Source organism: Buteo buteo, chromosome 17 (genome assembly GCF_964188355.1).
Source record: "Buteo buteo chromosome 17, bButBut1.hap1.1, whole genome shotgun sequence".
In the NCBI taxonomy this organism is placed as follows: domain Eukaryota; kingdom Metazoa; phylum Chordata; class Aves; order Accipitriformes; family Accipitridae; genus Buteo; species Buteo buteo.
In genome coordinates this window covers 21,864,785-22,008,963 of record NC_134187.1, presented here as the reverse complement: position 1 = coordinate 22,008,963, position 144,179 = coordinate 21,864,785, and the positions used below count along the sequence as shown (strand labels likewise).

General features: G+C 39.2%; 3 protein-coding genes and 1 long non-coding RNA gene across 6 annotated transcripts; 2 read left to right on the top strand and 2 right to left on the bottom strand.

Moving 5' to 3' along the window:
- Positions 1 to 35,348: 35,348 nt before the first annotated feature.
- Positions 35,349 to 88,158, bottom strand: SH3YL1 (SH3 and SYLF domain containing 1). 2 transcript variants are annotated; one of them, XM_075049221.1, is made up of 10 exons: positions 87,908 to 88,158; positions 75,622 to 75,732; positions 74,491 to 74,604; positions 73,933 to 73,997; positions 70,611 to 70,723; positions 67,804 to 67,932; positions 65,641 to 65,803; positions 64,894 to 64,966; positions 64,122 to 64,178; positions 35,349 to 35,918 (listed from the first exon to the last, which is right to left on the bottom strand). In XM_075049221.1, coding segments are annotated over exons 1-10 (1,026 nt in total). In that variant the 5' UTR covers positions 87,909 to 88,158; the 3' UTR covers positions 35,349 to 35,718. The 2 variants fall into 2 exon arrangements, with proteins under 2 accessions (XP_074905322.1, XP_074905323.1); XM_075049222.1 differs by having other exon boundaries at positions 65,659 to 65,803.
- A 98-nt stretch (positions 88,159 to 88,256) lies between these two features.
- ACP1 (acid phosphatase 1) lies at positions 88,257 to 109,071 on the top strand. Of its 2 annotated transcripts, none has more exons than XM_075049223.1 (6): positions 88,257 to 88,385; positions 97,878 to 97,951; positions 98,062 to 98,175; positions 102,775 to 102,836; positions 105,147 to 105,252; positions 106,172 to 109,071. In XM_075049223.1, exons 1-6 carry the CDS (start codon positions 88,343 to 88,345, stop codon positions 106,247 to 106,249), a joined length of 477 nt encoding a protein of 158 aa, XP_074905324.1. In that variant the 5' UTR covers positions 88,257 to 88,342; the 3' UTR covers positions 106,250 to 109,071. The 2 variants fall into 2 exon arrangements, with proteins under 2 accessions (XP_074905324.1, XP_074905325.1); XM_075049224.1 differs by lacking the exon at positions 98,062 to 98,175 and adding an exon at positions 98,231 to 98,344 and having other exon boundaries at positions 88,265 to 88,385.
- A 1,080-nt stretch (positions 109,072 to 110,151) lies between these two features.
- ALKAL2 (ALK and LTK ligand 2) lies at positions 110,152 to 125,059 on the bottom strand. The gene is made up of 6 exons (XM_075049226.1): positions 125,029 to 125,059; positions 123,863 to 124,194; positions 121,317 to 121,370; positions 121,125 to 121,205; positions 118,663 to 118,729; positions 110,152 to 110,767 (listed from the first exon to the last, which is right to left on the bottom strand). The coding sequence occupies exons 2-5, from the start codon at positions 124,119 to 124,121 to the stop codon at positions 118,665 to 118,667; spliced, it is 459 nt and encodes a 152-aa protein (XP_074905327.1). The 5' UTR covers positions 124,122 to 124,194; positions 125,029 to 125,059; the 3' UTR covers positions 110,152 to 110,767; positions 118,663 to 118,664.
- A 340-nt stretch (positions 125,060 to 125,399) lies between these two features.
- LOC142041219 (uncharacterized) lies at positions 125,400 to 128,906 on the top strand. Its single transcript, XR_012653382.1, has 4 exons — positions 125,400 to 125,443; positions 126,689 to 127,000; positions 128,159 to 128,292; positions 128,386 to 128,906. It is a non-coding gene; the product is annotated as an uncharacterized LOC142041219 (long non-coding RNA).
- The last annotated feature ends 15,273 nt before the right edge of the window (positions 128,907 to 144,179 follow it).

Genomic DNA, 144,179 nt, shown 5'->3' with positions numbered 1-144,179 from the left:
GAGAATAATGTTGATAACACACTGATGTTTTAGTTCTTACTAAGTAGTGCTTATCCCAAATTAAGGATTTTTCAGTGTCCCATGCTCTGCCAGCGAGGAGGGGCACAAGAAGCTGGGAGGGAACGGAGCCAGGACAGCTGACCTGAACTAGCCAAAGGGATATTCCATACCATAGGACGTCATGCCCAGTATATAAACTGGGGGGAGTTGGCTGGGAGGTACCAATGGCTGATTGGGCATCAGTCAGCGGGTGATGAGCAATTGCATTGTGCATCACTTGTTTTTTCTTGGGGTTTTATTTATTTATTTATATTCCTTTTCATTACCATTATTATTATTATTACATTTTATTATTGTTGTTGTTAGTAATATACTTTATTTTACTTTATTTATTGTTCTTATCTCAACCCACAAATTTTACTTTTTTTTTCCAATTCTCTCCCCCATCCCACTGGGTGGGAGGGAGGGAGTGAGCGGCTGCGTGGTGCCTAGTTGCTGGCTGGGGTTAAACCATGACACATAGGAAACAATACTAGTGCTAAAATAAGGCAACATAAGCAGTAGTTTGGCTTGTATCGGCAACCATTTCAAGCATCTTCTGCCATCACAGCTTTCGTTAGGTTAATGGGAAATGAGATGCCATGAGAACTCCATAAGTAAGAGGCAGAAATGATCTGGGGTCCTCTGTGAGCAAAAAGTCAGAAAACCAGGTTGATTCTATATAGCCAAGAAATACGATTTTCCTTTCTTTCGACTGATTTACAATGATCTTCTCATATCCACTTACATTATATAGACTAAGATAATTTTATATTACTGTTTAAGATAATGAAAAGGTCCAGTGCTGACTTTGCAGCTGTGCTCATATGATTATTCTTATCCATAGATACTACAAAACCATAAAGTTACCTAAGTGAAGCAAGATTTTCTGCTCTAATAGCACCCTATTAAAATAACCCTTAATTCTGTGGGGGTTTTTTTTCTTACTTTTATGCTTGCTTTCATTGAATATCTATACAATAATCGACTGCACACATTTTTTATCATAACATTATGTGTATTTTATATGCCATAACTGTATTGCATTGTTCTTTATTTTTTCATTGTACTGCATATTTAAAATATGAAATGCAATTTATTTTATGTACTACCAGGAAAACTTTTGGGAGAGATTTCTTGAATGTTTTGCATCCTGAGTTATGTGCAGGAGATAACAAAATGAGATGGAATGAAAGAACAAGGTCTGAACTTGTTCAGTGTTACAAAATAAATACAATTTTTTGTAGTAAGTAGAAGACAGGAGTTCTGGGAAGGAGTAGAAAGTCTCCACCCATATTCAAGTGTCTGTGACTGACTGTCATCAGAGAACTGGATGTAAATGTGCCGGAGTGACAACTGCAAATACCCAGTGATATTTTCAAACCGCTCTCCTGGAGCTGGCAGCGTTCACCATCTGGCAAGTGCATCTCAGGTTTCACACGTAATCTCATTTTTCAAACGTGTATACACAAATAATTTTAGGTAATCTCCTTCATAAACATAAATGTATGCTGGAGACCTGAGAATTTCACTTCTCTGCTCTGAGCTTTTCTTGCCTGCCCAAACTCAAAACTCAGGTCTTTTCAGATCTCTTGGGAATATACAGGTGTCAAAATCAGTACAGCCTATTCTGCATGCTCCCCTACACATGCCTTCCTCCATCTTCTCCCTTAGTCATTGGGAACTCATCTTCCCTGTCATTCAGACCCATAACATTGATTTTCTTCCAAGGCTTTGGATCCATATGTTTGTACTGATCTTGTCCCTGAATTTTTATGACTCTGTCTGCATCTGTAAGATAGATCTTTTCTGTCCATCCACCCAGATAAGATTTTTCATTCAGGTTCCTACTATATCTCAATTATTGCAACATCGCATCTCTAATACATTAGTGACGTAGTGGCTCTTCTATAGCCTTCCTCACTCAGCCAAAAATGACAGTCTCCATCACCTGCTTTTTATATTTTTAAAGCAAATCCTACCTTTCTTTCTCCCGTGATATCTCCATCCCACCTTACCAAGACTCCCCAGAAACAAACTTGCCCCATTGCTCATTAGATGCCTCATGAGCATTGCCCCAGGGACAAACCGATGAGTGGGCAGTGTTAACGGCAGCAGAGGATCTGCAGCTGCAGTGCTGAGACCTCAAAGACCTCGGGGCTTATTGGGTCTAACCAGCTTTTTGTCCTCTGTTTGCAGACCAGCTGAGTCCAGTTTTGTGGCTGGGTTCTTAGGCACTTTTACAGTACAAACAATAACTACTATTAATAATCACAGTGTCCCAAGGGAATGAAGGCATGAGAGCTGTAGAGCAGAGTCATGCTTTGTGTATACTCTTGCAGTGCTGATGTTTACAGCAAATCCACACCCATGTACGTGAGTAGCTTTGGTTTCCTATGATTCACCCCATGCCTGCTTCTTCCCAGCCATTTGTTGTATTGTTTTATTTGCAATTGGTACAGAAATTTCACAAGAACTATATTAAATTGCTTTAATTTTGTCTGCCTTGACCCAGAGTTGTCAGGGGCAAACTAAAAGTTTTGCTCCAGCAGTGCCAAATAAGCACAACCATAGGCAGCTGAATTACCAGTGAGGGATAAGGAAGAAAAGTTAAAAGAGAGCTAAATTTGTGTCATCCCAATATGCTGAACACAGAGCACTTAATTAGTCAAGACAGTATAAGTTCAGGTATGATTTAATGTACTCTACAGAAAGTTGCCAGATGTCCTGACCTTGAGAATAAATCCTCAGACTCGGGTGTTTTTCTGGCAGAGAAGGCAGTGCTTCTTGACTAAGAGGGAACCTGGAGCGGCAACAGCAACACCTACCTGGATTTGCTGGTGGAGCACGTTTCTGGTGTACAGCCTCTCTTCTGATAGCGCAGACCCCATGAGACTCGTTTTGTTGCTTTTCTTTCTTACTTTAAATGCAGTGTCTTCTCACTTTCCATTTTAAATTGAACCTTTTTTCCACTTGGGAGGGTTTTTAATGTTTGCAAGTATTTTTTATTTTTATAAGGAAAAAGCCACTTGACTAACATATTTCATGCCAAAAAGATCACTCCTTTTTGGGCTGCTTTGGGAGTCCAAGGAAATGCTAGATGTCAATAAGTGTAGATGATACCAGTGTATAGCACAGTTTATAGTATTGCAGTGTAAAGGCAGATGATCAAAAATATCACCTGCCACATCTACCTTTGAAAATCTTCCCCATAGGCCTACTGTTTGTCAAAGGCAGCCTCTTAACTAAAATTCTTGGTATGAAGGGGAGTTCTTTGCAGAAAATATGCAGAAAATATACAGATATAATTCCACAGACAATGTAATTAAAACAGGAGACCATAACAAGCTTTTTGAAAAAGAAACGTTACCAGGAAAGACCAAGGATTAGCCGCTGGGTAAAAAAAGTGTTGCAAGCACCCTTGACAAAGAAACTAATAATGAACACGCATGGCGATGCATAGCCCTTACACTTCCAAACAATGCAAAGCTTTAAAAGTTTAATCAACATTTTAAATAATTCAGACATTCCTCCCTCTATTTCATGTATTCCCTTTTTGGAGAGCAAAACAAGGATCAGTACTTCCACAGCTATAGGAGTAGCAGTGCCAAGTCACAGTCTCATGAACAGCCATGCAGTTACCCACACCGCTGATTTTTTGGAAGAGTTTCTGATATGGTTTTGGTCTGGATCAACCAGAAGTCTTCTAAATTATTTTCAGGAGTGGTTGGGGTCTTATCACAGGCTGAGGGATGCTACCAAACAGCAGCTTGCGTGCACTCACAGTGCTTTGGAGAGAGTAGAAATTATGGGCACGGGCTGCTCTACTGGTTGGCTTCAGTGCTGGAATGTGGTCCCAGCATCTTTAATTGAGTTGTGGTGGGACAGGGCAGAAAGCACTATCATATAACACCACTAACTTACTTAATTTTAAAAAGCGGCATGCTCACTGAGACGTTTCCTGTAGGGAGTTATAGCCAAATTGTTGTTTCCCAAATAAGCAAGGAGGTGAAAAAAATGCTGCATTATAGTGGTCATACTCATCAGGCAGCCACAGCACTGGAGAGAGACTGTGTAGATCCCACCTGAACTGGCAAGAACAGGCCATCTCCCATGGCCACCACTGCAGGAAACTCAGACTAAACTCAGACTAAACAATTTAAAAGAGAACACAGTGGCTGGTGGCCCTGGCCGCTTCTCCCCACCACTCTCAGCTCCAGAGGGCTCAGACAGGACCGGGCACCTCTGAGAAGGAAAAGAAGGGCACAAGGTGTGGGTGAGCTGCAGTAGGAAAGTAATGTCATACAAGAAAGAGAAAGGGAGGGATTTTCAGGAGCACAGAAGGAGCGGGAGTTTTCCCTCTCAGTTGAGTAGCTGCTGGATCAGGCCCTAAGTCTCCTCCAGAAGGAGACGCAAACCAGCTGGCAGGTCTGATGGAGCTCAGGAGCAAAGCCAGCCGTCCCCTAACATCAGTGCTTGAGCACCTTGTTATGCTCTAACTTTCCTAATTTTCAATATGCAATTATTTCACCACTGAAATGGAAGGACTAAATGCAAGGGGGAAAAAAAAAAAGGAAAGCTATAATTTTCCAGCTAGTAGGAATACATCGTGTTTCCCGCGTGAAAAGTGCCCGTCTGGTGCAAAACGTCTTGGTTTATATTTAAACCAGCCGTGGTATTTAGTGACATCTAGGGACTATCTCCGAGTATTACATTTTCTGGAAACTACATGTATCTCCATGTGTCTCCGAACAGCAACCAGAGGTTTGAACTCTAAACCATTACTTCCAGCCGCGATGGTAAATACTGAAGTCTGCGGATAGACATTTCCATCTTTACAGTGTCTGAGAAATGTAGTAGGTCATGGTCTGTGGAAATAGATAAATGCTGAGGCACTATTTTATATTTTAAATGAGACATTCTGAGTTACTTAAATATTGCAGGTTTTGACCAGAATAGAAAATTTTTGCCATAACTCTGTTTACACCCTTTTCCTCCCATGAAACTACATGCCATTCACCATTTGTGGTTTATTTTCAAGAAAGTGCCATGATAGTCTCAGAGCATTCTGACAAAGGCTGCACTGGCAATTTTTTCATTGGGATGAACGTAAAAATAAATCACTTCTCATATAATGCTAAAACTCTCTGGCTGATGATTTTTTTTAATTTTTTTTTCTAAAGCTAAAACTGCTACCGGAATTTGGAACTGCACAGGCATGCTGCTGGGCTAAAAATTCATGTCCAAGTACTTGCTTACGATGCATCCTTGTGGAGAGTTGCTATTGCCTTACCTTTCAGTTCAGAAACCAAGAGTGCTAAACGTAATGGACTTGAGACATTATGTTTACATTTATTCCTGTAGTAAATAATAGCTGTTATTTATTTTGTTATATGAATTAAGTGTTACTAACTTGGAAACCGTTGCCACATTAGATACTGCTGGTGCAAGATCGTAAGGACTAATCATCATTCAATCTATATTAAACCTACACAACAGTTACTTTAAAATTCACAGTATTTTTAAGAGTGGCAGTCTGTTTCTATGGGCAAAATAAAGAACTGTAACCCTTAGATTTAAGCCCAGTGCTACTGATGACTTTGTTCTATGACTGCAAGGATGTCATTTAACCTTTTTTTGCCTAACGCTGCTCTCGTCAACACTGATGTCAGGAAAGAGGAGCCAGCCAAGTGCGGCTCAGAGGAGAGCAGGACGGCTAACTGCTCAAATCCCGCAGTTCTGCCAGCTGGAGCAGCAAGTCCCTGGGTGGGTGTTGGTGGTGGCATCTCACCCGTGGTGGCCAGGCAGCCCCCGCGAGCTGTGTCCCAGTATGGCTGTGTGCGCTGGACCAGCCTCCGGCAGGTTTGCCTGGGGCTGTGCTCACCCCTCTGCAAGGCACTGTGGGCGGGGGGAGACTTATTTACTTGATACATAGTAAATATAGGGGGGGTGCAGGCATAGTGTGGTTGATCGCATTTTAGAGTGCCTAAGTTATGAAATAACTTAAAGCATTATTGGTTAAGAAGCAAGATTCTTGTTGATGCATTTCTCATTTGTGTGTGTTCAACAACTGTAAGTGAATAAACATCGGTTTCCTCTTAACCACCATTTCTCCTCTTTCAATCCACTTTGAGAGTTGGGGAAGCTGCTTTTAATTCAGTTTTGAGTCCCCTGCCTTTGGTATTTCTAGGCATCAGCCACTCGGGAAGCAACTGCAGAGATGGAGGACCTGGTCCGACCCTCACATAACCTATCGTACCACACCGCTGGCTCCTCCTGACAGCACGGGAGGAGTTACGTCAGGTAATTCAGAGCAAGAGGGAAGGGCTGGCACCATTCTGCTTACCCTGAGTGGTGGGGGGCTCCCGGGGGGTCCCAGCTCTGCTTGTCACGGGAGTGCAGCAGCAGCAGGGCACGGGTAGCACAGTGTCGGGGGCCGACAGACTATGGCGGGGGCTGACCTGAACAGGGCAAGGTATGTCCCCCCAGACTAGAATCACAGAATCACGGAATCATAGAATCATTTAGGTTGGAAAAGACCTTTAAGATCATCAAGTCCAACCGTTGACCCAACACTACCATGCCCACTAAACCACGTCCTGAAACGAGAACACTTCTACTAAAAGTCCTGAACAGCAGGATGAGCCATAGTGGCATCGCGGGACCTTGCACTGTCACAGTAGTTGTGTTCCCAGCACCTGCAATCCCTAACTGTACCAGAGGCTGTTCCTGCTAGGAAGCCTACTAGTTAAATAGAACGAAGGGCAAGAAGAGGCACAAAAGGATTTGTAGTCTAAGGTCCCAGAGTAGGCTCTATATAAGAGCAGTAGAGCCCATATCTATCCCCCTTCCTAAATTTAGTGAGGGATGTCAGAGCATTTCAGTGGTTCTCAGCTATCTCAGCTGTGGAAGAGTCTCCTCTGGAACATGATTTGGATATGTAGTGGGCAGCCTTTCCTCTGGCTATTGAAGGAGCTCAGCTGGGATGATGTGTAACTCTGGTACCTCGATCTCCAAAGAAATGGCTTGAATTTTGACCTACATCTCTGGTGTGGCAATTTCAGTAACCAGCTCTGCTGACAGTTCATTTCTCAGTAAGAGATTATGTACCAAGGAGTGGTGGAGGGTGACATGCTTACTTCTTTATTTGCTTTATTTTTAAACTCAGATGTGTTTTTTGAATGTTGCCTGTAACACTACACTGCTGGGAGTGATCCCAGTGCCTTTCATTCCTTGAAGTTTTTGGGTCCCGTGGTTACTCTGCTGGTCTCTGGAAAACATTTACTGCACCAGGGAGCCATTCATGGCATTACAAACATATTGCTGCTTAAATAACCCTGCTTCACTTTGAATTTCATATTGCACACCTTCACAGGGATAGCCCGGCTTTCAGCGCGTGCCGGGCAGACCACGGCGATGCTGCCCGCTCCTGGACCACTCAGCTGCTGGTCAGCTCAGCCACGCAGCACGTACACCACGGGGCCAGGCAGTTGTGCACCCCTTTTGTTCGCCTGCTGCTCCACCGACAGCCCCACCAAGAGAGTGGCTGCGTCTCCCACCCGTGGACGTGGCTCCCATCCCTTCCCGAGCAAAGCAGCCTGTGCCTGGTTGACCTTGGATGGAGGCGGAGAGGGCACGAGGCTGCCGGCACCAGTCCGCATCCCCTTGCCCTGCTGTTCAGCGGCCACTTGAGGTTCCACTTCTTCTCCCTTCTGCCATCTGCTTCATATAGGCTTTTCTCATGTTAATTACTAACCTACTTATTTGCTTATGAATAGGTTAAATTACGTTTCTCCCTGGAGAAATCAAGTGCTCCCAGTCTGAGGTTCCTTCAGAGAGAAACCTGTGCCCAGGCTCGACAGAAATAATTGCCTTTGCCCCAGCGTAATGACAAAGAGATAAGCAATCTCTGCAGCCCAGCGGTTTAGTGAATCTATCTTCCCTTCCTAACGGCTGGATTAGAGGCTTTGTGCTCCCAGGCTCTGGAATAGTTTCCATCTCTCAGAGAATACAAATAATTGCTAAGAACAAACCATGCTATTACAGTTGTCATATATTTCTTGGTTGAGTTATCAGCAATAACTTATCTATTATCCAAGGTTTATTGTTTTGGCACCTTTGGGAAACATACGTGAAGCACAATGAATATAAATCATGTTGCATTTTGACAGTATCTTAAGATTTATGGAGAAACTAAAGAGAAAACAGAACCATTTTGTGTGTGGAAAGGATGGGAAAATTATTGATTCAAAAAACACTTATAATGGTCTTGGTCTGGTAAGACAATGTGAGCATAAGTTTAACTTCAGATCCATGGAATAATGCCAGTGACTTGAAAATAGTATGGGATTTTTAAGTGGCTTCACTGAAGTCAATGGGGGGCAGGGAGGGAAGTGGTTTTGATTTCCAAAGTCACAAGTAGACTGACAGAGAATGCTTTTGAAAATCCTGCCTGCAATTCGTATTGTTCATAATAAGTTAACAGTCGCAAGGAAGTCCTTTCTATTTGGTTTTCAAGGAAAAATGTTTGCCACCAGAACAGAGAGAACAGCTAAAATACAGGGAAGCCTGATTACACCCATGAATCTGTGTTTGACCCAGAGACCCTGAAGCTATAAGGCCACTGCCATTTTCCCTTAAAAATGTTTTATTTTCAGCCTCTTTTGTACAGGCTCTTTATTTCCTCCCGAGTCCTGTAATACACGTCTAATCATTAAGGTGATTCCCAGAGCATGGAAGTGAGTGACCTAATTCCTTATAAACTTTATTCAGCCCACCTGAGTCCTAGGCAAAGATTTCAGCTTTGAATCAGATGGAAGATACCTTGTGGCAGAAGTAGCTGCTTCTGTTGCCCCAGCACAAGAAGGACAAGTTGGTGGTCACTCCTGCCCCTGGCTGCCCGCCCGGCTAAAGGCATTGGTCTCATGACATCCATCTCTGATGGCAGCACAAATCTGCACCCTGAAAAAGACATGTCTTATCCTTTCCAGTAAGAAGTCACCTAGAATACCAGGTTGGTGCATTTTGACGAATTAAAAATTGATTCCAACTGAAAAATGCCACTGTGATAAAACCTGGATAGTTTGAAACAAATTAAATTGCTTTGGGTTGGATTAATGCTTCGTTTGAGCAAAAGTGTTTTTAAAAAAATATGCCAGTATTTCCACCTCCAAATTAGTAATTATATTAGGCTGGCCATAAAATTTCATCAACCCATATTTTAGAGGTCAGCCGCTAAACCAAGTTATTAATTATGCACATAGACATCATTCTTAGTATCTAAAATAGTGACAATGTAGTTAGAATTCAAAAAAAAAGAAGCAAAATTAAGAGAGCTTGATTAGGAAATTCCTAGAAAAACTAAATCAGAAGAAACAAATGTCTTAAACAGGTGATTGTCACAGAAAAACGTAGTGACAAATGACAAGTCCAAAAGTGAGAAAGTATACAAATTGTGAAAAATATCTGTATTAACAGATAGCAGGCGTGAAAGATCTTGTGCTAATAAAGCTTTAAACGCATATACTTCTATTTTCTGTCCTTTTCAAAAGTACTGATGATCAGCAACAGAAAAAGTGACATTATGGATTTCCGACTGAACATGCACAGAAGCACATGCATTACCAAGATGGGACATCAAGTCCCAGGATAACAACTTGTCCAAAGGCTTTTGTGCTGTATAAAACCAGCAGTTCAGAAACACAAGACTAATGCTCCTTTGAAAAGAGATGATGATTGATGGTTCATTTAATGCACTATGCAACCAGATCTTTGATCATCAGTGACAGAAGGTGCAAAAGTTTTCATTGCCTATAAAGGACAGTCTTAAACATCAAACATCACTTTGCCTACTCAGTGGCAGTTCTGTTTACAAGATTATTCCCATTATTTCCACTATTTTATAATTCTTAGGTATTATAGGAACTAACATCTTGGCTTATCCAAGCTCCCTTTCTCACAGAAGATTGGACCAGATGATCTTTCAAGGTCTCTTCCAACCCAGGCTGTTCTGTGATTCTATGATTCTATGAAAATATTGTTTATTCATTTTTTTCTTATACTTTAAGAGGTCCAGTTTATATGTACTATTAAAATAATGAAATTCCTCAAACAAATGAAAAGATCGTGGTTGTGTGGCAGTCTGCAAACCTCTACACAGGTGAAACAAAGAAGCAGCGCTTGGGATAAATAACCCTTCTTTGGGTCTGAGGTGGAAGAAGCAAATCTGAAGTTAAGAAAGGTCAAGAACAGATTGAGAAAGGCTGAGAACAGAGAACAACTGCTCTGAGTTTAATTTAATTATTTCAATGAATTAGACAATTTGAACAAAAAGAAGTAGAGTGGTAGAGGATTTTCAAAGAGGACAGATGATAAGGTCATTAGTCCCAGGGGAATAAAAAGAGAGAAAGACATTTGTGGAAGAGAAAGTTTAATAGGAAGAAGTTTTTCTATTGTCTATAAAACAAATGGAATTTTGATTTTCGAGTTCAGCCTTTGAAGGGGAACAGGGCTGAGAGCTCAAAGTCGAAGTGTCTGCTTTATGAAAAATATTCTCACATTGCTAACCTGATGTTTATGTACATTAGTGAGGGTGTGTTCACAGCTTGGTGTCCTCATAGCAGCATTCTCTACTTGATAGTTGGATGAAGCATATCACATTCAGAAAAGGACCAGTGAACTGACTGTACATTTCTTTAGCTCTGTTGGCAAGGAGCACTTACTGTGATGGCTGCAGTGATGCTGACTGGTTTTAGCACTTAACAGGCATCACCCGGCATATCAAAAGATAGCATCTCTTCCTACAGATCTTGCCTTTCCTCTGTCCTCAGACTGCTAGGGCTGTAACAATACAAAAAAAAAAACCAACAAATTGAGAATAAGATATTTAGTGTTTTATCTTAAAGAGAGCAAACCCCAATATTTTCAGATACGACAACCAACTTTTGGTCCTTCTGCCTCACACAGGCAAAATGAAATGTAATTTCACCTATCTAGACTTCTTTAGCTTTTGGCATAGTCACACCAAACTGTGGGAACCTTCTGACTTGCTTTACAGCTTGATATGCAGTTACAGGACTTTTTCCTCATGCACAATTTACATTGTTAGCAGCAGAAACAGCCCAGCTGGGAAACTTGCTCTAAGAGGCTGCCACACTTTACTGGTGGTCATTAAAGCTCAGAAAGATGCTTCAGGGGTGGTACAGTGGGGAAAAACTGCTTATCGCCCTGTGCGATACCTTCTGAAAAACGTCTTGGCTGTTTAGATCAAACTGACAATGTTGTCTACTGGAATCCTTTCTGCACTGAAGTCAAAGGTAGGCATTAATATTTGAACGGTGCCTGTGTTTGTTAAGTGCCTGTCATAGTCAGCCCCTACATCTTAAACTGAAGTCATTAGATAATTCAACCCACACAGAGTGCTCACATCTAGCTCCAGCTGTATGTGCTCCCTGCACCTCAGCTCCTTACTGTATAAAGAGCTCAGGTACATGTAGCAAAGTTGCAGTGCTGACACGCACCGATGTTACACTACGCCTTGTTTCTGCCCCAGAGGGCTTGTTACAGGTGCCATGTTATGCCATCTCCAACCACTCAATCCCTTCTTTTCTTCCCCCAAGCCACCGGGACCTTGGAAAAAAGAAAACGGATTGCATTAGGCTGCCTTTGCCAGGTGTTGTCAGCACCATCAGCATCTCACTGTGTCGTCAAAGAATTGCAAAGGGGATACAGGAGGAGCCAGGATCTGTCCTTACAAGTTTGGTTTGTTTTTAGAGAATACAGTAATTAAAGTAATCAAAAAACAAACCTTAATCTAAGACAACCCCATGCACTGTCTCATTGTTTTAGGGGAAAAATGTATTTGTAACCCTTTTCATCAATAATTTTAGCTATAACGACTGCATGGCTATTCACTAAACTCCACAAAATCTGTGCATCCCATAGAGACTGGGGGCCTGTTTCAATAACCAAATCTTTCTCTTTTTCCACTAAATAGCATGAGGTACTTATGACAAATTTGAGATAAATGAAAACGAGGATATAGAAGACAATTAGACTTTTCTTATATTTAAGAAAGAAGAGTTTCTCAGAGGGGAAAAACCCCAACCAAGCATAAGTAGCATTGTTTCAGAGTAGGCTGTGCACTTGTGTCACAAACACTGCCCATTTGCTTGTTAATCTTATCAGAAAATCCTCCTTGTGATGCAAACACCACAGATTTTAAGTAGTTGAAGCCTTTTATTTACCTACGCCCACACTACACAGTTTTTTTCAGTCTTTTTTGCACCTCTACTTCCATTAAACTGTGGTCTCAATTAATTCTCCTTAATTTTAGGCTATCAACTGAATTAAGAACCTAATGGCTTGAGAGGCTGTGAGGCCACTAAAACCGCCCTCTAGACATGTCCATTTCCCTGTGAGGCCATGGAGGGGACTCGGATGCCTCAGACACAAGCCCAAGCAAAGCTGGCTGACTCTGGTTTAGTGTTGAAGTTACATGGGAGGAAGGGATAGGGGTTGGGGTTTTTTTCCCTCTTGTACAACAAAACCTTTCCTTTGAGACTCTTGATTAACTCTGTAGTTCATAGCAGACAGTATTTTCCTTCTTTAGACAATTAAAGGAATCAGTTTCACCTTCTAGTGGAAGGTGTCCCTGCCCATGGCAGGGGGGGTTGGAACTAGATGATCTTTAAGATCCCTTCCAACCCAAACCATTCCATGATTCTATGATGGTTCATGTGGCCACAGAGGAACAACTGATAGGTAACTATTTGTTTTCCTTCATTACCTCTCTAAAATATGGACTCCTGATCCCTGCTGGAAAGGAACAGGGAGGAAGGGGGGAAATTTAAGTGGACAGGGAATTCTAAAGACTTTTTATGTTCATTGTAACTTGACTCTCTTCAGATTAAAAAAAAAAGAGCTGGTAAGGCTACAATCTCGTGTTGAACGTGTCCGCATTCCAGCCTGCAAACTTGCAACCTTGATTCAGGCTATGAATCAGATTGAGAAAGCTGATGTTCACATAACTAAACATTCTCCAAGCCAAATGCCATCTGTGGCTGCTGCCTGCCTCAGCTTGCTGTGCTGGAGGGGATATTCATAGCACTGACCCCAGGAGGGGCTTGGGGGGAAGATACTCCCCAGCAGCTGAGGAATAGCAATAAGAGAATTTCATGGCATGAAATCCAATGTTGGTGCCTCAGCCCTCTGAAAAGGGGGAATGACGGGGAATTTCTCTAATATTGGGTCCATTACCTTCTTTCTCTGTGGCCTGCATTTCCTCCCACTTATAAAAATGATCTGAGAATGGAATAGCAGTAGAGCATTACCATAGCTTGCCTTCTGGGATGGGAAGATTTGGGTCTCCTTGCCCAGAATCTCTGGGTGCATGTAAGCAGTGCCTACAGTGCCCTCTGCACTCAGGACCTCTTGGCAAAGCACCACCAGAAATACATGGGCTTCAAGCATGTGATACCAGCTCTCAGACGTGGTCCTGATGCTTTGCTACTCCTCTGTGTCTGTTCCTGCGTACTCCCAAGTGACTGGATGCTCTTTGTTCACGTTCCTTGTTCTTGTCGAGGGTGCAGGATGCAGGAACTCAGGGTGCAGCTGAATGCCTAAGCTATGCTTTAAACAGAGGTCATTTGAGTTAGAGCTAGGTAAATAAACTGGCTGAGGCTGCTAATACGTGCTTTAAATGTTTGTTTATTTACCGCATTCCAGTGGTGTGGCTTACACACTATCAAATCTACTTTTGTCAAATGCAGGAAGAAAAGAAAACCATTCACTGCACCAAGAGTCTGGAAGCCAAGTTTCTGTCTGGAATGATCTTGAGGGGCTGATTTATAGACATCCAGAAATACAGGTTTATAAAGAAGAGGCAGGGTGTCCCAACACCATACATAAAAGTGGGGTTTGCTACACTGCCTTAAAAAACAGAAACACAACACAAACCAAAATCTTCTAGAAGATGTTAATAATAAGTTATTAGTCTGTTTCCTTTGAAGTAGTTCTTTTCCTTAAATGAAAAGGAGTGAGGGACATCCAGTATCTTATCAGGTATCAAGCTTACCTGTCTGAAAACTATTTTCATAAAACTTGTGTCAGGGTTTACATATCCGTGCAAGTGTAACTAGTTTTCTCCCAAAAGCGCAATCTTTGGGTAGCAATCTCACACAATTCCATGAGATGGTGTACGTGAACATAAATTCGGAATTTAATTTTCCCATGTTGAGAACCTTCTACTCCTAAAATGAAGTGGCTCATCCCTTTTCAATGGGAAGATTTGATAGAAATTGGAGAGAGCTGACTTATGGATATGAACATTACCTTATACAAGATGGCAGACAGTCTTAAATAGTGCACCACAGTTCAGCTGGAGGGATCAGATGATCCCAGAACACTGAGAGAACTGGCACATGGAGATGGACGTCTGGTAGAAACTGTTATAAATACACCCATCACACTGACTATGGTAGTTTTGACTAGAGAATAATAAACTTACTAGCTATATTTAATGAAAGAAAAACACAAACTAGGCATCTACTGATCCATTTGTCAGTGTTCATGATTATAGAACAAGTTTGAAGAAAAGCATAAGTAAAGACATGGAAGAAATGCAACAATACTTACCAAATATGGATTATGCAAGGCTTATCTGGCAGCTTTTGTGATAAGCTATTCCTGGGTAAGGGTGATGAACCAGAGCCAAACTATCTGGACTTGTCTAAACCACTTGCTGTAGCCTTTGATCATGTCCTACATGAGAACTGAACTGAGATGGAGAAGATGAGGAAAATGGAAAGAGATCATCAGGATAGAAATACTTGATAGGGAGAAAGTGAGGTGGTGCTTCGAGCGGGTATCTATGGAGCTGAAAAGGGCTTTTTTTGACAGAGATTGGTCATGAGATGGGGTTGATCTAATATTTTAATTGGTGGTCTCGCCAGACAAAATGGATACTTAGAAACTGCTAAAAAAGCAGAACACCGAGAAGCATTACAAGCACAGAGTGGGGTCAAGATCTGGACAATCTTGAGACCTGAATTTATAGACTAGGGTGAGAGTGAACAGCGCAGAGGGGAAGTTAGAGCACCAGGGGACTATGAATTAGCGTAAGAATTAATGTCTTTTAAAGAATAAGCAGTGGAAGGTCCCCAGTGTTCTGATGACAAAGTATAAACTGACTTTAAAGTCCAAAGGCGTGTTTTCTTTCTTGCCAAACTGTTCTCAAAAATGTGGTTTTGCTGAATGAGCTTGGATTTCATGATACATTTACCTGCTATTCTGCTTTCCTTCTTCAGCAGTGTATTTTTCTGTTTCTCAGCTTCTGAGTGTTTTGAAGCTATTCTCATGACTATCACTGGGAAGGAAAATGAAAACCTTAAAAAAATAAGAGGAAGAGCTTTTGTGTTGCCAGATAGTAGCAAAAATGAGTAACCTGCTCACTGAGTTTTCCTTTGCCTTTTGGCAGGATTATGCAAAAGGCAGAAGAGAAGGACTTTTTTAAGGGGTAAGGCAGATGTTTGCAAGAAAAGGTAGCTCCTACACAGCGTGTCAGGCAGCTCAACAGGGTCATGCATATTCACTGATGCACTAAAAGAAAACCTCGACATGCATCAGTAATAGAGTTATTGAAGGATAAGGCCGCCAATGAGCATGGCTGCATACGTTCAACTTGCAGATGGGCTTTAGCCGCAGCTTGTGCGGGGTGAGATTGAGGCGGGGGGGATGATCTTGCTACATGGTCCAGCTCTCGTGTAACACAGCTCCTGGACCTCACTTGTGGGAAAGCTAGGTTTTGGGGGTACCCACAGGCAGTCAGGAGGATTACACTAATCAGTGCAGGTGCAGGGGACAAGGTCCGAGTAGCTTATTGAAGAACATGCTTGGGAAGAATCAAGGGGGTGTGTTTTCTTCTGGTAAGGATTTTTTAAGGGCAACCTGCCAAGCATTTCAGCAGCTAATTATATCGGGAGTTTATTTTTTGAAGTGTTTATAAGTGATCCAAAAAGAGGGAGGTTTGATTCTTCCACTTGACATGTGCCAAACATAATTGGAATGATCACACACTGGTCAATCTGTGAACAAATTGGATTTGCAATTTTGGCAATCACCCGGCTTTTGAAAGGCCCTCTGGAAATCAGGACGGTTTGTTTCATGCAACGCTGACAGTTTGCACACAAAAAAAGAATAGAAAAATAAGCACTTTCTTGCTAGACAAATAAGAACTAGGATGAAATCTTACTCTTTTGAAGTTGATGGCAAAATTCCCATTGGCCATGATTTCACCCCAAATCTCTCAGCAGTGAACCTAGTAGTTCCTAGGAGATCTGCAGAAAAAACACTACGAAAAGTAATCTGATAAAGTTACCTTTTCTCCTTGCAAACATTCCCAACTGTAAACACTGTGTATGATCAAGCTGACACTATCCTACCTGTAAAAATCCCATCATTTATAGAAATTAGGAAGCAAGGGAAGTAACTGCTTTCTTTGGGTCAATAACATAATGGCAAGGGAAATGTCTAAAAGTGCTTAAAAAAAAGGCTGAGGACTTTTTCAGTCCTATCTTCAATATTCTTTTCTTGTCCATCCAGTCCCTTAACTTTATCAGCCTAGCATTCTGAAAGGCTGGCTCAAGGTCAGTTGTTTCTAGTAATTTCTTTGCTTGTACTCCTTGTGTACTCTTCTGAATTGTTTTCATCCTTCCTGTTTTCCAAGTCTGTGGGGCTTACTTTTTAAAAACCTAGAAAGAGAAATGGGAAATAAGTAACAATTTCTTGTTCTGAATTTTGCCATTTCATCTGTTCTATTACTCTTTTAATTTTTTATTTTATTTTATTTTAGGACTTCCCCAATATTTTAATTAGAGAGGAAAAAACTACAAGACTAGACAAATCTATTTTTTAATTTTTAGAACTACTTCATTTAGGCCCTAATTCAGCAAAGAAACTTAATTCCCTGTTAAATTTAAGCATTTATTAAAGTCCAGTGTGACTTAAGCACGTTAAATGTATTTCTCAAGAGAAATGGAATATATCTATATATCTTTCACTTATACAGCATCAGACTGTGCATTTTAGATTGCCACTGCCACTATCCAGTAACATTCACTCTAGGTTTTCCTACTATCAGCTCAGCTCTTTTGACTCCAGTGGGAGCAAGAGATATTTCTTTAGTTATTTCTCTCTGTGTCGGATGTTAGTTGTTAGAACTCAGGACAAAATCCAAACTTCAAGGGAGGTCATTGACTCATAAACCTTTCTCATTGATACATACTTGCATTTGTGACAAAAAGCAAAACTCAACAATTACTTAGTCCTCCTAAAAAATGTCATTTATACATGGTATGTTCAAAATCAAAGAAAAATTACAAGAGTTTGTTCAAAGAAAAGAAAAGGAATCCAAACCAAAACACGCTGTTGTAAATGCAATGTATGCATATAGACACGAGGACGCAAGATTCCTTTCTAATTCAGGCTTTCAGTTTCAATGATCATAAGTTTTTGTCAATGCAACAGTGGATAAAAAAATGCTTTCAAAACTGTTTATTAACCCAACTGGCTAGCAAGAAGCTCTATCTATCAAAAGCCAATTTAGCTCTTGCTCTGCACTTGCTGCCACAAAGTTTAGACTGTCTGAGAGCAAGACTCCCACTGAAATGAACCGAGCCATCAGAATTCTGCATTTTTGAATGGCAGCCAAACTCTACTCAAAATTTGCTTCTTTCATGAAGACTTTATCCCTTCTGTATATTATTTCCTTGGTAAATTTTATTCCATGATGTGAAGTACAGATACTCAGTTAATGACCAGGTAAACATAAAAATTTAAAAGCGTATTAAAATTTATGGAGCTCATACCAATGTTAACATTTTAACATTACATAAATTTGCAGAAAGGACTATTAGGTCAGGTAAATAAATGAATTGTGTCAATTTTCTGTAGTTATAGGATTACCTGAGATGACAAGATATTCTTTGTGCTTCACTTTCCAAAAAAATATCTGGGTAGCTAGCTGTGGCCCCTGTAATCATAGCAGTGATGTGCCACAGAAGTATCTAAGAAAAGTAACAATAACTGTCTTTTTCCCTCTCTTGCCCGTGTGCTAAATTTTGTATCGAGCTTAAAAGCGAATTTTTCTTTCATTCTGCAAGGAACTGAGTTGATATACCAGTAGCGAAGGGGTGGGTGGGAGGAATTCCAGGACAGTGAATGTGAAGAAATCAGTTTTTTACCTAGTTCTGGCGGGTTTTGGAAATCACACACATTAAGGATAGATGCGCGAAGGCCAAAAGGAGAACTGCTCCATTGAGATTTGCATGGTCCACTGCTTACACGTTTGCTCACAGCTGAATGCTTTCTACGCACTGCTCATGCCATTATCGCTGTAAACTCACTCTGACCAGCGCTTGGGGTGGCTATTAATAATCCACAGGAGGGAAAGTTTTGCTATCAAAAATGACAAATAGCTTTGCTTGAGACATCAGTTTTCTTGAGCGGGCTTCCACGTTTTAACCGTATTTCTGGCTTCACAGAACACAGATTTCTGTGTAATCCTTGCGGCGGGGTGGGGGTGGGGTGGGACTTGCTAATGTTTGTGTTGTGCCAGTTTTATGCTTTTGGCTTTATGGGAAGAGGATAAGGACAAATAAAAGGATGTTTGTTTAATATCATTGGGAACTTGATACAACAACAGACATCTCTTCCATTTACCCTTAACTTATGGGAGCAAATGGACTGTTCAGTTCTTCTGCTATCTTCCTCCTAGAGCCTTAAACACAACTCCCCAAATAAAATGAGGCTGACAAACCAACCACAAAACATTTGGATGAATTAATTGGTGGTACAAGTCTTCTGATACAATCCTTTTTCACTCTCTCTATTCTACAGCTTCTTCCCAAGTTCATGCCTTCCCTTCCTATCTTGCCCAACCTCTCTTTTTCTCACAAATTCCAGTGTTGTCTGGCAGTGCTACTGCAGCTCCTCTTTACTGAAGCAGACTGATAAGACCACGTTAGCTGGTTAGATACTTATTTATCCTCTCTATTTATCTGGAATCACAAGATCTTCTTCCAGGAGTGACACATCCCTTGCTCCTTTCCCTTTGTCCCACACGACTTGGGCTTTGACTCTTCCCGCTCCATGTGCATGAGGAAACTGGTATCTGGGCAGTAGTGTCTTGTATGTCTCACAGAAACTTATCAAAAAGCCTTGATCACCTTCTCATATTGTCCCAATGATATTAATTTAATTTAGAACATTTAAAGTATTAGGAAAAAAAAACCACAAGGGTAAGAGGATGGTAAACATGAGTACTCTTGAGATCATATAGAGCCCACCACTGTTCTTGCTGACATTGATGGTATCTTTTAACCTGTGATTGGCCTGGGGCTGTGACGGCTGTAACTCTATGGATGTTGACACATTAGTCAACACCTCTGTAAATTAAATGCCCTTTACTTTACCCCAAACACTCCAAATATCTTCAGTGAGGCAGCTCATTTCTTAAAAGAAGAATGTCCTTAGGCAATCAATATAAAACTCTTTAAAGTTAATTCCTAATGAGATTTCAAGAGCAATTGGATCAAACCTTTTTAGCATATAAGCTATTTTAATCTAGTTTCCTATGGGTTTTTTTTGTTTGTTTGTTTGGTTTTTTTTGCATTTTGGCATTTACTAACAGACTTATAGGATCACGATGGAAAAGCAGCAAAAAGGAGCCTTTTCTTTCTTGCATTCCTTTTTTTTTTTTTTTTTTTCAATGAGAACCTCCTATTCTGTATTCATCATTCATGTGATACTTCTACTTTCCACAGACGTTTCAAGTTAGATAGGATATGTAGCATCTGTATACTCCCACCAGCAAACAGCCAACACCCAAACTTGCCAAACTAGAAGGTGCATTTGCTTGGCCTGGACTCCTGTTGGCTTTGAACCTAGTAAGCACAAACTATGGCCATTTTTAGCATCTCTAAGACAGACCTATTTGCTGTCTGTTTGCTTTAGGGTAAGCCAGGCAGGTGCTCAGGCGACAGTGCTTTTCTAAACAAAATGGGCATGTACGCAACAGAACCTTGCACAGACTTCTACCCTGCTGTGAAGGAGAGCTGCTGCCTTCACCGCTCTTCCCCCACCGTGTTCCCACAGTACAGATGCTTATTTTAAACTATTTTTTTTTCCTTTCCCACGTCCTTGCTTCTTTTTGATAACATACATATAATTGTGAAAATATAAAGGGGCCAGAGGTTTGCTTTTGGAGTGATGGATGCCCAGGACAGCCAGGGTTTACCCAAGATGGCAAGTCTTCTTTAGTATACAGCTTTGATTATTTCGTAGGCGCGTAGCAATATTACAACTAATTTGCTTTCACTTTCTTTAACACCATGGAGACCACAGGGAACTCAGCATATTACCGTGCTGTCCCCTAAAATAAGTAACTAGTCCAAAATGACTGCACATAAGCAGTAAGTTGAACAGTGCTGACAAGGTACCAACATGGACAATCTAACAGGAGTGGTGCAGAAGTACACTTCCATCTTTCAAACATGCCTGTGTTCAGTTCCTCTCACAAAGTAGTCCTTGAAGTGTTTTAAACTCAGGATGTTCCTCACGTTGCACGTGGGGAAGAGTAAGTGGCAAGGCTGGCTCAGCCAAGAGAGTGTACCCAGCAAGTAGCAGGTCGGTGAGCTGGATGGACACAGATCCCCAGCTTTTCTCTCTCTCCCTGCTGCTTTGCCGTTGTCCCAGCCTGGCAGCCTGGTCCTTGATCAGTTCTGTTTGCAAAACCAGGTGTGACCAAAACTTCATCTTCTGGTTTAAGGAGATGATGCTTTATCTCATGCCACTACCTCTGATGTGAAAGCTGCATATAACACCTGAATTGAGGAGTATAAAAGACAAGGTTGACAGACTTTGAGAACATGTACCTACGTTGGCCCAGAGAAGACATAATTTTAACAGGGGTTACTTACATTTCTACACTGACCCTAGAAAATCACTTTATTCTTACTTAAAGGGAGAATTTTTCTGTGCCAGTTCACTCCTTGGCCTCCTTGCTGAGTACACTAACCTGGAAGTTTGTTTCATCTATGGGGACAAAATATACTTCTTACAATAGAAAGCAACATCATTTGGTTTGATTCTGTTTTGGATTCATGGGGTAACATCGGTGAAGGAATTACATCCAGGCACTCAAAATCAGGCCTACATCATGTCTGCACCCTGAGTTATATTTGGCAATGTAAAAGAATTTTGAAAGTCATGGGAAGTGAGCAGACCTTGAAAAAATATGGATACTCCAAATGTTGATATCATTGCTGTAAACTTTTTCATTGCTCTGGTATTTGGAGTACTCTACATTGTTTAATTTGGGCTATTAACATTCCAAATGAAAGTAGCAAGAACTCCACCATAAGTTTATCTTTCTTTGACTAATCTTAACATGCACCCAAATCTCTGTCTAGCTTTCCAAGAACCACATGGTACGGTTATATTTCAGAAGCACATTATCTACGCTGTCTGCTTTAGCCATTTTACTGACACTGCCTAAGTGGCTCCCCTGGAAGCACTTACCTCTCTCCAGTGACTATGTAGGGAGTTTGCTCTTCTAATTTTTCTCTTCTGAATCAGAGCAAAATTAGATCTTACAGTAGACTAAACCAAACGATGCCAATACATCCAGCAGTGTCAAGTTAGAGTTTTGATCCTTTAAATCCTATTCATGCAAGTAAATCAGTGGTGCTGCTTGTGGAGTGGAAGAGCAGCGAAGCTATGTTATTAAAGGTCACGGGACCAGGGCTTCAGAATGTCTATGGCTTTTTCTCCGCTCAGCCTTAAAATTCCCATGCTCAGCCCCTCCCTCCATTGCTGTATTTTAGCCAATTTCTAAGTAATATTCCCAGCACAATATAATCCTGAACTTCAAAGCAGGCTCTTATTTTTTTACAGATGTAGTAAAAGCACAGTTATGAAAATAAATATCAGCTAATAATATAATAATGATGGAAAGGGCAAGACGCGATATAATCCAATCAAAGAGGTGCAGTCCAGCATTACTTCTTCACCAAATACTACATATAGATACACAAACATGCAGAGGCACTCATACAAAGTGCTGCACGGAACCTACCCTTAGCTTACCCAGTCCCTCCACTTTATTACCTACTGATGCAGTAAAGCCTTTTGGCAATAATTTATTAAATGCAATGGTTACTTATAAAAAGATACTGAAAAACAGGATTTGAAAGAATCTTCTTTCTCTGCAACCACAGTTTCAGCTGGCTTCAGTGTATTTTCCTTTAACATTCAAATCTGACACATCAGTGCAGAGGGGAAAGTTTGCATTTTCTTTGCTACAGACAATTACTAGACTGTTGTACTGTTAGTGCAAGAAAAATAGTGCCAGGTGAAGAAAAAAGGAAGGAAAGGACTATAATTTTAAACCACACATTTACAGCTTTCTGTATCTCTGATGCACACGTTCTCCTGCAGGGATTTCAGTCCCTTTTTATTTCAGTAGTTAAGATTCTTTGCTCTGAAAGGCCGTGAAATGCATAAACACAAACCTAACAGCAATATGTATGAAAATTACTGAAACACTGTAGGATGACAAAAATACTGGGAACAGCAGAAGAAAAGTGTCAGGGGGCTGGAACACATGAAACACATTTGAAGAAAATTTTATTTTTTTCCTGATTTTTATTGAAATTATGCATCAACATTTTTTTCACGTTTTTGGGGGAAAAAAAGTAAATATAAACAGTTTTGACTTTAAAGAGTTTTAAAAATGGACAATTCTTGTGAAAGGGAGGATTTTGTGGAAAATTCCATTCTGTTGAAAAAATTACTTTTGTCAAAACCAAAAACCACAGCTGTGATTCAAAGAATCAGAGAAGACCACACACCAGGACGAGCGCGTTCCCTTTTCAGGACCCAGAAACTGGGACACTGGCCTCCATACACTGCCCAAGGCTTATGCAAGGATAGTGCCTTGCTGTCATCATTTCAGTTATGGAGGCCTGCACATGGTATGCAGATAGCTCTATGTCTGAGGTGGAGCTCCAGTAAAATGCAATGCAGGGAACAAAATTTGTGGATGGTCAGCTGAAGTGCTTATAGCATGCTGAATTTGTAATTGTACAGTCTTTATTCTGAGGAAACTGCAATTCACAAGCTGGAAAAAACAGATTTGAATAAACACCAATTAACACATTCACTTTTCCCACATGAATAGTGGAAATTCCTACAAACATATGTTGACTTGTTTTGCAAAGCATAGATACCATTGCCATCCTTGTGTGTGCGATACTTCAATTAAGGTTATCTTGTTCCAGTACTAAGTCCCACAATAGATTTCTCACGGTCTTCTTATTCAAATTTGGCCATCATTTGAGTGGTACTTGGGCAGGTTTCATCTCATTTCAGTAAAGGCTTGTTGTTTTGTATCTCATGAAGCATGTATGGGACAATGACAGCTTCCTTGCGCTCAAAGTATCTGCTGATCTCACCTGCTGAACTAAAGAACTGTTTAAAACATATTGTCATCTGGATTAAAGTTAATTTTGACACAAAAGAAAAAATGCAATAGACCTGTACTATTTTAGGCATATCTAATTCATTGATCTTATTAGGAGTTGGCCATCAAGTTCCTTTTAGCAGTAGAAAGTAGGGGGATACCGTGGTGGTCCAAACCACTCCATTTCGTGACAAACACACACAGTATTATTTTACGGAGTTATGCAAATTGAGAGGTTTTGTAGTGAGAAAAAGATAAAGACAACTATAGACAACTTAAGAGAGTTAAGTACAAGTGCTAGATTTAAAAGGGAAGATGCTGTTTCAGGATGCCAGCCATGTTATACAGCTGTTTTTCCAAGACAGGAACGCAAGGGTCGAAGGGACCATCCAGAATCCCTTTGGGAAAGAAAGGTGAAGTGAATACTTGGTGGCTGCCTGAGAGGAAATGGGGAGCACACTGAAAGAGGAGGGAAAGAAAAAAGAAAAAATGTAGCTAGGCAATCCGACAAGCACAAAGGCAACACTACACAGACTTTGCAGAACATACAAGCAGAGAATAAAGATTCAGGTAAGAGAGAGGAATAAAGATTTCTTGACTTTTTAATGCTTTTCTGCATGTATCTCTGAATGAGTAAGAGACTGTTTGAAGAAAGCCAATTCCGCATCACTGGTCATAGGTTCTTAGATGAAGGGGTATTTTTTGCAGTGTCAAATACAGTTGAGTTTATCTTGTCATGCCATCTGGAAGCAAAGAAGTGCAATCATGGGATTCAGTTTAAGATTAAAAGAACTGTGATGATATTCCTGGCTACAAAAGGATGAGAGTGCAGATTCACCCTGGAGCCCTGACAATTTTCAAAAGCTTGCCACCATTTTCATTTATCACATTAAAACGTACATTGTTTCCTTAGACTTTCAGGTTTCAGGTCATACTCCAGAGGAAGAATTCCCTTTTCCTTCCTTATTCCAAAAATTACTAAGGGATGTAACATATCTTCAGGAGCCAAGGCACCAGGAGGGATGAAACACATTGTTAATGCTTTCAGTTGACTCTACTTACCTTTCACTGCACTGTGTAAGTAAGTACAAATGCAGGTTGCAAAGGATGACTCTATCATGGAAGGTAGAATCTATATTCAGTTCCTCAGGCACAAAGAAAATCCCTGCATAGGAACAAGACATATTTGTGGTTCAGTAAAGTGTGAAGTTCTCCAGTTTTTGAGCAATGCACAGGACAATTACAGAAAGGAGGTATAGACCCCTGATGACACATTTCCAGGAGGAAATGTGAAAAAGGTCTTGAGAACCTGAAAATTTTATTTTTGTCCAGGAAATCAGTTGGAAAAGTCTTCAACAATTTTTGAAATAAACTTTGATGTGTTCCACTGCCCAAAATCATGTTTCCACTGAAGCTGATGGCAATGCTCCTGCAGATTTCAGTGGCTATAAAATCAAGAGGTGACTGTTGATACAGAAGATAGTGCTACAGAATTAATTTTGTGCTTGGAGACGTCAGACTAGATTTATTAAGATGTTTTAATTGCTCAGCTGCCATTGGACTAAGTAGAGGCAGGCAGTGTAGTAATAGTCTTCTGTAATATCTGAATCAGATTAGAGGACTTAAATCTTAAAGCCATTGTATAAATCCCTATGATCAACTAATAGTTCAGATCACTTAAACTGATCATGTTCATATTTTAATTGAAGCAGTAGCCTCAAACGTACAATGATTTTTTCATCCAAGGTTATATGTTTGTTATCTATTGGTATCTATTTTCTTGGTTTAGCTTTTGCTACCTGCAGAAAACTTTGAAGAACAAACACAGCCAAGCTATGGAAATGATGCATTTATTTAGACATGTCAGAATTTTAAGGCTTATTACTCTGCTAATTCCATTAACCTTTACTTATCTCCTAGTCTACATTTTTCAGACACCTATTCTGGTTTTCATGGCAGCTTATAAAATACTTTCATTAAAATAGAGAAAGGAACTCTCCATCTATCATAGAGGTGTATGACTTTCTTTAAAAAATACAGCCTAGGCTTTGCTAGGGAAGAAGGACTTTTTATCTTTGTGACAGAAATCCCAGCTGACAGCCCTGTTTACACTACAGAAAATAATGACTGCTGACAGTCTCAAGGACCACCCAGTGGGTTATTTACATTTGAAACATTTGAAATCAACTCTGTTTAGATAATGTTTCAGTTTTGCATCTGGCTTGCCTGCACATGTTGCTTGTACGCTGTATTAAAGTAAGTACATCTCATTGGAACTGTAATCAATAATGTCCAAGTTTCATACTGTCAGCCAGGATCTATTAACATGAAACTGCTGAGTTTCATGTTAAACATTTTGTTCACTTGGATTTTGGAGCCCAGTTGTTAACAGAAAACTCTTCATGTTTAAGAAAACTGGCACTTTTAAAATGTAGAGTGAATAACATCTAGGCTTTTTATTCTGACATCACCCTCAGGAGAAGAATATAAATATAATTTTTTAATATTATAACATGTAAAAGAAAGATATTCCAGGCTACCTGAGTTCCCTTAGGTTTGGTATATTAGATATCATCAACAATTAATATTGTTAAATTAAGAGTCGTAGATTAAGATAATCCATTTAGCAACTTACAAATTGAACAATTTTAAGAGATAACAACTTTTCATGAGATCTGTATTTTCTTCAGTTCAGGAATTTCTCTTTTCAGCTCACTATTTTCCATCTCTTTCTTTTGCCAAGAATATTTCTAAACTGATCAAAAGAAGAATAACTTGAAGGGTGTTGTATTAGTCTAAAACAATCCTCTGAATATGAAGTTAGATAGATACATATTTTTATCCAGCATCTGTCTTAGTACCAAAAAAGGCAATGATGAAATAAGCAGATAGTTTGAGTGTGTCAAAACTAGCAACTAAGATTAATATCCTGTATTAATGCTCGTTACCAAAGTAGATATGAACTTATAGTGCTGTTAATTATATCTTTCCCTTTCTTAGATTTTCCATTCTTCATTCACAGTGGCAGTGATCCATAGTTTCAGTTCATGTTCCAGTTTGGAAACTTTTGTTAATAGAATTTGAAATTGTGTCTCCTTGCTTAATTTAATGGGTCACAGAGAAAAAATAATACTTATTTCTGCAATGCAAGTATAAAGCATTTATATCCAGAGATCACCCTGAAGGATTGCCAACAAAATGCCATTAGGAAGACAGTTTCAAGGAACAAGTTAATCTCTACTACAGACTCCAGAAAGCACTCTAGAAGGCATTTCATGTAAGTTACCTTTCTCGACTGACTGCTTTAGAAAAACAGATATCTAACTTGGGACAACTTCTAAACCTACCTGAACAGGTACCTGAAAGTAGGTGGCACAAATCTAGGCATATTTTCAAAAATAAAAATGCCCTTTGGATGATAAGGTGGTTGGTGCTGAATATCCTTCCCTTTTGCTTTTTTTTTTTGTTTTCTTAACATTTATCAGCAGTGCAGCAATGAGTGCCACTCTACAGAAGGGGACCTTTGTGTATCAGAAGAAAAAGCCTTGCTACAAAAGGAAAATTCTTGACATCATGAAATACTCTAACTTAAGCTAAGGTAATGTTCCAAACCTTGAGAAGGCAAAACAAGGAGATGGCTATAGGATTTTACTTTTTATATAGCAAATTCTTTTTTTATGCTATCCAAAGAGCAATTGTCATCAGGAATCTTCAAAAAGAAAGTCTGTTGCCTTTGGCTGCCATGTTCATGACCAGACTCCAAGGGTTCTGTAGGAAAACATGCTAGGAGCCTGCACAGGAATCTGCAAAGAAGGTCAGGGCTGCTTCAGGGCTTCAGTCATAATTGGCTTCAAACATGTGAGATGTATGGGATGGCTTCTTAAATGACAGAAGTAACTGACTGGAAGAACACATAGGTGGTAATACAGGAAAAAAAAATACTTAGCATGGATGGATGCAAAGTCAGTATCCTTTCTGCTAGGAATGTGAGCTACTGGAAAGCTACACTGAGAGCATGTATTGGTCAAGAGTGTGATGGCCATGGAGAAAATACTGATTGGATTGTTTTCAGAGGCATATAAATACATCAATAATCTCTGTCTTACACTGTAATTTGATCAGCAGCCTGGCTCCTAGTAAAGTCAGCAGAGTAATGTAGATTTTAAGTAAATGTAGTACCATTTAATGTTTAAAGTCTACCTCAAAGCTACCAAAAGAATCCCACTGATGCAAAATCAGCTGGAACAGGCCCAAGCATTTTCAGCATTGCCAGAAGGAAAGAAGGGGTTAGTCTGAAAAGCATGAAATCAGATATGCAGAAGAAGTGATCCAAAACACATCAAATACAACCTTCGGCCGCAAAATCTTAAAGCAGCTTGTCCCGGTTCGCATTTGTAAGAATCTGATGGCTGACAAGAAACCAATTAGACTAAGAGACTGATGTTTTGAATTTCTGCCTTAACTGTGGCCTTAATTTTGACATCAAATATGACAGAAGGAAATTGGGAACATTAAAATACAAGACACACTAAAGGGAATACCAGGCTGAGAGCAAGTAATAGCCTGAGACAGATTTTAAAAGGTAATGGGCAGATCTAGTTTCCACAAAAAATGACCACCACAGAATCTATAACTCAAATTAAAACCAGTACTTTAACAGACATCACCTCTGCTTAAAAAAAGTTCATTTTGGTCCAAATTTCTGCAGTTGATAAAATCTTACAGAATGGCACCTATTTAAGTGACTTGATACTTCAGTAATCAAAAATGTCTCCCAAGCAGCTGGAACTGTCAATCTGTGACAATACTTTTGCATCCAGGTGCTTTATGTATTACCCTCAACAGCATTATCTAAATTTAGTGTGAGGCGTAACTCACATTTAATTGCGTGAAAATTAGAGTCTAAACCAATTTAAAACCCTTGGAGAAAAAGAATTGACTAGCATTTGCATTTGGAAAAGAAAATTAAAATGTCTGAAAGCATAAAAGGCACTGCAAATATTGTGAAAACAGGATGTTCAGAAACTCAGAATTCTAGTAATGTTTGTTGTGAGACCATATATCTGATTTGACAGAACAATTTTCATTTACAGGAATGATGTGAGAATTTAGGCTTCCAAAGCCAGTTAACTAGTCTCTTCTTCCCTCCCTCCCCGACTAACTATTTGGTACAGTGGTTAGTATTACTTGGATGTTTAGAAGGAGGCCACAGGAAGGTTAGGTTTAATTGCCCTGGACACTGTCAAACCTAGTCCTTGAGCATTCAGCAAGTCAGATACTAAAAGGCCATACATAGCACAGGAACAGTACAAGACTGGAGAAGGATACACAGGTGGAAAAGAAGAAGAGAGGAGGGGAAATTCTTTCCTTCAAAATTTCTTAAACAATAAAATTGCTTTAACTATGATTATTGCTTTTGTGAATGGAATTAATTGTATTCAAGTAGTTTATGGAAACACTTCGTATACTTAAAGTGATCTTCAGGCTCATACTACCACTACAGACAATGTTCTCAGGTTCAACAAGCAAGCAGCTCCTGGTTCTTCAGCTAGGCAGATCTTCCCTGTGGTGGACGGCTATGTTTAGCTCCTCCAAGCACTGCCCAGCTTGCTTTCTCTGCCTCATACACACTTTTGTATAAAACAAATTCTCAAGCTGAAGGCTAGAAATATGCATAAGCATGCTAAACCAAATGTGAACTTTGCCAGGAAAAAGGTTAAGAACCATCGAAGAGAACTCCAAAGTCGGTACTACCTGTAAGCTTTATACAGGCAGAGGCAAAGACTTAGCAATGCAGATGGCAGAATTCCTCTGCAGTCTACAGTTACCAGAATTTCTATTTCTACTGTTAAAAAAAAAAATGTAGGCAAAGAATTACAGAATGTATCGCAGATATAGAAGAACACGTGGATATCAATCTAGCATAAGGGTTAGCATGCATTAGTTCATACACTCCTGACATTTAAGGAACTATTTGCACTTAATTTTAGATGAAATTAACTAAAACCTTTTCCAGAGAATGAAGCTTGCTATTTCGTTTTATTTATTTTTCTTACATTAGTTATGGCATGGGAAAAGCCCAAAAGGTTTCCTTTGCAATATTTCTAATTCAATTAAGATCAAGAACCAATTAAAAACTCACAAATGCTTTCCCATGAACTTTTAGACTGAAGTGTTGGATAAATTTAGATTCTCAATACAACCTAATCTGATTTAAAAATGTTCTGGCCAAGGTTTTTAGAAACAGATGCCTATAGGTAGGATGCTATGTTTATATTCAGGTAACACAGAAGAAAGGTCTACATTTCAGAAGTTCTTTGCATCTAAGTACCCACAATAAATCAACATAAACAGCTGCAGTTCAGCTCTCTTTAGATCAGACAATTCTTTTAAAGATCTACTGCAAAGGCTATGTAAATGACTAGTTTTGGCTTCCTTATGATCCTATAGGCATAAGCTATGTATAGAATTAGTAGAAAAGTACGCAATATGGATTTAAGACCATAAAGTCTGAGACAATTTGTAAAAATCTGGTTTCAAAATTTGTGCAAGCATGATTAGAGCTAATGTAGAAATTTATTGAGCTTTTAAAGGAGAAACTCAGTCATTTTTCAAGGAGATGCCAGTACTCAACCCTGAGGAATTTCCGCCTGCCATCCTACTCCCAATTTATTAAGGCAAACAGAACAGAACATGGAGGAAGATGTTCAATTGGACTGAGCTGGTCCTTATCCAAACATGGATCCAAAATAACCACCCAGTGAGTGTATGTGTGTGAGTATGCACACATACAGAAAGAATGAAACAGAACAGTTAATCAGGAAAGACCGGCCTGAGATGTTTTTGTGGAAGGTTCAATAAATGGGAGTGTTTGGCCTGATATGAGAACAGAGAGTGGGATTACGTGTTTCCTTGTTGCTGAAGAACTGGAGATATTAACCACGATGGAAATTTACACCTACACCTAACAGAAGTATTTTTTGTCAGCAATGGCCTGCAAGGAAAAAAAGAATGGAGGAAAATGTCAGATCAAAAGTTCTGCAGTTATACTTGTTACCAAAGTTATTTTTAAAATTACAAGTTAAAGTTAAATTACTAGTAAATTAACATATTTTTGCAAAACAGATATTACAAAGAATAGAATCTGAACACACTCTAGTTATGGTTTTGGTCACATACTTAAAAGTATCGCAAAAAAACATAAATGCACAAAATTATGTAAGCTGTCAAAAAGATGTTAGGAATAAACTGAATAAGGTTTACAAAACTTTTTAAAATTTCTGAAAGCATAGATACCATTTTAAATAGTTAATTGAAGCGGATGCATTAATTAAAATGGATGTGGAAGACATATCTGTTGATAACAGTTGTACACTGTTTCTGTCTTAACAACTAGTTGATGAAATGCCTGTAAGAGAGAAAAAACCCCTTCTTTTTCAGTTTTCCCCTCTGCATTTTGTATCTTGGCTGGTATCAGGATAAAATGAGTACTTCAGTTTTTAAGCTAATCTTAATGGTTTAAAGACAAACTTTAAAATGTACCATCCTCTCCCATTACCAAAAGCTGAATACTTTTCTTATTTACATAATTTGTTGACAGATGATTGCCTAAATACTCTGAATATCAAAAATTTTGGAAGCATGGAACTGTCAGATATTATTGTTTCACCACTACAAACATGATATAAAACTTGTTGTATTTAATAATTACGGGTTTTTTTCTGAGTTTTTTCAATGGATTCTCCTGGCAAAACTAACAGTCTCTGTAGTCAGCTAATGTAAATTATGCTAAATACCAATATAAACCAGGTATTAAGTCTTTTGAAGTTTTATTCTCTGGAAAGGGTGGATTTGAAGAAAATAAGCTGTCATATGACTTGAACCCACATAAAACACAGAAGAAGGAGAGTGAGTCTTGATCCAAAAGCCGATGAGGAGATTGTATGCACTAGGATCTTCCTGTGAGTTGAACTCTTGCTGGATAGACTTGGTAGCTAGTCTTGTTACCATCATTATATATTGTCCAGTAAGGTTTTATCGTGGAAAAATAGAATTTTCTTGATGACAGTGGATTGGACAGTGAACAGCCTCACAAGGAAAATCTTGCATGCACTGAACAAACTCAAGACCGGCAGAGAAGCTACATCACCTTAACATGCCTAAGGCTCCTGAAGTGCCTTCCTACAGGTGATGGAGCTTAGGAGCTAATTCAAACTCAGGTCTGAAATTATGGGGGGGGGGGAAAATACAGCTTAGGAGACTATGGAAACTGTTAAAAGAGGAACAAGACTAACTTCCCTTTATCTTTCTCCAGTTGTAAGCAATGAAAGCTATCACAAATGTATATAGATGGTAAGGCTTTAATCATGGTAGATTTACCTCAAAAAACCCTTGTTTAGTCCTCTGAACTATTACGCGGAAAATCTTTGAGTCCACTAGAAACCAAGACACAAACTCATGCTGAGGGTGAGAAAAAACTAAGTTTTCATTCTTTTTGTCCTTCAACTGTGACATTTATGCAAGCATTTCAGTTTCAGAAAGGATGAACAGATACAGATAGCAGGGAAGATGCATCCAAATCCTTGTAGCAGACAAATCATTTGATATTTTATAAAAGGCCAGAGTTGATGAAAACTTTCTTGCAAACCTGCCATCAGTATGTGTAAATGTGTTAGTGAATACACACCAGCTAGACATGTCAGAAGGAAGATTTTTTGCAGTGCACCTTGCAATACTGATCTGCCAGTCCAGTGACCCATCAGTAATCACATCCTGAGAAAACTGCTTAGAGTACAACAGAAAAAATTATTTCTGGGCACCATGAAATTCAAAATTTGAAGCCTATAATATAGTAAGACATAAGATTTCCTCCAGGAAAGAATTCTACTTTGACAACTTAGGATGGTGAAACACTTAAAATTAAGATGAATTATGATTAAGTTACCTGATGATGTTGAACACAGAGCATACAGTCCTACTAACCTTCGGGAATTACCTTGCTCAAAGCCTACAAAGACTGACAGGAAGTCGGGCTGCCATATACAAAATATAGTCACAAAATAAATATGGAAAGTACCTGTATTTTATACAGAGAAATTACTATTGTCTGATTAACTGCGCTTCAGCAATAAAAATAGTTGGTTTATATGCTGAAGGTCACTGCTTATAAAAGCAAGATGATGAATTGAACCTGCTCAACACCACAGCAGAAGTACTTTCCCCGTAATCTCTATACCTTTTATTAAGTATCCCCTTGAGGGAACTCCATGGCTCCGTAAATCATTTTTTCTCTTCTAGTACAGATACCTGCTGATTTGGTCCTACAGACATCTATCCTCCATTGAAAACCGGGTGCTAGGAACCTCATAACTGGTCTACAAACACATTTAATACTTTGTGCTAGAGGCACTGTCTTCTTCAGTATCTTCTCTTTCTTCTGGATCTGGGTCAGGCATCCTGTAGTAAAGGAACACATACCTGGACTTTCTTTCATGGAAAAGCTCTCTTACCAGAACATAAGTGTCTCTTGGGTGATTCTGTTTATCTCTAGGTTTTTGTTCCCAGACCTACTGCAGAGAACCTGCTATATAACTACCTGTTCCTTACAGATCTCTTAGTTTACCAAATCATGCAGACTGTCTTTTACTGTAAACCATTTTTACTGTTTTTACAAAAACACTTTTGGAATTAGCCTAAGCCCACTGACGTGGGTTGATCCAGCCCGTGTCAAAGGCATGTAGAATCAGGCCATAGAGTTCTGTAATGCTTCAAGAAGGTTTGTTTTTGACAACCAATGGCTTTTCTTTCATTAGGCTAATCCACTGAATCTTCTCCTTCCTGTATTATATTTAGATGAAGAAAGAAATGTTCCAGGTATGAGATACACTTCCCATTTAATATTTCCCCCTGAAAATGCAGCTTGAATTTAGTAATTAATCAGTGCTATCCTGCAGAGTCTACAGACTATCATGAACACTTAGATTAGACAACCTTCATTTTTCCCCGAACTGAGCTAAGGCAATCCAAGAAACTGAATTTACATAAACAATAAAAAGATTTTAATGTGCAAGTTCATAAATTCTGACAGTTTCATGGAAGAAGACACTTGAGATGAGTTAAGAAGTTTTAACGACCCTACACAAAGGCAACTACACTGGCTGAAAAAGCAGCCAGCATTCTGGAAATGACTAATGAAGTACCACAGCACAATTCTGCTAGTGGATGCTTCAGCTTGTACTGCATAATTAACATGCAGCAACAGGGTATACTAAACGTGGGAGTGGTTCTTTGTGAATATGTGGAATATCTAGATGCTGGGTCTATGATATTATTATTAATCTTGTTTACTAAGTCTTGATATTGGATGATTCAGTGTTTTCTTGCTTAATAAGCAATAGATGCAGTCTATCTATCTGAAAGATAGGTAAACGCAGAATTTGCTTTCTCACCTCAAACTGGCAGATGCTACAACAGTCCTTCTAAAGGCATATAACAACACTTCCACTGCAGCTGTGTGAGGTTATGTAACTCTTCCCAACTGTTTGGAAAATACTTTCTAAAAAAATACCTGCAAGCAGTATGGATCCATTTGGTGATGGCATCTATCTGAAGACAGATGGCATACATCTGTCTTGTCTATTAGGCAAAGAATATGAAGGATTTTCATTGAAAGGTAGCAAACGCATTTGACTATGGTTTCAGTCTCTTCTGTCTTATTTTGAGTTTGTTTATCAAAAACATGTGGCCCAGGCTGCAAGAAATCCAGAAACTTTTGCCAATGAGTGGAATGGAATTATTTTCTTACAATGATAAGTCTTCCTCTATACTAGGCTTAACCTTGCCATTCAGATGGGATAACTTAAAGCTAAACAGCACTTGATAGATTAGTAGATCATAACAGCAGATCAACTGCAACTTGGTTGCTGGACAGATCACACATACTTATTTTCCATCTGATACTCTCAGCACTGTTAGAAGAAACAAAGACTTAACAAAATGCATTTTCAAGTGGGGAAAAGCTGAGACCGAAGAAGCATAATTATCATCTTGGCATTAACTCCATATAAGAGGCAAATTCAGCATATCCAGCAATGAGAAGGAAACTAAACTGGTTCTCAAAAACTCCAACTCTCAATATCACCTCTGCTCTGATTTGTCACATCAACTTTCAAGTCGTAAAATGAAGTTGATTTACAAAAATACTCAAAATTAATTTGAAATCTGAGAAAAAGTGCCATACATTACTACTATATATATGCCACAGAAATATTTTCCCTATCTTACTGTTAATAATTTACTCTATTTACGCTGTAATTTACTCTATGTTGCTCTTTCCTTACAGATTAAACATTAAAAAAATCTTAAATGGGAAGAAGCAGGAAGAGTTGTGCAAGCTCACTTGTGAACCAGGCAGAGATTTCTCTATCTTGTTTTCCATTTGTGGAACAAGTTCCTATAAGAATCAAGGGATATCATAAGCCTATATATTTTCTGGGAGGGACTATTCATGCATTTTATTAAACAAACTTTCAGAAGTGCTTAAATTCTTCAAAGATGAGGGCAACATAAGACAAACTATCAGAGAGGCTGAACTGAGTTGTTTAAAAAAAAAGGTCTTTGTATGCCTAACAAGGACAAACATTGGGGACCAGCCCTAAAGTAGTTACTAACAAAAACTGCAATGCCTGAAGTGATTTTTAAAACCAAGTATAAAGGTAATTTCTTCTGCCATACCTGGAAAAAAAATCTGTGTTTAGTAAAAGTAAAGAACTCCAACTCAGAGATGGTTTGAAGCAAATTTGAGAGCATTTATTATAGAAAGAGACCATAAATTATAATTTAATAGAAATCAGCATTTTTTTAGCATGCTTACTTTTAAATTGTAATTTTTCCCTCATGTAAAAAATAAATATATATAGCAAGACAGAACTGAAAGTAGACACAAACTGGAGTACTTTTTATATTGCAAACTGCTCAAAAATAATACTTCATTGCCTACTGTTTATTTACGAAATAAGTTTAGGGGAAAGTTAATTTAATATATTTCAATTTTGTGTTAGAATAGTCTTGATCAAGAATCTCATTTTACTAAAATGTGAAAAGATAAAATATATTTTTCAGTGTAAATATATTACTGCTTCAACATTTTCTCCTATACAAATTTAGTTGTTACTTATGGCAACATAATTGGCCGGAAAGATGCCAGTTTGTCCTCCTATTCTTCCTTCCCACCAGTCAAACTGGGAATCTGTTTTGGTTGTGACTGTGATTTTGTCTCCAGCTTTAAAAGTCAAGTCACCTGGCTGCTGTCCTTCGAATGAATAAAGTGCTGTCACTTCTACTGGATTACTCCAAGAGTTACCTGAAGTGAAAGAAATTAAACAAAAACGAAATTACCGAACTGCACATACAGTAAGTACTTAAATACAATATTCTTAAATGACAGTAGAAAACAGTGACAAAGACACCAAAATAATTTATCTGAGCATATAAAACACTGATGAAAAAAACCCTCCATACACAAAATAAAGATCAGCAATTTTTTCTACATGCTTCATACGGTCAGAGACAGTGTTGACACTTTTTTAGCCAATATCTCAATGTTTGTTACTATTGAACTTCCAATCCAAGCGAATAACTTCAGTTTGCTAATAATTATGTTTGCTCTCAATTCCTTTAACTGTCTGAACTATACAAGGTAGTTGCATTTGTTTAACGTTGATTTAGAAAACAGTTAAATCTCTCACATGAATGCACCTAAAAGTGAAAAATGGAAGATGCAATGGAAGACTAGTTAAGAGGAAATAATGAAGACGTTTACACTGTCAGGTGGAGAGATTTCAGGATGTATTGCTCATATGGACATGATGGCTGCACAAATGCTCAAGCATGCAAGATTAAAGGCTTTTAGCATTAGCTGCACCTGCTTGCTGCCAAAACTGTTGCAAAAGAGGAAACCCAAGCTCTTCGTAGTCTACACATTGCAAGTGCAGAGCTAGAAAGGATGGTCAGAGAAGCACTGATACAACTTTTTTTTTTGGCAGTCTGTTGTCAACAACTGATACCCACAGAACTTTTCTTCTAGTTGCTTTTATCACTTCAAAAGAAAGAGGAAAACTCCTCTTCCCCCAAGACTCCAAAATACAAACTGTAGCCAAATCAGGACAGACAGAGAAGAATAATGAACTACAAATGTATGCATAAACAGCATAGATTTTTTTTCCCCAGCATCTGTCAATATATATCTTCATTCCATAGGCCAGTTCTTTCCCTTTGTGATCTGTATTTGTAGCAATCATCAAAGATTAATACAAAATTATTTGGCCATGAGCTCGGAGAGTGTTGGTTGCAGAGAAGTCAAATGCTGTCTTCCTTGATCACACAGTCTCTCTCCCCTGATATCTATATTCATGATCTGAAGTCACACACCACTATTTCTTTTGATGTGAAAACAAAACCAGACAAGAATACCCATGTTTATCAGGTCCTCATCTCTACCAGTTACTCCTACCAAAAAAAGGCAGCAATACAACTTTTCTAAATACCTTTTTTTACTTTCATACTTGAAACCCTGACAGACTGAGTATTCAGCAATTACATGATCTTCCTCCAAGAATTCAAGCATTTGAAGCAGTCAGAATGATATGCTGTGTTCCCATACAAAGTGTGATTTGAAGCTAGATATTTTGATTGAGGATATCACAGCAAAACCCACAAAAATAAAAGACACTTGAACTTTTTACTCCTAGTTTTAATAGAATAACAGTAAGAAAATACTGTGGCTCAGGACTCTTTAGGTGCTAAGGCATGAAAACAGTTATGACACAATTGCATATAAAAAGGAAGAGGGGGTGTGTTTTACCCCTGTGCTACATTCAGGTAGCACGCATGGGTAAAAGTGCATTTTATAAGTTACAATGAAGACTATAAATTCTTATACTTTGAGTTCTTAACCATATGTGTTTCCGTCACCTAAATGTTCAAATGGATAATCACTCAAGGAGAATTAGAGTTACTATGTATTTATAACTGTCCAAACTATGTTAATATACTTGGAAAAATTAGATAATTGACAGCACAAAAGAAGAGACTGAAAGTGCTGAAAGTGATGGTGAAAGCTTCTTTTCGTTACATTCAAGAAGAACGTACAGAGAAGAACTGTCACCACCACTTTAATATGCTGGACTTGTAGCAAAGGCAGCAAGTAATAGCTACCTCCTCCATGGCCAAACTTGCATTAAGAGTAAGACTATAATTCCTCTTACAGAAAACTATTGAGTATACTGAAATCGGCTCAGTAAAAGTAGGAAGAAAACCAAAGGGAATCTAGACACAAATTAAAGCATGAAAAGGTGGAACAAAAGAAGTGCGTGTGAGATATTAAAGTGTAGGAGTGCATTCAATGCACCACAATCATGCCTCCAATAATTTGCTCTGTCATATGAACAAGATTGTTTCATGCATTTCCCTTCCCACTTTTTGCCCCTGTGCATGTGTAACTTTCCAAACATACAGAAACCACAAAGCACTACAGCTGATTATGAACATTGAGTTCTGTGTCCCTGCCCCATGTGCTACCTGCTATAATTTAAAAACATTTTCCAGCTTTATTCATCAGCTATTTCATAACAACTCCTACTTAATTTTCCCTAGCAGCTCTTTCTCATACTACAGTTTCATTTTATTTCTCATAAAGATTCTAATCTCTGTCCTTTAATTCTGTATTTTTGTAGCATAAAACAGATAAAATGCGTATTTATTGCCTCCAGATTGCAGCACCCCATGCCTCATATTTATTTGGATCATCCTAACAAATAGTTATCTTAAAGGAATACATTGTTATGAATTCTACCACATATTATAAGGGGGAGCTATTTCAAATTCTTGTTTCCCGATTTCAGTTTTACATAAAAGGGTTTTAAATAAAATTGTTATAGTTAACATGAAGATGGCTGAATGCATATATAGAAACCACATTTGCAGCTCACACAAGATGGTGCTACAGTGCTACATACAGCATATGATACTGAAATAATTGAGATTTATAAGTATGCACACTGGAATAAAAACAAATTACATTGTGGAAAATCCTTAATTAATGGTATCTGAATACACACAGCACACTTCTACAAACACAGTGGTCAAAACAGAAATATATAAATTTTGGCTGAAGATCAATTAGTGCAGCAGCCAGCATACATATTTAATGCTCTAGCATAGATGGGTATGGCATATGCTTGGTAACAAACTGCTCTGACCACAATATCCTTTCATTTTTATTCATCTTTACATGCCATAATGACTTGAACCTTTTGCTAAGGACTACTGCTATGGATTAAGGACTCGATGAGGTATAAACTAGAATGAATTTATGGCCTCTTGGGTGCGCTGCAGTACCAGCCCCAGACTGAAGGAGAGAGTGATAAAACTATCTTTAATTACAGCACATTTACCGCAGAATGAAAGCATTCTTTAGAAAATTGCTACAGAACAGATACAGGGGCTACATTTCTATTAATTGGCTGAAGAATGCCAGAGCCTTTCTTTGAGGCCAACTGGCATAGACTGGCCACATATATACTAGTAAATGCTCACCATCCAGAGAGGAGAGCCACAGCCAAACTACCTACTGGTTTCTATACTGGAGTAACTCCTAAACCTCATCTATGGATTAATTATCTGGGAAAGTGCTAGGTGAGATTAACACCAAGGAACTTTCTAGCAACTCAATCACATAGGTAACTGAGTTATAGCGCTTGGGCCCATGCCTTCACACTGTTTAATTTACTAGCACATGTAGCCAATGTATAAAGTGTCAGTAAACCCATAGGCTGATTCTAAGACTGGTTTTTAGAGAAGAAAAGGCATTTTACATCATTTTGGGTTCGGCTTATTATGCTTTCAAAAACTAAATCTGAGTTGGAAGACAGAATAGAACAGTCCAGCTGTGGGTCCCAAATTTAATTTTACTGGCATAGATGTGTATATCACCTAGCTCTGAATGTCTGATGCTAAAGAGCTTGCAGAATAATTATATAAAAACTGTGAAGTGCTGCTTTTGGCCATTGACACAGCAATAAAACTGAAATAAGTTTCATGCGCTTGAGGTTAGTGGTGAGACTGCTAAACATCCACTTTGCAAAATTTGCTAATTGTCAGCAATTAGAGAGCTAGGATGATTTTGTGGGTCATGTGTGCACCTATATAGTAGATACTGTAAGCGAACTAACAAACTATTACTGCTGGTTTGGGGTTCATCTAAACCGTATTAAAGAGCTTATGAAAAAGGACTCTGTGACTCAATTGTCACTGCCAACGAGCCATCTGATCAAGGGTACTGATGACTGACAGGGTAATCCTGTTGTTAACTGCTCATATATTATGTGCTTTCAGCTAAATCTCTACTTTGGTAAATGGACTGTGGGCCTGGCTTCTTTTGAAGTTGGAAGGTTGCAACATTGCTTCTATTGGATTGCAACATATCATATGAAAATGTGATCGTCTAGGTAGATATATTTTTCCTTGAAACTGAATAGTCTCTCTATCTTACTAAATTTTTTTTGGTGCAACCTTTAGAATGCATGGCTATAGTTTTTGTTATTTAAAAAGCCATCTGAATGAGCAACACATTTAACATACAAACTTCTACTTTCTCTGTATTTTGTTAAGAAGTAGAGAGAAGTGACTGGAACTATCACACAAAATGTTAAAAGTCAGATGAGTCTCCAGCATCAGAGATGACATAAGTTGTATAGTGCTGGCATAAAAGCCCCACCAAAAAGCATCAGCTTACAGAAAAGCTGTAATAGAGTTCTCATTGTTTAAACGGAGACCTAGAAAACTAAGCAACCAAATGAATCTTGTTTGTACAGCAGAAGTAAGAGAAAACCAACAAACAGACCAAACGATGGAAAACAACTAATGGATCTAGGCAGATGCAAACATCTATGCTTTCAAAAACAAATATATCAAATATCAAAAAGGTTTATTAACACTAGTACAGTGTTCAGAGGTACTGAAAGCCTTGGGTATTGCTCATAGGTTTAGGATGAGAGCTGTAACTGACAGTAAACAAGACAGAAATCTTAGTTCTTTATCTGTTATGGGACACTGGGCTTTTCTTTGGAAAGGATTAGTATTGAGTTTATAATTAAGAGTTCAGGAAAGAATCCAAAGTAGGCTGAAGAACTAGGTTAATTACTGGGTCCTGCAAATCTCTGAGTAAAAAATGATAGTTGGTGCCAGCAACAATAAAGAGTTTATAGAAGATTTTAATGGCCACCCATAGCAGGTCTGGACAACACCACCTGCTCAGATGTGACTGTGAGTGTGAATAATGTGTGTGTACATATATTGATTATACTAAACTGCCTGAAGGATGTTTGCCCCAAATTATCGTATTAAAAAGGAAGACTATTATCAGGCCCCAAATGGACGCGCTACAGAGGAAGACAACCATTAGCTTGATTCAACAGCTTTACACGAGCCAGCAACATGCCATTCTAGCAAAGAAGGCAAACAGTATGCTGGGCTGCATTAGGCAAAGTATTGCCAGCAGGTCAAGGGAGGTGATCCTTCCCCTTTACTCAGCACTGGTGAGGCCACACCTGGAGTACTGGGTCCAGTTCTGAGCTCCTCAGCACAAAAGAGACATGGACATGCTGGAGAGAGTCCAGCAAAGGGCCATGGAGATGATGAAGGGACTGGAGCATCTCTCCTATGAGGAAAGGCTGAGAGAGCTGGGACTGTTCAGCCTAGGGAAGAAAAGGCTCATCAATGTCTATAAATACCTGAAGGGAGGGTGCAAAGAGGATGGAGCCAGGCTCTTTCCAGTGGTGCCCAATGACAGCACCAGAGGCAGTGGGCACAAACTGAAACACAGGAGATGTTGTCTGAACATCAGGAAACACTTTTACTGTGAGGGTGACTGAGCACTGGAATAGGTTGCCCAGAGAGGTTGTGGAGCCTCCATCCTTGGAGATATTCAAAAGCCATCTGGACATGGTCCTGCGCAACTGGCTCTCAGTGGCCCTGCTTGAGCAGGGAGGTTGGACCAGATGATCTCTAAAGGCCCTTTCCAACCTCAATCATTCTGTGATTTGATGAAAAACTTCAAAGAGACTTTTGAAACAAAGTTACCTTGAAATATAAAAGCAGCATGCAAATTTGTAATTGGCAGGGAGAGAGTTTGGACTGGCACAGCAGTAATCTGTGGTGGTGCACTTCTTTCCCCCTCTCTCGGCTGATCTACAAACACAGGGAGTCTCACTAGGCCTTAGCATAAGTGTAGTGAGTTGGGTGGTTAAGTGTCCCTTGACCGTACCAGCGACTCTCACACAGCTAACACAGGGAGTCATGCGGACCAACTCAAGGACTCCTGCTGTTGGGTAACAAAAAAAAAAAAACGAAAGTAGAGAAAACTGTTTCTCTCACAAGAACCTTGAGACATCCCAGCCCTCCCCTGACAACCTTGGAGCACCCCATATCTGAATCTTAAGTCATTCTCCAACAGCCCCAGAGTATTCCTCATCTGAATCATAACTCAGGTGAAACGGTACCAGCACAGCTGGAATCCCAGTAATTTGTTGATGACTAGAGTCAATCATCTCCCGAATCTATAAGCCGTGGTACTAAGTGAGGCCCTTTGAGCTCTCCCAGACCACTGTGGGCTGCGACCAGCACCTCCCTCCGAGTGGGACACCTCTCAGAGCTCGCAGACTTTCCTGTTTGTGAAGATCAGTGGTCTGTCGCCAAAAGCTGACAGGACCTGAGCTGATACTCTCCGTTCCTTGAGACTCGACCCTTCACCCATTAAGAAAGATGCCAAAGCATTCAATATGAATATTTTCACTGAACTCGAGGGGAATTTTTAACAGGTGTACCACTCTTGCTTGCTTTTATGTATATCTCTTTGTGCCTTTATGCATGGGTGTGTACTAAATTGAATATTCTATAGCAAGTACATTACAAGTTATTGCTTTTCAAATCTACACTTAAATTACTGTTGTGAACTTTATTCAACTCTGAATGAATCTCAGGCTGTTATTACACTCATAATCCCTTAGATACAAACTGTTGACCAAGTCTGGGACTAGGAGTTGATTCAGCCGCACCTAGACTCCAACAGGAGTTTAGAAAGCAAGGGGGTCTTCTCTGAACCTCGTGACTCAACATGAGGGTCTCCCTTACCCTTTTTACATTCCCCATCTCTGTACAAATCATGAGAAATCAATTCTAACTTGATTTTTCATTGTATATTTATCTTTTTTAACTTACTGCAGTTTTAGTCTCTGTATAACTAATTTTAGTCTGATTCTAACTTAGTTTTCCTGTGTGCATTTCATCCATGTATTAAGTAATAGAGTGAACCTTGCCATCGAATTCTGTGAAGTCACGCTTTTATTTGAATTCCTATTAAATCATTTTTCTTTTGCTTATACCATTGGAAGTGATTTTTAAGTGGTCCAAACCACTCCCTTTCACGACAATTTGATACAAATGGAAGTCACTTTGCCAGCATCATCTCTGTCTATGCCAAACAGAGCAGTCTCCCTGTCAGACACTGTGACCAGCCTGTGCCCAGCTAGGGGAGCGCCAGCATGGGGTGCACCTAGTAGGCACTCACATCTCTTTGTGCATATCTGACCTCGTGGTGGGGCTTTCTTGTCAACATATGGATCAGTGGGTTGTAGGGAGCTGCACAAGCACACACAGAGCTGCAATATGCACATCTCCAACAAAAGGTTTGTGCAAGTAGGAGAACCTGCACTGCCAGAATAGACTCCTCATACTACCTGTGAGAGGGGAGGTGCATGAATGTAAAGCTTTGTATACATAACACTCAATATGCATGCATACCTGGAAGTGCAATTGAAACTCTGGAGGTTGCATTTAGAAACCTCAGGTGTTTATTAACTTTTTGCAGTTGTCTAATATTGTGATTTCTTTGCTGTAATGCTCAAATTGATCCTGAATGTATACTTCACAGATTACTAGCTAATTATCTGTCATTAACGAATTAATAAAGCACTTTGATCCTGATTTTTGTTTGAGCTATATGAACTAAGTAGTCTTACCGTGTCACAGTTCTTGCAAAAGTGTCTTCTCCCACAGCAAAGATTAGGGTTCAGGCTGAATGGTGCATGGCCATTACTGAGTTTTAACTAATAATTATAATGAAAGAACTTATTTAACTGCTGGTCTAGTAAGGATGTGTGGTGGTGCATTTCTTTCAACCTCTCCAGGTAAATTTACAAACTCGGGAAGGCTTGCTAGGCCTTAGCATAAGTGCAATAAGTCAGGCAGTTAAGCGACCCTCGACTGTGCCAGGAACACTGACACAGCTAAGACAAGGAGATATGCTGTGCGTCTCAAGGACTTCACTCCCTGTTGAAGGCAGCAGGACGGGAGTAGAGATTGCAGCCAGTTCTTTCTCATAACAACCTTGAGACATTACAATCCTCCCCTGACAAACCTGGAGCATCCCATATCTATGTTTTGAATTATTCTCCAACAGTCTCAGAATTTTCCAGTGCAGCTGAGATTCTAGAAATTTGTTAATGACGAAAGTGAATCATCTCCCGAACCTATGAACAGTGGTACTAAATGAGGCCCTTTGAGCTTTCCTGGACTGCAGCAGGCTACAACTAGCATCTCCCTCCGAGTGGGACGCTTCTGAGAGCTCACAAACTTTCCTGTTTGCGAAAATCAGAGGTCTGCTGCTGAAAGCCGACACGACCTGGGCTGATTCTCTCCACTCCTTGAGGCTCGACCTTTTGCCTGTTGAGACAAATGCCGAAGCACTTGATGTGAATATTTTCACTGACCTTGAGAGGAATTTTTAACAGGTATACCTCTTTTCTCTCTCTTATTCTCTTATAGGTATTTCTCTTAGTGTCTTTATGCAGGTGTGTGCACTAAGCTGAATAGTCTATAGTAAGTAAGTTACAGCAAGTATAATAGAAGTAATTTAAAATTTATACTTAAATTACTGTCATGATTTTTATTCAGCTGTTAATGAATTTTAGGCTGCTATTATACTTGTAATCCCTTTAGATATAAACCATTGACTAAGTCTGGGACTAGGAGTCAATCCAGTCACACCTAGACTCCAACAGGAGTTTAGAAAGCAAGGGGGTCTTCTCTGAACCTCATGACTCAACAGGATGGTGTCCCTTACCCTTTCCCACATTTCCTTTTACCCTATTATGTTTTCAGTTCCTATATACACATAAGTTTAGGTTGATTCTGATTTAATTTTCCTGTGTGGATTCTATCCATGTACTAAGTAATAGAACGAACCTTGCCAACGAATCCTGTGAAGTCGCACTTTTATACGAATTTCTATTAAATGATTTTTCTATTGCTAATACAATTGGAGGTGATTCTTTAAGTGATCTGAACCCCTCTCTCATTTTTTAATTTCCCCCCATGACAGAAGGGCAACTATGCATTGTGATGATAAAGCTAGGCCGAAAGCAGGAATTCAAATACGTAATAGAAAGCTAAGCTCACTAGCAGTCCCCTGAGAAGCTAGGATGGCTGTTCTTTTTTGCAAAAACAAATCAGTTTAGCCTAGGACTGACAGAGCAACTGAGCTACTGTTAGGGTTAAGACGAGGATCAGAGTTTAATGAAGTAAGGGGCTGAAGAGAAAGATTCATTGGTGGACAAAGCAATATCAGCAATGACATGAGGCATTAAGTGGCAAGAGTAAATATCTTACAGGTATTTCTGGTTTTGCTGTGCTCCTCAACCGATGAAGAGTTATATCTGGAAACTAAAACATAACATTAGATCCTTGCAGGACAGGTGAAGCATAGAATAAGAGCAACAAATGTTAATTCTGAGGTGGATGCGAGTTACTGCATTACAGTCAAAGTCAGATTTAAGGGTGGAACTAGGAAAACGAAATCCAGTCAGCAACAGTTATGCAGCTTCTGCACTCACTGTTAATAGGGGTTTGAACCAGTCCAGTTCCTACAGTGATTACTGCTGCCTGCTCCTCCTCCTTCATATATTCAGGCATTCAGACTTCAGGCTCATTGAGCTATATTTTGGGTAGGAACTTCAAGCGCCACAGATACATTTTCTGCTGGATCCAGCACAGTGTGCATTAGAATGTGGAAGGCAAGGGGTGGGCAAAGGAAATAGCATGTAGTAAATTCTGAAGGCACCAGGGTAACTACTAATGACAGGGATAGCTTCTGAATTCGTGCTAGGGCTCATGATAGTAAGAACTAAAGAGCTAAAATTTTGACTTGAGGAACGCAGCAGCATTGGGCCACAATGATGCCTAAAGGCAGGCCGAGAAATGGCTTTGAAGTACATAGGTGAATCACTAAGTTCAATCTGTAATACTCACAAGAATGGGACGAAAGCTGGATCTGGCAGGGAGTGCTTTTGGTTCTGTTCGAACTCAAAGACATACTTAACCTGAGAGTCAATGGAGGAATGTAAAGAATAGGCAAAGTGATAGGGCAGGAAATTAAGTTTGAAGCAAGAACTGAATCTAGATGAGTAAAGGAATATTGAATTTGCAAATGTCAGAAAGAAGGATGTTGCAACAATTGAATCATAACAGGACCAAAGCCTGGACAAAAGTGGAGATGCAAAGAAAAGGCTACATCTTTGAAATGGTATTCAGAAAACAATCTATTGGACTCCTTGCTCAGAAAGTGAGAACTTCTAAAGAAATTCAACTTGAAGTTCATACATGCTCTGCAGTGGTCAGCAACAGGCAGTTTCAGATTCTATTTGATCATTTTTAGCTTGAATTCATAATTGGTTAACAAAGGAGTACCAGAGTAAGGCAGGAAGAGACGGATCTGGAACAAAGGTAGTTATGAGTTGTCTGCAGAAAATGTTATCTAGCAAATGAAAAGGGACAAAGGATAGCTAGCTGGGAGATCTCAACAGAAAAACAGAGGGCTGATAAGGACACTTTCGCAGTGACACACTGGAAACATAGATATAAAGGCAATTACAGAGAGAGCCCAGCAATGGAATTCAGGGAGCACAAGTATTACCAAAGAAGACAGAAGATGACAATTAATCTATTACCAGGTTAAGGGAGGATGTAATGGGATTTCTAATACGTGGTTATAAAGAGGTCACCAGAGACATGGAAGTAACTGTAACATTTACATTAGTGAATGGAGCAGTACCAAGGCCAACTGCCAGTCTGGCCCTGTGCATGCTATTAAACTCCACGTCTCCAAATCAGAGTAGCTTCATTCATATTGACCACTGGGACAGTCTCTGGCACATGCTAACTTCCAAACTACAACTACTTCCAAAGGACAGCCCACTACCTTTCCCAGATCAAAATCATACCAGGAACCTGCTAAAAATGTAATGAAACAAATTATAAAGTTTCAGTGCCCAAGAACATTCCCTGGCAACGTTTAATTTATCAGCATAGATAGAGCCAATGGCTTGAACGGGATGCAAGAGAAACTGCTTTAAAGAGGATCCAGCACAGTACTGAAGAACTCCAAACAACAACATAAAAGAAGATTAGGTATCAGCAATATGATCAACTATGGGCTTTATAAGATGAAAGAGTATGAGATGCTAACACTGGGAAGAGATATTGCTGGATGAGATTGAGAGTTTAAGGGTCAAAAAGAAGTGACAATTTAGGATGGATACTGGGACAAATAGAGAGACAGGGGATAAAACAATGAGAATGAGAATCTTCTGCATCTGTGAAAACTATAAAGTTGAGAAGATATGAGCTGAGGACAAGTAGAACCATCATACCTGTATCAGTATCCTCCTGAAAAATATCCAGTATGGACTGGTGAGGGCGGACAGACACTGGCTAGGACCTGAAGAATGGTCTAGTAATAGAAGACCTCCATCCAGGTGAGACTGGGAGCATGTAACTACATAAAGCACATTCTCTGAGCCTTAAGTTGGAGTCTGGTGTGTTGCCAGACATTAAACCAACTTTTTGGCCACTCCTCTTTTTGCCCCCATTAGTCATCTGGGGAGGCTGTTTCAGAGTCATACTCCCCCAGGTGGTAAGACAGCTTTCTTAATGTCCAGCTTCAAGTAATTCACTACTAGTTTACTTCTAATTTTTTGTCAACATTGGCCTTTGGCTGAAACCTTTCTTTCTTGGGATTTACCTTCCTTATGCTTTTATAGTAAAAAAATGTTTTTTAAACCTTCAGTCTGTTACACTAAAAATAACTTAGCTACCTCATATCAATGACTCCTTGCTCCACTCATTGTACTTAATTCTTCTCCACATCTATTCAATTTAACCTAATTTTTCTTGAAAATAAGTAAACAGAATATTAACATCAGGTAAGAGGCCTGTAAGTAACTTGACTTCTCACACTCTACCATTAAGTGCAGAGCTGTTTTAATAGAAGGGTGACAGAACCGAAGGAACAGAGAGCTCATTTTGTGGACATCATGGATTTATTTCTGAATGTTAAAATAAGAAAAAAATATTTGGGATGAATCAGCACAGGAGACTGTCAGAACAGATTTTTTGATGAAGACATAGCCATGAATGAAGAAATTGGCAAAGAAAAAATGGAAGGGGAAGGAGAGCAGAGAACACTGGAGGAACTGGAAGCCACAGAAAGCTGAGGTACAAGAACAGGAGAGGTATTAGTGACATAGTGGGGCCACCCTTTTAGCTGAAGGCTAAGCTGAACCAAAGCTGCAGAATAGGTGATAAAGTTAGACAACACAGAGCTAGGGGTCAAATGCATTTGGAAGAATGATAATGAAGTTAGAAAAACTAACAATGAAGATTGAGAGAAATGAAAATAAAGGGGATGTGCACATAATTTAAAGAAACTTCAATATAAAAAGATACAGATTTTGAATATGAATGGATGTATACCAAATCCCAGAACTCTAAACCCAGAGCCATATTAGAATTCAACATAATACAATACTGAACGCAGAAGTTACTTATTAGTTTGACAAACATTAATCCAAAAAGAAGTGATCAGTTTTTATAAACTGTTTTAGTATTAGTAGGTTTCGAAAGGAGAGAAGTCTCTGTGTACAATAATGGAACCTGTTCCAAGGTTACCGAAGACGAAAAAAAAAAAAAAAAAGAAGCTAGCAAACAGAAGACTAGAGTGATGCAAAGTTAGGAGGGAAAATAAAGATGTCTTTGTGATTAGCGCCTTTATCTGTTCCCTGACCATAAGAAGAAATACCAGCACATGAATTAAATGGTGCAGTTATTTCAAAGAGACTACAGAAACAGGCCTAAAACTGACCTGTTGATATTAATTTAGAAAACAGTTGAGAACAGCATTAATTAGGTTGAAGTCAAAGCACTAATTGTGTGCTGTACGACCAATATGAAGAGAGAAACTGGATGGCATGTTGTCTGATATAATGCTAATTCTTCAGCTCTCTTCTCCAAAGAATTATGAAGCTGAAACTACTAATAGTCTTAGTGATACAGCACCTTTTTCAAGAACAAGGCAAATCCCATGTCTTGGTTATATGTGATCAATCATTCTGGGAAGTATCTACCTTTTACTACATCTAAACTTATCCTCTTGGCTTCCATTATATTTTATGTCTATTTCTGAACTATTATGTAAAACAGTAGCTATGAAATAACTTATGAACAGAAAGTTATGCCCCACAGAGATTTTATTTCTTAGGTGAATTGTGTCAAGGACAGTCAAAGAAGCATTGGAAGGGAACTGAGAGGGAGTGTGTGGAAGAAAGATGTAAGGCTCAGTGCTGGATTTTTGAGGAAACCACTAATTATTCCTACATGCCAGTTTCCTGCAAGCTGTTCAGTCCTTTAATTTTAAGGAACTCATGCCTTATATCTCTACTACATTTTGTAATTGCTTTTAAGTAGTTTTAAAACAAGAATGAGTACTAGTTTTAAATTCAAGATATGTGAATTAATGGTGGTTTTGATCATAATAATTCTAATGAGTCATACTTTAATGAGTTAGAACAAAGAAACAATTGAAGGCACACTCGGTTGATATTCTAAGACAATCTTAGAAATAGTTCCGTTGTCTGAAAGCATGTATGTATCTGACTAAACTTGTCTCCTTAGAAACAAAACAATGGAAACTATTTCATTTATGTTATGATAACAGTAAAAAATGCAGAGATTACCTCTGAAAACACAGAAAAAATACTCTAGGATGTAAAGAAATAAAGCTACAAAAGTACATAATTGTGTGTTTATTACTACCTACATGCACACATACAACAAAAAATTTTTTTGTTACAACTAATTTTTCAAATCAGAGTTTAGAAAGCAATCAAAATGATGAAAACTGCAAAAGAAAACAGTATTCTGTTATTGAAATAGAAAATATATGGCTTGCAAAGGATATGACTACCACTTTGAATATTTCTTCAAATTTAAAAACCTCTTGCATACATGATGTAATTCCTTTATTAAAAAGGACTGGCTTATTTACTTTCTAGAATGTAAATAAAGAAAAAAATATTTCCAGAGTGATGTTATAAAATATTGAAACAACATTGCCTCAAAATATCCACTTGATGACCACGTGCAATAATAAAAACATGATGGATACAGTAACTTATTCCATGTGACTTCTGAAAAACTGGCATCTTGGAGATTAAGACCTCATTAGGTATAGTTCACTGGATACTTATACTTTCTAATGTTTTATGGATGTAGAAGTTTAATGCAATTAATAGTCCATGCTTTGATGATATTTGAATTCTGAAGCTTTACTATTCGTCAGTAGTTTGTAACAAATATTGTTTAGGTAATGTGAACTTTGGCTCAAAGTTGGGTCTCAGACCCAAAAAGGTGGTGTTGTGTTCATGCTTGCAGGTAGGCTGCACAACAGTTAAGGCAGATTACCGAATTACCTAGGTTATGATGTCATGATAAGCAGAAACAACATACCTTATAAAGTTAAGATTCACTTACTGGGTACTTATTGGGCAACGTCTGTTCTCAGGCTTTATCATTCACTAAGCCTGGCGATAGGCCTTGAAGCAGCACCATCTTTGGAAAGCGACAACTGGTCCGTGTTTAAAGACTTAAGATGGAAGTGAAGTAATGGAAGTCAGAGAAACAATGAAAGGAAGTGCCATATGGAGTTATTACACAGAGAAAAAGAGGGCAGTAAACTAAAAGATGTCATGGCTTTCTTCTCTCAAGACAAGATAAAACATCAGCCAGTGGGGGCTGGCAAAAAGGGATTAAAGCACAAGCATATTGTAGTATGTTACACACTGGGACTCTACGAAGAAATTAACTTTTCAGGTCCTGTATGGCAACAAAATATTACATGTGCTAATGCCCACGTAGAAAAAAGTGTCCAAGCAACTCTCATTCAGAAAGAAAAATAGTAGCCCAACTGTATCCTAAATACTATAAGTCATGAAAATAATTTCAGTTCTTGAATCACACCAGCATACAGATCAGTTCTTTTTTCAACGTAATGTGCTTCATTTTGCATATTCTTAGATCACACCTCTCAGCCTTTAACCCAAGAAGAAAGGGTTTTATCTCAGCTTCTAGAGCAGAACAGACATATACCCACTTACAAATTTGATTTTAGTTGTTTCTGGACAAATTACAAACCAAGTATTTGTTCAATCTTACTAGTGAAATCTCAAATGTCCTATCAACATTAAACTACTAATTTCCTTAATGGCCTTTTTAATTTTGTTTTTTAAATGTAGACTCACCTCAAAAAACCCTCAGCATACACAAAACAACAACCTCAGATCTCACTGAACAGATGTTTGGGAAGGCCTAAATATGCACGGCAGATTTGACATTTTATACCTACAGGTACTAATCTGCTATAATCAGATATAAGCATAAATCTTTCTGTACAGATACTTGAAGTATGTCATATGCCACCATTGATCCAATTAATCTCCAATAATGCTCATCTGATCAAATGTCAGGAGACATAATATTCAGCAAATCACGCTCAGAACAAATAATCTCTTGCCTTAGCTGTTTTTTTGCCACTAGCTATGGCTTGTTTTGGGTAAGTAAACAAAACCACTTGTCTTTGTCTACTTTCTGAAAAAAAGCTTCTTAAGATTCTCAAAGTATTGAAATTCAGCACTGAAATCTGAAAACAATTACTTCTTCATAACTGAAAAAATGAGGATGGACTTTCTGGGGTAACTAAGCTTCACTGACACTGCAGTAAAGCAGTACCCTTTAAATGCCCACACAAATGCCTACTTGTGCTATCAGTTACACAAACCCGCTCTGAAGAGGGAGGGTGGGCACCAGTTTGCTTGTTCCATTCTACAATCACTTACAGGCAAAGAAGCATCCTATATCCAGAAGACCTGATGTCTGTTTTGTTACAGCAGGTGTAGATTTAAGGCAATTTCAAAACATTCAAGGTACCTTGGATAATATCAAGGAAGGCCTGTATTATTCCAGGAACTACACTCTTTAATACCTCTCGGTGCTAAATGTACACCCCAGTCCTGGGAAGGAGTGCAAAACCAAATGTAAAGCCCTCTTCCACTTCCATGGGAACTGTCTCAGCAAACCCTATTTTCTGAATTAGCTGCAGAGCTAGACGTTATGTATTACTTCAACTAGGTACTTTGTCCAGGTTTCCAGTGTTACAAAGTCCTCCCTCCAGCTGATTTCCAGAATAACTTAATAACTGTGTTCTCCAATAACAAAGAAACGGTGGCTGGAAAAAAACTATTCCATGTTTAATACCTGTTGTTAAAGACAGTACAAAGCAAAGTCAGCCACAGGTGTTCCGTACAAGGTATGCTACTCTCAGTTTTGCTCCAAAGCCTCAACAGGTAAGAAATTCATCATCAGCTGCAAATCTGTATGCATGGAATCAAGGTATTATATACATTTTTATAACAGACTCATAAAATCCAGAAAAAGTATTTTTGACCTCTTCCACATAAGCTGGAAATGGACCATTTAAAAGCAGCTTCCATCTCACCAACTTGTGTCAATACTGAACAGTGTCACAACTAGCAAACAAAACCAGTGGTTTTATTGGTGGTTGAAACAGACCTGACTATATTTGAAGTTTAAGTTACTGTGCAAATTAAGCTCATTCAGTATGAAATATTTCACTATTTCTCAGTTTCTGGCCTAGTAGGGAACATGCTGGCTCATCATCTTCATCTGCTGATGGAATGCTTTCTATCTTTGTTTCAGCACACTCAGCTTTTGCATTAAAGTGCCTTTTTTGTCAAGCATCTGTGGATGTATTTGATATTTAGGATATAAAAAATCCACCTCCTGCTTGCAAGAGTCAATTCCATAACAGTACTTTTGCTGATTACTTTTTAGATTTTTCTGCCTTTTCAAAAAACATTTAAATTTTCATTCAAACTGAAATGGTCAAATAAACTATATCAGTGTCAAGGGCTTTATTATGTTCAAGACTACATTAATGCAAATAATGCCTGTGCTAAAATCATACTGCAAAAGCTGAGATGCAAAAGCTGAGATGCAATGCTAAGCATAACCTTCATATTCTGAAAAGTACAGTACAGTAACGAGAACTGAGCACTGTTTTATTCAGGTCAAACTGACAATTTAGGAATGATTTGCAGATCTTTTATTATGTTGACAAGCTTCTCCATGTTTCCTCTACACATACTGAGTTAACATCTCAACCTGAATACCCTGTCTCTGCATTTTGCTTCTCAAATCTCTGTACTGTCAGATTCAAAAGTTCTGCTAATGTGTTATTGGCACATAAGCTAGTTCACTTAATATAACTCTTAGCCTCTACCCCAGTCTGGGAAACAACCTACAGTCAGAAAAAAAAAAAAAAGTAGTAAATCTGACTTCATTCTATACAGTTTCTGCCAGTTTCTTAGGGTAATGTTTTGTGAAATACTGATGGAAGATTTTTTCAGCCTTGCATGGAGAAAAAACTTCTCTGCACTAGTTAGAAAAAATGGTTAAAAATAATAAAATTATATGAGACAAAGAGGTATCTCATATGGAAACATACAAAATAATATTATTTTGTAAGGCCTCATCTTAAGTACTGTTGAGAATACTCATCACCAATGTTTAAAACTGGACGAGGAACAGGATGACCAGGAACAGAAAGCCTGTTTTCAAGAGGAAATGAAAATGAGCTTCACAGAATAAAACTCAGATGAAAGAGGTTACTACTACCAGGCAAAGGAGTAAGACAGAAAAGTATTTTAGCTGAAAAACAGGAAAGCATGAGACAAAACCGATTTAATCTTGCTAAGAATAAATTTAGATGAAAAGCAGAAAGAAATTTCAAGTCATTAAAAAGAGAAAGATTCAAAAACTGCTTTCTGTAAAAAAGGCTGACAAGTATCTCCTAACTATTTTAATACAAAGTCTACCACTTTCATGATAACATAGATATATTATGTGAACACCTGCAATATATAGAAAACTCTTGTTAACTTTAGTTGGGTTAAGGGGCTCAGGGGCTGTTGAAATCTATGCTAGGATTTATTCTTGCCACAATTACTTATTCTCATTGCTGTTATGTTACTCTACCACCAGTACAGCCATTATTAACTCTATACCATGGGCTCCATCAGCTTATAAGTTCAAAAGGTATTCAACAGACGTTCCCTTCCTCTGCCAAATGGTGACCCAAGCAATTGTACTTCCACTTACAGTATCCCATGACACAATCCTGTATCATTTGATCAGTGTAAACTGGCAGGAGAAAGGTAGATACCCCTACTTCATCACAGAACAGGTTCAATGAGAGCTAGAAACAGCACAGACCCATGAACTAGAGCCTAAACTGATCAGTGCAAACTCTGCAACTTGCAACATCCACCTTCATGAGGATGAAGCATCTTGGACTACCACCATCACCCAACCTGTGTTCACATTACGCTTCCCAGGCTAGCACAGCCAACCTTTGCTGAATACTCATTACATCAGCCAGGTCAAAAATTACACAGTTATGATAAAGTTCATGAAATGAAACAGCAAACAGTTCTTTAATTTTCAGTTAAAATTTAAGAGTGGTATTGATGATATTCTTCATAATTTTATGAACAAGATGCAATGCTACATATGCTTTTAGGTCAATTGAAATATTGGATGTGTAGGAGCTCCTTCAAAAGAAAAAGCTTATAGTAACTACATTTGTGAAACAAACAAACAAACAAACAAAAAACCAAAACCAAACCAAACCAAAATAAACCCAAACCCAAAACATCCCTTAGTTCAAATATGAGTAAATTCTGGCTTGCAGATGGGATTCAGCCACTAATTCCAATTTGTCCAATGTGCAACAAACATGAAGGCAGATTTTTCCCCCAACAGTACCTCCAAACTTTCTCTGCTGTTCCATACCTACCTGTACCACTAATCTCAAATTCTTCCTCATCCTTCTGTAATAGTTGATAAATGGCCAAACTGGTGGAAGGAGTAGGGAAGAGACAGTCTGAACCTTATGGCAGGGACCAATACATGAAATTGTGTGCCAGAGCAAGTTTCTCCCTTCTATTTTTCCTTAACAGAAGAGTTTTCTATTTTCTTATTTCTTATTTTCTTTTGACACCTTCCTTGCTAAATAGCAAAGGATCTGCTAAGAACACAAACATGCAGAACTGAGAGGCAAGGGGGAAGAGGGGTGCAATTCTCACAGTGTATGAACAAATTAATAATACCTCACTTCCTTTCCACAATTCCACACTTCCTACAAGAGTAGAGGTTGTTTCCAGCTGAGCTTCTTAAAGAAAAAAACAACTGGAAAAAGAGTATGTAAAGGTTGCCTAATATGGGAATAAAATTGTTAATGAGAAAGAGAAACCCAATGGATTTATAACCAGAGAAGCCTCAATGAAATCCTTGCCAGACCTCCCCACGAACAGATAAGAAGTTTCTTGAAACCATGTCTTTTTGTAAAAGTGAGAAGCATTACTACACCACTTCTAGAACAGTTATTTGCCATACTAATTCAGTTTATATCAGTGTTTGCCTTACTGATTTATTTTTGCAAGGCCTCCTATTTCTTATTCAGGAACTGACAGTTTTTCCACAAAATGTGGATGACCTTCTTCGGTCAATCAGCTGGCTGATCTGCATGATGTAATGCTGAACCAGCACAGCCAAGGTAGATGCAGGACCTGAGGTCCCTCCATGACAAAGAACACATCACTTTTTGGGGAACCATGGCACTTAATTTTACTGCTCATGGAAAAATATATTTAAAGTGGTTGTTCCATCAGGGTAAAAACTAATGAAATCCCAAAGAAAGGAAAGTATTATCAGAGTCTTCCCTTAGCACTTAGTATAAAGTAGATGTTCAGTATCCTTCCAGGAATAGATATGCAGCATTTCCTCCCATCTCCTTCCTGCCTCTTCACCAAAGATAAGGGGAGTGTTGGGGACTATGTGGAAGTCAGGATGTTCTCAAACATGCAGTTTTAAGATGTGATGAAGTTTCTTGTCCCTGCTGTCAAGATGGATCCGTAAAGCATCACCCTACCACTGCTGCAAAATGATCTCCATTTCTTAGGTCAGTGTTATCTTTCACCTCAAGCCAATCAAGCACAGGGCATTCTGCCGCAGTCTGGATAGAAATCCTGTATATCTATCACTTCCTTGAGGTACTTAAAAGTCCTGTTTGGCTTCTATTAGTATTAATGAAGCAGAAGGTCCCACATTCCCAATGGCTCTTCTAGATAGATTGATGGGAAAGCAATTTAAACATGCCTTTGTCCTTCTACTTGAACAATATAGAAAGAAAATATTATCTAATGCAGCACACAACTTTGAAACAACTTTCTAAACATATCTTTCATAAATATGCTAAAACATTAAGCTGCATGCTTTACAAGGGTCTCAGATAAAAGACTTTAACCTATACCATTTAACATTTGTATATTCACATGAACATTTCCACATTTTAACTGATATGAATCAGAATTATCACCTTAGTGGTGTTTTACACTTAAAAAATAAGCGTAGATTGCACTGGGATTTCCTATGATTTAGCTCTGATTTCCCAATTTTTTTCCAAGCCATTAAAAAATGCCAAGAAAAAATACTGTTCCCCATGCCAGTATATCTGGTTCTTATTTAGCATAACAGCTCTCTGCCAATGCATACATACATCAGAAAGACCCCAATTTCATCCTAGCATGTCTGACCTCAATCTCTCTGTGCCTTGTTGTATTTTGAGTTAGCTGATAATACGCAGCAAGTTATTTGTTTCGGTATAACCAGTGAAGTCCTGCATGCTACATATTTTCCTCTCAGCTTGCCACAACATAAGCCATAAGCAGCTTGATTATCTGACTTATTACATTCATGATAGTAATAGTGTGATCCTAGTAAAAGTGAATCAGGGATAAAAATAGTCTCAAAAATAATTTCCTGGGATTTCCTGGGTTTGGTTAGTATTAAGAAAGAGCTCATAATAGCCAGAAAATTAATACTGTGGGGGACCACCAGATGGATGTTTTATTCTTCCGGTAACTAAATATAAACATGTCACAAGCCTTGCCACGAAAAACACAAAAATAGACAAAGCTTAGCTAAAACTCTTAAAAACACACACACACAAAAGGTACTTTAGTTACTTTCCAGGGGGTTAATTTCTTCATGTTTACTAAATTAGTAGACAAAGTCATGAAGGATTATGACAGATACATCATCTATCTCACCTTGTAAAAATTTTCTAAAACAAATATCTGTTAGTCACATTGAGCTGTCTTATTGATTTTACAGTTTATAATCTGCTAGAGTTCCTCCTCAAATTATAGTATAGAAAGAACAGATTACTGCACAGCTTGCCGAGGGTTCTTGCTTACAATGTGAAATAGTTCTACTTGATCCTACAGCAAATTTCTTGGAAAAGGAATAATTCATGAAGTGAAGAATGAAAAGTAGCTTTTTTTCAGTTCCAAATATACAGTGCACATCCACAGCACCTAAAGATATATGCACATCTCTGATTTTATCTGAGTTTATTTTAATTAATTTATCCAGTTTTCAGTTAATTATCGAAATCAGTATCTTTTCTTCACCATAAAAAATTCCTACTCCACTTCCCCATGAAGATACACAATGGGAAAACAATTTCATTAACTAGTTAACTTCCTTATCTACAAAGAGTGAGTAACAGCACAGAAATATCACAGGAAAATATGGGAAATTCAACTGAAAGAATGGCTTCCATTATCAGCACTCCATCAGGTGGAGCAGATTATTTACCTCCAAGTTCTCATACCCTCATTAATGAATAGACTTTTAAAAGTGTACAGTCTAATGCCTATGAAAATGACTTGGTGCTAACATTTCTGAAATATCAGCCAGTCTCAGTGACACAAACAAACCATGTTTCTGTGGTTAATTTAATTTCCAGTTCAAAAGCAAAATGCATTTTTCCCCTCATTGTGAACCACAGAGTCTTCCTCCATCCTTAAAAACAACAGGTTTTGGATTTCTTCTCCCTTCCAGGTCTATGCAGATAGCATGGTACAAAACACATTTTATAACCTTACTTAGCTTTTGATTCATTTTTACTACAATTCAAGTTGGCAAATGACTTTTCAGAATGAAGACACCATTTTAAATCATCTTGATTGAGGACAGAAAGAAGCAAAAATTGCAATATTGACAATATTCTAGAAAGACAGACTTTAAGCATATACTTTCTGACAACAAAGGAAAAGCAAAAATTACAATAAAAATGCCCAAGTCAGAAGTTGCTCATCAAGAAGAGATTTGGGCACACTTACATTTCTCTTATAGTGTAGTTGTCAGAATTTTTTTATCTGTGGGTATTTCTACATGTGGAACTGCATAGCTGATATAAATAGCTGTATGTTAGATTTCCAGTTAAATTTGAGTTGTTCTAAAATAGTACTAGTTTTTTTAAAACTAAGTTAAAAGAAGCGTATCAGAAAAATGAAGTGATTGCTTCAACACACATTTAGCAAAGCAAACCTATTTTAAAGTTGTAAGCAGATAAAGTGACGGTCTCTTCCAGCAGCTCTAACTAAAAATTCCATTGTTTCACTACACTGTGTTCAAACAAGCTCAGCAGTACACATAATTAGAAGTATGAATTAATGCAGAACGAGTTAGAATGGTGTCCACATTCCAGGTTATATTTTGTCTTTTCCCTGAATTTGATCAATACTATCCCACAGGGTAGCAGCTCTAAAAATAACAAGATCATAGAAGTCAGATGGAAACTGAACTGCCGAATAGACATGCAATTAAAATAAGTGAAACAGGAGGTGAAGTCACAGTAAAAATAATGCTATTGCCCTCAGAGAGATGCAAAGCAGATTTTTTTTTTTAAGCTTTTTATCTAAGAAGCAGTCTATGAATTCTTAGTCCATATAATTGTGTTGTCTTAATTAACATTTACATTTTTACCTGGCCACAAAAAAACCCATAACATACTAACAAAAAGAAATTCACATACAGACCATCAAGTTTCCTTGACAAAATACATTTCAGGAATGAAAATCTGTCTTTGAATTCTCACAGCAAACAGTTTTTCATAGATCTACTGAACCATCTGGCATTCATAGATTACAGAAAGAAACATTGAGATCATCTCCAAAATTACAGAGAATTGGGCCAGACCTGATTCCTGGAGAACCGTAACCATGAAAAGCAGCATCTCTGAGAGGGATTTAGTTAACACAGAGTTTACCACAACTTCATGGTACCACCTAATCAAAAAAGGTTGATATTGTCTCAACTGTTTTAACATAGAGTAGCAGTACGTAAGAAGGTTAAAATAAATAAATGAATAAATAAATAATAAAAAAAGGTAAGGACTGGAGTTTAGCCCAAATTCATTATGGCTTTTAGGAGCCCAAATATTATTGATCTCAATGAGCTCACATCTTAGAATATGCTATTTGTAGCGCTGTTTAAAATTTGAGAGGAAAGAGAAAATGACTTATGACAAAGAGCTCATCAATCTATTTAGCAATCAAAAGAAAGATCAAGGAAGATCAAAAGACAATTTGATTACAGCACAAGTGTCTCAAAGGGAACAAGAGTGGAACAAAAAAACCCCTCTGGGTAGGAAAGGGCTCTTTAATATAGTGAAGAAAGCCACAACAAACATCATTGTCTAAAAGCTGCAGACAAATTCATATGGGAAGGCATGAATTTTTAATAATGAGGTTGACAAATCACTCAAACCATCATTGAAGGAAGGAGGGTTTTTTTAGCTTCTTAAAAAGAGTGACAAATTTCTCATCTGCCTCTGTCTTCATCAGGCTTGATATAGCACTTCTTTCAGTATGGAAGAATACAAATATATGCCTAATGAGGTAGTAACAATCTGTTAATATTTTCATATTATTTTCAAAGTGAAAAGTTTCTGCTGAAAAAACTAGTTACAATTCTTTTTTTTTTTTTTTTTAAAGTTCTACTGTAATCGAGTTTGGGTGTGATGATTTTATGAACAATAGTCTTAAAGAGTTCAATGTCTGCAGATAGATAATTTATTCAGTTCAAAAATCAGAAGAAGATGGCACACACGTTTTCCCCACGATAAAATTAAATGAAAAAATATTTAGTTCCAGTACTTGTGGAAGGTAAGAAAGCCAGTGTTTCTGAGAGAAATTGAAAAAAAACCCTTGAACACTTAGGCTTTACAGGCACAAGTTCTTATGAGTTTCCTAAGCAAATCATGACTGCTAAAAAGATGCAAACAGCATCATTACTTTCTCCAAATTATGACAAAATACTTGCAATGTTACAAAAAGAACTGCTTTTGTGTTTACAATGAACATTTTGTCTTACAGTATTGTAGCCATAGACCCACCCTCTTGTTCATAAACATTCCTGAAAGGAAACACATTACTGAGCAGAGGCAGAATGAAACGCTAAGCAAGTATGCATTTTCAAGGCCAGAGCACTCAAGCCCATGATGATTTTCAACAATTGTGAATGAACAGTGGAAGAATAATGTTTGGAAGGAAGAAAGTTTTTTGCATTTTCATCCCCATTCCTGCCTCAAGTCTGTTTCCTGATTGTTTCAGCATCTTGGCAATTTTAAGAGATTCTTTTGCAAACATGTGAACCAGTCCTTTTCTGATTAGCTGAGCTGAAGTAAAAAAATAACTGACTTCTGATTCTGAAGAAATTGCCTGTTAATGATTCAGTTCTCACCAACATTCACTTTAACCCAGCTCCTGCTTCTACTAGCAGATTGCTACTCCTGCTGTTACCAGTTCAGTTGGGAAACAACACCACTGCAACATTTACAGAATTGTATAGTATTCAGCAAACTGTTAGGAAGATAGACAGGTAAGTCAAGTAACCATTTATCTACGTTTTCGGTTACTTGCTGTTCCATGGCAGAATCCCAATCAGAAACAACTAGAAATCATAACACAAATGAAAAACTATCATCTAGGATTAGATATTCTAGTGTGACAAACTATCAACGTAATGTATCTAAAAAAACCGTCCTAATAAAATAAACTTCTCCTGAGTCTACAATGCCCAAGTAGTCCACTAAAGAACCACGGGTCATTTATATTACAGATGTGGTACAGAACTCTGCAGAAACCTTCTATCCAGATAAAGTAAAGCTAGATTGTGGCAATAAAGCTTGGAAAGACAGTCAGCCCTTTTATTAGATTATACAACATAGAGGGGACAAGTAGAAAAATGAAGATACAAATCCCTAATTCTAGTAAGGGAGAAGGCATGAACTTTCATACTCATAAGCAGATCTCATTTCTTTATCTGAACAGTCTCTAGAAAAACCTCTACTACTGTAGAGACTTCATACTTCACTGAATCACAATAACTGTATCAGCTATGGGTTGGTTTTGGTTTTTTTTTCCCAGAACTGTAAAAGGTCTCTGCAAATTACTTTTTTTTTTTTTTTTTAAATAAAATCTGTGGTATTCCCAAGTTTCTGGAAACATTTTAAAGCATTACTGAACCTCATTTTACAACCAAATGCATTACCTTAAGTATTATTCAGTTACATGAAAACAATCTACTTGCATCTGAGTTCAAGTATCACATTATCAGTTTAGAAAAACACGTTTTCCATTTAACATTCTTCTTGCATTTGAAATAGGTTATATTACATTACCTATCTAGATAATTCAGGTCTACATAAAATAATTAAAATGCTTCATCCACAAGTCTAGCTCTTCTTCCATCTAATGAGAAGAATTAATGTTTCAATCTTTCTACTACTTTTGTAATTGTTGCAAAACCAAAGCCTCATAACACAATACCAACCTCCTCCCTCCCCGCCCAAAAGCAAGTCCTTACTACTGGTAACACAGACAAGCTTGTTGCTCAACATCAAAACCTACTCCTGCACCAGCCATTATACCTAAAATGTAGCTTCCTATAGATTAGTTTCATGCACTCTTCTATTAGTTATCTAAACCCTTTTTTCAAAAAAAACCAACTAGAGAGATGTAAAAAATGTTGAACCTTTTTTTTCAGATCACTGTAGAACATCCATTGCAGCAACTAATCCTGCAATAAAGATTGGCTAGTACGAGCTATAGCTGCTAGGCAGCTCTGTTGAAATCATCTGGACTATAAACAGGCAGGAAGAGATAATTGACAGGAGTTATGGCCTTAAGGGGGTCCTTCTATTTCATCACCCAGCATTAATATACCCTTTGTTACTGTTGTGAAAGGGACTGCAACTCTTCCCCGGCCTCCCATCAACATGCATGTAGGCTACAGTATTGAGACACTCAGGGGAACTGACTTCAACCTTGATTTTTCCCTGTGATAAGAACAATTATTTAGCCTTTAGAAACATACAGTACTTCTGTGGATTCAGATAGCATTTGAACTGCTACCTATGGAAATAAAATCCACAACAGAAAGCAAAATATACCATGCCAAGCTTGTAAGGTGAACAAAAATCTACCATGAGATAACATTTCTTGCAGGAAGTGTCATTTACACAAGATCCTACTGCCTCTTGCACTTCTCAAAGATAAGCTCGTGTATTTCTAGAAATCATTAGGAATCCTCAGTAGTAGACTGATTGAGTATATTTTAATTTCAAAGAATCTTGAAAGCCATCAACAGATGGCTCTGGAAAATTTTTATCTTGTCACTTGCACCTGAATGGAAGAACACTCCCTTTAATATAGCAAATGTGTGTGCAAGTTTTCCCTACTGCTTTAGAAACCTCTTCTTAGTTGGTCAGGGGTTTTTTTAAGACTGGGAAAGGTTAGTTTTAATGGTCAGAAGACCAATTTTTCTTTCTTTTTGGACAACAGCTACTGAGTACAGATCACTAGAGTAATCATTCTTTTCCTGGTAAAAGTCCTACAGCACAACAGCAAATTTTGATTCTCAGGAAGTCTGATCTGCAGAAGTGACATCAACAGCTCAGCTTAAGATCCTCCTATGTTGGTGCCCTCAACAGACACACACATTAACAGATTGTATGGAGAGAACATATGAAGGAGAATGTAAAGACAATGACACATATTAGTTTACCTTAATTTTTAGTGAAAATCTCCAATTACATGAACCAAGAAATGAAAAATACAATAATGATTTTGGCCTTCAGAGTTTAAATACTGTGTTAAATCACAGTACTCTGCCTGAAATAGACTTTTTGCTGTGCTTTATTATCAAGCTTGATTTTAGCTCCATTTTCAAAAGTAAAAAAGAGATCTTTTGTTTCATTTTTTTTGAAGCAGTGCATGCAATTTGTGAAAATGCATGTACATATTCACATATGTATAAACATATATATATGTATATATGTAATATGGAATGCCTTGGTCTTCGTTTTGATCCTAGCAGGGACCACTAAAACGTTTATTTATCAAATGAACAATATATTTCATAGGAGAAATAATTTATTTCACTGAATTTGAAACAGCTACCAGTCTTTCACCTGTGAAAGACGGGACTCCTGGTGGAAGAGAACACTATAGCAGCCAAATGAATATAACCGTTTTTATAACAAAATTTCTTCCTATCAGATCACAACTTTCCAGATGATGGCCCCAACAGTTCAAGAGTTACACTGCAAATACTACAGAGTAGGTGTCTCCCGTTAGAGCTGAAATGGCTTTAAATTTAAGAGAATCGGAATAGAACAACAAACAAGTAGTATCTTTGTAGTATAATGCAGAGTTATCTCAACTCAATACAAAAACCTCAAGGAGTATAACTGCAATGGAAACTTGTGTTTATGCCAGCATAATCAGATATGACCTGTGGAAGCACTTTTTAATTAAAACAGGAGTTATAGTACCTTGCATAAGGACTTGGACACAAGCTTGTTATATCAGCTTTCTTTTTCACTTCAATTAGGTGGTAACATAAAACAGTTTTACTACTTTCAGTGAATTTTTCAGGCTCACTGAATAAAGCAAAAGAACTTTTGCTGTTCAGAAAAAGAACATCATTGTTGGAATGTAAAGCCAGGGAATAAGATTCACTTTTATGAAATATTTTCAGGAGAGCATACAAGACCTGAATCTCATTTTGACACATGGACAATAAAGAAAAATACGTATGGCCAGATACTGTTAGATGTCTTCCAAACAACTTCTAGGACTTCTCAGAATCCATGCTGTGTTAATAAAATATGTGTAAGCTTAGTACTTACCCACAGAGGCATAATCATTTGGAAGTTCAGGATAAAGTTTGTTTGTATTCTTTTTAGCTGAAAGAGAAAATAAAGTAGCAAGTTATATGATATACTAACATATATTGTTATATTTCATTACTGCTTTTCTAATCCATGTTCAATAGTTATAAAACGATCGCAGTTATCTAAGGAACAGTACAGAAGAAATAAGGACTTCGCCTTATATCCTTGTTCAGGGAAATAAATCAAGTTAACAACAGGAGCTGCACAGTAAAGTCTCACTTTCAAAACAAGCACTTTGTTAGACAAACTGTTACAGAGCCAAAACTCTGTCTCCTCTGCTCTACTGTAAGACCTCTACCTATTAAAAGATAATGACAACCTAAACCAGAAACCAAGTTTTCTAGAAACCAGAAGTTTCTAGCAGTAGGACTAGCAGTTTCTAGTAGGACTGTTCTTTTTACTAAGAAGTTTCATCGGACCATGGGGCTTCTACGTATCCAATAAACATGAATGCTTCCTTTGAACTATTACATGGTTCTGTAACTATACAAACACTATTTCTATAGCAAATTTGTCAGAGAGAAAAGCTTTGTTAATATAAACAAAACGTTTACCCTTTATTGCTCATGGCACTATCCCAACATGCTTTTAGTGTTTGCCCAAGGAAGACCATTAACAAAATATTTTTAGAGACAGCTGCTACTATAATAATTACAAAATATTCATTAGCTTTAATACTCAAATTTTATATAGAGAATAAATTAATCATTATCAAAATGTTTTTAACCTGGTGGTGTTGGTCTAACAGTGGGTTTAGGTGGCTCCGGTCTCAATGATGGTCTAGCAGGTGGGTCATTTACCTAAAATGTATAAATTTTTATAAAAAATTGCATCACACCTGGAAGTAGATTGTAACTTCAGAACCTAGAGGTATATCAAGTTATACTGAAAAAAAAAAAAATACAAATCACTCTTTCTCCACTGAAATTGTATGAACTTGAGAAGCACACTAAAGAACTAGTGACATACACATGACTAAAGTAATTCACCATGGGTTTAACAAACATGAAAGTAAATGACTATCTATCAGTAACATAACACTGACAAGAAAACATCTTCTACACTCTTAGTATTATATTGTAAATGTTATTGAATGGAAGACAGAAAAAGTAGAAAAATGAGGAGTATCCACATCAAACCTGGTATGCTCATTATCTGCAGATTAACTTGATTAGGAATAGCTGAACAAACTTTTCTAAGCATTGCCTCAGATTTGATTATGCACTATTATTAAAACAAAGATATACTTTTTTATTCTGGAGGATGCAAAGCAAAACCAGCAACATTCTTGTCCAGAAGAGCCTACCGCGGCAATGCTTGAATGAATGTATTACTCACATGCAGTATCTGCAAAGTGTTACGCCTTCAAGCATCCAATATAGAAGTTAAGAATGCCACATGAACATCAACATTACCACTGCCTAGGAACAGTTGAGGAACAGAAAAAGCCTGTGTGAAAAAGAGGTGCACAAACCCTTCTTTGTTCTCTTACAGCTTTTCCTGGATTATTTTTTTGCTCTTCATTTTCGTATACTTCAGTGAAAGATGCTAGAGTTTCATAAAGATCTTCTGCTTGAGCAGGAAAAGGCACATCACCAAGCAAGATGGCACTAGCACGAATATCCTGCCCATAAAACCTGATACAAAAGAAAATATGCCAGGTATTTGATCATCATTACATTTCAATGTCTAGATAAATTCATCTTGTGCAAATGTTCCCCATCCCTGGCCCTGCATTTCTCCTACTGATTATCTATTGAGAAATGACAGAAATAGTTCAACGCTGTAAATTTGCAATGATAAGTAATTGTAGCAGACTTAAATGCCTTCCTACTACCTTAGTTCAAAATATTATTCACCAGTAGTATTTTGTTCCTGGTCAGGTGGTATGCATCAGCTAGACCACTTGAAAGCCAATCACACAGCAAACGGAAGAAACACACACCACTTTTGCAAAACATTGTAATAGATTCCTTAATGATGCAGTAAAATTCCTTAATGAAAACATTGGAACCTCAATTTTATGAATGGAGATATCTAAAAGTTACTGACATGCTGTCATTAAAATCAGTGTTATTCTTTGCTGATACTAGCAGAATCAAAGTTTTCATGCAAAACAGAACATGTAAGTGCAAGACACTCAGAGGTTCCTTTCCTTGGATTTTAAAATTAATAGGCTGCACAAGGGAAAGAGTATTCCGTAAGCTGGGTATTTTCTCAAACTCAGTGATGCTCTAAACCAGATTGTTTTGAGTGGCCTAAAAGAATATTTCTCATTATGCAGTAAATTCCTCAACACCTGTCTTCTACAATATCATGCTGGGTTTAGATGGCAAGGTTTTGGTAAGAGGTGGGACTGCAGGGGTGGCTTCTGTGAGAAGCTGCTAGAAGCTTCCCCCATGTCCAATAAAGCCAATGCCAGCTGGCTCTAAGATGGACCCACCGCTGGCCAAGGCTGAGCCGATCAGTGACGGTGGTAGTGCTTCTGGGAGAACAGATTTAAGAAGATGAAAAAAGTTGCACAACAGCAACTGGGAGAGAGGAGTGAGAATATGTGAGAGAAACAACCCTGCAGACCCCCAGGTCAGTGAAGAAGGAGGAGGAGGAGGTGCTCCAGGCGCCGGAGCAGAGATTCCCCTGCAGCCTGTGGGGAAGACCACACTGAGGCAGGCTGTCCCCCTGCAGCCCAGGGAGGTCCATGGTGGGAGCAGATCTCCACCTGCAGCCCAGGGAGGACCCCACACTGGAGCAGGGAGATGCTCAAAGGAGGCTGTGACCCCGCAGGAAGCCCGTGCTGGAGCAGGCTCCTGGCAGGACCTGTGGCCCTGTGGAGAGAGAAGCCCACGCTGGAGCAGGTTTGCTGGCAGGACTTGTGATCCCACAGGGAACCCTTGCTGGCGCAGTCTGTGCCTGAAGGACTGCAGCCCATGGAAGGGACCCACGCTGGAGCAGTTCATGAAGAACTGAAGCCTGTGGGAAGGGCCCATGTTGGAGAAGTTCATGAAGGATCATCTCCCATGGGAGGGACCCCATGCTGGAGCAGGGGAAGAGTGTGAGGAGGAAGGAGCGGCAGAAACAACATGTGATGAACTGACCATAACCCCCATTCCCCATCCCCTTGTACTGCTTGCGGCGAGGAGGTAGAGAAGTTGGGAGGGAAGTTGAACCCAAGAAGATGGGAAGGGTGGGGGGAAGGTGTTTTTTTTAGATTTGTTCTTATTTCTCATTATCCTACTCTCTTTTTAACTGGCAATAAATTAAACTAATTTCCCCAAGTACAGAGTTTTTCTGCCTGAGACAGTCATTGGTAAGTAATCTCCCTGCCTTTATCTCAACCCACAAGACTTGTCATATTTTTTTCTCCTACCATCCTGCTGAGGGGGGGAATGAGAGAGCAGCTTGGTTGGCATCTGGTGGCTAGCCAAGGTCAACCCACCACAGATATATAATCTCTAAATATTCAGCATCATCTCAATACCCATTGCAAGATGTCTAAATTGAAGAAACTTTTGCCCCTCAAGAAACTCTAAACTCAGCACAGTATGTTCTCACAAAAAACTTTTTCCAAATTGAATGCGTCCTAGTTCATTTTGTCACTATGCCTACACTGAATCTTCTAGACTTGAAGAGAACTTACTTGCGATTTGTTTCTTTCCTTTCAATTAAACAGGTTCCTTCCAGAGATACACCTGCAAACAGTCCTCGAGATTTGCAGTATGTATAGACAGCAGCAGAGCTTCTCAGGGCAACATCCCCTTCTAAGTTTCTAGAAGGAAAAAAGTTTTGGTTGACATTCTTCAATATGGCTTTGCAACATGAACAGCAATTGTCTTTTTATTTTAATCCTACCAAAAGTCAGCAAGAGTTTCACTTCCCTCTGTTTTTACAAACTCTATTGAATATATTCAAGTGGGTCAGACTTGAAATCTATTTTCAATTCTTATTTCAGACAAGACCCAGTACAAAGTAATGAAGTTGTTTGATGAGGTTTCCTCTGAACCACAGAACAATGTTGCCTTATGTGAATGCTCCACATTCAGAAGTCTGAAAATGATTAACCCATGTTTTAATCACATTTTAAAATGATCTTATTATGTTTGTGGTGACTTGGATTTCCAATCAATATATCTAAATCCTCCTTGATTTTATGGTGCCCAAACCAGCACAAAATATTTCAAGTAAGGCCTTATCAGACCTCAATAAAATTGGAAGATTACAATCTTTGCCCTACATGGGATCACATAATATTTTAGGTTTGAAGATACCTCAGGCAGTCAGCTAGTCCAACCTCCTGCTCAAAATGGATACAACGTCAAACTGAGATCAGGTTGCTCTGGGCTTTGTCTAGCCAGTTTTTGAAGACTTCCAAGGATATAGATTCCACAGACACTCTGAGCAACCTGTGTCAGTGCTCAATTATATTCATGTTGAAATTTTTTTTCTCATATCCAGTCAGAACCTTCCTTGTTTCAATTTATGACTACCATCTCCCACTGTCTTGCCATGCACCTCAGTAAAGAACTGGGGTCTGTCTTCTTTGTGAACCCCTGTTGGGAATAAGCCTCTTAGAAGACCTCAAGATCTTCTCTCCACCAGGTTAAATAAGCTGAGCTCCCCCAGCCTCATTGTTCATGTGCTACGTGTCCCTGGTCATCTTGGTAGCTGTTCACTGCGTGCACTCAAGTTTATAAACATCTTTCTTGTACTGCACGGCCGAAACTGGACACAATATTCTAGCCATAGTCTATGAAGTGCCAAGTAAAGGGGAACAATTGCTTCCCTTATCTACTGGTTACAGCTCTGTTGATGCAGCCCCCCACACTGTTTGCTGCCTTTTCTGTCAGGATGCACCGTTGGCTCAGCTTACTGTCCACCAGGACCCCAGCACCTTCTCAATAGAGCAGCTACCCAGCCTGGCAGGCTCTGCCTACATAACTGCAGAGAGTTCATCCAACCAAGGGTGCAGAACTTAGCATTTGTCCTTGTTTAATTTCATGATTCCTGTTGGATCTTTCCTCTACACTGTCTAGGTCCATTGCTCTGAATGGTGGCCCTACTCTGAAGTATATTGGCTGCACCCCCTGATTTGGTGTCATCCACAAACTTGAAGAGGATATTTTGCATCTGTTCCTCCAGGTCACTGATAAAAATATCAAGCAGGAGAGGTCCCAGAAGAGTCTCCTGAGGAATTCCACAGAAACCTGGCTTCTGAGTACAACATGAATCATTTACCACTATTCTTCAAGCCTGATGATCTGGTTTTTCACCTATTTGCTAGTCTTCCCCACCCTGACACCTAGGCCACAATGTCCCAGCTTGGACACAGAGATGTCGCAGGACAGCATACTGAACGCCTCTGCAAGGCAGATGACATTCACTGCCCTCCCCATGATCCACAGATCTCTCTCATCTGTGGAATAGCTATCATCTTATGCTTTTATTTCATCAGAAAAGATGAAAAACTTGCAGTATAAGCTTCATCATTTGGGAAAAAAAAAAAAAAAAAAAAGGCATAAGGAGGCATATGTTCCATGAGCAAAGTCTGAGGCAACTGGTCTTGGTAAGGCTGGAGAAGACTTAGGGGGAACCTAACAGCAGCCTTCAAGTACCTATGAAGAGGCAATCAAGAATATGAAGCCAGGCTCTTTATAGCAGTGTATGGTGGAAGGATAAAAAGCTATGGACATAAATTGAAACAAGAAAAATTTTGAGTGGATGTAAGGCAAAACTTTTCACCATGAGGGCAGTTGAATAGTAGAGCAGGTTGCTACAGAGCCTAAGCAGTCTCCATCTTTGGAGGTTTTCAGGACCCAACTGGAATAAAGGCCCAAGCAACCTGATCTGAAGTCGTAACAGACCTTGCTTTGAGCAGGAAGTTGGAGTAGAGATCTTGTAAGGTCCCTTCCAAGTTAAATTATTCTGTGATTATACCATCTCATCCTTCAAAGTAAGCTGGCTTAACCACTTGAGGTTTAAAAGTAATTATTTGATGTATTATTTATTTACTGCCAGGAAGATCTGTGGTGACAGAAAGCACAGACCCATAGGTTAATGAAAATAATAGTTCAGTCAGGCACAGTAGCACCTGTGCTCTTTATTGAGCCTAGCCAAGCAGTCTCCTGCAAAAAGAGAATAAACCTCAGAACACTTTCCTTCTACCAATAAATGCCTTTAGCAGGAAAGAAAAAAAAAAAAAGGAAAAAAACCCAAAGCAACAAGTGACTGAAAAGGCATAATGCTACAAGAAAAATATGGTCCAGCCAACATATAGGTTACCCAGGTTGTTTTGTAACGTATTAAAAAAAGCCACGTCAATGTTTATAGTTAGTTACATAGTTATATAGTTAGTTAAAAGCTATATAAAGACAGTTAAAAAATTATCTTCCATATTTAATTCTACCCCATATTAAAAGCTACCCCATATTAGTAAAGTATTTTACTCACCTCCCCAGAGGTCCAATTGCCACAGTAAGATTTCCTCCAAGTGTAAGATTCCCTCCTTTGGCAAAAGCTTCTACTGCTCTTTCATGATTCAGTATAATCACTAAGTCTGAAACCTATAAAATATCAAATAAAAGTACTATGCTTTTTAAGAAGAAAGTTAGAACAGCACGGGAGAAGTGTCTTCCATTTTGCAAGAAAACAGGTGGGAGTGTCGAAGATATTCCCTTCCACAAATGAAAACTAGCTCCAGATTTATCAAAGTTTTAATTCAAGTGAGAATCTCTCATTCTCTCAGAGAATTACTTCCTTTCTTGTAAAGGATTCTTTTGAAACAGTTTTCATAACAAAGTTGATTCTTTTTCTGGAAGGTATTTTGAAACTAAAAAATCCTTTCACCTACTTTTTAATCAAATTTGATTTTTTTTTTTTTCCCCAACTGCTGATATGGTCAGTATGTGATAAACAACAGCTGTAACAGAAACCCTATTTTAACTCAAAATTTCCTAATTAACAAATTTTTATTTTCTACAGCTTTTGCAAACAATTGTGAAGGCGTTTTCCGATGTGAAGAGAGATCAGATTAAGAAAACCATTTTGATCCTTCCATAACTGAATTAATAACAGCAAGACAGAACTTAGTAAAAAAAATTACCATCCAAAGAATAAACACCAAAAAGGATACAGATTTTACTGTTATTGACAAAATTTTATTTTCTTGACAGAAAATTAGGAGTCTAATATATATACACATATAAAGTGTGGATACATTTATATTTTTATATATTTATATATTAATATTTAATTTTTAAAAACTTGACTATATGAGATGTAGTCACTTTCTTCAAGAAACTATTAAGCCAAATAACTGAAGAATTAATAAAGTATTTTTGAAAGATTCAAATGCACAATGGAAAAAAAAAAAAGAAAATCACTATTTTTAAAAGACTTTATTTGCCTGGATTGTGACACAAAATGGATGTATCAAAGAACTTCTACTACTGTTTAAGGTGATGCCTATTACCATCAGTACTGTAAAACTGTAACTCTCATCGATTAGAACAAATTTCAAGAAAAATCTCCTACAACTCTATTCCCAAACTAGAAAGCATTTTAAAGAAGGAAAAAGTCTTTCAAACACAAGCATGATCCTATAAAGATTACTCTATCTTACCTTAAAGCTCAGTAAACACCCTAAATGTATTATAAAAAACCCCAAACACACTGCAGCAGTACCAGCCTGTTCAACACAGTAGATTACACTTCTGTAGCTTACTGCGATGGATTATCTTTTCAACAAATATCTTGACTACCCAAGGACTACTGTGCCTGATCTTTCATCTGAGGAACTTGACTGAAAGCCAGGTTCAGAAAAAACTTCCAACTTACCCCAAATTCCAAACAGTGACAGCAGGGAATACAAGAGGAAATACCAGATTATTTGCAAAACAAGGCTGGCCCAGAAGTATTACACACAGCATAAGAGCGGCCTTTGTTATTAGCCCCCTGGTAACCTCCACCCCATCCCAAACAAAAGATGGCTGACATAAGTAGTTTCTGAATCATCCAGGGATGGAGAGAGAATGTCTTTCAGGATGCTGCTACCTCCTCTTACCCATTAAGAGGATGAATCCACAGCTAAAGCTAAATGAATCCATAGTGAGAAAACCTTCAAGGAAAGCATTTAGATGAACTTTAAAATTGGTCTTTAATTTGAGGTACCAAGTTGTTCACTATGACTTCTGAAGGCTGTGATTTCCTTCTTCCACCCATAAGTATTGACTACAACTATGGCAACTATAGTCTCTCCTACAGTAATAAAATTCAACCAATTTCTACAAGGTTTAAGTTTATATATGACTAAAAGAATGCTGAAATTGGACTCTGGGCTCCTAAGCTACTTAGGTATTTCTGAATAGCATCTCTTCTCTAGAAGAAATAAATAAGATTGTGTTATAATAATGCCAGAAAGGAAACAGTATTTTGTAAGCTGACTAAAATTTCAAATGAATGGCACAATATTGCTCAGAAAAAACACCCTCTCAGAAATCGCTTCTATTGAAATTATTTGAGAAAGTATCAATTGTAAATGGTTACATTATCTATAATATCAGATGATTAAAGAAAAAGTTTCATAGATTAATCAAAGCACGTGAAGAGTGTTTCATTGTCATAAAAGCAAAAAAAAAAAACCCAAAACCCAACACTGGACCTCAGACTCAATGTTTTGTAATGCATTTAGATCTTGCAGTCATGAAAACCAAAGAAAAATCCTTACAAAAATTAATAACTGTGTATTCACACCATTCTTTAAAAAGTGCACAGCAATAATGCCTGAGATCACACAGTGAACAATGAGGATACAATAAAATATTGATCCATTGCTCATTACGTGAGTGCTGGCTGACTGGCTGTCAGGACAGGGATAGCTGGTTAGTTGTAGGAGACGCACTGGGGGCTGGCGTGGACCACCCAGATCAGCTATGCATGGATTCTTCTGAAGAGCAGAACACCCATAGTAAGAAATCTTGTTGGCAGCATACTGTTACTTTGATTTTCTTTGGGAATCAGCAGAATGAAGCTAAACAGAAAGAAAAGAGACGGACAGGACTGGAGGCTAGGGTAGGAAAGAGGAGGAATGATGGAAACAAGCAAGGGTGAAGGAACTGTGAGGAAGAGGAGACGGGAAGCAGAGGCAGAGTGCTGTCAGGGCTCAGAACAACAGATTTCTCTGAACACACTGAGAGTCCCTTACTTAACCATTTCTGCTGTCCTAGAACTGGCTCGTTTTCTGTTGCATTCCTTCAGAGAAGGCACCATCAGTTTTGGTGCTCCCAAACTGAAAGGTGAAGTCAGCAATCACAAGTTAGTTTGAGTAGGAAATGCATGAAGTACCATAACATTAGCCAGGCTCCATTTTACTCCACCTTCAATTCCTTTCAGTGTTTCTTGCCAGATGGAGTCCTAGGGCTCTTTAACAAAGCATTTGATACAGCATTAAGTATGGGTTACTTTTAACTAACTCCAACTGGCTTACATGTGAACACTGACAGGAAGCTTTCTGCAAGGGAAAAATTCTGTCTGCTAGAAGTGAGAAATTGAGGAAATGGCTGTTATGTCACTTTTTTTCATTTAATCTCTCCAAGCAATTAGACCGATAGGATCAAAACCCCTATTTTGTTTGTCTTGTATAAATGAATTTTATAATAGCTTTTTTACACAGAAAAATAGATTCTACTATCTCACCAACATTTAGATCTTTGTCAATGCATTTTAATTTCTTGCAAAAAAGTTCCCAACAAGTATTGCAAATCCAAAATTATACCTCAATTCCAATTTCAAATCCACCACCAACGCCAGCAATTCCTATTGCAGAAGGAGCAGACCAGGCTGTCATGCAAAACAAGACAAGTTTACAGAATTTTTACCACATGTTACAATAAATACTCATTTTATTATTACAGTCAAAAACACTAACAAACTCTTTATTTAAAACCATGTTCAAAACCACTACAATGGAATCACATAACTATACTGGTTTAACCCACAGGAAGGAATTTAAGAAATACAAACCCTTGTGATCTAAACAAATCTTTGTTACAAATTATTTATCATACAGTTGTCCATAATTGGATATAATTAATTCTTCCAATGAGTTTTAAACTATATGCTTTCATATTTCATCCTTTTCTACAAGCATTTACATCCAGTCAAAAGTAGGTACAAAACTTTGAAAACAGCTTTCAAACCAAACATTGTCACCTACTGGCTTGACTCCTCACACATCTCACATTTTATGCTATGAAAAGAAATAATGAAGAAAAAAATATTTTTTTTTCCTTTTAATTCTTCCATGAAGTACAAAAGGAAAATATCCACTTACTTCCATTAGGAAGACGAGCTAATACAATTCCACTTCCGCCTCGAGCGGTCACCAAAAATCCAGCTTTTATAACGGACAAAACTGCAAGGCCTTTGGCTTTAGCTATTACATGAGCTGAAACGGCAAAATCATTTATTGAAGATCTTGTAAGAGAAGTTCCAAGAGAAGGGGAAAATAAAACTACATTTAACAATTTTGAACACATATGAGTCAAATAATCGAAGCAAAAGCTTAAAGAAAATAGCAAAAAAGCTGAACCGATAATGACGCCTCCACTCCACAGTCAACCACAAAGCTAGTTACAGGTCACGTTAGCCTGTGCCAATCTCTATACTGCCACAACTCCTTCACCTATCCCGGTTAGCTTGTACAGAATTAGTTTGCTTATTGCCACGAACATTGTGTGTGAGTACCCTTAGCAAGATAAAGAGGCGGTGAATAGTTGACATCCACATCTCTACAGATTTTTGGAGGACAGGAGTCTGAATTTAGATCAGAGTGACACACAGCAGCCTAATCAGCTTATATCATTAGGCAGTGTTTGTGGCAAATAAAGTGTCATCATCCTGCAAGTCTTATTACAGACCTTCTGGAACATAATAGTTATAAATTCAAAGCCACAACCAGCAACACCAGATAAAGGAAGACACTAGGAGAAACACAGAATAACAATTGCAAAAATAAAGAGGACAGCAGCAAATAAGAGTGCTTAATCAGTATCAAAGGAGAAATGCACCCTGATCTCTTCCCTTCAACTTATTTTCATCTAGCTAATTCTAATAAACACAGTTATTCAAGAACTAGAGCTACTATTCCAGGTTCTCCCTTAAGAACTGACATTCACAGGGTGAGCATGAGACAGTCCATCCACTCCAGAGGGAAACCTTCTTGTGCAGATACCCTGTGGTTGTAAACATGCAAAAGAGCTCTCCCAGTAAGTAATGTCTGCCTAGGATACAAACTGAACCCCTTTACTTCCAAAGCGTTTTTGCAAAAGTTATGGCACCCCAGATCTTCATTCCTCTCTAAGTTATGGTCAGTGAAAACAGAAGGAATTGGTAAAGAGAGCATAATTGCAACACAGGGGAGTGTTGGAGGTTTTCGCTGAATCAAAACATTTTCTTTACTCACGAGGTATGATTTTATCAGGCCCATTTCTGGAAGTTATTTCTGTAAATTCTCGTAATATTTTAGCTGCCTTTTTAGCTTCCGACTTCAGGTTGGAAGGTATAGGGTTATTCACTGTAAAACATGAAAGAAATAAGAAATTATATCTATGGACAGTTCAGGATAGCTCATATAAAAATCAAACAGTGTGATTTGTATGGGAAAAGTGATTCTTTACAAATAAAGAGTAAACCAAACAAACTGGAAACAACAAATATAAGAAATTATCTTCTGCATCAAACCCACATTTTGTCTCTGATGGCTGTAACAGAAGACACCACTTAGGAAGAGCACACAGGCCTGGTTCTTTTCCACAATCTGTTCCCCTTGTACTTCCTCAGAATCCACACTGGTAACAGCAAGGATGTTGGAGATGCATCCTCAGTTATTCCTGTCACTATGTATTTATGGGCTTGTTGCATATGAATTTGTCTAATACCTTTTCAAACCTGCTGATACTCTTTGCCTCCAGAAATCCTGCAGCAGCAGTTCACTACCTGCTACTTAAAGAAATACTTCATCTATTTTAAAGTAATCTACTAGTTACAGTGAATGCCTGCTAGTTCAAGTCATATGAATTCTGGTGAACAACTACTGCATTCAACTTATCCACTACCTTCATGCTTTTATAAATAGCCAGAGCCCCCCAGCCTTCTCCACTTCTTCAGGAGTCCCAGCCTTCTTAGGCTCTCCTCAAGGTAGTTGCTCCATCACTCTGATCACTCTAATTGCTCTTCTCTGTACCACCATCAAGTCTGCTGTCCTTCAAACAGGCAACTGTTGACCAATGAACACTAAAAGCTTAACGTTTCTTCAGGAGATTTCTCTTACAGAGCTAAATTCGCAGCATGTTCTGAAAGTGAACAAAATTCTGTTTCAGACCAAGAAATTTCCTTTAGAAATCTACTTCCTGTTGAAGGGCTTATCAATATTTTCTCTCCAATGTGATTCAACACACGCACCTCCGTAGATTTCAACTGAGGAAAAAAGCAGGCATTAGGGATAGATTATGTTTGCTTTATAAACGTGTAGACAACAGTAGCAAACACAAAAAATCTTGAAATTTACCCCCCAAATCCATGAGATCATAAATTCTACGGAATAGTGATGATTCAATTTAGATCTACCTGATCTGCTGTCATTAATCACTACTGAACAGAATCAAGTATCATGTTAAGATTCTGCAACAGTATACATACCACTTTATGTATGAATAGTAATGTTTCACCTGTAGATTTGCAAAAAGAGGCCCTAGTGCAGATGGAAAGATATGAGTTAGTCTTAATTCTTACAGCTACTAAACCCCCTCAAAGCTATCACTTAAATTATTCTTGTTTTCCTGCCTGGACATATCAACACCTACCATTTCTAATCTTACCAGCAACAAATTGTCCCAGTAATACATGAATATGTTGTCAGGCCAAAGACACATCCAGCCTCATGTCTTGTCTCTGAAAAGAACTAGTGACATTATTTCCATAAAATTCCACTGTTCTTAAATTCACAAAAGCATAGAAAGGACCGTGCACGGAGAAACGACTTTCAGTCAAAAGTGGCCTAGTTTTTTAACTGGTGTTCCCTGAACATTCATTTACATCTTTACTCTGGACAACATTCCCACCCAAAAGCATGAAGGTGAGGACTAAATACGTTTTGAGATTAAATCAATGAAGTTTGGAGAGCAATTGAGCTCCGACTAAGTGAAATGCCTAGTGGTAAGTCAGCCAAGTTTCTGTCCAGCCTCCATTGACTAGAATAAGAATTACATCTCTACTTTTCAAAGTTAAGTATATTCCTCTAGTATGTTCTCCAAGCGAGAAGGAAGATTCCCAGAAAAATAGAAATTTTGACAGCTGAGTCTCTGAACTATCTTCCCCATGTGAAAGCTTGTAGCCACATTTGGCTTTGGTGAAAATGCAGCAGGTATAACTTTGGAGAGTTTGAAGTGACAGCAGACATCATAAGGTTCTTCAGAAATATCGGCCTCTCTGGGAGCAGAAGGAAATAGATGCATAGAACGCAACAGACTCTAAACCACATTGCAGTAACAAAGAGAAGATATACTAATTCTCTCTCCTAATCATCCCTTCTGTTTTCAGAAAGTTAAGATGATGGCCAAGTCCCCATGTGTGAAAGGATAGGGAAAGGTGAAGCTCTAAACTCTTAAGAACTCAGGACCTTCAGAAACAGCTACTGGCATGTGCAATTTTCTCTGACTGCTATGGCACTAAAATTGTAAGCCAGCTTGCAGGAGTTTTGAACACGTTTCTTCCTTGGTTGACCAGGCTGGAACCTGGCTACATGGACAGAGCACAAAGAGAGGCCAGTGTAGCCCAAACAAAACATTAACAGACAATTGCTTTTGGTAGATTAACAAATCTGGCTGGAGCAAATGTCTCCATTACTTTTGTTGGTACTTGACATTGCATTTTCAAGGTCAAAGGGGAAACACTATGAGCATGTTGTAAGAGAAAAATAGGAAGATTTTTGTTTTTGTATGGAGATATATTGAGGCAGTCACAAAAAAACATATTGCATCACCGTTCTTCTGAAGAAGGCATGAATAATACACACTTCTAGATAGTATAACTTATAATTAATAAATAATTTGTAACACACAGTGCATGTCCATTTGCATAACCAGGTGAACACTTTTACATGTAAGTTTTCATTTAAGATATTTTATAAGTCTAGAGACCTAGAAGTCTACAAACAAGAAGAAATGAGTAAAAAAAAAAAACCTAACAAAAAAAACCCACCACTTTATAGTTTTCATATGCATTTTCAGATTCAGAATTGCTTCAGAAAGATTCGATGGTTACCAGAAATCAGGGTGTGCATGTTTATGTGCACGTAGGAGTTACTATTTAATTGAAGACAATCCAAAGCTGAACTTCATGAGCCAGCAAAAGTAATACTGTTACTGCGCCACTGTCCCTTTAACTCTCAATACATAATCAGTTTCAAAATCAGGTTTTGGTCACACCTTGGGGCAGGAGGGAAGATGTCAAAGTAACCCTTTCCAGTGTTTACTTTGAAAGTTTCATAAGATACCTAGGATGACTCCATGATTTTCCTACCTGGCTTATTTTTATCCTGGTGTTGCTATTTAGGAAGAAATTAGGAAGAAATTTTTTATGATGAGGATGGTGTTTTTACAAACAGGTTGCCCACAGGGGTGACAGATGTCCCATCCCTGGAAACATTCAAGGTCAGGCTGGACAGGGCTCTGAGCAACCTGATCTAGTTGAAGATGTCCCCGCTTATTGCAGGGGGGTTGGACTAGATGACCTTTAAAGGTTCCTTCCAACGCAAACTATTCTATGGTTCTGTGATTCATCTGTACTATGATTTTAAACATATATTCCAAAATGCAAACTTTGCACAGAAAAACAGCATTACTCGAGCAAAATGAAAATTACATATTTCCACTCCAACCCCTCTAAAAGGGTATTTTTTGTGCCACATGGTGTGGGATTCCTTTATTACCAGGGAACAGGGGAGATGGAGAGAGATTACTCATCTAGCTGTACATCACAACAATAAGCAGGAGAATAACCTAACTTCCCATCCTCAAAATAACAGCAGAAACTTCACTTTCTCCCTGTATTATTTGTTTCCTACACCAACATTGCTTCTGCATTCTGCATCCCCTGGGTATCTACAGAAATTCACACTTCCATTGTCCCTTGCTTTTTCCCTTCCTGCCACAGACTGAAGCAATGGAGGATTTTTCTGGACTAAGAAACAGCAGGGGGACTTCACAACAACATTCTGCCACTTACTGTGCATGGAGCCAGACTTGTGCGCTTTCAGAAGCGGACTAAGAAATGGGTGATATTTCTAAAGCACAGTAGAGACACAGAACGGGGCAGAGGGAATTAAAAAAGGAAGAGGTTAAACGCACTGCCAACTGAAGAGCTCAAAGCTACAGCTTGTAGAGAAGGGTTGCAAGTTAAGATGACTTACATCCAGATTTTAATTTAGACAGCAGCAGGTATGAAAATTAAAGTGACTTTAATTGGCAAGCAAACATGGCACAGAAAGGTTTTAGTAACAATGGACAGGATCAACAAGCCAACTGATCAAACACTTCCATTGCTGCAAACCAACACAGTTACTCAAAGTGGCTACCATATGATTCTTTCCATAGGGGCTCATTTTGAGTTCCATTATTTACTTCCATAATGTTACACAGATACTAAGGAACTGGGCAGGATGCCTACAGGGGTCTTGAGGAACTGATGACTTCTTTAAAAAAAACACCAAACAACAAGCCTACACCCTAACCTTAATTATGTATAATATGATGCTTGATAAAGCCTGGCTGGACTCCCATTTTGTTAAAATTGCTAGAGCCATGGCAAGGAAATCTAATATTTTTATTACTGAGGAAAGAGGGAGGTTTGACTCTCCCTCTTAGGCTATGCTACACTAAAGATTTTGTTGACAGTATTCAATTAAACAGGGAGACAGACAACAATCAATATTAAAAAGGCAAAGTTTAATGGTTAGCTATATAGCATGGGTGAGGCCTCACTCTTACTATTAAATTTTAGATCGGTTTTGTAAAACTTTGTCCAAAGGCAAAGAACATGATGCTTCTTCAGTAAAAAAACTAGTAAGTGGAAAATTGCACAAATATGTCAAAGACAATTCAAAACTAGTTATTTACTTTAAAAAAAAAAAAAAAGACGTACATGGAAGTTTGCACTATGAAATGGTGGTATCTGTCCCAAAATACAATACAAATAAGATGACTAAAAATTGTAGTGAAGGTTAGGGACAAAATCTTGTTTCTACTTATTTTAATCACTGTATAAACAGACAAAACCCTAAGTGGGATTTCCGTGACATCAAAAATGGTTTAAACCTCTATTCACCTATCAAATTGTCCTCCTCTCCCTCAAGCTTACCTTAGGATTTGAACTGTAAAATTCTTTTCTTAAAAACTGATTTAACATTGCAAGTCTATTGAACAGATGTTATAGAAATATCTGTGTTTTAATAAAAATACTGCATGAAATATTTAGAAATAAGCAGAAGTTCCATGTTCACTTCACCGCTTCAGTAACATCAGGAATAATCCTGTAGCACTGTCTTCACTATTAGCTTTTAACTATGCATATATAATTGTCTGTTTTGTATTCAAGTAATGCTCAGGGAAGAGGTAACCAGGAGCAATAAGACAATAATATCTATCAGGAGGATATACTGACTGATGGATTTGGAATGCCATGACCAGCGAATGCCCAGCTGGGAGCAAGCTTCATTTGCACTCCTGCTTGTTGTTGAAAGAAGAAGATATTGAGCATATGTGAGTCAGCAACACAAACCCCATGGGGGAATATCACACCAAAATTGATTAACTGCTTAATTTGTAAGCTGATGAGGCAAGTGCGTCAGCCTCTAATTTACATTCTGACTAACAGTAATAATGTGTTGGCTGAACATTTGGTGAAATTATCTAAGCAAGGTGTAATAAAGAATAAATAAAGCCTTTTTACTTAAAAGCTGTAAGTAATTCTGATATAATCAAAATTCTGCTGAATATGAACACATGAAATAAAGCATGGTGGTGTTATGAGAACCTGAACATCAAAAGTACAGTTCCAAAGAAGATTGCTGCTAAAGTGGAGACAAAGTCTCACATGCAGATTTCATACATATGTTGTCCATATATGTATGAGCTTTGAAGTATTTGGTGGAAGGTGGTTTGGGGGTTTTTCTGGTTACAAAAAGAAGAAAAAACAATGGCAAACACCTTCTACGAGCCTCAGACAGTAATTCAGTCTTCACTTTCACTTCACTAAAAAGTTCAGAAACAGCACAAGAATACATTAAAGCATAGCTGATTTGCAAATACCCATGGCTATATCAGCAACATCAATGCTAAAAAGCTTGTATGAACAGAGAACATTCAAAATTATGATTGAGAACATTCATAAACATGAGAACTAGCATAGTGAAGAAAGGTTAAAGAAGAGCATCTAATGGGAAAGAGAAACCTGAAAAGCAAGACAGTGCAGTGTTGGAAAAGAGCCTAAACAAGAGATTTCAATTCAGCATTACAATTAAAGAGATGAATGTAATTTTGGTTTCACAAATGTGTAACATTGTGGTACTGTGGTAGCCAGCTCCAGCCTTGAGATTCATCTGGTATTTGGAATTCCTAGAACAGCGTGTAAGACGTGCATCGTAAGCATTTTGCCTAATCCAAGAAAAAGCGAAGCGATACAGAGCAGCGGATGACAAGAAGCAGAATATGTTAAACATGTCTCCGTCAGTCTCCTTCCATTTACTACTTCTAACACTTGAAGCCAATGGTAGACAGCAAAGCAGTCAGGTCAATGAGATGTCAGGAAAAGATCTGTGGCATCCAAGGAAACAGTGGCAGAAGTTGAAAAGGAACCTGGAGGAAAAGGATGGAATAAAATAAAGGCAATAACTACGCCCTTCAGTCGAAACCCAGCAGACTTCTGCTGTCAGAGCCTGAGCTCCTTACTCCTTGTTTTGGAGCCAATAGCAACAAGTAGATATTTTTTCCTTGAGACTCCAAGGAGCATGAAAGAGGCAAGCCTCAGAATGCACACTTTGATCATCCTGAAAGAACTAATGGCATGGCAAAAAGGAGTCTAGGAAAGCAGTAGCAGGGAATGACAAAGTAGCAATTATTGACAGGGAGGTTCATGCCAATTATCTATGTTGTACAATTCTGCCATAGGCACCTGGAGAGCAGCAAGGGAGACAGAAGACAACAGAAAATACATCAGTGTAAGGCAATGGAAACAAAGTTGAAAAGGAGAAAACAGGGTCTCTCTGTATACTGAAGCCTTATACTAATCTCATGTATTTCTACCCTGTTCCTCATCACTTGGATTCCTGAAATTTTACCAACTTTCATACAGTACTGTTCCTCAACAAGCTTGGTGCGAGTAGTTAGTGCTATGTCAGAGATAGTAAGAGTTATGTCAGGGTACAAGTACTGCAGCAGGAACTACGTGGCCTTGCAGAGTGGCAGCTGAGCTGCACTGGAATACTCAAATGTGTGCTTTCACAACCCTAAAGGTTTTTGTACTGTGAATTAATATAACTACTCTTTCCTCCTTCCCCACCCTGGATAACAAGAAGTTTACTGGATGGTACTGTATTAAGCTGATGCTGGTAGTGGTGGGGGAGGGAAAACAGAGCAGAAAGGTCCGCAGAACCTGTAGCCTTCAGCATACAGAAGACAAGGAGTTGGAAGTATTTTAAGATTTACCTAGGACAGATGGAAATATAAGAACAATCAGATTTTTCCTCCCAAACACTGCATTGGAAGGAAGTGAAATGGTGCTTAAAAATAAAGCTGAAAATTACCCCCCCCCCTTATCCATATTAAAACCAGCCTGTTTTTTCTTGTTTCACCTGCAATAACCTGCTAAAGTTAGCTGCCGATGACAGCCTGTGCACAGGAAAAAACTCATGAGCATACTGAAGTTACAACTAAATGCAGCCTTCAAGAACTCAAATGTGAAAAAGGAATGTCACATAACAGAAGACAGCACCTTCTCTAAAAGGAAAATAGCCCAACAGTTATATTTCTCAATGAGGAAAAATCTCACAGACATTTCTATCACTACATAAAGCCAAGATATTTACAGTATCTTGAAGTTTTGGTTTTTTTTAACTGAATTGGGGAGAGGGCTATAATAAGAAATCATACTTGAATTTATGAAGCTTACATTTCCAAAATTACATATATATATTTATATATTTAAATCACAGTAATTTGAGGGGGGGGGGGGGGGATGACAAATGCCATTTTAAAGATTAGTGCTTCTGAAAACCTGTTTGGAATCTTGCATTGTATCTGTATCCTTATTCCAAGACAGCTAGGAAGTCAGACAACAACAACGAGAAATCCAGTCATCTACATTTGGATTTTGGTATACAAACACACAGCACGAAGTCAAACCAAAACCTACAGAATCACAAGTCTTTACTCAAGGAAGAACCACTTTGAACATAGATGCCCTTCCATTGACAGAAATGAACTAATGGAGATAGAGAGCAAATTTCCTTGTTTGTTCTCATCTCTGTAAGCCTGTGGTTTTTGGTTTGGGTTTTTTTTTAAATATATTACTATGAGTTATGGAAATTAAAATAACTCTGAAGATAAATCAAAGGAAGCCAGTATTATTGGAAGCATGTAACTGTGGTAACTCTGAACCTGGAGAGGAATACTGCCTCACTCCCAACCTGGACATATACTACTTTTACTACTAACCCATATTCCAAGGCAAATTGCTCTTTGCACCTAACTTTGGTTTAGGGCTTTCTGCTGTGACTTATTTAAAGTAGAAAACTTCTCCTTCCTTGTCAAATTTTTAGGCTGTTGTCCCGTTAGCAGAGGGATTTTGTAAACTCAAGCTTGCAGAGATACAAATTGAGATGTTAGCCAATGACCCTTCTGAAAGCAAAGCAAAATTTATTTGATATGCAGTAAGTACATAAAATAACATATCCAAAAATAAGCTTAGCCTCTGCACCTCAGAATTATTTAATCTGAATAAACTGAATTATATGAAATGTGGTAAAAGTATTTATGTCTGTTAGCTATGTCAGTGTGAATATTGTCATGTATAGCATCCAAAAACATACAACATTTTGGGTCAGCTGCTAGTGTTGACAAGCTGCCTTTTCAGATTTTACTACTGATTATGCATGCACTTCTAGACCATGGGAGGTCAATATTTTTCGTATGGAATATCCATTTTGTTAATGCTAAAAAAATCCACAACATGCGAAAGCTCCCATGCCCACAGTTTCATTGTGTGTATATTTTTTTATTACTTTTCTCAACAAAGAGGAAAGGACTTAACTAATCCAAATGCAAAGTGTATTGCTTGGTAACTTAATGGGATATCAGTCTTCAATCCCACTTTGAATTAACTATTTCCTTGAGAAAAGTCAAGGAATTAAAAAAACCCAAACACCTGTAACACACAGAGCCACCCACATTATCAAAAGCATTTGATGAGTTGGGTTCCCAGCAGTTTTTGTACGGAAGTCAGCTTGGAGGAAATTCTAATTTGAGATGCTGAATTTTCTCTCATCTCCTAGAAAGATGAACTTTCTGATGAGAGCTGGAATACATGAGGGCAAAATGATACTGACATAGGTGAACAACACACTTTAAAGAAAAATGTGTTCCCTTTGTATATGCAAGATGTTTCAACTAGGTGACACCTCCTTATTTCTAAGGAACTGTGTGGCATGTGAAGACAGTCGCTAACTGCCTGAGGCACAGCTGAATCAGAGGATTTGTTCCAAAAAGCATATCAGACATCTGTTCAACTGCACTGGAGGCAAAGCAGTGGAACACCTGTAGCTAAAAGTCTTCAAAAATCCTTGTAACTTTTAGCAATTACAAGTATGCTTAAATCCCGAGTCCACAGTTCTACAACTGAGTTGTAGCCTTTGCACTAGGAGAGAGAATAAACACAAGGTGCATGGGGAAGAAATCACTCAGTTTGTACAAAGATAGTCAGAAAACAGTATTTTCAAGAATATAGAGACAGTGGTATGTTCTACAACAAGCACCAAAGGCACAGTTACCCTGGGGGTTGTCTGAGACTAACCAGTGAACTCTTCCAAGAATTTGTACTACGAGAATTGCAGGCTCTTGCTCAAAACACCACCCCACCTATCCACCCTGCCACCCAAGCCCTGGGAAACTGTCTATCTGAAACTCTTTTAGCAAGTCTTTCATATACACTTATTGTAATATGTTTGATATGTAAACAGTTGGTACCAAAGGGGTTGGGTGCTGCCCACCAAGCAAGATAAGCAGCATGACCGAAGCTAAATCAGAGCTAGGAATTCAGTTCTGCCTGTCTCTCCTCATGTTAATACAACAGTTGGTACGATACGTGAAATTTAGACATGGGACATAAGGGGAAAATCCCAAAGAGAATCCCAACTTTGGCTTGCTAACTCTACTTTAATTGCAAAAATACACTTCAAGGCAATCCAAGCAGGTAGACAAGTACATTAACCTTTGCACAAGAAAGCTTTAACTAAAACAAAGCTGTGCTTTTCAGAAAAAAATCCTAAAACCCATCTTGTTTATCTTCTCGCCAGGGACAGAAGCATAGAGAGAGCAAAAAATGTAACAGACTACAACCCCCATGTCCACTATACAATAGCCCCATATGCTACAATGATACATGAAAAAAATATTTGAGTACCTTAACAAAATAGACTACAGCCATTTCTTGCAGAAAATATTTAACATCTCTATCAGTAAAACTGTCACTATCATTCTGACCCCCTCATTTCCCCATTTCATAGATGTTCCAATTCCCTACGCGCACGCATTTAATCTAAGTTACTAATTTCCACAATGAATTAATTTCTATAATTAATCACACAAGAAACATTTCTTCAAACTAAAGGGAATAAACATTTTAAAAAAGAAGCGTAAGTACTTGATATTTATTAATCAAGAGCTTGAAGAGCCCTAGTTGTACCTAAGCTCTTAGATTGTCTTGTTCACAAGTGTTTCTCTCCCACTAAGCCATACAGCCTACTCTTCATAGCAACCCTGCATTACAGACTCTTTTACAACAATGTAATGAATGTTTAAAAAAAACCCCAAATATAGAGAGCTTTCACATCAGAAATAGTAGTTCTTAGTGGTGAGAAACCACAATACAAGACAAAGAACAACAGCGAATTCTGTTAGAGTTCATTTCAAAGGTATGAAGTTGACATTAACTGAAAAAGGTACAGACTGTAATTCTCCTCCACTACTGAGGGCTAAGAATGTAGAACAACCCTGAAGACAACAACCTTCCCCACTCCCCTCCCCAAGACAGGGAAACATGAAATGCTTCCATCTCAAAGTTAGAGCTAGGCACGCACTTACATGTAACACAGAAACACACAAATACTGGATTTTATATGAACTCCAGAATGGCCTTTCAAACCACTCACTTCTATGCACAGCCTCACTTTCCCCTGACCCACAAATGCATAGAAAGGTGGTGGTGAATCTACTTCCTATACTGACATCTCAAGGCACTCCACTTGATAGAAAACAGGAGTAAAGACACTCTACATTGCTCAGGTTATACAACATGGCAGAGCTGCAGGCGAGAATTAAACAACTGACTCATCTCGCCCTTCTTTCCTTCGCCGAGGCCACATCTGGTAACTGAGCAGTGCCACGGCCCCTTTCTGGCTTCACCACCTTGCACTCCTGACACTTGCAAGCAGACCTGTGCGACAGCAGAGTGCTGCAGTGCATATGGAGAGGAACGCTGGAGAGAGAATCACTCTTTCTGAGTACCAACCATTTCCATTGCAAAGTAAAATAAATAGATATTAAAAAATGCAATTGCACAACTGCATTTATAAAAACAGTGACATACGCAGGCCAGCATATGAAGTTGCATAAAAGGCTGCACGCTATTTGTTCCATTCTGCAGAAAATATGTTGTATAAGCTTTTCAGGTTATAATGGTTACTCAGTCATCATTTTCATTTGAAAGTCACAGATCTGGCACAAAATTTAGAATCTGGGATTTTTATTTAACCTCCAAAGTGCCGCATTTTGACAGAAAGACAAGACAAACAAGTCTTAAAAGCAACAGAGGAATCCAGTCCTGGCCACACCCAGCCACCCCGGGCCGGCGGCCAGCGTTACAAAACCCAGCCAGGTACGCGGCACGTCCCAGCAGGTGAAGCCAGATTAAAAAAAAAAAAAAAAAAAATAGAAATAGTTAAGCTCTTCTGGAAGACTGCGTGTGCTTAACCTCACCAGCAGCCTGGTGAGGCCAACACCACATTCAACGCTTCCTAAGTTTCCCCTTGGAGGATGCACCACATGCTGCAACATCGGGCGAGAAGGGAAATTAATGGGGAAACCAAGCGTTGCTCGCAGTGTCAGAGCACGCTCGCTTAGTTCTCGGGGACAGCCTGACCGGCCCCGGGCGCCAGACCCACGGGGCAGCAGCGGCCCGCCCGGGGCTGACGGGCCTCGCAGCGCCCCGCGCCCTCCTGGGGGGGCTTCGGCACCGACGGGGGAGCCGGACGGCTCCCCCCGCGCTCCACGCCATGCCCGGACAGCCGTCCGCCCACCCGGGAGGAGAAGGAGGAGAAGGAGGCGGCGGCGGGCAGGACCGAGCGGGCCGCCGCCTCAGCGGGGAGGACCCGGCGGTTCCCCCGCTCAGGAGCCCACCTGCCCTCCCGCGGGGATACTCACTCCTGCCCGGGCCGGGGCACCCCCGCTTCGCCTCGCCTCGCCTCGCCTCGCTTCGCTTCGCTTCGCCTCGCCTCGCCTCGCTTCTCCTCACGGCTGCCGCCGCCGCCTCACTGGGCCGCGCCGGGGCGGCCCCGCCGAGCCGCGCACCTGCCGCAGGTGAGGCGGGCGGGGCCGAGGCGGCCACCAACCGCCTGCCCGCCCGCCTGCCCGCCGCCCCCGCGCACGCGTGCGGCGCCGCGCCGTCCCGTCCGTCCGTGTCCCCCCCAGCGCAAACACTTGTGCTTGGCAAAGTTTCACAGTTCGCCCCTTTTTTTCTCAAGTCAGGCAAAAACCGCAGCCGGCTGTAACGGCCGGTGCCGTAAAGCGAGGCGCAGGCGGCGCGACAGGCGGGAAGGTCCCCTTCCCGCGTGCCTGGCCGGCCGGCCCCGAGCGAAGATGGCGGCGGGGGAGGTGAAGTCGGTGCTCTTCGTGTGCCTGGGTGAGCGGGGCCGGGGGAGAGGCGGGTCCTCCTCCCGCCGCTCTTCGGTCAGGGGTGTCGGGAGGGCGGCGAGGCGAGGGCCGCTGCTGGGGGAGCGGTCCCGCCCGGCGGGGTTGCGGGTGGGCCCGTCCCGGCCGCCGCAGGCGTCCCGGCCGAGGAGGGCTCTGTGGATGTCTGCCTTCCCGGGTGGCCGAGAGGGGAGGCGGGAGGCGGCCTCCCTCTCCTTATCGCTTGCCTTTGTGGTGGCTCGGGGCAACCAGCGGGCAATAACACGTGAAATCCAGCATGGGTAGAGGTGAAGGCTGTGTGCGGGACAGGCAGCCGCGCATAAACCAGCGTGGCCGCTGGGTCCAGGACCGCTGCTCCAGAGCGGTGGCTGTGAGTAGCCTTCCGAAACGGGCTGCTCGGGGCTTAGCTTCTCGACCAGCGGGGAGGGAATGGAGAATCCCCCCCGCCCCCCGCCAGTCTCCCCGGAGGCACGGCGGCAGCCCGACCTCCGGGAGGCGGGTTTCGGTTCACGTTGAAAAGGGAGGGAAAACGGTGACAAGCGTGACTGAAGTTAACGGAGCAGCCTCTGTAAGAAGAGGGAAAATATGTTAGGCCTTGAAGTAAGAAAAAGAACTTGGTGGAAGGTGGAGATGGTGTTGGTCTATGAAATCAAGGCTATCATGAAAAGGCCGTGACCTTTTTGAAGGGCTACCTAAATGAAGGGCTAGGAAACAATTTTTATTTTATTTTTTAAAAGGTATTCTATGTGCTTAAGTTGTGCATTTCATGTCGTGAGAACTCATGGAAACCAGAAGTGTAAATGAGATCAGAAAGAGTTTGGATGCTTTCCTGAAGCTTAGGACAATTGATTACTGATAAGCAAGATGATCTTCTGCATCTTCACAACCAACAAATTGCTAACCTGACTACATGGATTACAGGGCTGTGGCCCGTTTTGTACATGCTTTCTCTAAGCATCTGCTTCTGATCCCTTTGGGGGATAACAAGCTAGATGGCTCTTTTCTCTGATCTAGGAGGGCTTTTAACATTATCTGCTTCCTAGCCCTTATAATCTTACCTATGTGCTGCGAGTTGATCCCTGCCAATCCTTGGCATTTTGCCAGTTTGGTTACAAAAGCATTGATTAATGTGGGGGTTTTTTGCTATCTGCTTTTCTGTTGTAATAGGAGAAATGCAAATTAATTGAATAGGAAAACAAGAGCTTAATTTTGTGAAATATGTTCTGATGTTTACCTTACAGTAAAATCAGCCCCTAATCATAATTTAGGGAAAACATCCTTCAGTAAGGGATTATCAGTTGCCGTATGTTTGGGATCCAGTGGCCTAGACAAATGTTTTTGTATTAAAACATCTAATTAATATTGTCGTGGTTTAACCCCAGCCAGCAACTAAGCACCACGCAGCCGCTCACTCGCTCCCCCCCATCCAGTGGGATGGGGGAGAAAATCGGGAAAAAGAAGTAAAACTACTGGGTTGAGATAAGAATGGTTGAATAGAACAGAAAAGAAGAAACTAATAATGATAACACTAATAAAATGACAACAGTAGTAGTAAAAGGATTGGAATGTACAAATGATGCGCAGGGCAATTGCTCACCACCCGCCGACCAACACTCAGCTAGTCCCCAAGTAGCGATTCCCTGTCCCCACTTCCCAGTTCCTATACTGGATGGGACGTCACATGGTATGGAGTACACCGTTGGCCCGTTTGGGTCAGGTGCCCTGGCTGTGTCCTGTGCCAACTTCTTGTGCCCCTCCAGCTTTCTTGCTGGCTCGGCATGAGAAGCTGAAAAATCCTTGACTATAGTCTAAACATTACTTAGGAACAACTGAAAACATCAGTGTTATCAACATTCTTCTCATAGTGAACTCAAAACATAGCACTGTACCAGCTACTAGGAAGACAGTTAACTCTATCCCAGCTGAAACCAGGACAAATATGCATCCTTCTTTCCAAACACTATGTTCTAAAGGCAGTAGTAATCTTCACAAAATGATTCATATGTATCTATGGGTGATAGGTAAGCCCGTGATGGTGATTTGCACTGTAACAAGTTCCTAATCCAGTTGAGTCTCTGAGGAACTGTTATTAGTAGATGACAATGTAATAATTTAGGTATGGAGTGAAATTACTAAGTTTGAGGAAAGGGTGAACAAGTTGGGACTGATGTTCAATGAGATGGATTTTTTTAAACAGATGTTGTAAATACCTTTTACATTTCCTTTTCTGTGTTACTGGGTTATAAAAAAATAACCATAATGGTATGTTGCGTGTGACATAAAATCTAATTGACATGACAAGCACTTCTTTTTTTCAGTCAGATATGTACTCTTCTCAGTTAAGTTTTGAAGGCAGCTTGTTTCTTCTTCCTGCTTTTCTTGCTTAATTTTATTAGTCTTGAAGAGTGATGCTTATGCCTTAATAGATTTTTGTTCCTAAATTTTATTAGAAATAATACCTATGGTTATTGCTGAAAAGAGCACTAAACATATTTCTAGAACTGCATTTATCTGTAGTATTCTGTGCTGGTTAATAAAGCACATTAGTTCTGAAGTTTGCCGCTTTCAGTGAGAGCTGATCACTGAAAGTACAAGCCTTCATGAAAAAGATTTCTTTCTACATTATTTTGAAAGAAACCTATTACTGAAATATCTGTTGACTGTGTTCTTTGTTTGTAATGAGATAAGAAGATACTCATTACACAACAAAATCAATCTAGTTAATGTGCATAACTACATTAATGATAAGGGTTCCTCATCACTGAAAAGTAAATGAAGCACCCAGCAACATATGTAATTACAGTATATGAAAAGGCACTGGGCAAGAATTTTTTTTCATTTAAGGCAAAGAAACAATTAAAACTGGAGGTGAACCAAAATGCAGTTTGCTCTTTTTACACCTACGTAGTTCATCTAATTAATGGCTGAGCTCCAGAAATGAGCTTAATATGATACTGTGTTACATAAGTCAGCCTCTTTCTTTCTGATGACTTGTTCACTGTAAGATAACAAGCTGCATGGGCATCTTAGACTAGGCATTGGCTTACTGATCTCCATGTGTGGAGGAACAGTTGTAAGACAGGTGAACAATAAGCAAAGTGGTTTTGGCTGGGTCCTCAGAAAATTGAAGCTTGCTGTGAAGCACTGACTATGAGTATTGCCATCAGAGATTTAGACTGCATAAAATAATTTCTAAAATGACAATTAATTATTGGGTATGAGGAAATTAGTTTACGGAGAGACTTGAGTTTCCTAGTTCAGTTGTCACAATCCATTATATGCATTTAGATATAGCCAAATACAAGGTTTCATGGGGCAAAATGCCATTTATAGCAGCAGAATCGGAAAGCAATAGGTTGGATAAGGCATTGAAGAAGTCATGGAAAACTTCTGTAATGAGGGTTCTTAGCAAGATGACAAAAAGAAATAATGCCATTTTTTGGATAAAGAAGAGAATGTTAGATAAATGTAAGGAAAGTACCTTTATTCTGTGCAGCATTGGTAAGCTAGCTGTAAGACTACAATGCCTTATTTAATCTGTTTCAGAATGATGCAGAAGTACTAGAGAGTTGAAAGCATGGTTGTAAAAGCAAAAATAAAAAAATTTGGAAAATAAGATTATAAGATCTACGCTTAAAAAGTGTTAAGAGATCTTGAGCAAAAATTGAGTTCTGCTTAGAAATATATACACACACATATGCTAATATTCGATTTCTGAGAGAAATCTCACTGTGTGTTGGTAGTGGAGGGATGTATGGAAGTTAGATGATATCATTTAGGTAGCTATATACTTAGGTTTTTCAGATAAAGAGTGTAAGTATTCAATGAAATTGACTGTGAAGTGAAAGGCCAGGGAATCTGGACTAAAATCAGAGCCTTGAATGGTTCCTTACAAAGCTACCTGAATGCTGAGAGTGACAAGATAGACTTAACTGGAAAGATCTAGGACTCATGATGAAGTTCAGACAGGAATCTGGGTAAGGAGTGGAATAAAGTGAGTAGTGAGTTTTAAACACTCACTTATGAAGGGGACCTGATGGATGATCCTGTATTGGGTTTGTGTGGCAAGGTTTTGGTAGTGGGAGGGTTACAGGGGTGGCTTCTGTGAGAAGCTGCTAGAAGCTTCCCCCATATGTGATGGAGCCAATGCCAGCTGGCCAAGGCTGAGCCCATCAGTGATGGTGGTAGTGATTCTGGGAGAACAGATTTAAGAAGATGAAAAAAGTTGCACAACAGCAACTGGGAGAGAGGAGTGAGAATATGTGAGAGAAATAACCCTGCAGACCCCCAGGACATTGAAGAAGGAAGGGGAGGAGATGCTCCATGCGCCGGAGCAGAGATTCCCCTGCAGCCCGTGGGGAAGACCATGGTGAGGCAGGCTGTCCCCCTGCAGCCCAGGGAGGTCCATGGGGGAGCAGATCTCCACCTGCAGCCCGGGGAGGACCCCACACCGGAGCAGGGGGATGCCCGAAGGAGGCTGTGACCCCGCGGGAAGCCCGCACTGGAGCAGGCTCCTGGCAGGACCTGTGGCCCCGTGGAGAGAGGAGCCCACACTGGAGCAGGTTTGCTGGCAGGACTTGTGACCCTGCAGGGGACCCATGCTGGAGCAGTTCATGAAGAACTGCAGCCCGTGGGAAGGACTCCACACTGGAGCAGGGGAAGAGTGTGATGAGTCCTGCCCCTGAGGAGGAAGAAGCGGTAGAGACAGCGTGTGATGAACTGACCATAACTCCTATTCCCCCTCCCCCTGTGCCACTGGAGGGGGGGGTAGGTAGAGAATCCGCAAGTGAAGCTGTGCCTGGGAAGAAGGGAGGGGTGGGGGGAAGGTGTTTTAAGATTTGGTTTTATTTCTTATTACCCTACTCTGGTTTGATTGGCAATAAATTAAGTTAATTTTCCCCAAGTTTAGTCTATTTTGCCCATGATGGTAATTGGTTGAGTGATCTCTCCCTGTCCTTATCTCGACCCACGAGCCCTTTGTTATATTTTCTCTCCCCTGTCCAGTTGAGGAGGGGGAGTGATAGAACAGCTTTGGTGGGCACCTGGCATCTAGCCAGGGTCAACCTACCACATTCTGTTACAAGCAGACAGAAAAACAAAGGAAGAAGATAAAAGCATTTATCTGCATTTAGGGAAGGTCTGAAAGAGTGAGAGAGCTGAATAAGGAACAATGAAGATACAAAAATGATTGAGAGAATAGATGATTAGATCGGTATTACCTAGAGATGCGTTATGGACCTGAGCATGAAATGGATTCAAGTTGTCTTTCCTGTCAGTAGAAGCAATGCTTCCATTTCTGTATGGGAATGGGTGAAAGATTAATGCAGAGACTGGAGTAAGAACTGAAAAACTTAAGCATTGGCTTGGATAACCGTCACTGGAGTCCTTGTTTATAGAAAATGAGTGAGAAAACATGATTCCATAAAAGTGATCAGCAGATGGTTCCTGTACTGATTCTGTGATTGAAATTTAAGTCTCTTAACCTTGAATCATCATATTTGGAGATGTTTGTAGGATTTATTTCGATGGATGGACTGTGTCTGGGTACCTTGGGTACTAGTTTTTTATGATTGAAAATGTTACTACAACTTTAAGAGCTTGAAATTTAAAAAAGAAGGGAGAAGATGGAGATTCAGAGAACTTTAGTACTGTTATCTTCTACATAAAAAGAGCATGATTAGATCAGTCAGAAATACAACAGAGGAGGATAGGTAGCAAATATAAGGTGTTGGTAACATTTAAGGAAAATATGGTTCAAGTCCAAGGAGGAAGGTAATCTCCCTATTAATCTTTTTGTGAGATATTCCCCAATTGTGGCTGTCAATCCATAACTTAGGAAATACTGTGCATCTGTTAGGGACCTCAACAAAGCCTGGAAAGACAGATGTGGGATGTAAAACTGGATATGAAATGGATAGAAAATATCATGGGAAAGGGACAATGACTGGAAAACAAGGATGGAAGTTTGCATATGTCAGTGAGATGAGATCAGGCTTTACATTAACGATGAGATGAATGATAACAGTTGCAAGGAGTAGCATGGGTAAACAGAGTTGGTTAGGATGAAAATAATATTGCAGAGTATGTGGAGAAAAGAGTTTCTATTAAGTCAGTTCTGGGATTCTGTTCATAGTCCCCAAGAATAGATTTGAATGGTGATTGCAGTTCTGTAATACCGTTAATACCTCCGGTAATATCTGGAATGTGTCATCATGGAAGACATTAATTTTTAAGTCAGAGCAACACAGAAAGAGAGGGAATGGACAAATTAGAAGTGGGGGATTATGATCGCAAATTTGATACTCGTGAAGGAGTCAAATGTGATTGTAGAAGTTATCTCAGGTTATTTTCAAAAGAGCTAAGTAAGTATATCAGACTTTTTTTTTTTCTTTTATAAAACAAGTTGGTGAAATCTTTTCCTGCAGTGTGGTCTGTGGTTTTATTTGTCAGTATTCAAGAAAAATAAATTCAAATTAGAACAAGTGCAGAGCTGGCTTAACTGGAGTGATTAGATAAGGGTCAGTTCATTTCATGAGCAGACTGAGAGCTTGGTTTGTTTAGTTTAGCACAGCTATGCTTGACAAGGGTTCTGTATCTGTTGAAGGAAAGAAAGGTTTTTAAGATAGAGAGTGATGTTAACCAAGATCAGATGAGCATAGACTTCCAAGAATAAAGTGAGAACTGGAAGGTTTCAAGCTGCCACAGGAAATGAGTATCTGAAATAGCCTTTTAAGATAGATGATGCTTTTTAAAAGAGAGCTGGATGTGTTTTTAAGAGAAGTGATGCTGTATATGCCTGCAGTATCAAAGGATTGGGCTCACTGATTATGAAGGTTTTTTTCTGTCTTATGCTGTATGTTATCATGTTCCCTCTGTTTCCTATTAAAATTACATTGTTTATTGCCCAACTGGCTTACTCAATTAAAGAAGTGAGATTTATTTTTTTAATTTATTAGCATATTCTTTAACATTTTTATAATTAATAAGCCCTAACCTGTTTTCTCACTTACTTAATAAATAAAACCAACTTTTTCATGCTATATTTTTCTTCCAAGACCAATTTAGTTTCTCTGCTTGGAATAAACTAGTTCAAACAAAGGAAATGTATGCTTTCTCCTGGGAGAAGATCTACTGCTATCAAAATTCACTTAATGTTTCAGCAACATGAATTTCTCAATGGTTAGCCACGTCCTTTAGCAATTTGATGTTCTCTCAAACTTTGACAGCAAATTTGTATTACTTCAGTGGTTCACTTCCCACTTTGTTGTTGTGGGTTTTTTTTATAGTTGGTATGATTGACAGGAAGTTACTAAATGCCCAGATCATAGTAGCTTCTTTCTCTTTAGCAGTGAAGTATCTACCTTGATATTTTGTTTGAAAATATAGGCATGAAAATGAGGCTAAGTGCTTGATCTGAAAATTTCTTTTTGCTGCTGGAAACTTAGCTTTGTTCATGGGCATTTCATTTTTTTTTTTCTGTTTGAGATTTGGAAATAATTTAATCAGTAGTAGAAGAGTGATTTATTTAAAGGTATAGAAATGAGTGTTGCCATTTGTGATATTTTATACTTATCTGTTCAAAAGTCAGAGATAGCAAAGTCATACATTCTCTTTGATGGAAAGTGAAGATTTGTTTGTATGATTTATTGTGCATCTGGGTGACACATCAAATATTGTGAATATCCATCTAGTTACTCAGAATTTCTGAAAGATGAAAAGGTAGAAAGAATTAAAATAATAGCTGAATAGACTTTTTATTGTTGTTGAGACATTTCATTCTTTTTCAAAGAATATGTATTTTTGCCTGTAAGTTTGAGAGGTCTACCTTAAATGGTTAACTTAGTTACATCTTCAGCAGTGGAGCATAAATGCTGTAGATCCATTATTTCTAGTTTTTAACAGGGCACTATTTCATTGTTGAAATAGGTTCTTATTGAAAATAAGGTCAGATCAAGTGGCTAGAGCAATTGGAGGCCACTGGAAGGGAAGACAGATTACATATTTATATAATTAAGTACCTTAACTGTTGGCTGATTGGCAGCACTTCAGCTTTGCATTCAGTTATGTTTTGTTCCTAATCCTCCATATTTTGGACCCCCCCAAAAAAAAAAATGGCAAATTTATTTTCCTGAGGTGTTTTTAGAGCTTGTGTAATTGATTTCTCTTGAGGGGGCTGGAATTGGTATCTGGAAGCTGCTCTTGAGGAGGGCTCAGTTTGACCTGCAGTGACTTCACTTCAGTGATCAGGAGCTTTTCTACTACAGGTTGTTCAGCCATTTCACTACATGGATTCCACAGTGGTGGTGGCTGTGTTTTGGAATTGTCCAAAAGTTTTTGTTAACAAATAGGTAGTAGTGTAACTACTGCAGGCAAATATTCATGATTCTCCAGTAAAGCGTTAGTTGAAATTTGCCGGTGTGTAGGAAGATTTGAAGATAAAGATGATTTGCTGCCATATAAATTCTGTATTTTGCCTCTTTTTTGTGATGATGGATTCTTTGTGGAGGGGAAGAAAAGAGCAATCTGCTTACACAATATTCCTCCTATTTATTTTAACAAGTTATATTTTCATATAATGATATGCATTTCAAGAGACTGATGGATAGTATAGAATCATAGAATGATTTGGGTGGGAAAGGACCTTCAAAGACCATCTAGTCCAACCCCCCTGCCATGGGCAGGGACACCTTCCACTAGCCCAGGTTGCTCAAATCCCCATCCAGCCTGGCCTTGAACACTGCCAGGGATGGGGCATCCACAACATCTCTCGGCAACCTGTTCCAGTGCCTTACCACCCTCGTTGTAACAAAATTTCTTCCTATGTCCAATATAAATGTAACCTCTTTCAGTTTAAAACCGTTGTCCCTTGTCCTGTCACTACAGCCCCCTTTATATATAGAACAGCCACAATAAGATCTCCCCAGTCCTTCTCTTCTCCATGCTGCGCAACTCCAATTCTCAGTCAGAGGTGTTCCAGCCCTCTGACCATATTTGTGGCCCTCCTATGGACCCACTCTAACAGGTCCACGTCTTTCTTGTGCTGGGGACCCCAGGGCTGGATGCAGTACTCCGGGTGGGCTCTCACCTGAGCGGAGCAGAGGGGCAGAATCACCTCCCTTGACCTGCTGGTCACGCGTCTTTTGATGCAGCCCAAGATACAGTTGGTTTTCTGGACTGCAAGTGCACGCTGCCAGCTCATATCCAATTTTTCACCCACCGATATACCCAAGTCCTCCTATGCAGGGCTGCTCTCAATCTCTTCATCCCCCAGCCTGTATTGATACTGGAGATTGCCTCAACCCAGGTGCAGGACTCTGGGTTTCCACCTTTGCAGAATCTCTTGGGTTATAATAACATAAGCAGTCCGCGTTCTACCTAGAGTAAATAAAAATCTTTAATCTGGTCTGTGCTGACAAATCCACACAATTACTGATTTTTTGTTTTAAATAATCTGAAGTTTCACTTTAATCTCCTGTTTCTATAGGAAACATTTGTCGCTCTCCAATAGCTGAAGCAGTTTTTAGAAAACTTGTAACTGATGAAAAAGTTGAAAATAAGGTAAGCTATTTATTTCTGTTCCTGCCTAAGAAATAACTGTCTCATAGCCAGTTAGTAGAAATATAAGCAGTGAGAAAGGAAACATAAAAATATAAATTTTTTTTCTGTAGTGGAGGATAGACAGTGCAGCGACATCTGCCTATGAAATAGGAAGCCCTCCTGACTATCGAGGACAGACTTGCATGAAGAAGCATGGCATTACCATGAATCATATTGCGAGGCAGGTACTGTATTTTAATTTCCTTTAAATGTGTGTATGTATTTGTTTTGTTGTTACAGTGGATGACAGACAGTGCTGCTGTTTCAGACTGGAACGTGGGGCGCTCCCCAGATGCAAGGGCTTTAAGCTGTCTAAGAAATCATGGCATTGAGACAGCACACAAAGCACGGCAGGTAGAAGAGAGTATATTTTTCTTTCGTATTCATACCCATGCTTTGTTTAGCCCTAACCACTACAGTCACAGAAGTCGTTTGACTAATGCATGTTAAGCATCAAGTAATAAATATCATGTGCAGTTTTTCAAAGGACTCCAAAGTGGCCTAACTCTTCTAGTTGAGGTCAGTGAGTTTCTTGTTACTGAGCTTCATTGGAAGCATTGGAGCAGTTTCTGCATTATAGAAGAATCCTACTTTCAAATGTTTAGTATTTTGGGCAGTTTTCTGAAACATTTTTTTAATGCTTTTTTAAAATGGACTTACTCTAGTAATCTGTGATGCTTCTTTCAGCAAGGAATTGTATTTTTATTTAGCAGGTCCAAAAAGAAGTAGAATACCTGTTCATCCATCACAAAAAGCTTCTACTCTTGCATGAAGATCTTTTAAAAAAATTTAGAGTGCTAAATTAGAATGAAAGCACTCAAACCCAAGATTAGTAGCACAGTTACTTCAAAGGAAAATGTACCCTTGAAACATTCTTAAGTCAAAGACAGGTTTGTCACTTTGTGAAATCCTCTAAGTTTTACCAAAACTCATCTCAGCTTTCATTAACAAAAGAACGTGTATTTCCATCCTGCATTCCAGAGAGATCGGAAATAAATGTGTCTGCATCTATTAAAATCATTCAGACACTCAAATAGATGCACATAACTTACTTCAGTTAGCTATTCTCTGGACATAAGATATTCCTTTAGGGCTTGACCTTTACTTAGCTTGAGTTTATGCTACTAGTTCTTGTACTGACAAAAAGATCAGGTAGTCTTGTTACTATCTTCCATTTCTGTTCCCTTCAGAATTTTACTAGACCTTGCTGAGGTCATATTTACTTTCTTCACTTTCAAAGACTACATGTTTAGTTTTTTAACTTTTTAAAATAAATTTCCTCAATTAGTCAATTGCCCTCTGCCGACCTCTCCTGATGCTAATCTCCATTATATAATAAAACAAACAGGATTGAGCACAACATTGGTTTAGATTTTTCAGTGTTTTACTATTAAAATAATTACTAGAAAAGGTCTATTGTGATCTTTTCCTGTTACAAGTTCTGGATTTACTATTCATCAGTGCTTACAAACAGCATTATTTATCATTGTACAATCTAAATGGTACTGAAACTAATCAGTCAGTGTTTCAGTCGCAGTAGTGTAACATGTTGGTATTCTTAAAAGATAAGCCTTGGAAACTTGAGAACTGTTCTTGGGTATTTACTGGAGTGGTTTATGAGCAGCTAAACTAAAGCAAAGCATCCAAAACCAGTTGTTCCTCTGCCCTGAAACAAATCTATATAGCCTTCTTTGGCAGAGGGAGAATGAAAACACTTTAATGAAGACATTTGCTAATACATTCTGACAAATTAAGGGATGTTTAAAGCAGAAGAGCCTAAAATGTTACATATACAGGGAGAGAAAATTAACAAGAATGAGACAATAAAATGGAAGACTAACAGGATGAAAATTTGTCTAAAACATCCTGGTACAAGCAGTTTCTTTTATAAAGAAAATTTTCAAATCCTAGAACTACAGGTAACTGTTCATTTTACACTGGATGTTAACTATGTAACTCCAGTTTTTTTCAGACTTTGTCAAATGTTCTCTGCTGATTCTCTAAACTGTGGACCTGATAGGGTCTCGTAGTACTTCTGGAAAGAGACTGTACAGTGTAGAATAAGACTTTTCAGAGTAGTCACATTAGTACAAGTAGAAGTGTATTTGTTTCACTATTAGAGACAAACTCAAGGATAGAATTTTGTGTGTGACTTGTTTCAGAACAGATTAAGGAGGATTTAATACAGAAGCTGCAGAAATAGAGAGAAGGGATTTATCTTCTGTTGCCTTCAAAATGCTGTCATAAGATGACTACCTCATGCAATTATCCTCTTCGCTCCTGTGGAAAACTGTTACCCACCCAGTGAAAGGCACTTTCTTTCATGTAATTTTGTGCATAATTATGATAATCATGGATTGTACCTTTTTTTATTCAAAACTGATATAAATGCTACAAGAATGATTTATGTAAGAGAGAATGTTAAATTGGTTACATCCTACCATTGTATACAGTGATCGTTTAAGTGAATTTTAAGTGAAAACTGAAGTATAAAAATAAGTGTATATCTTTATATATAAAATAAAGAGTTTGTTAACATTTTAGTTGATGGTAGGTTGCTGTATGTTTATGCACCTGCAGAAATTCTCTAAGCTCTTAGTCTTCATGCATAAAACAGATAGGTATTAATCAGTTTCACTTTTATTCATGCTGAGGCCAAAATTGATTTCTGTATGACTCATACCGTGCATTTGTCTTAAATGCGAAATTGAGATTAGAGGAAGGCTGTATTAAAACACTGTTTCACAACTGAATAAATTTGAGGACTACTGCCTGTCTTTGGTTTTTAGACACAGAAAAGGAGATTTCCCTTCTGTAAACAAAGGGAAATGTTTAACAAATAAATTTGAGTGATCATGTGTTTCTCCATTGATGGTCTTTAATAATGGTTATATGCTATTTTTTTAATGTAAAGTTATTGTTGTCTGTGTAGTTCCATCCAAAGGCAACTTCTTGAGCTCTCCGCTACTCTTCTCAAAATGTACATAAATTTTTATGTCCTCAATTTCTTCCCCCCAAATACTAGTTTTCATAGTTTTGAGGAATATCTTCAGTTCACTAGAGTTTGCTCAATTAAGCTTTTTCTATCTGATATTACAGTAGGGCTTAAGACCACAAGCTTCTGGTTCATAGGGTAATAACTGTCAAGTTGTCAAGTATACAGAGAGTGTGGGAAGTGTGGCAGGTGTGTTTTTCCTTTTCACTAGTTTTTATTCTTACATATGTCTGCACTACAAAGAAATCTATGCCCACGTATTTTCACAGGGGCCAGTGTTTAGCTGTGTAGAGCAGTCAGAAGCAGCTTGTAGAGGTACTGCTTAGAGTTGCCAGGAAAACAGAGCTATTTCCACTGCAAAAATATTTTTGTAGGTCAAAGGCACTGCATGAATACAGCAAATATTTTTACAGTGAAAATAAACAAGTCTGCATTAGTTTTCACCATTAACCCTTTCTTTTCAAATGCTCCCCCCCACATATCTCACCCCTTCAGTTCTCCTTATGTGGAATATTTCATTTATGACTTTAGTCTGGTGATAATTTCTGTAGGTCTTTTCTTACTCCCTGTTACAGGAGCTTAATCAGTATCTATTTGCTGTTTGAACAAAAATAAGTGGTTTTTTTGCCATCTAAACCTGTTTTTTTTTAAAATGTGTAAATAATTTTTACAATTTAAAACTCTGACTTAGAGGATAATGTATTTTGCCTTTTTGTCCGTTCACTTGCTTACTCACTTCTTTAGCTCATCCTTCCAAGAGTCGCCTGCCAGAAAAACCTGTACTGAACAAACTTTGCAAGTTTCTTGGTTGTGATACTACATATAGGACTATGCATGAAATGCAGTCTTAATGTGAACTCATCATAGATTTTATCCCCTTTATTCATCCTCATTATGGACACTTGGTTCAGATATCTTATACTAGCATCCTGTGCGTTGTGGGCATGGTCTGGGAAGATTTTACCTGAAGCCAAGTCTTAAATGTAAACTAAAATATAATTATACTTGTAAAAATCTGCAGCCATCCTTATTCCCATACAGATAGCATTAGTACTTAAGATAGTGGTTTATCTGCAATGTTTGCCTACCTGACTCTGAACTCAGATCTCTGAATGTAGTTTATGTTCATGTTTAGGAGTCAGTAAGCTACAGGAAAGAGAAAGAACAGATGGTATGATGGTAGAAAGATGTACAATAGATCCCAGGTTTTTTCACATCATACCATAAATTTTCTGAACTTACATGGCCTAAAAGACTGTGAATGCATTTGTCTTTAAGAGATTGTAACTCATAACATCATACTTCAGCTTTGAATTTCACTTGGTATCTTTTGCTGTGTAGTGACAAATTTCTAGCTTGGAAGTATTGCAACTGATTCCAGGGTACATGCATTTTTGTTTTCCTATCAAGAAAGTAATTTGTCTACATTTTTATTGCCTGGTTTCCATGACGGGAAACCTGCTTTAGTTTTAGTAATTGGAAAGCATTAGAAATGTCACTTGTAATGATGTTCTAAGTTAATGCATGAGATATTAAAAAAAAAAATTATTGGTAAAATAGCTAACTTGGGTTTTTTTGTGGAAAACTTGCAGAAATGGATAAATAATTATAGCAGAGTATATTTAAAATGCTTTAAGTTATTGTAAAAGTTGACGAAGGTACATGGTTTTATTCTTTCCACCTGCATCTCTTTAAAGTTTGTGGTTCTGATGTATTAAAAAATACTTTTTTCCCCCTTTTTATAAATCAAACACAGTTTGTAGGCTAAAGCACATATTTTTAATTCTAGGTTACTAAAGATGATTTCCAGACCTTTGATTATATACTTTGTATGGATGAGAGCAATCTAAGGTAATGTATGAAGAAATGGAACAAATTCATATGGATTACTTGTAGTGATGTCTCTTAAGTCACTTTGAAGACAGATGTCACGTTTTACTGCTTGGCTTGTCTTGGGTTGTTTTGTTTTGTGGGTTGTTTTTTTGTGTGTGTGTGTGTGAATGATATCATAATAGATAGATTCTTCACTTCTACTAAGTTTAATGAGCTAGAACTGAAGAGTTTATTTCTGTGATACATGCCACTCAAGGATTAAGGACATGGAAATTTAGTATGCTTTGTGCTATAGATCTGCAGCTGATGCCTGTATAGTTAAGAATGAGGACATACTGTGTTGATCGAAACAATCTGTTTTTCTAATTGCATGGGATCTAAAAGACACTGTAGAAACTTGGAAGGGATTAAATATGGTGTGGGGTTTTTTCTTTTTCAATAGAAATAGAGTGATCTCTGAAATAAGTAATGTTGTTAGCTGGCACAAATCTTGTTTGTTACTGTTAGCATTGTTCTACTTAAGTGCGTCTTTGAGACAATTCATGCTTTAGAAAGATTTGGTGAAGTAGCTGCCTAGTGTGAAAATTTGGGTATCATTAGCAAAATTTCTACTTAATTACATACATCTTGATGATTGGGGTTAAGGGGCTGAGCTTTAATAAACTGCAAGTATCAAAGTGCTTGTAAAGACTATTACTTGTAAAGGTATTTAAAAAAAAAAAACAAAACCAAAACACCACAACCAACAACAAACCAAAACCCGAGTAAAATCCTATTAGTAGCACGTAAAGACTTTTAGAAGCAGTACCACTTAACTGATATAATTTTGTTGAATTTTCTAGAATAAGTTGCATGACCTCTCTTACACAGCCTGCATGAATGAAGGGTATATAACACTTGGCTTGATTGCAGTGCATCAGGCAAAGACGTGACTAGACTTACTTCTATTTTCACTTGAATTCTTAAATGGAAACTTACTTCTGTATTAACAATTTATATGATATGAGCTGCAGAGCAGAAGAAACGTCACGACTACAGTAGGGATGTTGCTACTGCTACACTTAAGTTTCACCTTAAACTTGCACCCAGATCAACCATTTTCCCTGGGAACGCCTATTTGTAGAACTAGGAGGACAAGCTGATTCCAGGTATTGATGGAGTGCCTGTCATATCAGAAAAGGAAGATTTGGGACATCTCTTTTCCTTAGTACCAGAGCAGCCTGGCCCTCTCCTGTTCATTAAGCGGTATGCCAAAAGCCTCGAAGAAAATGATTAGATTTTTTTTTAATAATAAAAGGCTAGAGAATTTATTGAAAATCAGTAAATTCAAGGAGTAACTTCTTAGTTGATAGAGGGGTCCTGATATTTGTTCAAGGAAAAACAATATTGTGGCCTCACTGCTATTTCTAAACTGTCTGAAATTAATTTCATAACCAGAATTAACTGATAATTAGAATTTAAGTTCTTAAAACTGATTATGCTTATGACTAAGTATTTATAGGGGTTTTTGCCTTTTTTTTTTAATGCTGGGTAAGTAAAATGATTTGGTATGAAGATGTGTAATATTAAAAGAATTGAATATGTTCTGGCTGTTCAGCATTGTGAAAATCACAGTACTGAGCTGCTTTTAATCTGAAGATGATGCAAGGTACATTTTAACTGCATTTGGGATAATGGACGGCCATTTGTAAGTAGATGGAGAAAATACCATCTCAAAACCAGTATGTTTTATCAATGGGAGGCCATGTAGAAGAAAGAGGATATGACAACTGATGAAATGTTATAGTATGTCAAAGGGAAGACAGATCTTGCTCACCAATTTACCATTTTCTGTTAACTGAATGTAGCAGGGCTTCAAATGAGTTAGAGCAGCATTGAAAGAATTTGCAGCATACCAATTTAAAACACCAGGTTTGGACAGATGGGAGAAGCTTACTCATACTTCTGGCAAAATATCTAGATAATTTTCATTATTTTTGTTCAGTACAAGCTAAAGGTGGATATTTAAAGTAGTAATGATTGATTTGAGAAAGAATTTGATGAACTTACTGTTAAAAAGTTCTGTTAAGCCTTAGCCAAGTGCCTGACATCTTGTTTATGCTCTGAATTAAGTTTATGTATATGTCCTCCATGCTCAGTTAAAAAAAAAAACAACATACAACAAGAAACAAATGAAAATAAGCAGCACCATAGAGAGTACATAGAATTGACTGAGTCCAGATGCATATTGTTTTCCTGTGTTCTCTAGAAACAGTCATGAGCATCTCATGCTGATGCCAAAAATGTTCTGAAGAAAAACTTAGGGGAAAATTTTATTCTCTTTTACAGAGATCTGAAAAGGAAAAGCAATCAAGTTAAAGACTGCAAGGCCAAAATTGAACTACTTGGAGCTTATGATCCACAGAAACAACTTATCATTGAAGATCCATACTATGTATGTATGTAAGAAATTCTTTGGGTGGCTTGATTAAAAGTTGAGTATGTCTAGTATATAAACTTTCCAGATCCCACAGTTGACATGTGACATATAATCTGTTATACAAAGCCAAGTGTAAACATATTTTTTTTAATGACTTAACAAAACAATATAAATTATTGGGACAGGAAAAGAAAACATGTCTTTATGCTTATAATAGTTATTTAAATTTAAATAATGCAGTGCACCTATATTTTCAATACTGGGTGAAGCCCTGGTTGGTCAGCCTCCTTGCAAAGAGGATGTAATCAGGAAAGATAGAGACAAAGACATGGACTGAGATGGTCAAAGAAGTTCAGTAATACCAGCCAAGAGCAACCAATTAGATAAAGATTCTTCACTTTAGGAAAGATAAGTGGATGAAGATGCAGTAGTGTTCTATAAAATTTTGATATCATGGGAAAAGGTGAATAAGGAATTTCTGTTCATTATCTAAGAAGTAGAGAATATCAAATGGTATTAGTGGGAAGCGGGCTCAAAAGAAAAAGAGGTTGTAGGGGTTTTTTTCTCCACACAGTGCTTCATTAAACTGTGAAACTCAGCATGACAGGTTACTGTGAATGTAAAGAAAAAAATAAATGGCTTATAAGGGCTCAAAAAGTGAAGGGAAGAAATATGTGAAGGAAAGTTCATCCAGGACTGTTGAGTACAAAGTCACAATGTTTGGCTTTCAAAGTTCCTGAGCTGCAAGTAGTTCAAATCAGGGACAAATATGCAAAAACTATCACCAAGTATTTGTACTGTTCTTATTCTTCTGCTTCTTACTGTCTAATGTCAGTTATTTGCCATTTCTGACAGTGGGAAACTAGTTTGCAAAAATTTTTTGTTTGAGCCAGTATTGCTATTCTTATGTTCTTTTTCCTTTGTTCTTTTCTAGGGGAATGAAAAGGACTTTGAAACTGTTTACGAGCAATGTGTTAGATGCTGTAAAGCATTTTTGGAGAAGTCTCATTAATGCTTCATCATTTTATTTCTAAAAGAAAATAATTAGCTTCTCCTGAAATATGTAAAGTTTACTTGATTGATGTATTTAAATTGTAAAATTACGTCTCAGTAGGTTCAAAACTTTTTCAGTTTAATTCTACGTTTTAGCTTTTCTGTCATCTAATTAAAAAATATAGCAAAGTTTTAATTTGATTAGATGATCAACCATTTTGTCACACATCAGTGTAATAATGAAGTATATCACTCAGAATAAATTTATCTGTAAACTCTTCCAGTGCTTTCTCACAAGCACTGCAAAAGTAACATCTTGCTTCTTCATGTGCTGTACTAACTAAACTGAGGTCTTCTTACTGTGCCCTTTAGTGAGTTCATTTAAATCAACTTTCAGTGGGAGTCTGCGAGGTAATAGTTCATGTATGATAAGTTAGGCCTGTCATCCTAGTATCATTAGACAGCCTTTGGGCTGAAGCTGTTTCACACTGAGCCTACTAGACTAAAAAACTGCCTGCCCCGAGAGAGACATTGCTCGTAGCACTATTTCAAAGCTTAAGCAAGCAAAACCTCTGTGTGTGTCATCAGGATCCTGTGAAAATGTTTTTTTATATCAGTTTAAATGCTCAGTTATTCAAAGAAAAAATAATTTTTGTTCTATTACATTTTTATACTAATTAAGATGAACTCAGTTCAGAAATAGTGATTGATGTTAATAGGACTTCTTTGGCTAGTCTTCCTTTGGTCTTGTGGTCAATTCCTAGCACACTGATACAAGTACGTGTAACAGTATTTACTTTGAGGACAAAAAAGGTCATCTTAAAAGCCTAAATGTGAAATGTACATTTTGTATCTCATAGTAGTAAAATACTCAAATCAATGCAATATAGTCAATGAGAAATTTGCTATAATCCCAGTTCCTATGTGGGTGTCGGACAATATTTTCAGATTTACTCAGGAGAATGGATAGCCTGTCAACAGTGTTCTCTGAGAGTATAGTTCAACCTGAAGACAGTCCATCTGTAACATAATACAAAGTTAACAGAAGGCCAGTAAGTAGAAAGTTCTGCTCTTGGACAAAAATTGAATGCTTTGTAAAAATCCATGCCTCTTTGTCCGAACATCACCTTTCATTTCTGCCTTAGAAATGTAAACGTACTGAGATCAGTAATGTAACTGATATTCTTATTTTGAATAATACCAACATTGGTATGAATTAGCATTACCACATTATTTGTAAAACTGGATCTGTAAAACTTGCTTTCTCATTTATTTAGCCTTGTTTTTCCCTGTCTGCCTTCCAAACTAATAGAGTGGTCTCTGTATTTGTCACCTACTCTCCCTTCTGGGAGAGGGATGCATTTCAATAGAGGACCCTGTCATTCCTGGGAGGGAGGAATCCTGGTGTCACTCTGCGTGTGCTGCAGCCTGCACAATGGGGATTAAGTTTCCTGAGACTCTTGCTGTAGAACAGCTGTGTTTGTGTTAGTGAGGTTTCTGTTTTGTGCTAAAATTTCAGACATAAAACTTAAGAACCTACTTAGAAAAAGGCAAGGGGTAGATGGAACACTTAAATATAGAAATCGGGTTCTTTGTGCATTATTGCATTACCAATAGTTTTGATTTTTAAAGAACAAGCTAGGAATTTGCAAGTTAATAGCTGTTTTACTTCAGGGACAAAGAGTATCATATATAATATTTCAGGTCAGATCAAGCACTGACTCTGGAAAAAATTATTTTCCACTCATGAATGCTTTGACAAAATAAACGAGGGAAAATGATGGGCAGTTAGGGACGAACAATCTTAAATGTGGTTTTATGCACTAACCTCAGAAGTGGAAGTATTTAGGCATAATCTAATGTTACTCTCTGCCAGAATGACCATTTAAGATATTCCACTGGAAGTAAAATAACTCCGAAGATTGAGAACATGATGGTTGGTGCTTTCCCATTCATGGCTGAGTAGGAATTGAACCTATAGTTCCCTACATATTAAAGCTGAGATTTAAAAGTCTTAAATCTTTACCTTTGAGCTGCTGGGGTAACAGAAAAGGAGATAAAAGGGTATGGTTGTTTACCTTCACTAGGCTTAGGAATCTTCCTGTAAAGTGATACTAAGTCAAAACTATTTGTGTTAAATTCAGTTCAGATTTAAAAGTTTCAGCCTTGAGGAATATTTTCAGCAAGTAATCTATCGGCTAAATAATTCACTAGCTGTATTAGGAGGAAAAAGCTGATTGATTGATTGATTTGATTTTATCCTTAGTGGGTTTCTTTTGGAGGAAGAGAAGGAGAGCACCATGGTATTTTAGAAGAATTTGTAGAATACAAGAATACAGAAGAGGAATTGCTTTCAGGAAGGACAGTTGTACAGTACTGTTATTTGGGTTCCAACAGAAACAGTGAACATAAGATTAATACAGAAATTGTGGATTGTACAGATGACTAAGCTCTTACGGGTTTAAAATACCACTCATGAAAAATGTAATGTTGAATGAAAAAATACAGACCTGATTCCTCCTCCTTCCCCCTCTCCCCCCCCACGGCTTGTTTTAATTTAGGTAGTAAGCATATACCTAAGACTAAATAAAAAAAAATCTTCTATAGTATAGTTGTATCTTCTGTCAAAGCATGCTGACTTCTGCTAAATCTAGAGAAAACTTATATGGGATTAAATTATTAATATTCATTTATCAAGCCATTAAATAAATTATTTTTTTCCTTTTACAAGGAATTTTTCTGGAAAGTTTTTATTTAACCAGATTTCAGGTGTTCTACTACAAAAAGAAAGATTTATGCTAATTTAAACTCCCATGTTTAAATAAAATGCTGTGAAAATAATATGCTGTGATCTGATTTCAGCCAGTGGAATCACAGAGAAGCACAGAGTTCCATGCACACGTTTACTGCAGATAAGCAGCTAAGTGAATCCTGTAGCAGCAGATCCCTTTAACTACCAGATTTTCAGTATGCATGTATTACTTCCATTGAGAAACGAAACTTTAGCATTTAATGATCACTGAAAGCAAATAAAAAATATGTACTTCTCCCTTACTAAATACAGCCATGTTCTAGGATGGGATTTTGTATTTCTGCCATTTTTTTAATTTTTTTTCTTCTAAAGAGCTAGATGCTGATGGCTCTTAAGTGTATTTCAAGAATCCCAGCTCCTAGCTATTTCTCAGGGTATGGAGGGGTGTGTTTGGTTTTGTTTTTACACTTTGTGGTTTGAATTGAGGATAAAATGGAAGCTAAATGCCCATATTAAGATAAAAGTACCTGAGGTTCATCTATAAATGACACATAAAAATTTGCTTCCTGTTTGAGCCATTTTATTATGACAACTGGATTTAATATCTGATTTAAGGAAGAAAGGGAGATGTGTATCAAGGCTTCTTGAGTAAGTGTTCACTGACTCCTTCAAAATTTTACATTACTAAAATGATTTATTGGACATATACTGATTATATTGCCTTGCAGTATCATGAATAGACTGGGGATTTAAAAAACAAGCAAAAAAAGAAACCAAAAAACAAACCAAAACCCAACCAAACAAAACCCAAACAAAAAAATCAAAACAACTGTTTGTCATAAAAAAAGATTCAAATTTATAATGCTGTAGAGAATCGGAGCAGCCTTGTGGCCTGGGCATTTTGCGGGACTGGCACACAGAGATCTGTCCGTCCTCACAAATCCATAGAGAGTGTCCAAATTACTGACTTCTCTGAGGTGGGTGTACCTTTCCTTCTTACTCTAGTGAAGTCTTACTGGAAAGAGGCTTAAGTGTGGATAAGTGATAGTAGCTACTGGAAGATAGCTTGTTTATCTGTATTCAGTGAACAGAAAGCAAACTGAGAGCAACTTAATACCAAACACTTTATTACTTATGCTTGTTATTTACAGTATTTACATATTGCACGTTCGCTGGAATGTTTTATACATTTATTATATAAAGTAAATTAATGGCAGCTTGTGTTTGTGTACAAAATCCATGCTCCACAGTCCCCAAAAATATGTCTACTTGGAATTATGTTCCTGTTTGTCATGCAATTTGTACTCCTAGGGTACAATGTGACCCCAATGCAAGTCTGTTTTAACCAAACTTTTAAAAAATTGCATAAGCATGAAGGATATCAAGTGACCACAACTACTGTGGAGCAGATCTTTAGTAGTTCTAGATATACAAACAAACATTCCTTAAAATTGTAGAATTAAGCAATAGAACATCAATTTTCTTGGTGAAATATTTGTGTATACATAATTTTTGGCAGCATTACACATCAGTTGTAAAGTGTGTTTTTAAGTATGGAGCATTAAGTACTACTGGCAGTTATGCTACTGTAAAGAATGTCAATCTGCAAACTGTTGACGACATACAAAACGCATGTTAAAAGAATTATGGGAAGTAGTCTGTCAATCTGCAAAAATAAATCTCTTGTTCACAATGGAATATGTTATAAAGGTAGTAAGTTCTATTTCCCTGTTGGTTTCCAAGGCACTTCTCTTGGTTCTTGGTGTTTCTTTTCATGGTAATAATCTGGTGGATTAAAAGAAAGAAGAAGATTGCCTTTCATCATTTTTATTCTCACATACATGTGTTTAAGAATGTATTTGTCATATTGAAAATAGTAAATAAAACCAGAGAATTTAGTAATAACTTTGGAAAGATCCAGTAGTGCATTTCTGATTTAGCTTAGTTTATTTCATATCAGCCTGACTGCTAAATTACTGTTTTGTTTGTTAATCAAGGCTGAAATTGGGAAAGCGTTCCATTTTGTGCTTGTTCATTTTAGGTAGACAGATTTGGAAAATACAGTTCTACCTATTCAAAACGTGCTCATAATTACGTTTAGCCTGTTCCTATGAGTGCACCTGTGAAGTCAAAAAGTGAATAAACCTCAAGGATAGTATGAACAGATTGCAAATTTCTGTCTTAATGTCTTGGTGTCAGGAAGCTGTTGATACGATGCCCAGTAATATGTATCTGTCAAGGTGAGGTTTCAAGGATCTGGGAAGGATATGATGTTTCACTGGGGCCCACTAGTGAAGAAATTTGGACTCGTATAAACAGGAAACAAACAGAAGTAACTTTCTGAGATGCGGTCATATAAATACAGCCCCTGGGATGTGCAAGCACTGAGGCAACACAAACAGAGTAGGAGCTGCAGTGGTTCAATTTTCTGTCCATTCTATTGACTCTTCCCAGAATAGTATCTTGGAATGAAATCAAAACCATTTCTATGACACTGGTATCAAAATCACTGATACAAAATTACAGGTTTCCACACTGCTTATGTATGGATATTGTTTATACTCTACAAATGCTAATTCAGAGGTTGGGCAGTGAAGGTTTCCATGACCCTTTTCCCCTACACCTTAAAGCCTTCTGAGAAAATGTAACGTGACCATCTCTGTATATACATATCTAGAAATCCATTCTCTCTCCAGTAACTTCTGGGTTTGTTTGCTGCAACTGCATTTTCTAGACAGGTGACCACTGAATGCTGCAAGTCTCTACCCAGCTTCATGTGTTTCTAAGACAACCTGTTAATGTCTTTTTTTTTTTGAAGTAAAAAATGCACTATGTCTTATTAGTCAACAGGAACTGCAGAGGTGAAAGGAACTGCTCTTGCATGCAAACAGATTCAGCTGAAGCTTGTGTGTCTCATAGACACCAGAAGTCCATGTGGGAGATAAAAAACAGTGGTTCTCTGATACTAGACTTTTGCCGATGTCATTTTTCAGTTAAAATTTTCATAATGTCTGTCTGAATATACGTAACTGTCTTTCCCGTGATCAGTGTGAATTCTCTTGAGTTTCTCTACATTTTCTACTGCTTAAGTATAATTTGTAATAGAATCATTTGAATGCAAAGTCAGTCAGACTTGACATAATCCATTGGAAATCAAGCTATTGGTGCATACAGAAGTACTTGTTAGTAGTATTTAAACATTTAGTTTTGCAATTTTTTTAAAGCTATTAGGAAATGTAATAATGTTACAGAAAAGCTTAATGTAATTTAGGTTTTTTCTAGCTTTGCAGATAGGACAAATAGTTTTGGTTTTTTTTAAATATCCCTCCTTAGAGGGGAAACTGACATAAATTTTCCTTGCCTTGCATTTTCATCTAGCTTACTTTCTGTATGCCCCTGCTGTACCCTATTTAAGCTGTGATGTTTAAAAGTGATGTTTAAAAACAAATTAACATGCTTTTGGTTTCATCAGTGTGTGGTACAACTGACAAGTTAAACACTGAGAATTTAATAAATAGTTTTTTCATTACTAATACTACTGGGAATATGTAGCTCACTGAGGGTGAAAAACTGGAAGTGGATAGGAAGCTCATTTGTCATCTCAGCTATACCTGGTTTTGTATGGATATCTGATCAAAAGCTGTGGGTCTTAGATTCCCAGTGCTCAGCTAAATTGCAGTTTCCTAAATCCCTGGCATTTTCAGAAACCCTTGAAAAGACCCCAGATTTTTAGCACTGATCAATCTGTTGCAATTTTATTTATTTATTTATTTTATTTCACGTAGTCTATGTTATATGCATCAGCAGAGGAAAATTGGACTGGAATTTAGCTGAAGGATGGCAGGTAGTCTTAGTGGAGATCCTGAATACGATTTGACTAGTCTCTGTTGAGAACATAGGTAGCTATACTACTGCTTTCTCCTCTTTCATTTGATTCTTAGTTCTCCTTTGCTAATAAAAAGAAAAAAAAACAAACCAAAACACAAACCCAACCAGAAACAGTAGCTGAAACCAACCAAACCATACAATTGTTCCAATTTTAAAAAGCACAAATGAAATCTCTTGTAAAGGCATATTACAGCTTTCCAAATTTGGTTCTAGTCATTATCTATGCATGATGACAGAGAGAAACTCTGTAACAGCTCATCTATATAAGAGAAGAATTTAGTGGTTTAAATATCAATATAAACTTTAAAATATTGTGTCAGTAGGATTTTGTAGCAGAACTTCCATGTGCTAAGATCAAAAAATTCCTTCCTCAAGTGTGAACACACAGGTGGAAGTCTACTCTAATGTGAGCATCACGTCACAGAGATCCATGCATTGAAGATGTTAAAGCTCTTAATGTTTCAGCTGGTGCTAGCCACAGAGATCCCATAGTAAGGAAGACTCAGAATTGCCTCTCAGTAAAGCTGGGCTAAGCCACACGAGAAACCATGTATGCTGGCTGCCTCTTTAATCCAAAGCAAGAGTTCTGATGAAAGTCATAAATTAGTTAAGTTACCTTGGGAGCTACTTTCTGTCACCAAGCAGAGGTGATTGAACATGTCATGGGAAGTTGAATATAATGGATCAAGCTATGCTTTCTAGAAAAAAAAGAGTCTGCCTTCACTGAATAATATGTAAAACCCACATCTTAATTCCACCTTCACTTCTTTTATGACATGAAAGTGTCTGACATTTCTTGATTGCACTGGATGTTAGTCAATAAGAAACTGTAAGAGAGAAAGCAATTAAGGGCGGTTGTTTCCATTGTTACAAAACACTTGAAGCAAAACTTAAGAGCCCAAATATTATTTTGGTTTAAGAATAGTTTGCAATAATGGATATATGATACAGTGTACAGGAATGGGATATTTAGTGTGGTATTTCAGTTTTCTCTTTATGTATTTAAAGTTTCCAGGTTTATCTTGTATTTTCAGCTTTTTTAATATAAATTGCTAGTATGGTCAATATGTCTTGAGGTGTTTACACAGATTTTTCTGTGTTCCACAGGAAATTTCAGTTATCAGTGTGCTTTAGCTTATTAGGAATTTTATACAGAATCTTTGACCTTCCTATGTAGATATATTTATTCTTACTCTATCAGGTACTTTAAGCAAGAAATACTGTATCTATTGCTTTTCCTTTAAATATTATTAATTATATCTGCTTCTCTAGGAAACAAGCAACTGGTAAATTTTTTTCATAGGCTTTTTATAGTGTATAAAGCTTGTTTTCTCTGCTTAGCCTGAGATTCCTACTACTTGTACTAGTCTTGTATTAGTGTAGAACTGTTTGTGTCACTAGTTTTATTTTGTTCATTGGAAATAACTGTACAAACTTTAAAAAAGTTGAAAATACATAAATATTCTTAGTACAGTAATTAGAAGAAATCTTCAAAACAGAAGTATGTAATCATACATAATAATGCAGTCCTTGGTCCTTGAACTACTCCTTATAGTACAAGGAGGTTTTAAGCATACATTATGAGATCAGTGTTGGTCTCTAGCAAACACTTAAAGAATAGGTAATGGAAAAGGGAGGGCACCAACAGTAGCACCTGCAGTTTTCAAACAAAAGCAGTAAAGTCTGAATGACTGTAGCAAAAGTGATTGTAACAAATGCTGTCAAAGGGGCCAGATTTTCTTTTCCGCATTCATCACCATCTGTCACAGGAAATCTGCAAGATCTGAATTGGGAACTTTAGGTGAAGACTTCAGGAATCTCGTCCCTGACGTTTCTTATCTGCTGCAGATACGGACAACATAATGGTTGTTGGATGTATCTGCATGGGGTGGAGCAAAGCAAGCATGGACTATGGGAACTATTAGGAAACTGGGAGAAGAATGAGGCTGAAGAACAGAACAAAAAAGAGCATCAAGGACAGGACATAGCTGTGTTGAACATGAGAAGGAGAAAGTGTTACAGAATAAAACTAGTTGGAGATCGTGCTGGTGGCAACCAGGGAACACAGCCTGGGTTGCTGATAGGAAAAAAAAACCCCAAAGGGACTACAAAGGACTACTGAGTGATGTGGTAATACAAATATATGCTGCTCTGGCTTCACTTGTGCAATCTCAACAAGTAAAAGGGCTTTTACTGGGCCCCTGCATTGCTTGTATCTGTGGGACAGGCAAAATGTGAACATACACTCTAAAAAAAAAGACAGAAGATGGAGCCCAGTGAGAAAAAGTGAAGACTCCACGAGACACATGGCATCACACACAGACCCTTAGGTATGTACTGTGACAGTCATAGATGCCTAATTCCTGTTTTCGCATCTTATTTTCTTGTTTGATCTTAGCACTGAGTTTCAACATCTTGTGTGCTTTAAAGCTATGATAGTCTAAAATGCTTTTTAAGTTCAAACAAAACCCAAATCTATCTTTTTTTTTCCCTTTCTTCCCACCCAAATTGTTCTCTAAACATGCACAGGTGTCCATCGATCTGAAAAATGCACCAAAAATACTAGTTTTCCAAAGTATCAAAAAGCAATAATTCATCTATAGCCCAGCCCACTCGTAAGCCTCCAATAAAACAAAAATCAGCCACTGAGCAAAACAGGAAATCTAATTTGTTGGGGGAAAAATGTAGGTGTGGATAATTAAGCATATGTTATTTTACTGGTTTATAATATCAGGAGTTTAAAAAGATTCTTTTAAATGTATTTGTGATTACAATTAATATAAACAGTCAAATTCTACTTGTGATTACAATTAATATAAACAGTCAAATTCTACTTGTGAATTTAGACCTTTGTGGAGTAGTACCATGAAAGAAAATTTCGTTATCTTAATATTCAGGAGTTACTCTGAGCTTTAGAACTACTAACTAGTAGCCTTATGTCAGCAACCAGAAGTGTGTACTTATTGCCAGACTGTAAATAAACCCTTCTTACAAGAGAGCACCACCTTAAATAAGAAATGGTTTCGAAATCGTCTTGCTATGTATAAGTGGTACTATGTTCAAAACTTTGAAGCTTCTTGAAAACACCTTGGACTAATGGTAACTGTGCACTTTGTGGAGAAGAAGGATGGTTTGGTAAGTGGAAAAATGTAAAAAGAACCCATTTTTCTACAGCTCAGTCCATGAAATGATGAAAACAAACCAAGCCTTGCATTATACTTTTCTGTGAGAGAGGATCTTACCCACACAAATTGAACTGATGCAGTGGAAAAGCTTTGAGGAGACAGGATGCTTAAATTTATGGAGACACCTGTGGATCTCAAGGCATAAGAGGTAGACAACAGCCTCCTTTCTACTAATAGAGGTTGCTTAAGAGTGCTGATACTATTAATGATTTGTCTCTGTGTGGAGAATAACAGAAGCAGAGGCTTGTTACTCACCTTGAAACATGCCTGCTGGTTGAGCAAAGGAGTTGTTTGGCAAAATGAGATGGACTTTTTTTTAAATTGACTCCACACTTGAGATGTGGACTAATTTAGTTACCGTTCCTTCATGTTATGAGTTTGTGTTTGCATGATAGGATGTAAAGATACAGATAAAAATTTCTAAGGAAAGGGAGAAAAGAATTCCCTACTCTGATGTATCTGCTTGTTAGTATTGGTAATAACATTATTTACCTATCTTTCCCAGGTGAATATCATTATATAATAGCTAATTTTTTCCTTGCTTTCCGGATTTTACAATTGAAAGGTTGAATCCCTGGCATTTCTCCTAATTAGATCAAAGGATTTACCTATTTGCTAACTTTTATTTGTCCTAATACCATTGTATGAATTGTACTATTAATTTATTGTTCCACAATGCCATCCCTGAACACACAGTGTATGGATAAGAGATTCCTCTCCAAGGCTGCATGTTTCAAATTAAGACAACAAGTAATGTAACAGTTATTGGATATTAGAAACATTCTGCATTGAAGTTGGGCTAGTTTAGGTTTATTTCAGGAAGTCAAGCAGAAAATACTTAAATGTTGAGGAGTTTAGCGTAAAGTCAGGATGCTGAATTACATCAAATGATTTAATATATTACGTCTGCCCTTGCCATTAGAAAAGTCTTTTCTAATGTCTAGCTGGAATCCTCTCTTGTTGCAAAGTAAAACAAATGATGTCTTATCCACACTGGATAGAGAAAATGGCTTGTAGCCACTTTTTATGAAGTGGAATAGCTCCATTGTATTTCCTGCAGTTGTCTTTTCTTTAGATTAAATAATCCCAGTTCCTTTTATCTGTTCTTGTAAACTGAGTTTTCTAGGTCTTTGGTCATCCATGTTGCTCGTCTTTGGACTCTTAAAAGAAGCACCCATACGTTTTCATGGTGTCCTTAATTAAATACAGTATTCCAGCAACAGTGATTATTTCAGGTATTTTATAAACAATGTTCCTGTTTATAAATTGCAGTATGTTGTCTTTTTTCAAGTGTGACATGGTTGACATGCTTAGTTTGTGATCCACTACAACCCCTACATTTTCTACAGAACTATCTGTCTAGCTATTCACAACTTGCCGTGTGTTTCGGCAGTTGATTACTCCTGCGTGACTTCATAATTCTGCTCTTTCCTTTAAATTTTGTCCTGTTTTTAGACTATTCAGCTAATTTTCCAAGATTATTTTCAATTCCAAGGTTATACTCTATCATGGTTGCTTCTCCTACACTACTGTCATCCATAAATACGCTGTCTTCTGTCACCCAAGTTATTTATGAAAATAGTGAATAATACCATAATGAAGCTGTGTGACTCTGCTCAATATTTTTTTCCAGTTTGACAGTGAAGCACTAATAACTTATTTGGGTTTTTTTCCCAGCCATTCTTACATTTATCTTGATCGTATTTCCCTAGCTTGCTTGTAAGAATACCATGCAAAACAGTGCCAATGCTTTAAAAAAATAAACTAAGATGCTTAACAGGTATTGCTTTTTCTCACTGACTTTCTCCACAAGATGTGTATTTTGTTAGAGAGGTAAAATATCTTGGTTTGACAGTATTTGTTACTGACAAATCCATACGGGTTATTACATATGCCTTTGTCAGAAGTCACATTTTTGTCTCAGGTAAAGGTTGAGGACAGAATGTAAATTAGTCCTTTTGTAGTCTTATGTGTTAGTTTTCTAGAAATACAGGTAATTTGGATGTACTTTTTTGTTTGCTTGGCTTTTTTTTTTTTAACTTTGTTGCATGGTGAAATTCCCACGCAATGAAAATCCCAAGAAATCTGAGTAGCTTAAAGTTAGTTTATCAGTGTTACTAATAATACATTTTAATTGAATTATTATAAAAGCACCTGCAACCTATCTGCATTTATAAGGCTTTCATGTATATAGCTTTGTATATATTAACTCATACTAAAATGTACACCACAGATCCACAGCTGCACACATAAAAGGGTTGCTGCTGCCAATGCAGGCAATTGTGTACTGAGTCAACTTGAAAAATAAGCTACAGCTGTTGTGTTTTGTTCTGTAACAACAAATTCACTATCTCCTAACTGTATGCTGCTATGAATAATTCACAGCTAATGCACGTGGAGTTTTATATGATGACTTTCCGTAGGGTGTACCCTTTATTTATTGCCAATATTTGCCAGATTAAGCCAGTTACTTCAGGTACTCTGAAAGAGGAATACCTTAGCCAAAGGACAATTGTTATTATACTCCCATGATTTTTCATGTATGAAACACAAAATCCACTGCTTTGCTATGCAGTAGAATGTCATTACTGTTACGAAAAAGCTTACCTTTATCCTTCCATGCACATTGGGCTTACTGCCAACCGAGTAAGAAGCCTGGCACATCTTTTATAGTCTGTCATGAAAAAAGAGCATAAATAGATTACTAAAGTAACCAATTTTGCCTTTAAAAGTCAAAATTGATAACGGCTTGCAAATTATTGTAATAAAGTTCAATGAACACCTTAGTTTGCAGCAGTATAGAAACTGGCTCCTTGGACTTAGAAATGGAGTGTGTAAAAATTGCATAACTGAAAGCCATGTCTAATGGCACATGTAACTATGCAACTGACTTCTGCATATGTACTATCTATAAACAAATAGCATGAGCATGGTTGGAGGCTCTCCAAGTGTATATATGTATGAAAATTTATACATCTGTGTTTGTGCTTAAATGTGGAATCTAAACGTGACTACAGTATTTTCATACTAGAGGAAGAGTAAGTAGTGCTCATACATCTTTGGAATCCAACCCTCAGTGAGCAAGTCTATCAACTTAGTATTAAGTAATGCAACTCTCCAATAAATTTTCTTCCTGGAAAAACTGTTAAATTAGGCTATATCTCCTAGTCATGGGAAGGTTAAGTCCAGCCCGAGTAGGTGACCACATCATACAAATTCACTCATAACTGTATGGGGTTTAATCTTAAAACTAGTAAAATTGTTTTCTCCACAGTAGTCCTATTGTTAGTAGTTCTTATTTTAGGTATCTTCTGCTTTTTGATGCATTCATAATAAGGGGCAGAAACAATGCAAAACTAAAAAATTGATCAAGATTTATTTTTTTTTCTTTAATGTGGCAAACTGAAAGCAAATATGGTGAAAGTTGGTTATGGACAGAGCAGAGTAAATTACTTTTTAGGTGTCAATGCTACTATGCTGTACAAAGTACTAGAAAGTATGCCAACACACTGCTTTTGTACTGGCTACCACGGTTGCAGCATCATAGATGCTTTTAACTTCTTTGTTGTTTGGGCTTTGTATTTTCTACATAGAATGAACAGTATTACTGGAAATCAGGGTATGATCAAAAAGTAACATCATACTTGCATGAAGAATTAAAGCTGGTTGTTTACCTCATTTTCTTAGAAGAAAGTTACTTTAAGGAGATGCTAGTCAGTCCAGTCTGGTGACTGATGTTGATTTTTGTTAGGCATTATTTCATTAATGAGTAACTACATCTAATGTTTCCTAGAGATGCAATGTTAACAATCCCTAACTCACAGCATAGATATGCTGTAATTGCCATTCATACAAATTAACTGTCCAAATTATCTGGACATTATGTTGGTGGGTATGTCACCTGTCAGGAGGAAAAGGCTAATTCAGACTTTAAGACCAACTAGTTTTTAGCTTCACAGCTTGGAGTACTCATTAGTGCTGAGTCAAATGATGTTTGTGTTGCGATCCTTATGAAGAAGGTAATACGACCATTAGCTTGTTCAAAACAGACTAGTTAGGAACAACTTCCATCTCCATCCATGTAAACAGAACATGATCCGGTTAGCCATTATCTATAAATCCTTATCTTTCAAAGGTATTCCTAATCTAAAACCTTACAAATAGGGAAAAAGTCTGAAGTTCTTACCAAATATGCCTTTAAAATACATTGGGCTGAAATATTTATTAATACTTGAAACTTGGAATCTGTAACTCTTGTTTCTATTCCCAGCTCTGCTACTGACCCAACTGGTTGACCTCAGACAAGTAAAATAAAATGTGCTTCCATTCTGAAGAGGCTGTACTAAAATAGCATCTGCTTACTTAACAGGCCCACCTCAGTATGAATCTGGAGTCACATCTACTGACTGATAAATATCAATGTTTGATTATTTATTTTATTTTAATTCTCTGTGCTGCCAACACTGATGAGGTATCATAAGCTGCATTTGCTTATTTGTCCATCAGCACTTTTTTTTGTTTGTTTTTACTAAGCCTTGGAACTTACACTTTTGTAATTCACTGAAGACAGGGGTTGCAAAGATTCACTGTCAGCATCACTGGTAGACTGGTAGCTGAACAGTGAAAATATAAAATGTCTATAAAATATGTTCTACATAAATAATCAATGAAAAGGAAATAGCCCCACCTGGATTTCTGATCCTATCTTGAATTTGCAGCACTAAAAATAAAATATGAGAGGTTTGCGAGAGGAATCATGTGTTCTTATGAAAAGCAAACACCCTTGGTTTGGAATGAAAGAGGTGTATACATCAGTACCTAAGGAAGCAGTGTTTACAGCCATTCTATGCAGTTTATTTGCAATGAAAAAATTCTGGTTCTATTTTCCCCAACATAATGCTGATGCTGTTCTAGCAACACTGCAAAGCGTACTTAGTTCATTTTAGAGCACTCCAAATTCTTCACTGCAAGGAATGTATTCTAATACAGTGCCACTACTGGTACCTCATAGAGCTACTAATTTTAGAGTTTTCTGTAGTTTTATGCAAGTCTCTGGTTTGGGCACTTACATGCTGGGATGGTGCAGTCCCTTGTATTGTGATAAAGCCGATGAAAGTGTTTACTGCATTTTGGGCTGAAGTAGAGTGGACCTGAAATATAAAGAAAAAATAAGTTATGAGTCAGCACAGCTCACAGGAATAGTAGTGCAGCTTATGGTACGTATGTGAAGTGATGGATACCAACGCAAAATTAAAACTTACCTGTTAAATGCTTTAAGAACTTGTCTTTCATCCTCAGATCTCTGGGAACTATTTCTGTTGGACAGAAAAAATAAGTCAGTCTGCTGCACTGGAACTATGCTTGCCAAGCATAGTATGAGGACAGGGAATAAACTCTGTCCAGCAAATATCACCACTACGTCTTGACAGATGCACAGAGGTCAAAAGTCCTTTGCATACAGTAGACAAAGTGGCAAGCATTTATTTTACATCAGAAGCCACTGTGAAACACACTGTGATGATGAAACAAGTAACGTCTGTGAAGTGTGCAGTCATTAACGATGATGACAATTAACTAAGAGTCAGATTTTAGCTCTCTACGAATTACATCATCAAGTTCATCTAGATTTAAATTCTTCCAGAAATTTTAGTTCATGGTTGCTCAGAAATAGCATGTTCTGCTAGTGGTAAAGACCGAAAGATACATTCAAGTTTGGGTTTGTGTCTTCTAATTCTCTTAGGCAAATGTATCCACTCTTCTGTCACAGGTATGTTTATACAAGCACTGTTCTGCTGTAAACGTGAAACGGGATTGATCTACTTACAGGAATCTCCCCCCCCCTCCCCCCCACCTTTAGCAGTAAATAAAATTCACAGGAAATGATCCTAAGCAAATTGCTCTCTTCTGGCTCCCTATGTTTGTGGTTTACCGCCTTGCGTTTTGTGTTCAGCAGATGGCAAAATGAAACTGGTTTACTGAAATCCATTTTAGCCCTAACCCTTGCTTGTGTCTTCCTGATTTACAGCTATCTTTGATTGCTTTCCGTTACGAACTCTATGCTGATAGCTTAGTGCTGATTGTGTATGATACACTACATGGTGCTTTATTTATTTGACCATAAATGCCTGAGCAGCCTTTTTCATTCCCCTGGCACCTCTTATCAGATATAAAGCAGAGAGCATTTCCATTCAGATCTGATTCACTTGTGAGGTTAGACACTTCTCGAAAGTCATTCTTCATTTACTTCTAACTTTAGTCAGTGTAAGTAAAATTGACCTTATCATATTTGACCTAATTATGTCATGAAGAGCATTAAAAACACACATACTTCACTCAGAAATTTCCCATGGGACAGGCTCACTGGGAAAGTGATGCCAAAGCTGAAATGAAAGACTCTTAAGCAGTAGTTCCTTTACGGAGTTGCTGGGAATAACTCCATTATGATAACAGAATGAAAAATCCTGCTTAGGAGTCAGTGACACTGCTACTAACTAATCTGCTCTGAAGTAGGTTTATTATTTACATAGACAACTGTTCAGCACAAATCAGATGCTTCACACCAATACGCTGATGTAGGGTGGCCAAAAACTATGCCCGCGTTCCACGCTGAGATTTAGAGTTGCGCAGATCAGGACTCCCTGCTTAGTCTAGCCTCTAACTTTTCAACATTTATGAAACAAAATGTTCTCGCTATGCTGATCTTAAGTGGAACAAAATTGTCTTCCTTTGTATATTCATTAATGATCCAGATGGAGAAGTAACACTTCCGTGACAACCATCAACAAATGCAAATTGTGAAGATACTTGAATAAGAATGAAGAAAAGGTACGGTGAAGCTTTATGAGATCAATAAAGGCAAAATAAATGGCATGCTAGCAAAATGAAAGCCAGTTTGGAAAAAGGTGAGTAGAGATCTGCTGGAAAATATTGAGAAAGTCACTTTCAGCAGGAGAGGTAAGATGAGCAGCAGTAGTGCTGTAGGGGTTTGGGAGTGACAGCGAGCAGTAAATTAGATACGGCAGCAGGAGAAACCAAATCAACTTTCAACTGGATGCACAGAAGTACATCACAAAACTGAGCGGTAACTATCCATCACTATGTGGCTTGGTACGACTGCTTCCGGAGTGCTCTGCACAACCCTGAATGTCTTGCAAACAAACCTGGGCTTTTCACTGGCAGGTTAAAGAGCCATTCAAATGAGTAGAAGGATGCCTGCAGGAGTGTCCCAAATTGGTCAGAGCTTGTACAGTGACAGAGGAGTACTCTGTTTCAGTCCCCTAGTATTTCAAAGGTGCTACCTCTGGACTACAAAAGGGACCAAGAAATGGGGCAAAAAGTTTAATGAAGCTAAGCTGGAGGCAAGACTTCTAGATGTGAGATCTACAAGGACATACTATAGTCCTGCAGGGGAACTCTTGCTAGGGTCATTTCCAAGAAACTCTTAAACCAAGCACATTTTAAAAAGTTATAAACTTCCAGGAAAAAAGAGCGTTTTCATCCCTTATTTCTTTGATCTCAGCCCATTTCAGTCTTTTCCCTTATTAAAAGGTTTCATTCAAAGCCAACACACAGCAAGTCGGACGTTCAGTTAAGCACATTATCCAGAGAGTAAGAGACTCTAGATGTGAATGGAGTTTTTCTATTCCACATCTGCCATCTGTGTCTGTGTCTGATACCAAAGGCAATCTGCAGGTATTTTGAGTGGTGAATTCTTGACATAAAATTAGGAAGCTGATGTGATGTCTCATGCACTGAGGCACCCTAGATGAAAAAAAAAAGATCTCCTAAGTCATGGACTGTGACTTACCGACTCTCTGCTCGTCCTGGTATCCTCCGTAGTCAGCCACTTCCCTTCGATCTAAGTTGTAGTCGTGCTTGGAGAAGTACTGCACCCCCCTGTCCTTCTCCAGGTGGTACCTCTTGAGTTCCTGAATGATCTCCATGATCAGATTTAAGAGACTCTGCCTGTCCTTCAAATCTGCGGAGTCAGTTTTCTCTTTGCAGTACCCTGCCGAGAGCATTAAGAGCACCAGCCCCAGCAGCCCAGGAGACCTCAGTCCACTCATTGCAGTCTGACCCGAAGGGCGCCCGAGCAGACGAAGGGGCAGGATCCGCCGCCGTGGGAGGCCTCCCGTGCCGCTGGAAGAGAAAACCGGGGGTGGCTCGGAGGCGGGGAGACTCACGGGGGTGAAGTCGGAAACGTGACGGGAGGGAAACGCGGAGACAGCTTCGCAGGTTACGTGCGGGGGACCGCGCCGCCGGGGGAGCGCCCCGCTCAGCTCCCGCGGCCGCGGAGCGGCGAGGGGCTGCCTCGGCGGGGCCCCCCCACCCCCGCGCCGTGCGCCCGGGCGGACGGAGCAGATCCCCGCTCGCCAGGGGCTAGCGGCGCGACAACTTTCCCCGAAGTTCTTTGCCGGGGAGCCGCGGCAGCTGCGCACCGAGCGAGGCGTCCCGTCCCGTCCCGTCCCGTCCCCCCCCCCGTCCCCCGTTCCCCCCGCCACTCGCTGCGGGGCTCCGCGCCGGGGCTGCGGGCAGGAGCGGCGGGACGGGCGGGGGGGGGGGCAGCCGTCCGGCGGCGGGGCAGGCAACGCCAGCCTTGCCCGTCTCTGTCCGTCTTCCCTCACAGCTCGGGGAAGGGGCGCGGGCGGCCGCGGCCACCTCCACGGGGAGCGGCAGCCGGCCGCGGCGGGGGATGCTGCCTCACCCCCGGAGCCGCTCGCCTTCGGGCGGCCGCCGGCCCCGCTCCGCTGCCCCGCCGGGGGAGGGGGGGGGGGCTGCCGCCCCGCGGCGGGTCTCCCCCGGCAACTCCGTCGGGCGCCCGCCTCCCGGCCGCCGGCTGCCACCGGCGCGGCCCCGCAGTGCCGCCGGCCCCGCCGCAGGCAGCGCTGCGGCCCCGCGGGGCGGGAGGGGCGGGAGCGTGGGGCGGCAGCCGCGGAGGAAGGGAGGGCTGCTGGCCCTGGCCGGCCGCTTTACCTGTCTGTCCGTCCCAGAAGCCGAGGCGTCTTCCCCCCCGGGAGCCGCTCCCCGGCTCTCCCCGGACGGCAGCAGCCCGCGAGCAGCGGGGAGTCCGAGTTTTCCGCGGCTGGCTGGCCCGCCCGCCCCCCCTCCCGTCCCTGCGCTCCCGCCGTAGCCACAAACTACTCCATCGCCGCCAGCCCCAGCGCAGCCGCTTATATAGGCTATAGGATGGACATGAGACGGCAGATAGTATCGACTTGGAAGTGGGTGGAAAACAATAAAAGTCCACTTGGCAACCTCGGGAGCGTCGCTGCTCGCACAAGCCCCCCCCTTCCCGCCCGCCCTCCCTTCCCTCCCGCCCCGTCCCCGTCCCTCCCCCTCGCTCGGCTCTCCCGGGCAGGGCTCAGTCACTCCTTCGCCTCTCTCCGACGTAAGGCGACGGTCCCCAGCGCCTCTGTGTGTGTGGAGCGGGAGGGGGCGGCAGCGGGGGGGGGGGGGGGGGGGGCGACGGGCACGCGCCTCGCCCGAGCCTTTAATTAGAAGCGCGCTGAGGAGCCTCTGAAATATTCATGGCCTCGGCGCGGCTCCCCGTCAGGCGGGTCCCCGGCCCCGCGGCCGCAGCTCCCTGGCGGGGGCGGGCGGGGAAGCCGCCTGTTTACCGGGAACTCCGGGCCCGGCTGCGGCGGGGAAGGGGAGGTGTTGGGGCGGGGGGGAAGGCTATTTTCTGCTCCCGCCGGCCGGGAAGCCCGCGGAGAGGTGGCCGGAGCGGGGTGTGCGTGGAAAAGGCGGGCGTGTCGCCTCCCTCGCCGATTCTGGGCAGGGGCAGTCCCGGGTGGCCAGGCGGCTTCCTGGGCTCTCGCTGCCTGGAAGCGCTCCCGGCGGGGCCGGGTGGGGAGGAGGAGGAGGAGGGCGAAGGCAGCGCCACCGGCAGCAGAGCGCTGCCCGCTCCCTCAGCTGCCGGCGCCCTCACAAGAGGCTGACGGCCCGCGGCCAGGGGAGGTGGGCGGCGGGGGCGGGGGGCGACAGCCTGCTGGAAGCGTTGTGCTTCCCTGGAAAAGCCAGACTCGCTCCTGCGGGAGGTACCGCCGCCCCCCCCCCCCCCAGTGGATAAACGCGGCCCAAATCCGCCGCGGAAGGTGCGGGGCGTGAAACACGATCCGGCTGAACTTTCCTGTTTACTTGGACCGTGTGGATCAACCTCTCCCTCGGCAGCTGGGACGGGCGCACGCGGCCCCGGATGGCGCGGCGCGGCGGGCGTCCTGCCCAAGCCGCGAAAGACGGCGGGGTGGCGGCGGGCGGCGCCCGGGGCCCGCCGCCCGCCCCGCGCTGCCCCGACGGCCGCCGCGGGCAGGTAGCGCGCGCCGCCGCCGCCGGCCCCCCCCTCCGGCGGCGGCGACAGCGACCCCCGGCGGCCGCTGCTCAGGCGGAGCCCGGCGCTGCCGCCGCCCGCCGCCAGGCGGCGCTGAGGGGCGCGGCCGGCGCGCCGGGGGCGGCCGTTAACAGTCGTCGCCGCCGCCCCGCCCCGCCCCGCCGCGAGGAGCCGCCGGTGGCCGGCGTGAGGAGAGCGGGCGGGGGGAGGTGCGCCGGGGGGGCTTCGGCGAGGTGCCGGCCGGGCTGCTGCCTCTGCGTCTCGCCTTACGCCACTGCGGTCCCTAACTGTGTTATTTTTACCCAGGTTAGCCGATCTCTCTCCCCTTTCTGAACAACATTTTAGTGGCACATGCGCGTCTGTTGCTACGCAAACCTTAGCCCGTGCTCTCACAATGAAGTTACTGAAAAAAAAGGAAGGGGGAGAAGTACACCACGTGATGAAGACAGACATCCGGAGGCAAGACTGAGCAAGAAGGCTTTGTCAGGAGTCCAGAACCCTACCTCCTCTTTGGCTCCGTGGTTTGTTTCCAGTCACCTTAGGATTCGGGGAGGAAAAAATAAATTGAGCGAGCAGTTCAGCAGCGGGAAGGAACGGCCCTTTGCACGACATAACTTGGTATGGCTGTGTTTGCAAGTTAGTCATACCAAATATTGACACATTAGGGTCACCTCATGGAGATAGGGAAGGTGCAAAACAAGCCAGGTAGTATACAGCCCGCTGTTTTGTTTCTCCGATTACATTTTAAGCAGTACTTCATCCAAAGTAATCTCTTTGGAAAAAGGTAGCTACAGCTGCAGAACTGAAAGAGGTGTTCGGGAAGTCAGCTAAGCACCTGGATGGATTCTCCCCTAGCTTACAGTTTCCGTGTCAGTTTTGGTCACCATCCCGTAAGGAAGGAGCAGCCTGTGTTTCCAGTGCACACCAGTTCAACTCAGGAATGTCGGGCTGCGTCTTTCCTAGTAAGTTAGATGTACCCAGACATGTCTCTCATCTCTGGCACGGAGACCAGCTGGCATGGAACAACCTGCGTGTTGTTGAATGATGCGGCTAACCCAGGTTTCTTCCTTTTGAAGAGACTGGACATTATCAGAAGCTGTGTTAATCCCTCTTATGATGTAACTCCACCATGAATCTGGGAATGGGATAGCTGGCCTGGGCCAAAGACACACGAAGGACAAATTAACATTGTAGACAATTTCTTTCCAGTGCTGAGGAATATTCCCTTTAAATTTACTACTGTAGATGTAGACTAAAAGTACAATGGAGATACTAACTGAGATATGAGGTAGATAAACAGTCTGTTGCCTTTTTATGCATGCAGAAGCTGAGGCAAGGGTCTGTTCTGATGTGTTTACACTGAATTATACAAAGATATGTGAGAGCTCCCATAACTTCAGTGGAGTTAACTGAAATTCACACTGATAGATTTAGGATGATAATCTAATGTTCCAACAGGTTACATTTTCTTAAGTACATTTTCTTAGGGCTCAATCTAAGCTAGCCACCTAGATGCTAACCCCCTAAATGCTACCAAGCTCCTATTCCGCATATGTATTGCCAAAACTGTGATTCCTGAGACTTCCACCCACCCCCAGTCTGACTCCTGAGGCTTCTAAAGTGAGTAGGTGCACTGTTTGCCATGACCACTCACAGGTTCTTGGACTACATCCCTGGATACCAGGAAGCGCCTGACTCTTGTCAACACTAAGCATCCAGGATGGTGAAGAAAGCATTCTTCTGGGATTTACAAGATGTAAATTTTAATCCCTTCAGGCAGAGATGAAAGATGAACACACCTTCCCAGCCAGGACGAAAACCTGCTTGCTTTCCTTGAAAGAAGACGGAGAGGGAGATAATGAAACCCAGTCTCAAAAAGCAACATGAACCTGGGAAAGCAGGTCATAGAGGTAATGCTGTACAATGGGTATTTTGGCTTGTCCTGGAGGGGTAGGTTTCATTTTAAAACACCTGGTGTGATTTCTTTTTGCTTGTTTTTACAGGACATCAAGTTAGTGAACTCGTCTGCAATCAAAATCTATGAATAGATCAATCTACAATGGTGTAAAAAAATGCCCTATCTTTAAAGTAAACATCGTGATCCTCAGAATAAGGACCCTGTGAAGTAAGCATACACGAATGAGAAGATCAAATACAGTATTTGGTGGGTAGTTTTAACTGGTGTGCTGTTCTATGTTCCCTTGGTGGTTATGAAACAGAGGCACTGCATTTTGGGATTCGGAAAAAATGCCAGGCAGAATTCTAGCTTTGTTAAATAACACACATTAGTCACTGTTTTCACCAATTCCATTCTATTATGACGTGCTAAGACAGTAAAGGAAAGATATCTTGACTTCTTTTACTTATATGGGGTATGTGAAAACAAGAAAATGTGTTGTCTCTGGTTCTGTCATCTAAGACTGGTGAAATTTTCATGCTAAGAGCCCTACAGTTTCAAGCATGCTCTTGTTTCAGCTGATTATAACAGACATAAGGGTTCCTATCTATATTTAATAAAAGCAAGTGCAACATTTTCTGAAGTGATTGCAGAGCAGAGCTGATGGTCTAAATCAGGCTCATAACCAATACATGAACTGAGTGTATGCTTAGGAGAAAATTCCAGTGGACATCAGTAATAAGACTAGACTATAAAAACACTTCTTGCATTGCTCTTTATTGACCTTAGAACCTCAAAACAATATTCTGAAATACATTTTTTCCTTAAACATCACATCGACTTACAAAAATCTTAAAAAGTCAAGCCGCACTGTTGCTTTAAAACCCAGACTTTTCACTTCTCACGAAAGAAAAGCAGCATTTAATCTTCAGGTTACATATCAATCCCGCTAGAGATAAATACAAAGGAATGAGATGGGGCTGGTAATTCTGTTGGGTTAATTGAGTGGGTATCAGTTGGTTGACAGGGCAACTGGGCTTCCAAAATACTGACCACACACATGGAATCTACCTGTGTAATAGTTACTTTTTAAATCTAGATAGAAAAATACATACATGGCATCCAACAGACGATACTTTCCAAAATCTCTGCTCCAAGTTATGAAAACGCAGAATATGTTTTCAATATAATGCATTGTACATAAGTATAAAATAATATTTATGCACCTGGCTCAATCATCTCTGTGAGCCTCCAACTCTCAGAGGCAATGCCCAATGACAGCTGCTGGGGAGAGTAAAGATGAGGCATTAAGAATTCCTGTAGCACTGAAATCAGCCAGAGAACATATATAACTAGAATAAAAACTTCAACAGATGTTAAGGGTATTAAAGCCAATTGAGCATTTTAAGGGCTTTCCCCACTTCCTACCTGATGCAAATGCCAACAGGATTAAAATCCCATCAATCATTGCTGCAACCAAAACTGAAGAACTTTGATATAGTTCCCAAATGTTTTATCAGTAGTACAGACAGGGCCAGCTTGATGTTTGGCAGAAAGTTTAAATAAAATAATAATAAAAAAAAACACAACAGAAAACCCAAACCAGATTTCTGGCAATAACTTTTCTCTGCATGTAAATTCAAGGCTAAAGACAGCTCTGAGTTGGCCAGTGCATCAGTTATTGGGCCAGTTTCAAAATTATCTTCAATCAGCTTTGCAGTGCTGCGCCAGTGCAACAGTGCTGCACCAGTGCAAAGCTACTGCGGAAATGCTACTGAACCAGCCATAGAAAATTTAAGTCTTATGAGAATAGTCTCACTTTTTTTAGTTGCCTTTCATGCTCTTCAAAGTATCCCCTGAAATCTCCAGAGACCACCCTTCTGAATTATTCTGTATTTAGGTTTTCAGAGATACTTTATTTTGCACGGTAGACATAAATGCTCCAGAGAAGCAAGTCAAACCTCTCTTGACTGTGGACTATTGCCTACAGGAGGACACTAACATAGACCAGACCCCTAACTTTAAGCAGTTAAGGGAGGGTTGGGGAGTTAATCCCATTCTAAGAACCTATCTTTCAGGCCATAAGCAGTTCTATAACTACTGTGCAGCAGTGAGCCTACTCTGTGTGTGTTCACTGTTGACTCCTATCTGTTCACTTAGAGTTATATAGCTGCAGCTGCAGCAACTGCCTTTCCACATCAAATTAAGACTACGAGCAAAAGCCCTAGCTGATGTCTCATTAGCTGATAGAGTGCATTACATTTTCTGGCCTGCTTTGATCTCTCTGTGCCAAAGGAAGGAGGACGGCTTCAGTGTACATAAGAACTCAGTAGTTTTAGAGGCAGAGGAGCTTCCTCTTTCATTCCCAACCATGGTTCTTAGCTCGAGGAGACAAGTGGATCACACGTGGTTTTTAGAGCCATTGCTGATAAATGATAACATGTTTTGATAGTATAGCCTAAATTTGAGGATGTTCTCTCACTGTGTCTTTGCCCCATTTCTTAAAAAATGGATGCTGAAAAACAAATGCCATCTCAGGCAACATAAGGATATCCCATATGATTCACTACCAGCATCTGAATGCTAAGCACAAGCATTGAAAACTTTAAAAAGCAGAGGTACTTTTTTCCTTCTGTGGGTCATCAGTAGGCAAGCATGCTGCTCACTCAGTGAGCAGGCCCTGTGACTACCTGGTGGACAGCTGGGTGACTTTTTACAGATAAGATGTAGAGCAGGCCTATCGGCAAGGTTATGGTCTAGAGACCGCTTGTAGGCAAGCATACTCTTTGGAAGGTCATGTGCCTACAAAGGCAGCTAAGGGAGGGTGGGAGGTCAATCCCATGCTAAGAAACCATCTTTCAGGCCACAAGCAGCTCTGTAGCTACTGTGCAGCAGTGAGCCTACTATATGTGTGTTGACTGTTGACCAGTGGTTCCCTCCTTCCAGAAACCAGCACTGCAGTCCCGACTGTACCCAGGCAGCCTCCTTGTGACCAACTTCATAATGAAGTAAGCTGCCTTCCAGGGTAAAGGCAGAAAGGTTATTCAACGGCAGCAGAAGACTATAAAGAGCAGTCTATAGGTTTAAGATTCCAACTCCTAGCCTTTCTTGATTCTGCATGTGACATATAGAAAGATAGGAAAATGCAGAATATGTTTTCAATGTAATATATTGTACATCCACTAGCCCAGGGCTGTGGATGTTGTCTCTACTTGTCTGGAAGTCTGCCGTCCTTTAGAGGAGAGAAGACATCCCGAGTCAGCCAAACTGCGGGAAGTCCAGGACCTGGCATGCAGAGGCTACGTCTGCAGGAGTAAATATAATGTGCTCAAAAGCATTGATAAAGTCTGTGGCACTTAAGCCAGCTGGCAGAGGATAGGCCACATCCATTCTGTCCATCCTTCTTACTGCCTGTGAGAGGACAGCCTTACAGCAAACTACTCATTAGGAAGACTTCCTGGGCTGCCTAGCTTCCCAACAGTACCCAGGAATTGATCAGGAGAGTTGTCACAGACAAACCACGTGCCGGGGACTGCTCTAGCAATTTAACAGCACCGATGCCTGGGTTCCAGTGCCAGGAAGCCTCCCTGGCAGCGTTCAGTTTCCTCTTCTGGTATAGGCACAACCTGTGGGTCCCACCCGTGTTCCATGGGATAGAGGCAGCTGCAAACTGCCCATCCCCTTGGGAACTCTTACCAGTTGGTAGAACTGAGAGTCGCTTTTTTGCATCATGGCCTAAACTGGAATAACATAAGCATTGGAATCTGGGAACAGTAGCAGCTTCAAAACTTGAAAGCAGCTTAAAAAACCAGTTCCATGTCTCTATGGTCAGGCAGATGTATGCAGCTTCCACTGGAGGCAGCAAAGAATCAATGTAAATTGGGCAGAATCACAGTGAAATCAACTTAGTTACAGAACAGAATGAAAAGATCTTCCCCCCCCCCGCCTTCATGTGCATTGTCTGTATAAAAGCAAGATCTTTTAGATCTTGTATGGCAATGGACCAAAATTGTCAATATCTTTAGTTTTAGCCCAAAGGAAAAGAAAAGGTTAAAAAATAATTTTATACAACCTTTACAAGGTGGTCTTTCTCCTAAGGCAGAAAATTACTTTGCCTCACATTAGATTATTTTTTACAAGCTATAACATACCTACTGAATATTTTGCTACAGTGATTGTTCTCTTCAGCCTCATTCCTGACCTGATTTTCTCCCCAAAATTACTAGCCTGTTTTTTAATGGAGAAATTTTCACACATAATAGGATAATACCATTTTGAGACCAGTGAAAATGTTCTATTCATTTGAGGGTTGTTTATTATTATTCTTTTTTTTGTCTTACTCTAAGCTAAAATACCAGTTTTGTCCAAGTTTGTCTCCCAGAACATTAATGACAAATGGTTCTGAAACTGAAAACTGGCTTAGATTTGACATTCATCCCAAAGTGGGACCAATCATCAATTTTTATGGGTTGTTTTATTGTTGGTGTTGAAGTGTCATATTCAAAAAATCACTTTATAAAAGTCTTTTCTACAATTTTCACTCTAACTTGTTTCTATTTAGGAAACACAGATAAATGGAAAAAAAACCCCAAACCAGGTATAGCTATGAGAAGACCTTCTGTTGCTGAATTAGTGCCTATTTGCTATCATAAAAGATAAAAATCTAATTGACGATTCACTATTTGTGTTATTCATATAGATTTTGCATTGAGTTTAGCCTGAATAACAGAAGCAGTGCAATTGTTTTCACCTTTTCCGGTTGGCGTAGCCATCTGGGGAAGTCTTCATGCATTTTTATAATGATTTAGTGACAAATACCACAAGGGAAAGGTTTCTGTCTTAAAATGTTAATTTCCAATTAAAATATTCAACCAAGAGGTTATTTCTCTTGTATGCAAATTTTAGAAAATGTTGTTCTGATATTCCAAGGAATTTGTCTCTGTAATTAAAGGAATGCAGATGGACTTCTATCACTGCCATCAGGTACTGCACATATATATGGCTGTTTACATCCATCTTCTTACTTATTTTTGCAGTGCTAGTTTAGTGGAAATATCACTTTGGTAGTTTCCATTAAGTCAGGAATTGCAGTCAGATGTTTCTGTTGGAGGCTGTCATAGAGTGAGAATGTTCCCTGGTCAATGTTGCTCAATGCAGCTGTGACCTCTGCAATTACTCTATTTGAAAACACAGGATTCAGAGTGAAAAAAAAAACCCTCTTGTTTCAGATGGAGCTATTTGTCTCCTTTTCTTTGTCCATTCCTCACTTGTTAGAGGAGCAAGAGGACAATACTCAAAGGAAAAGGGTTTTGACCATAGTAACAGTGATTAGGAGCTAGATAAAATCTGGAACTTCCTTTCTCTGAAAAAGTCCAACATTTCAAAACAGCTTTCTTTTGATTTGAGATAGTCTCACAAACAAATAAAAAAACCTTCCGAAATATTCATGGTGGAAAATACATATTCAAAGAATTCAGGGAATCAGCATATCCTATGATTTTTCCAAAATTAAATGGTGTGCCCAGCTAATACCGAAGTGGGAGCACTCTTGGGAGTTCCCCAGAATTAGGACTAGCACAAGGAACATGTGGAACAGGATGTCTAACAAATCAAGTCTTGAAGGGCCTTCCAGGGTCTTTAACAGTCACTAACTAGATTTCCCAAATCTAACTAGATTTCCCAAAGCTACGTTCTTGGCTCCATGATGTCCTGCAACTCCTGACTGTGCCAAGAAACTTGATCTTGAGATTGGCTGTTCGGTCTGTTAAGTCCCCGGTTGTTTGACTCTGAAGCAATCTGTTTGGTGCAACCTACTAGGGAGCTGCCCTTGTAATTTGTCAGCAGTTGATAGAGAGTAAAATATTGCTGCAGAACTTTGTTTTTAACAAAGGAGTGCTCCTCTAATGAAATATTGCCATGTTTGAAAACATCTTACTAGCTCTCTTCATGTAGTAGGAAGTTCTCAGTCTAAGAAACTGGGTGAAGGAATAGAAATTAAAGGAACATGATCCATTTAGGGTATTTCTTAGTAGTAAAATGCTAAATATTGCTGCTTTTTTTTTTTTTTCCTACAGACAAGGTAAAACTCACTGTGTTTAATAAGCAAGTCCTTGTGTAGGCAAGAAGTTATCTACTGAACAGTAAGGCACAAACAAACATCAGAAAGAGTTCTGTTTTTTTATGTTCATGGCAAAAATAAGTATTTTCATCTTATTCATCTTAATCTATATTCAGGGTGAGATGGCCCTGACAGCAGAACAGTTATCTGTCAGCAGTGTATCCCAGGAGAATAGCAAATGAATCTGGCAATTTTCTGTAGCATACTGTAGGAAAGAAATGTTATTCCAATATTGATCATCTATGTGTCCAGAGTAATTGGATGCTCTGATTAGTTGCTCCAGATAATGTGGAAAACAGATACATTTTTGTTGCCATGAAAGGAGTATTGCATGGTTCTTTCTTATCTTACCCAAAGGAATACATATAGAAGATCAAAGTCAGGTGATATTTAACTCAGCAGAACCACATTAACCTTGGTCCTAGTTCTCTCAGTTGATGAAATATCCATATACTTTATGTCTCTAGAAAAGGTCTTAATGAAGCCAGCCCCAATTAACTATTCAGACATCAGTGGATTAATTATAGGTTAATGGAAGATGACAGAGATAAGTTACTGTGTTTACTTGCCCCTTTTAACAGATTTTCATGTTATTCAAGGCAAGAACAACTAACTTTTGTTCCGGTTTATATTGGAATGCTTCTTTTGACACTTTCTACAGCACTTAAATTATTTTTGTTGTGGTCCTTCCACTTTTTTTCCCTACATCCTTTTGTAAAAGGAAATATCAAAAGAGTTCATAGCATGCCAGTCTTACCACTGCTGTATCTGGATTTACCGCTGCATACCTCTTATATTGGCACCTCCAGTGCCAATTAATTCTGTCATTTTTACTACAGATTGGCATTGGGTTATTGTATTAGTAGCACATACTTAACTCCTTAACAATATGAAATTTGGGCAGTTACTTTTGTCAATAAAAATCTATAGTCTAAAAAAAAAATCCATCCCATCTTGTTTGACACAACCTATTTTTTTTGTAAAATCCATGGTGACTGATATTAACTAGATTCCCATCTTTATTTATTTATTTATTTGACAATATTTTTCTATTAATTTACCTCTGACTGGAATCAGACTAATCAATTATCATCCACATCACTCTATTTCCTCTTCCTGAATGGTGACAAAAAAAATAATCAGTGTTTTCAGTCTACTACAGTTTCATTGTAACTGTAATAAATAAATAAAATTAAAATCAAGAGGCCAGATATTTCCTCAGCAAACTATTAAGTGTTACTGGAAGCATCGTATGCGCCTGTAAGATGCTTATCTGTTTTTGATGTTGTCTAATATCTTTCTCAGTTACTAGTGAATTAAGAATCTTTCCTTTATTCCTATGTGATCCATGTATCTTATCTGGCTTTCTTCTAAAGACAGAACAAAAGTATTAATTGAAGAAATGTTCCTTTTCTGCACTATTAATAATTTAACAATTCATGTCTAGTTAAAAGGGCCGTTTCATTGCTATGATTCATTTCTTTTTCAGTGCATTAGAATTCCTCACTCTTAGCCATGCGACAAATGGATATTTTTTTTTTTCATTCCTGTTAGCTTTCCTATAGTTCAGGTGGTTTTAGCTACCTATCATTGTGTTTCAATATTATTAACACAAGTTTTGTAAAGGAAAGTCATGTATTACAAATCTATTGTGCTTTTTTGGAGGAATCAGTGTGCATTAGGGAAATCTGGCTGATACTGTCAACAAACTCTCTCAGAAGGCCTCTACATAAATAAAGCATCCACTGAATAAGAAAGGAAGTTGTTACATAGGTAAATAATTGCCTAGAATACAGAAAATGGAGATTGGAGTAAGGAGTAAATTCTCACAGGGCAAGAAGGTTATCAGTAAAGCCCTTCAGGGACCTGTGCTAAGATTGATAATTTCCAGCATATTCATAAATGAGGCATTCCTTGGAAAATGTGATAGTGTTTACTGATATTAAGTTATTCAGGAAAGCCTGACCATGAAAAATGAGAAAAGAGCCTTATAAGACTGAATGGTCACTGTAATGGCAGGTGAAACTCAGTACAGATACATCCAATGTTAAGTAAAATATATGGGGAAAATAATCTAAATTTTACACAGAAAGTAGATTGATTTCTGAGCTGATTACTATTCTTCTGGAATGATGTCTTGGAATTAGAATAGATCTGTTAAAAATGTCATCCTGGTGCTCAAAATCAAGTCAATATTAAGAACTAATTAAAAAAGAACAGAGAACCCAGTGGAAACGACTCCTTCATTCTCCACGGAGTCAGGTGGTCTGTCTGCAGCTGTGTTCCTTCCCCCCTCCCCACTGCAGAAATACATACTAGTACGGGAGAAGGTTCTGAAAATTTTAACAAAGGTGATCAGGTGCGTGAAATAGCTTCTATAAAGGGAACAGCCAAGTGGATTAGGGCTTTCAACATGGAAACTACATGAGTGAAAGGTACGTGGTAGAGGTCTATGAAATCAAGAGTGCCATGGATAGACTAGTAAATAGGAAGTGATCGTGCCTTCCAATGCATGGTCTGGGGGACTTAGAATCCAAACAGGTGAGAAGAAGTGATTCTTAACACAATGTGTGGTTTATCTGCAAAACACCCTGACACAGGATGCCTCAAATGGTGAGTGTGTTCAGAAGTGCCTGGAAAAAATTATGGAAGAAAAGACTAAAATAAAAGGCTACTAAACTGAAAAAACACTGACACCTTTGTCCTCTGAAGTTTGTGAATGAGCTCCTGGGGATTCCAGGAGTAATCTTTTCTGATAAACATATCATTAAATGCATGCAGTTCTCTGCTATTTCCTATGTGTCCTCTTGTCAGAGTCTGGATGCTGGTCTACGTGGAATCTTGGTTTCAACAGGTATGGCCACTCTTCAGGAATGTTATGCGTAAGAGCAAATAATTCAGCCTAGGACATTATGAAATGGAAAATACATTGCAGTCCAGATCTGTCAGAATCAAAATTTGCACTTGTGATTGTAGTTTGGTGCTACATTTTAAGCCTATCCAGAGCCTATTTGCCTTCAATTACCTCAAGACCAACTACAAACTGGCGTCAAAGTGTTCACCAGTTCAAAGCATTCACATATTTTTTGTTCTTGTCACCTTTTTAAAAATTTTTCCATTTCTTTGAGGCTGGTAATGTCTCCACTCTCAGTGGTTGCTGTTTCTGCACTGACTGTAATATTCTTTTATTCCTCTTTCCAAGCACAATTCCTCAGACTTTCCATATCTTATTCTGTTGTTGTGTGTCGGGAGTATTAAACTACATAACGGCAGCTACTCTACTCATTTATGGGGGAGGGGGAGAAATGCAGTCACAGGTTATTTATGCTGTTACTCATGACAGCAACAAGTTACTTTATATTTAGAAGTTAATTCAGAAAGTGTTAACCATAAACCATGCTGTTAACTCCAGCCTTCACCCTACTCAACCAAAGATTTGAGTTGTACAGCACTTGTCCCTCTTCTTTGCAGTCCTGAACCCTAGCGCATCTCCAGACCAAACTATTTTCTTAATGGTAGCCTGGGATCCCATCCCATGTGTTGTAATCTATTTTGAGTTGCTGAAAACCAACTGTATTTCTTACATGATATGATGATCATACTTGCTTCAAAAATAAACATCAGTTTCATGGCTCCAGACCTCCAGCTATTGCTGAAGGTCTTGTAAAATCTATATTAAAAAAAAAGATTTTCATCAGTTTCTGTTGAGAAACCTTAATTGGAAGCAGAATTAACTCTACTGTAGGTCAAATACCCATGACAGTTATGATCTCTGACCCTCATTATAATCATATAGGCGACTATGCTTTGCTCTTCAGCTCTGTTACCCTTATAAACCACCTATCAATACTTGCTAGAAAATAAAATAAAAGCCATTATACGCCTTCTGGTTCCTGGTTTTATCCTAGCCGTGAGAGCTTTGCAGGGTTCAAATTTAAAGCTAATTAATCTATTCTTCCTGTTCTGAATACTTTCACTTTACCAGCAATGCAGTGATGACTCACAAGAACTAATTTTGTTAGCTCCCTCAAATAGAGTTCATGTGTCTTTTTCTGAATCTAGCAAATCAACTGTTTGTGTTCCGTAATAAAATGATACACACATGCTTGCAGTAAGCCCAGGAGGTTAATTCCTACCTCAGTGAATTAAGGTCCAGGCTAGAAGGAGTAGCCTAGCTTGCATACCAAGTTTTCAAATATTTGTGGATTTTAAAAGAGTGGGGCTGCCATTGTGTGTGTCCTGATTCTTCTATCACAGCTGAAAAAACTTCTTGTTTACTCGAGGAAGAAGGGCTTTGTTGTTGTTTCCTGGGTAGAATTGCTACATTCACTTTGCGTTGAAGCAGTGACCAAGAGCTGTTCAGTGGAGTGATACCAGCAGTCCTCCTGCGATGACCGGAGGCAAAGTCAGTCCATCTGAGATGAAGAATGTGTGCTGCAAGGCTGCTGCCAGTAGGAAACACTGATTCCGAGTTCCTTGGAAAGAAACAAGGAGCTAGCAGCACACAGCCAGCAACAGTTGCAGCAAATGTACCTGTAGCCACAGTTACAAAGGCAGCAGCAGCAGTCCCGAGAGGAGCTTCAAGAAGAACCTGTGAGCAATTGCAAGAACTTTTGGCACAGTAAGAGCTGCAGTTACAGGAGCAACATTGAAAAGAAGAGGCTCCAGGACTGAGGAAAAAGATTAAAAGCTGTTGTTCTGATCAGTAGACCACGATAAAAAGAAAACCAACACATAGGGCAAGTGCAATGATGGTGAAACTCACAGGGAATGATTGACTCCCAATAAAATCAGCCTGAGGGCAACCTAGAAGTGTTGCTAGAGCATTCAAGGGCCTTACTGAGATCCAGACACCCTTGGGTTCTCAAACCATCCAATTTGTGGAAGGCAGCTTAGGAAATCCCAGACCTGCTGCAGGAATTCTTGCAGGCATGGAAGATCACAAGTCACAACATGGTCTAGCATTCAGTAAAACTGAAGACTGGATCTTACTAGTTACTTGAAATGAACATGATATGAAAAACACTCTCAGGAGCTATTAGAGTATCCATGAACCAATACTGTATTTTAGTTCATTAAGAGAGAGCAAGTTGTTGATCTTCATGGAATTCTGTGGCATGTTGCAAAGGATGACTATAATATACAGGGCCTGGAACTATTATGTTTAGCAAGTCCTTGATGCTTTCAACTGGCTCCTGATTTTCAGGACTGAGGCACAGTAACAGACGTGGAGATTCTGTCCTCAGGATAATAGGGGAAGATAAGCAGCTGCCTGGGAAGTTTTCAGAGATGTTTGTTTTGATATTAAGGACATGAATTTATTTGGACACTTCTATACAGGTGATTGCACAACTTCTAATTATAGAAAGCCTGCAGCACACAATAAAAGAATAGCAGAAGATGGGTGTTAACAACATTGAAGAGTTAGATAGTGAATAGGATCTCTCAGCCGTATTAGTTACACACTGTGACAGAGATCTGAGTCTGTATTCACTGTGACACATCCAGTGCCACAATTATCTTCCATGGACATTTGAAGATTTTGATGTCGTTATTTCAGCTGAAGTATCAGCGGCTAACCTGGGGTTTATCTTTTGTATGGGCTGCAACAATGTTAACAGGGAATAATACTGCAAGCGTAACTGAGAAATGAGCTGAGAGGCTGATCAGCTTTCCGAGGTGCCTCTTTCCTGTTAGCACACTGAGCTGTGTGCTCATAATAATATTCAGCTCTCATGGTAGGAGTTTATGGCTAAAACGCTGGCAGGGTGTTCCCCACCCACTCTTGCTGTCAGGGCCCTGAGATCACCACCGGCAGCCCCTGCGTTCTTTTCCCCTCTCCGAGGTGTTTGACCACCTGTGGTCAAGGCCAGCTCTGGTGCAGTGCAGTCCTGTAACCTGGGATCAGACTGCCGTGAAAGGAGTTGTGACAGAGCTGCGAGAAGCTGTGTTGGAGGCCTCAGCTGGCTCAGGAGCGGAATTTCAGTTCAGGCCCTTGTCCCTGGTCCTTATCAAACCCTTACATTCACCCCAAACCCATCTTTACCATACCAAAGGGTACCTGTAGTAGCTAGAGAAAGAGCTCTGAAACATTTACCTGTATCACATTCAGCACCCGTCTCATTTTGAATTTATGTCTGTTATGCTCCTAAGTGGAACCCTTACTAAAACTGTAAACTTATAATTTTCAATAAATCAGTGATCCTGAGAATTCAATAGACTGGAACTATAGATTGGAAAGAGCTACACTGAACCCATCCACCAGTTCAAGTCAGTTCAAGTTTTGCTTTTGCTGGCCTTTGAGAACTCAGGAAAAGTTAAGTTTTTACTGTGTCTTATATAAAAATTTCACACCTTTTCCAAAAGCCTAGGCACTTAACCGCAGCCAGGAGATTTATTCCTCCCTAAATCCTTAGGTAAGATAATAGTGCCCACCAGTTTCATAACATTACATAGTTTTATAAAGTGAGACCAAATAGCTGATAATACAGTATTGGAATAAAGGCTCATGCTATTGGAATAAAAGCTGGTGCCAACAGGAGTGGGGGAGTCATGGTTCATTCCGTGGCAGTTATGACTAATAGATGCAAATTGAGAGCAAAGATTAGGAACAGTGATGCAGTTAATGCTGGCAGAATAGATACTGAAGAATTTGATCTTGCAGGCATCTTGCAAGCTATGCAGAGCTAAGATGAGTGTTGAGGGCAAATACTTTATTTTTGTTTCTCACTAAAGGTTGATGTATGCTTTGATATTGGGTTCAGGTTAAGGAGAAAAAGGATACAGGCATTCCAGACCCAGCCTTCATCCAATTTCTGCAAGTTTAGCAAGATTCAGCAATAACCTGAAGAAATCAATCACTCCTATTCTTAAATTTAATCTCAAAATGGGGGGGGGGGGGGGGGGGGAGAAGCATGAGGGGTGAGAGGAGGGGAGGTAGAAGCACCATGCATAATATGTCTATATCCCCAAATTTCTATAATCCCCTCTCCCCAGTAGTACTACCAACACCAAACTCGAATCTTATTTCCAGGCTTATTATCAGCCTACCTTAACCTAGGAATTAACTGTAAGATACTAGACCTTGCCAGGTCCAGCCCAAGTCCCATTTTGCCAAGTAGCGTGCCTTGACAATATAATGCATTAAGCTTTTCATTTTGCCATAACCCCAAACTTTTCCTTTGTCTTAACTGCACACTGGCAGGCTGGAATAGCCACAGGGCTATCTCCTAGATGATGCACATTAGAGACTCCTTCTTATGGATCAGACTGCTGTTAACGAGTTTAAAAATAAGAAGCAGGATTATGATAACAGGGACTACAGAGCTGTGATAATGGCTTTATCTTTCCCGTGGGGTCTGTAGGACCAGAATTAAAGTTGATTTTGGTCTGAATGAGAAGTTAAGGTTAGTTCTGCAAGGGAAGGGATCATAGTTCTATGGAAAAGGTAAAGTCTGGTGCTAATTTTATGGTATGGAGTAGTATTAAGAACAGCAGGGACTGAGGTCTTTTAAGATGTATTTTGCAGAGGCAGAATGAGGATGAATGCTATTAGAAAAAATTACTTCTTTTGAGTCTAGGCATGATGGTTGCGTTGGAGAATTTACTGTTTTAATGAGGTTTAGGAATAGAAATAAGTGTAAGGTGAGGGAATCAGATAAAGAAATTAAATTTGGTGCTAAGCTAAGCAGACCATACAGAGCCAAGAAGTTCTGTTAAGGAGTTTACAGGCACTTAAAGCATAGCTGAGGGAAGGGCTAGAATTGAGGCTAGGGAAGGGTTAAATGTGGGTTCTGTACAAGAGGTGCTGAAAAGTTTTGAGAATTTTGTGTTTTCTAATGCCTGCAGAATTAGGATGATCCCACAGCTGGCCTGGGTAAACGGTTTTATTTCTGGTTCGAATATGCTTCACATAAATCTAGGATGGGTGTTGTAATGATCGTAAGGGAGTACAACACTTCGTCAGTGACTGGAAAAAGTTAATTGTTGCAGCCTGTGTAGACTAAAACAAAGACTGGTGTTTAAAGAAAAACTGTGGTTAAGAGAAGAGTAAGGGCTGATATCCCGGTTAGGGACTAGTACAGAAGATACCCAAAATCTATGTTTATACTGGAACTGGAACTACAAGTCTCACAGAGCTGCGATAAGAGTTTAGCAACAGAGGCAAGTGGGTTTTCCGTAGATTTAAGGCAGATTTAGGTTGTATATCTTATTTAAAGCTATATTTATGCTTGTTTTAAAGATTAGGTGCTATAAAGCGAGATCTCTAGAGCTAAGCTGGTTACAATGTAGTTCAGGATCTTCTGAGCCAAGATGAGGGATGGTCTTGGAAAGCCTAATGTCTAATATTGATGTGGGCATCGATTATTGGTAAAAGGAGGTTATTTATTACAGTTAGGTTTTTTAAAGACAGGAGATCAGCTATAAGAGATTTGTTTCTACAATTTCCAGATCTTGTTTTCTGCCTTTTTTGCAACTTCCAAAAATAGTCTTAGCAATTTAACACTTTCTGTCCCTGACTCTGTGAGTCTTATGGGTTATGTGTAGACCACTTCTTCAATACTTCTTAATCCTAATCTTCAAACTGAAATGAAATCTAGATTAAACTTTAACAATAGACTTGCTGGTCAGTTCCATCTCATTCTGACCTATTTGACCCTGCTAATCGCACCATCTTACGCCTGCAAATCACACATAACGAACTGAAAAACTAAGTTCCTGCTTTGCAAAGCTGAACTGCCACCCAAATTAGATATTTTATTTTTATTCTACAGTTGTGGACTATACCATGCTGTGTATGTGACCCACTTCAATCCTGTGGTTCTGTGCCTTCTAGAGTGCAGGACTACAGGAATCTGGAAAGAAATCTTGTTCATCGCTTCTTTATATTCTCAAAGTTCAATCAAGCCCTCTTTAGGTATACTCTAATCCATACTTGTAGGTAGCATTGCTGGGAAGCCCTTCAGATTCTGGAGAATTCTGCTTATACTGTCAGAACCAAACTTTATCCCTATTCATAACTATACCCAGAACCCTGTAACATCTAGAAAACTAACCAGAACCAATGTGCTTCTCCAGCGCCAGGTTGTTCACAGCCCTTTGTGCTTTTCCAGTGCTAGCAATAACACTATGCTCCCTCATGCTTCCAGGTCCTGATCTTACACCTCTTCTTAAATGAGCAGTTCAAACTAAGCAGAAGCCATTGTCCCTGCCACTTATATGCCCCTATATTAGCTCTCTAGGCACTGAAGGATGCAGAAATTAACCTAGATCTTCAGTCTTCTTGTCTCAGACACTAAATCTATTTCTAATCCAGCCCTAGCCTTACCAATAGGCTGAATTGCCTTCCCTAACTTATTTGCTACCATTTTCTCATGTTCTCATGTGCGTAAGTATGTTCAGAATCCAAAAATAAAACTAGATCTTCAGTCCAATGGGCAAATATCTCAAAAAGATAAGGAACTAGCTGGAATTATTGTTGGCTTCTGCTGTTGTACCAACTATACAGACCTTGCAAATGCAAATAAATTAACTTTTCAGATTCTTTTCTCTAGGACTTCAAAATGTGTTAGGAAATCTTTTTCATGTCTAATGAGGAATTTGTTTTAAATGTGGGTTAGGTTATCATTATTGATATTTATGCTAGCATAAATCTCTGCTGGTGCCAAACCTGGCAGCAGTGTCAGGAATTTGCCAGTACTACTACAGGGAGTGCAGTGCTGGGCTAAGCCTCATTTCTGTTCCCAGCTGCAGGACTTGCTTAATATGTGACCTGCAGTAAG

Excerpts from the sequence above, each read along its gene's own strand:
- SH3YL1 (XM_075049221.1), bottom strand. Across the intron at positions 74,605-75,621 it reads GCCTGATAAAATCATACCTC|CTCATGTAATAGCTAAAGCC; the intron begins GTGAGTAAAGAA and ends TTGCCGTTTCAG. Across the intron at positions 35,919-64,121 it reads AAATGATTATGCCTCTGTGG|GTAACTCTTGGAGTAATCCA; the intron begins GTAAGTACTAAG and ends CTTTCACTTCAG.
- ALKAL2 (XM_075049226.1), bottom strand. The coding sequence starts at position 124,121 with ATGAGTGGACTGAGGTCTCCTGGGCTGCTGGGGCTGGTGCTCTTAATG. Across the intron at positions 121,371-123,862 it reads CCAGGACGAGCAGAGAGTCG|AAATAGTTCCCAGAGATCTG; the intron begins GTAAGTCACAGT and ends TCTGTCCAACAG. Across the intron at positions 118,730-121,124 it reads GGACTGCACCATCCCAGCAT|ACTATAAAAGATGTGCCAGG; the intron begins GTAAGTGCCCAA and ends TTTTCATGACAG.
- ACP1 (XM_075049223.1), top strand. The coding sequence starts at position 88,343 with ATGGCGGCGGGGGAGGTGAAGTCGGTGCTCTTCGTGTGCCTGG. Across the intron at positions 102,837-105,146 it reads ATGGATGAGAGCAATCTAAG|AGATCTGAAAAGGAAAAGCA; the intron begins GTAATGTATGAA and ends TCTCTTTTACAG. Across the intron at positions 105,253-106,171 it reads TCATTGAAGATCCATACTAT|GGGAATGAAAAGGACTTTGA; the intron begins GTATGTATGTAA and ends GTTCTTTTCTAG.